Source organism: Alnus glutinosa, chromosome 2 (genome assembly GCF_958979055.1).
Source record: "Alnus glutinosa chromosome 2, dhAlnGlut1.1, whole genome shotgun sequence".
Classification (NCBI taxonomy): Eukaryota; Viridiplantae; Streptophyta; class Magnoliopsida; order Fagales; family Betulaceae; genus Alnus; species Alnus glutinosa.
In genome coordinates, this window is record NC_084887.1 from 29,513,232 (window position 1) to 29,657,410 (window position 144,179).

The window sequence follows — 144,179 nt, forward strand, 5'->3', positions numbered from 1 at the left end:
ATTGTTATATATATATATATATATATATATATCAAAAGACAATTAGGCAACAAACACCATATATAGAGAATTAATCTCATTTCACATGCCACACATTATAATAGGAAATATATAGGACAATCACTTCATTTAATCATTTGATGCATTATAATAAAGAACTATGGATTTTTCAATTTTATCAAATATATCATTGTTTCTTGAATGTTATCAAAAAAAAAAAAGAGGTGTAAATATATAACACAAATGGCCTTTAATTATTTAGTTATTGATCTAAGGAGTTGTCGATTTTGACTCTATGTAATTAAAGATTATTTTGCAAAGTATTTGATCTTATAATTTATGTTATTTCTAATTAATTATAAAATCTAGAAAGGAACCATGGTGTTTTTTTATTTTTGTTTGAAAAAATATTTTTATATGATGTAAATTTAAAAATAATTTTGAGTGTTTTGTGTTTTGAATTATTTGCTAATATTTTTGTTTTAAAAACAGAAAAAAAAAAAAATGAAGGAAAATAATTTAACAAAGAAAGCCATTCTTCAATCAGCGGCCGTGAGACTTCTCACACCATTCGTGTTGCTGCTCATGAACGTTACCTTTGAGATACGTACAAATGCACATTTCCCAATTTTTTTTTGGGTCTGATGTAGCCTAAACAAGTTTTTTCATTTCTTTTTTTCGCTTTTGCTCAAAAAACAAGTAAACGACGTTACACTAACTTTGAGCGCACCAATTAGTGAGAAATGCTAGGGGTATTTACAAACTTTTACAAAGATAAGTTTACAAGCTGACGTGGCGTCCTACATGGAATAAGTGTTAAAATATAAAAATGCCCTTCTCCCCTACGGTTACTGTTCCAGACCCGTTCTCCCCTCCAGTAGCCGGCCGGTTGAACCCAGACACCGTCGAAATTTCAACACACCGACCGACCACGACCCTGGCCAGCTCGGTGGAAGCCCGACCAGTAGATTCGGTTGAACCCAGATTCACCGGCGAGAACGGAGAACGGCCAGCGAGGACGAAGCAAGGGAACGGTAACAGGGGTGGGTTTTCGGCCGGATCTGGGTTCGGGAATGGACACTCAATGCTCGGTCGGAACTGGGTACGGGAATGGACGATCGATTCTCGACTGGATCTGGGTTCGAGAAGGCCGGATCTCTGAACGGATTTGGGTTTCCGGCTAGACCAATGAAACCCATGCAGGTGTGCGTGGGTTTCCGGCCGGATCTCTGGCCAGAAACCCACGCACACCGGCGTGGGTTTCGTTGGATCTAAGATCCGGGCGGTGTGCCCGACCCCGACCACGGGGCTGCCCGCTCACCGTCCTCTCCCGCAATCTCTCCCCTCTTGCCGACGTGGGTTTGTTGGATCTCAGATCCGGGCGATGTGCCCGACCCCGACCATAGGGCTGCCCGCTCGCCGTCCTCTCCCTCAATCTCTCCCCTCTTGCCGGCCGTCCTGTCCCAAGCTCATCTCCAGCCGTCCATGGAAGCTCCGTTCGCCAGTCGTCCATGGAAACTTCCACCTGGATTTAGCTTGGATGTGAAATCCTACGTGTCTAACCTTTTTTAGTTAATAAAATGCCACATGCATGCCATATCAGTTTGTAAAATTTTTTTTATAAGAGTTTGTAAGTACTCCTAGCATTTCTCTTAGAAGTTTGGTATGTTTAAATAAAGAAGATTGCCACCATCACCATCGGTACCCAAAAATCCCTTTGCTAGCTTTGAAGTTTAATTTGAACAATATTAATTCTTCCGTGGCCCCTCATACGCGGCTTTGACCTTTGAGTGCATGCCTTCCGTGTATTATCATGCATCAAACAACCCCGGTCCGTGTGTAAGTGTGTTACCTAGCTGGCACCTTCTGCCGCTCTGCCAATTATGTATATATAATTGGCTGACGTTGACCAATCAGAGCCGTCCGTCCATTTTCATCATGGTCGTCCCCATGCATGTGCGGGCTTATATATTTTTTCTATATATATAAACTTCCTAGTTCCCGCCCTATAATAATATATACCCTCATATAGTAACCACAAGTCGTCCAGACTTTGTAAAATAATGTAAGAACTTCCCAATTTATAATTAATTATTAGTAAGTGGCCGGTCTGACTTCTGAGGTCGCTCGTCTGTATCGGCAATTTGACTACGAGTCTACGGCATTCTGAGGTTTACAATTTTCGTTCTATTTGTTTAATTTATAATAATGATCATTAGGTACCAATATATATATATATATATATATATATATATATATATATATATATATATAAGACTGGAATATTGTTTCTAGCTTCCTAGCCTCTATATCTACCTCTATAAATTAAGTGCATGTAAACCGGCCTGATTGTAGACGCAACTAATTAGTTGCAGAATAAATTACAAAAAAAAAAAAGAAAAAAAAAAGTTGCTGAATTGCTAGAATAACGTTGTAAACCTTGCTGACATTGCAAAGTGAGAAAGCGGGCATGCTTCAACACATTTGATAGGTTCCGTGTATTAATATTGTCCGATGAGTATTATTTAAGAAAAATGTTTCATATATCCAGAGTATATATAAGCAGAAGAATTCGATTTTCTTGACTTTAGTTTTCAAGGAAATTAACATTTTAAGAATTTTCCTGGGGGAGATTTTACTCTTTGAAATTTTTTGCTCATCGATCCTTTCATCTTTTATTTTTTAATTAACCCTTGTAAGTAAAAAATGCATCAAAAAACCTTGTGAATCAAATTTCTTTGATCACTACTTGAAGGAGTTAATGAACGACTACATCAGTCAAGCCTTCAGCAAACGTGATCAAGAACATACTTATGAATCAGTTGCAAGTCAGATTCCACCAAGAACACGTCCTCATGATGATCATGATCAAGGGTTAATTCTCACTTATAAAAGTCAAATTTCCATGGTGGGATGGAGGAGACCCAACTGGTTGGATATATATCAAGAGCAGAAAAATTCTCCATTACTTTTGGACGCGCTCAGGATTTTCACTGCCATCATGCGCCCATCAAGTGGCTTCCCTTTGTATACAACACCATACCCTCCTTGTCCTACTTTTTCTTTCAATGAGTTGGTCAATTTCTTCACATCTGAATAAGTATATCGCTTTGGGGCTATTGATCCGTACTTCTTTATGATTCGCCTTAGGCTTCAAAATTTATCGCCAAATTTTCATCTACTTTGCTTCATCATAGCTTTTCTCAATCCAAATCAGATTACTCTCTGTTCACAAGAGTTCAAGGCAAGATTTTTATAGCCCTACTTGTTTATGTTGATGATATAGTATTAGCTAGTAATAATGTTGATGCCATTATTCAGCTTATTGTGTTTCTGAATACTCAATTTAAGCTTAAAGATCTTGGTCCTTTGAAGTTTTTTCTTGGCTTGGAGATAGCTCGTAATTCAAAGGGTATTTATCTTTCCCAAAGAAAATATACCTTAGAGATTCTGGAAGACAGTGGCTTACTTGCTGCCAAGCCATCCAAGTTTCCTATGGAAACTAACTTGAAGTTGTCTAGATCTAGTGGTGAGTTGTTACCGGATCCTACAAGTTGCATAAGGCTAGTTGAAAGATTTCTCTATCTTACCACCACTAGACCGGATATCTCTTACTCTGTCTAGTTGCTTAGTCAATTCATGGACAATCCCAGGCAGCCCCATATGGATGTAGCCACTCGAGTGATTCGGTGCTTAAAGTCTTCTCCTGGACAAGGGTTGTTCTACTCAGCTTCTTCAACTCGACATGTTAAGGCATTTTGTGATTCCAATTGGGCAGGATGTCCTGACACTCGTAGATTAGTTATTGGATTTTGTATTTTTTTTTTTTTGGAGACTCCTTAATCTCTTGGAAATCTAAGAAGCAACATACAGTATCTCAGTCCTCTGCAAAAGCCGAATTTTGTTCTATGGCTGCTACTACATGTAAAATTGTTTGGTTGCTCAGTGTATTGCATGATCTTCAAATTTCTAATCCACAACCTAACTTACTCTTCTGTGATAGCAAAGTTGCTATTCACATTGCTAAGAATCTTGTATACCACGAACGGACAAAGCATATAGAGATACATTGCCATTTGGTCTGGGACAAAATTCAAGAGAACATTATCTGTACTCTTCATGTGACTTCTCATCATCAGCTTGCAAACTTATTTACTAAGGCCCTCGAGTCTGTTCTTTTTGACCATTTGTTATTCAAGATGAATATCATTAATATCTTCCCTTCATCTTGAGGGGGAGTTTTAGATATACACAGACTGGTATGTAACTAACATACCAGCTGGCAAGTAGTTACTTGTAATTGAAGTTAAAGATTAGTTGTAGTCGATTATTGATTGTATCAATGTATAAATATACAACTTGTAATACATTTTATTTATTCATTTCATTCAGTAATACAAGAGATCATTTTCCCTCCAAAATATTTTCTCTCATTCACTGTTTTCTTCTCCCTGTTCTTGATCTCTTCCTTCACTTTCCTTCATATTGTTCATAATCTGATAGCCACTCTCCTCTTCCTTCCATAACTGAACACAAAATTGAAATCTTCTCTCTAAGTTCGGAGCGATTTGTCTCAATGTAAAATTGTATATATACAACTTTGTGTAAGCAAGCAAAACACAACAATAAGATCATCTATTCTTCTTTGAATTTTAGATACAATTGCACATATTTTAAATGTCTGATTTTTTTTTTTTTTTATGACTATGAAGTCATGGAAGAATCTTAAGGTGACCTGGTAGGTGAATCCAAGAAAGGCTTTGGTGGAAATGGTAAGGCTTGAAGGGTTCCTTCTAACATCTCTATCGCCTTACTAATTGACGGCCGATCTGAAGGATTGGTCTGAATGCACCACAGACTAACTATTATCATCTTTCTTGTTGTCTCTTCTTCTGCCCCTTCTGTTATATTCTCAAAAGTATTAAAATTTTTGTCCTGTTCAAGTTTCGTATAAATCCAGTGTGGAAAATATGTCTCACTGGTACGAGAGAGTTCACCATCAAAATTTTTCCTTCCTCCAACCATTTCAAGAACCAACATTCCGTAGCTGTAAACGTCAGACTTGTGAGAGACTCCACCAAAGTTCCGACTAAATACTTCTGGTGCAATAAATCCTGCAGTCCCTCTCATGCCCGTCATTGACACAATACTCTCTTTTGTTTTGCATAGTTTAGCAAGGCCAAAATCAGAGATTTTTGGGCGCAAATCCTCATCCAAAAGTATATTATGTGGTTTTATGTCAAAATGTAGGATCCTTGTGTTACATCCACGGTGTAAGTATTCTAGTCCTCGAGCAATGCCAACCGCAATTCGGAACATAGTCTTGCTGTCCAAGAGAGGATTTGTAATTGGAGGTCCTTTATCATATATGAACTTATCAAGAGATCCATAAGGCATGAATTCATAAATTAGAGCTCTTTTAGTCCTCTCATAGCAAAAACCTAGAAGAGTGACTATATTAACATGGGATGTTCTACTAATGCTAGCCACTTCATTGATAAATTCTTCTCCATTACCTTTGGACGCGCTCAAAATTTTCACTGCCACCATACTTCCATCAGGTAGCTTCCCTTTGTATACAACACCATATCCTCCTTGTCCTACTTTTTCTTTGAACGAGTTGGTCAATTTCTTCACATTTGAATAAGTATATCGCTTTGGTGCTACTGATCCGTAGTTCTTTATGAATTCTTCATTAATGATTTGAAAGTTATTTGCACCACTTTTACAGCAGACCATTGCGTTAGTTGATAGGTGCCTTCTCTTAAGGCTGTAGATAATCACAAAAGAGATTACTACAATCCCAGACACAGCTCCAGAAATGCCTGCTTGCAAAGGATGGCCTTAATTAGTCACGTATTTCAATATTAGAGCACAGGAAGAAGAATAGAAACAAAATAATGTATTGCAGAAACTAGAAAGGGTACTCTCTCCTGAAACATACTAAATGATATATAATGCCTTTTCATTATATGCATGTTAGAGCAAGAAAGAAAGAAAGAAACTAAAATAGCTTTTATACGATGTTGATCCTCATACCAACTGCAATTTTCTGCAACGGATTGCTCTTCGAAAATGGCCGTTCTGCAACAAGAACACAAAGTTAAGAGTTCCTTCTGTACTTACATGATGATCACATTGTTACGACTAAAAATGAATTGCAACCCTGACCAACAAGTACAAAAGTCAATATTACCAGCTTACGTATAATTAACTCCTTACGAGGACATGCTTACATACACCGACTATATCATAGGAAAGTTGAGCTCATTACGAGAAATTCAACAACATTAATATTAACAATTCAAGTACTCTAGAAAATGACAAAAGAAATATTGGAAATTATAAAGCTAGAAGAAAAGACCCAAACCTCTTAAATAATTATGATATGGCCCAATTTCAATGGGAGACGTTGCTGGCGCAATGAACTCAGTTGGAGACGGGTATTGCGGAAAAGCTTATGAGACACAAACAAAAATAAAAATATATCAATAAAAAAGAAAAATAAAGAAATTGTATAACCTAGTTTTGAAAATAACATTTAGGATATATAACTGATTGAAAGACTGCGGGAAAGCTGGGCAAACGAGGAATTTGATAAAAAAAAATTAAAAATTAAAAAAAAAAATCAATTCCCTATGTCCAATATTGAATGTTTTCAAAACGAAGAACAATCATTAAATGTTAAACATATAATAATACGTTGGTAGGCACTATATTTTCTATGTTATTTCAAAAGAGAAATATATTTTTAATTTTTTATAGACAAACATATACCTATATCTTAATTGTTAATTATCATGCCAGTACATTTATTAATTAATAATACTACATTTATACTCTTATATGTGGTCATGATCAGCTCATGAGTTTTCTAACATGTACGTTCACAAAAATATATAAATAATTTTCAATCTTATGTCATGTCAAAACATTTTTTTTCTTTTTAAACGAAAAAAAAAAAAATTAATAAACAGAGCCTTAACAGTCAACAGCTACCTCACCAGCCACTATGGCACCATCACCAACCTCTTCCAATAATCACAAATTAAACAAAACTCATTTAAAAAACAATTAACCAAAGGGTCCACACCACCACAAATTATGCAATAAAAAAAATAACAAAAGAAATATTGGAAATTATAATGCTAGAACCAAAAAAAAAAGAAAAAGAAAAAAAAAGACCCAAACCTGGGACTCCTGATGGCACAATGGGCTCTGGTGCTGGCGCAATCAACCTATTGGACTGTGTTGGTGGAGGCGGAGGTGGCGGAACTGAGACAAAATAATAATAATAATAATAATAATAATAATAATAATAATAATAATAAAAAGATTAAGAAATTGTATAACCTAGTTTACCAAAAAAAAAAAAAAAAATCTTCAAAACACATTAATAAAGAGAGCCTTAACAGTCAACATGCATCTACCTCACCGGCCACCATGGCACCATCACCCACCACTTCCAATAATCACAAATTAAACAAAACTCATTTTAAAAACAATTAACCATAGGGTCCACACCACCACAAATCAAGCACTAAAAAAAATAACAAAAGAAATATTGGAAATTATAATGCTAGAACCAAAAAAAAAAGACCCAAACTTGGGACTCCTGATGGCACAATGGGCTCTGGTGCTGGCGCAATCAACCTATTGGACTGTGTTTGTGGAGGCGGGGGTGGCGGAACTGAGACAAAATAATAATAATAATCATAAAAAGATTAAGATATTGTATAACCTAGTTTACACCAAAAAAAAAAAAAAAAAAAAAAAAAAAAAAAAACTTCAAAACACACTAATAAAGAGAGCCTTAACAGTCAACATGCATCTACCTCACCGGCCACCATGGCACCATCACCCACCACTTCCAATAATCACAAATTAAACCAAACTCATTTTAAAAACAATTAACCATAGGGTCCACACCACCACAAATCAAGCACTAAAAAAAATAACAAAAGAAATCTTGGAAATTATAAAGCTAGAACAAAAAAGAAAAAGAAAAAAGAAAAGACCCAAACCTGGGACTTCTGATGGCACAATGCGCTCTGGTGCTGGCGCAATGAATTTATTGAACTGTCTTGGTGGGGGCGGGGGTGGTCGAACTGAGACAAAAGAACAAAAAAAGATCAATCAGAAAAAGATTAAGAAATTGTCTAACCTAGTTCTGAAAATAACAATTAGAAAAACTGATTGAAACACTGCAGGAAAGCTGGGAAAACGAGGAATTTCACAAAGAAACAAGATTTTTTTTTTTTTTTTTAAAATAAAAATAAAATCAATTCCCTCTGTCCAATAATGGATCGATGTTTTCAGAACGAAAAACAATCATTAAATGATAAACATATAACTTATATAATACGCGCGTTGGCAAGAACATATTTCTATGTCGTTATTTCAAAAGGGAAATATATTTTTATAAACAACTATATATATATATATATATATACACCTATGTCTTATGTAAATTACAAGAAAACTTATACATATAACGATAAGACAAGTAGTTATAAATTAAATGTAGTTATACGTAACATTTCATATAAACTACACTTTGTATGAAAAGTACACGTAAATAAGTTATCTACGTAATAAATATAATTATTATATAAATTAGACTACCAGTGATTGTTATACTACAAATAAATTTCAAATTATCATGCCATTACATTTATTAATTAATAGTACTACATTTTATACTCATGTGGTCAGTTGAGTCTTCTAGGTCACTATCTTTGACACTTACACCCCTTAATTGTGATTCAAAGGTGAATAAACAGATAAAACGTTAATGGGGCATTTGGATATTGAGATAATCGATCTTTTTCAGGATTTTTGAAAATCTTACAAAAATCTTTGTAAATTAACCAATCCACCATGAAAGATAACAATTACTGTTAAGACTGTTGCAGAACACTATGCAGAACACCATGACAGCAAGCCACCATTGCAGAACACTATGACAGCAAGCCCTACCAACATGTCATCAGAAGATCCAGCAATCAACACATCAAGAGATTTAGTCCATTCCTAAACCTCTATCTACTTCTCTAATCCCTGTGACAGGAACCTTACTTAGCTTTACTTGATTGACAATCTACAGCCCATACTTTCTAAGACAAACGTGTAACCTTTGCTTAGTCCTTTCCTTTGTATTCTGGTCCTTAACCATTTCTCTGCATCTTGTTGCTGAATGTAATGGTCTATATATACTGATACAATACACACTGCTTAAGATAAGCTTCCAAAAACAGTTTCTCAAATATTTTCATGGTATCAGAGCATTACTAGCTAACGCTTTCCAAATGGCTGAAACAAACACTGCTTCCTCATCTTCCACACAAACTCATTCCTCAAATGATGTAACATCTGTTATATCAAATCTGCCAAACACCACTCAGTTCACCATTGTCAACCTTGATGGCCCAAAAGACTTGGCTTGGGTCTCTCAATTCCTACCCATCCTGCGCAGCTATGAACTTATGGGATTAGTGGATGGTTCAGAACCATGCCCTCTTAAGTTTCTGACTACAGCTGAAACCAACGAGCAAGATCTCAACCCTGCATATGTTTTATGGCATAAATGAGACCAACATCTGTTGAGCTGGATTCTGTGCTCCTTAGAACCAGCCTTGATCTCTTCTATGTATGGGCTACCTACCTCACACCAGGCTTGGAGTGCTTTGGCTGAAAGGTTTGCAAGTTAGTCAAGGTCCCACATCTCCTACCTCAAAAGACAACTTCAGAATCTTCAGCAAGGGAACAAATCCTGCACCGAGTACATTCGTCTGGCCAAACAATGGGCAGACCAGTTGGCTGCTGCTGGAAAACCAGTTGAAGAAGATGATTTCATCTCCTTCATAGTCAGTGGTTTGAACTCTACTTTCAACCCTTTTGTCACTGCCTTTTCCTTTGCTATCCGCACCACTAACATGACTTTTGCAGATCTTCAATCTGAACTTTTAAGTCATGAAATGATGCTGGAAAATCAGCACCAATCAACCCTTGCTCCTGAAACTAGCTCATTTGCTCTTTACACTAACAAGTCCAACTCTTCATTCTCCTCTGCTAATAGAAAGCCAAGGTCTCCACCCAAGAATCACTCCAGGTTCTCAACTCCATCACCCAGTTTCTCAACTCCATCATCCAGATTTTCTGGTCCTCCATCCAGATTCTCCAACACATCACCAAAACCACCTATTGCTGTCCAAAATTTCAGTCGCAACCCTGCATCTCGCCAGAGACCTATGTTAAACAACCATCAAGGCCTTCCAGCACCCTGTCAAATCTGTGGAAAGTTCAATCATTCTGCCTTGGACTGTTACCACAGGATGGATTATGCTTATCAAGGCAGACATCCACCACCACAACTTGCAGCAATGATTGCCCACAACAATGATGAATTTGAAAGTCATGAATGGCTAGCTGACTCAGGTGCAAACACTCATGTGGCTGCTGACCCCTCTGCTCTCAACAATCCTCAACCCTTTGAAGGCAACGAGACTGTGGGAGTTGGAAATAGAGCAGGTTTGGAGATACAAAGCATTGGCTCATCCTTGGTTCAATCTACTTCACCTTCTAAATTCCTTCTCAATGACATCTTATATTGTCCCTCTTCCTCTGCAAACTTATTATCCATAAATAAATTCTGCATTGATAACCATTGCTCCTTTGAATTAACTGGATCCCATTTTGCTATGAAGGACAACTTGACAGGGACCGTGCTGCTCCAGGGCCCCAGTGAGAATGGCTTATACCCTATTCCACTACATCAACTTCAAGCAAATAAATTGAAGGGATTTGCTGCATTCATTGGCATCAAGACCACTGATATGGTGTGGCACCAAAGACTCGGCCATCCCTGCAATGCAGTCTTCCTTAGAGTGATGCGTCGTCAGCATCTTCCTTTGTCTGGTCCAGTCAATAAACATAGTGTTTGTGAGTCTTGTCAGCTTGGGAAATCCAAGCAATTACCCTTCTCTTTGTCTTCTAGATGTACTAAATCTCCATTGGAACTAATCCACTCTGATGTGTGGACCTCTCCGGTTCCCTCATTGAGTGGTTGTCGTTTCTATGTTGTCTTCATAGATGATTACAGTAGGTACTCCTGGCTGTATCCCATCATTAATAAAAGTGATGTTTTTCAATGTTTTGTCAAGTTCAAGTTGTTGGTTGAGAAACAATTTTCTGCTGTCATTAAGCAATTCCAAAGCGATAATGGGGGAGAATACACATCAAACCAATTCAAACTTTTTCTTTCCCAAAATGGTATTTTGCACAAGTTATCTTGTCCTCATACCTCCCAACAGAATGACACTGCTGAAAGGAAACACAAACATGTAGTAGAAATTGGTCTAACTCTTTTGGCACAATCGGGTTTATCCTCAAAATATTGGGTTGATGCCTTCTTGACTGCAACATTTCTAATCAACAGGTTGCCTACTCCAGTCTTGAACAATGAGTCGCCTTTCTCCAAGATGTTTGGCAAACAACCCGACTATACTTTCCTCAAATCCTTCGGCTGCCTTTGCTACCCTTTACTAAGACCATATGCTGCCCACAAATTGTCCTTCCGCAGTAAACCTTGTATATTCTTGGGCTATGCTGCTAATCACTATGGATGCAGGTGTCTTGAACCTCACTCATCCAGAATTTACATTTCCAGACATGTAGTTTTTGATGAGTTTAAATTTCCAGCCAAGGGTATAAGTCTTCCTCAAGGATCCTGCACAGTCACGGCCACTCCAGGTACATCCCTCACCTTTTCTCCTGATATTCCTATTGTTATTTCATCTTTATCACAATCCACCTCAGCTGCTATGCAACCTCATTTACTTCCAAGTTCTCCAATTGACACGTGTCCACTACACACCAATGAGTCATCATCCAACATAAACTCTTCAGCCTCATCCAACCACGGGTCCCACTCACCTACCACTTTATCTCAATCTACTACCTTATCTCCTAATGATATAAATCCCTTGTCTGCCACTATAAATCTGTCTCCTAGTGATATAAATTTGTCTCCCACTCCCACAGCACTTCCACCTCCCTATCCTCAACTTGCTGACACCTCAACCAATCGCATAGTCACCCGGTCCCAAACTAGACATCTCAAACCAAAAGAATTCCCAGGGTACAAAATGTTCTTCACTCCTAGATATCCTCTCTTTTCTCTTCAAGCCATCCATCTACCTCCTACACCCACTACTTACAGACAAGCAGCAGCCAAACAAGAATGGATTGAGGCCATGACAAGTGAGTACAATGCTTTGCTCTCAAACAACACCTGGACTCTATGTCCTCGACCTCCTAAACATAATGTGGTGAGAAACAAGTGGGTGTTCAAAATCAAACAAAAGCCCGATGGAAGTGTGGACAGATTTAAGGCACGACTTGTTGCTAAGGGATTTGATCAAAAGTCTGGAATTGACTACCATGAGACATTCAGCCCAGTCATAAAACCTGCCACCATTCGGCTTCTCCTTGCACTGGCAGTCCACTTTAATTGGGAGCTTAGACAACTTGATGTGTCTAATGCTTTTCTACATGGATTACTGAATGAAGAAGTGTACATGGAACAGCCACCCGATTTTGTTGACCCCACGTGTACTGATTTTGTTTGCAAGCTTCATAAATCCATCTATGGACTTAAACAAGCACCAAGAGCTTGGTTCACCCGACTCGCTCATGCCCTTCTAAACATTGGCTTCATTGCATCTCAAGTGGACTATTCCCTATTCATTTATCATCGTGGCAGCATACACATCTTCCTCTTAGTCTATGTTGATGATATTATAATCACAGGGAATCATCATGCCACTATTGATTGTTTAATTAGAACTCTACAACTTGACTTTGCTATGAAGGATCTCGGTCCTCTAAGCTACTTTCTTGGCATCCAAGTTCTAAGGAATTCAAGTGGTCTTCACCTTAGACAATCCAAGTATGTCATTGACTTGCTGGACAGGGTACAAATGGCTGAATCCAAAGCATATCATGCACCTTGTGTGGCTGGGACAAAGATGTCCAAATTCGAAGGAGAAGTACTCCTTGATCCTACCATTTTTAGACACATTGTTGGAGCTCTATAATATGTGACTCTTACAAGACCGGACATAGCATATTCTGTGAACCAACTTTGTCAACACATGCACCACCCCACTTCACTTCACATGACAGTAGCAAAACAAGTACTTCGGTATCTTAAGGGATCGGTGGACTGTGGCCTTCATTACTGCAAAAGCTCCCTCACTATCTGTAACGCCCCGCCTTTTACAAAAAGGCGTAAGTGAAAATTTCGATTTCCACGTGACATTACTACATCATCAGAGTATAAATTGGCAGCGGAAAATATAATTTATGTAATAGGTTTGGATTAAATAACACATTAGAGCCTTTAAATTAAATACCTCTAGATTTTCATTAGAAAAAAATACTTGTAACAAATACAAGGAAATAGGTGTCCATAATGACACGAAAGCATACATATAAAATCACTAGTAACTTTGTCAACATAAAATGCTAATAACACTGAAGAATATAAACTATGCATCCATAGCTATAACATCTCTTGAGCTTTAATCTTTCGTACCTGCATAATTGGCTAAACCGCCCATATATAAATATATGGGTCAGTCAACTGCTTTCAATAATAAAAGATTACTGATTTATTTAAATATATGCGATGCAACAAAATGCAGTGCAACAATATGATGACAATCTGAAATCCTTATCATTTTCTACGGCCTTTCACTGAGGATCCTTTTTCTTAAGGCCTCAGTTCCTGGGTTGTCTATCCCTCTCAGAGTACCAAACCCACATACTAGGGTTGTCTATCTCTCACAGGGCCTCAAATCCCACAAAATCCATGGATGTCTATCTCACGCAGAGTTTCAATCCATCACAGAGCTTCAAACCCACCTGCTGGGTTGTCTATCACTCACAGAGCTTCAAACCCACCTGCTGGGTTGTCTATCACTCACAGAGCTTCAAACCCACCTGCTGGGTTGTCTGTCACTCTCTCACGGCTTCCTATCTGTCTCTATGCCCTAATACTAAAACATGACCTAATACAAACAATATGCTCCAAACAAGATGCATACATATTAAATAAAGCAGGAAATCATATATTAAAGAAAGCTCTACTTGTATCACCCTGAGTGAGTAAGGAATACTCACAGTTCTTTTGTACCGTTTTTCAGTTCGTCATCTGCATAATCATAAATGCATATACACATAAAGTTATTTATCATCATTCAGAAATATTACCTATTATATTCACAATGACACAATTATTGTTTTACTAGGAAAAATCGTTTATATTATGATTATTAGTTTATCTCATTTCCTATAAAACAACTTATTTTTAATAGCTTAGATTATCAATACCCTTAATAAAATAGCTATATAATTATATCACACTTATGTATTTTCTATTTACAAATTATCATAATAATATATCTTAATAGGCTTAATAATTAATATGAATAATTAAAATAATTTTGTTCTTTTAGATTAAGCAGCATAATAGCATTTATATAATAAATATATATATATAATAGCATAGCATGGCTTTATATATATATATATATTTATAGGATAGTGTGGCATTTGATATACATATATACATATATAGTATTATAAAATGTATATATATATATGTGCACTGAATAGATCTATATATATATATATATATATATATATATATATAGATATACATACGTATAGTATCATAAGATATATATATACATCGAATAGTTATATATGTATATATAGATATATATATGTATAGCATTATAATATGTATATATATATGTACAATATTCGGTATATAGTTATTATTAAAAAGGCATGCACATAACTATTTTACATATATAAATTACTTTCAATAGTTAATTATACATATATATATATATATATATATATATATATATAGCTAACATTAAAATATACATACAAATAATAAAATATCATTCACATGTCCTTCACTCACGTTCACTCACACTCACACAGTTTTCATGTTATACTTAACTAAAATAAGGGAAAAATAACCAACATAAGAATATGCATTATTCACTACAAATTCGGTCAGACCCACAAGTAGGAGACACAGCCGACACAAAATCTCATGCGCACTCACCTGGGTTCAATGGTTCGGACTTCACTGCTCGCCGGAAGTCTCTACCATTGCCGGTTTGGATTCAAGCTCACGGGGTTTAGCTTAGCAGGCCGCCGGGATGGGCTGCTGGGTCAGTCGGGTTCTATGGTTCCACGGGCTAGTCTCGGCTGGGATGGCTGGTTTCAGGTCACGGTCGCATGCTGGGCTCACGGGGTCACGATTTCACGGCAGTTTCTGGGTTGGTTTGGACCGTTTCCAGGTTTGCCGGTCACTGGTTCTCTGCCTGCATGGTCTGGTTCATAGTTTCGGCATATGGGTTCATAGTCTAGTCTCGGCTGGGATCACGCACGAGCCTCTACAGACTTGGTGTTTGCTGCTACGGTTTCACTGGGTTACGGGTCTGCTGGGTAAGGGGGTTCTGGATCAGTGGGTTCAGCTGGATGGGTTGGGTGTCCGGGTCAGCACACCGGATATGGCTTCCGGGTTCATGGAACACGGCTGTGGGTCTGAGTCTTGACGCCATGCACGGTTGAGCCTCGGCTTGGGATGGGTTCGACGTTGACAGAATCATGCACGGTCTGGGTTGGACGGATCGTGGTGTACGGTTCCAGCTGCATGGTCGGCGTGGTTCGTGGGGTTCGGCTGGTTTTGGCTGCTGCCGAGCTGCTGGTCACAGTCCACGGGTTCAAGCACCGAAGGCCGGCTTGCTGAAATGGTGCTGGGTTGCTCTTGGTTTCACCGGGTCGTGGGTCCTCTCCTGATCTCTCTCATCTCGCCCTCTCACTCACTCTGTTTCTCTCTGACTCACTTCAAACAGAAGGAACAGAAAGAAAGATTGAAAAAGAGGAGAAAGAAAACAATAAATAAAGAAGGAGGAAGCTTTAGTAATCAGCGAGGTGTGAGTTTCTGATGTAGAGGGAGTCAGTTATAAAGGCCCGAAAAGGCTTAGGCAGCAATTGTGAATGGCTGTAATGAGTGCATGAGCTGGAGAGTGAATGGCTGTAATGAGTGCCTGAGCTGGAGAGTTTAATAAAAATAGTGGAGGTCGGCTGATTTTAAAACAGATAAGTGGTTGATTAATTTAAAGCAATAAATTATATATCGAATCTCCTGCAGATCAAGTTAATCTGCAGTGTATTTTTACACTAGGTTTTTATCAATTTAATAAATCACTAGAGTAACATTTTAAACCCGTTTTGAGTCTAGTTCGTTTCATAAATGAAAACATTTTATTACGAAGTTTAATAGACATAGTATTTATTATACTAAATAATAAAGTGTCAAAATAATATTTTGCACAACTATAAAATAAAGATAATTAATCTAATGATTAATCTTTTGTCTATTTTAACTCAGTAATATTTGGTTATAAATAAAATAATTACCAGTTTTATTAAAACACAGTTCATTAAATTAGTTGAAAATATTTATAAGACAATTGAACGTTTATTTATTCACATAAATAATCATTTTTCATCTTTAATGAAATTATTAATATGTTTTAAAAACTGGGGCGCTACATTCCTCCCCCCTTAACAGAATTTCGTCCTCGAAATTCGTAAACTATGCAATGCATAAAGTTTACATTAAGGGAAGATTTAGAGTCCTAAATTTTAAGTCTAGCGATACAGATTTTTTATTAAACAAGAAAAATAAACAAGCACTCAACACCGTACGACAAATTAAGCCAAGCCGAGGTGTAGATTGCAGAAAAGAATATATTTCTCATTATTGAAAAAAAATTTCTTGTACAACAAATTTCTTTTGTGATGATGTTTTCTGATAATTTTGCTGGAAAGCTTGCCAAATAGAAACATGGAAACCAAGAAGGAGAGGAAGGTGGGGAAGATGAGGCAAGCAATCTGGAAAGGATATGAGTGCGGTACTCATATCGGTTGTGCTTTCTCTTCTGTCGTAAATCGCCATCACCGGATTGAGAGTAGATGCCAGAAAATTTTATGGTGATGCGAAGGAAGAGAAAGATACTTCATCTCAGAAGCATGATCAAGGATAATCCTGCTTCTAGATGTTAAGATCAAGGATAGTCCTGCTTCGTTGTTTGTGAATCTGGTTGTGATGCTGCATTTTTCTTGATTTAGGTTTGAGGTGGTGGTACTACATCTTCTATCTCAGGAGCGATGATAAGTTTAGACCAGAAGAAACATGTTGGCTTTCAAAGTGTGAAGGATTGAGAGCTCAAAGGTGTGCTTTGCAAGAGAGAAGACGAGTGAATTTATAGAGGAGATTTGAGAGGGGACGGTGCAAGTGGTGCCGACAGTGGATCGTAATATCTCCATCCCTTTCTCGGAATGCTCATTCAGCTCTATCTCGAGGTGCTCTTCCAGCTCTGCAAGGTGCGAAAGGTGCGGCGAGAAATCCGGAAAAGTCATTGGGTGAATTCGGAATTCGAGAAGGTGAAAAGGGTGAAAGCCGAAAAGAAAGAGAGCTCGCGATTCGAGAGTTGTCTACTAGTGGTAGTGGCAGCTGCGCTCCGAATGACGTTGATTAGACTGCGTCTCGTTCACTGATTAAGTTCTCTTTTCTTCCTTCAGATCTTTCGAATAACCGCTTCATCTTTTCTCCTTCAGGTTCTTTGAGGAGTATCATCATTTCCTTAGTTTTTCCAAAAATGGCTTCCTCATCCTCTCAAAATAATTTTGATCTAAATACTGCGCCTGTAGTACCAGAAATTTGGCGTCCATTGTTCTTATCTCAGAGGGGTCCTCTTCTGACTAATGACTCTGTGATGCTGAGTGATGCAGTAGCTGCATCCGTAGCTCAAGGCATCATGACTCCCCGAGATGAAAAGTTGTTGGCGGATAGGACTGATGCTCAAGCCATCAATGACTCTTTGGCTTTCAGTATTCAGGGCGCTTCCTCTGTTGCAAATATGGCTCGACGCTTGCAAGTTCGAGGAAATGAAATTCAAGCGCTGAAAGCTCAAATTTTGACTTTGCAGCGAATGTATATGGACTTTAGGCGAAGGAATCGGGTCCTTCAGCAAGAGAATAAAAAGCTGAAGAAGGTGGTAGATTCGTATGCGAAAGATTTGGAAAAGAGGTATGCTGACTTGGAGCAGAACAATAATCGTCTCCAAGAACAATACCAGGATCTCTTGCGTGCAGTCCAAGATCTTAGGGTTTTCCGCTCTGAGGCTTAGCCAGGTATTTTATTCGATCTAGCACTTCTTTACTAACAACAATAACTAACTAACTGCAGTATTATGAAATACCTGCAGGTATAAGCATACCAGTATTCTCCGGGAATGGTGCAGAAAAGGTCCTGTTTGCAAGTTTACTTTACACGGTGACTATCTCCACATCTGTAATTTCTTTAGCAACATTAAGAACAGGGAATTACGTTCGTGCTCGTACAAGTTTTATTGTTAATAACTGCCTCTTTGCGACTTCGATCCTCCGGTAAGTTTTGTAGGGCAGCTTCTCTTATAATGACCAAACTTACCACACTTAAAACAAATTGAACTAGTTATCTTACATTCTCCCGTATGCAATTTACCACACGTATCACAGCGAGATTTTTGATTTCCAAATGTGGGCGGAAAGTTTTTGTTAATAGTTGGCTTGGAATCTTTTCCTATTGTTAGCCTTTTTGTCGGAGGTACTGCCTGCTGTGCTTCTTGCCTTTCTAGGTTGTAGGCTGCTGCTGATTCGCGAATTCCTTTCTCTGCAAGAGATGCCACTTCTACTAACCTGGCGAGGTCCTTAATTTCGTGACATATGACCCTTTCCTTGATTTGAGGATTGAGACCGTGTTCGAAGCGTTCAGCCTTTGATTCTTCATCTGGAATTAGGTTAACTGCGAACCTAGCGAGTTCTATGAATCGGGCAAAGTATTGTTCCACAGTCATGTCACCCTGGACTAGATTTTGGAATTCAATGGCTCTCAGTTGCCTTTGAGCTCTAGGGAAAAATCGTCGATTGTATTCAATTTTGAAGAGTTCCCATGTGATTATTGTCTCGTTTGGGGGTTCTTTCAACAATACTTTCTTCGCGGTCCACCATCTTCCAGCTTCGCCCGTCAACCTCAATACAACATAACTAACCTTCTGTTCGTCGGTACAGCCAAGAGTATCGTATAATACCTCGATATCTGTGAGCCATGCCTCTGCCGCGTTTGGTCCTTCAATACCCTCGAATGATCGGAAATTGTGACTAGCAAAGTCACGAAGTGAGCAACCTAAGGGTTCAGCTTGGTTGTTGGGTTGTGGCATTTGTGCTATCGTTTCGGCGAGTTGCCTAGAGGTGTCAGCCATGAATTGGATTAAGGCTTCATAGAATTGTGGAGGTGGAGGTGGAATCCTTCCGTTACCGTTTCCATGGTGATGTTTGTCCTGATTCTTACGACGTCGATAAGGCGGCATCTTTTCTGCGTCAAGCTATATGTTAACAAAATAAAGATAACACCATTTGTTTGGAACCAATGAAGATCACGTAGATATTTCCTATCTAAATTATTATTCAGGAGGAGATTTTCTAGTACTATGCCATCTAACTTATTAAACTTAGCAAAAGAGTATTTATTCAATCTTTTCTAAATGATAATCTTGTCATTTACCTAGTGACTCTAAAAGGGTAAATGAACACAATCATTCATAACACTACAACACCAGGCATGTAATCTAAAGTAATGATATGTGCTAAGTGTACATACACATGCATAGCACACATATTCAAAAAGTTTTTCATAAAGAATTTTCTTTGTATCAAAACCTTTTGAAAACTAATGATAATAATACAAGAATGAGCAGTATTCCTCATCTTGGAATAAGAGATTGACTCCCCCTTACTCAATGGATTGCTTTACATGAATGAGTAGCCTCATTCCGGAATAAGAGTTTAACTCCATCTATTCATTGGGAGAAATAAGAGTTTAACTCCCTCTTATTTAATGGATTGTTTTACACGAATGGGTATTCCCGTCCTGGAACAAGAGTTTTACTCCTCGCATTCAAAGGAGGAACAAAAGTTTTACTCCTTGCGTTCAGAGGAGAAATAAGAGTTTCCTCCCTCTTATTTAATGGAGTGTCTCAGTTACTATTAGAGATAAGTATAAAACAAAATATGTCTATAATATAGATATATCATTTTCACACTAACTTTTCGTTTTAACCACGTTTTCTTCGCGTCAGAAAAGTCATTTCACAGCGTCCAAATATCATTTCATCGCATCTAAATATCATTTTACAAACAAAAGTGACAGTGCTAAAAGGTATACTCAATATACTTAAAAACATTTCTGAGGGTCTAAATTCAAAACATTTTCAGAAAAATCATTTCACAGCGTCCAAATATCATTTCATCGCATCTAAATATCATTTTACAAACAAAAGTGACTGTGCTAAAAGGTATACTCAATATACTTAAAACATTTCTGGGGGTCTAAATCCAAAACATTTTCTATTGTAAATCCCTTTTTGGCATGCGATCATGCAAATATATATATATCTACTATGCTAATCCTATCTATGAGTTTCTAATCTAGAAATCATATCACTATGTTCTCTAACACACAAATGATAACACACAAATGATATGTTACTAACATGATTAGCAATACATATATAAAGGTTTATACAATGCATATATGATCATGTTTAACAAAGAAACAAATACACATCAAAGTCATGTCCTGCATACATCATCATAAGCATAGATGACAGTATTTAAGAAATCCTGACTGTAGACAATAGTTATTAACTTCAACATTTAAGTTATTTCACACAAAAGTTTTTATAAAAAGTTGTTTATTTTACTTATGGCTCTTGTGTTATTCTTAGACTTCTATGGTCAAGTCTGATAGTCCTCAGAGCAAACTGCTCTGATACCATTCTGTAACGCCCCGCCTTTTACAAAAAGGCGTAAGTGAAAATTTCGATTTCCACGTGACATTACTACATCATCAGAGTATAAATTGGCAGCGGAAAATATAATTTATGTAATAGGTTTGGATTAAATAACACATTAGAGCCTTTAAATTAAATACCTCTAGATTTTCATTAGAAAAAAATACTTGTAACAAATACAAGGAAATAGGTGTCCATAATGACACGAAAGCATACATATAAAATCACTAGTAACTTTGTCAACATAAAATGCTAATAACACTGAAGAATATAAACTATGCATCCATAGCTATAACATCTCTTGAGCTTTAATCTTTCGTACCTGCATAATTGGCTAAACCGCCCATATATAAATATATGGGTCAGTCAACTGCTTTCAATAATAAAAGATTACTGATTTATTTAAATATATGCGATGCAACAAAATGCAGTGCAACAATATGATGACAATCTGAAATCCTTATCATTTTCTACGGCCTTTCACTGAGGATCCTTTTTCTTAAGGCCTCAGTTCCTGGGTTGTCTATCCCTCTCAGAGTACCAAACCCACATACTAGGGTTGTCTATCTCTCACAGGGCCTCAAATCCCACAAAATCCATGGATGTCTATCTCACGCAGAGTTTCAATCCATCACAGAGCTTCAAACCCACCTGCTGGGTTGTCTATCACTCACAGAGCTTCAAACCCACCTGCTGGGTTGTCTATCACTCACAGAGCTTCAAACCCACCTGCTGGGTTGTCTGTCACTCTCTCACGGCTTCCTATCTGTCTCTATGCCCTAATACTAAAACATGACCTAATACAAACAATATGCTCCAAACAAGATGCATACATATTAAATAAAGCAGGAAATCATATATTAAAGAAAGCTCTACTTGTATCACCCTGAGTGAGTAAGGAATACTCACAGTTCTTTTGTACCGTTTTTCAGTTCGTCATCTGCATAATCATAAATGCATATACACATAAAGTTATTTATCATCATTCAGAAATATTACCTATTATATTCACAATGACACAATTATTGTTTTACTAGGAAAAATCGTTTATATTATGATTATTAGTTTATCTCATTTCCTATAAAACAACTTATTTTTAATAGCTTAGATTATCAATACCCTTAATAAAATAGCTATATAATTATATCACACTTATGTATTTTCTATTTACAAATTATCATAATAATATATCTTAATAGGCTTAATAATTAATATGAATAATTAAAATAATTTTGTTCTTTTAGATTAAGCAGCATAATAGCATTTATATAATAAATATATATATATAATAGCATAGCATGGCTTTATATATATATATATATTTATAGGATAGTGTGGCATTTGATATACATATATACATATATAGTATTATAAAATGTATATATATATATGTGCACTGAATAGATCTATATATATATATATATATATATATATATATATAGATATACATACGTATAGTATCATAAGATATATATATACATCGAATAGTTATATATGTATATATAGATATATATATGTATAGCATTATAATATGTATATATATATGTACAATATTCGGTATATAGTTATTATTAAAAAGGCATGCACATAACTATTTTACATATATAAATTACTTTCAATAGTTAATTATACATATATATATATATATATATATATATATATAGCTAACATTAAAATATACATACAAATAATAAAATATCATTCACATGTCCTTCACTCACGTTCACTCACACTCACACAGTTTTCATGTTATACTTAACTAAAATAAGGGAAAAATAACCAACATAAGAATATGCATTATTCACTACAAATTCGGTCAGACCCACAAGTAGGAGACACAGCCGACACAAAATCTCATGCGCACTCACCTGGGTTCAATGGTTCGGACTTCACTGCTCGCCGGAAGTCTCTACCATTGCCGGTTTGGATTCAAGCTCACGGGGTTTAGCTTAGCAGGCCGCCGGGATGGGCTGCTGGGTCAGTCGGGTTCTATGGTTCCACGGGCTAGTCTCGGCTGGGATGGCTGGTTTCAGGTCACGGTCGCATGCTGGGCTCACGGGGTCACGATTTCACGGCAGTTTCTGGGTTGGTTTGGACCGTTTCCAGGTTTGCCGGTCACTGGTTCTCTGCCTGCATGGTCTGGTTCATAGTTTCGGCATATGGGTTCATAGTCTAGTCTCGGCTGGGATCACGCACGAGCCTCTACAGACTTGGTGTTTGCTGCTACGGTTTCACTGGGTTACGGGTCTGCTGGGTAAGGGGGTTCTGGATCAGTGGGTTCAGCTGGATGGGTTGGGTGTCCGGGTCAGCACACCGGATATGGCTTCCGGGTTCATGGAACACGGCTGTGGGTCTGAGTCTTGACGCCATGCACGGTTGAGCCTCGGCTTGGGATGGGTTCGACGTTGACAGAATCATGCACGGTCTGGGTTGGACGGATCGTGGTGTACGGTTCCAGCTGCATGGTCGGCGTGGTTCGTGGGGTTCGGCTGGTTTTGGCTGCTGCCGAGCTGCTGGTCACAGTCCACGGGTTCAAGCACCGAAGGCCGGCTTGCTGAAATGGTGCTGGGTTGCTCTTGGTTTCACCGGGTCGTGGGTCCTCTCCTGATCTCTCTCATCTCGCCCTCTCACTCACTCTGTTTCTCTCTGACTCACTTCAAACAGAAGGAACAGAAAGAAAGATTGAAAAAGAGGAGAAAGAAAACAATAAATAAAGAAGGAGGAAGCTTTAGTAATCAGCGAGGTGTGAGTTTCTGATGTAGAGGGAGTCAGTTATAAAGGCCCGAAAAGGCTTAGGCAGCAATTGTGAATGGCTGTAATGAGTGCATGAGCTGGAGAGTGAATGGCTGTAATGAGTGCCTGAGCTGGAGAGTTTAATAAAAATAGTGGAGGTCGGCTGATTTTAAAACAGATAAGTGGTTGATTAATTTAAAGCAATAAATTATATATCGAATCTCCTGCAGATCAAGTTAATCTGCAGTGTATTTTTACACTAGGTTTTTATCAATTTAATAAATCACTAGAGTAACATTTTAAACCCGTTTTGAGTCTAGTTCGTTTCATAAATGAAAACATTTTATTACGAAGTTTAATAGACATAGTATTTATTATACTAAATAATAAAGTGTCAAAATAATATTTTGCACAACTATAAAATAAAGATAATTAATCTAATGATTAATCTTTTGTCTATTTTAACTCAGTAATATTTGGTTATAAATAAAATAATTACCAGTTTTATTAAAACACAGTTCATTAAATTAGTTGAAAATATTTATAAGACAATTGAACGTTTATTTATTCACATAAATAATCATTTTTCATCTTTAATGAAATTATTAATATGTTTTAAAAACTGGGGCGCTACACTATCAATGCCTTTTGTGATGTAGATTGGGCCGGGAACCCTGATGACAGACGTTCCACAACCGGATATGGTATTTTCCTAGGTTCTAATCTCATTTCATGGTCTGCCAAGAAGCAACATGTGGTCTCCCGCTCAAGTACAGAAGCTGAATATCGTTCAATGTGTCTCACAACTGCTGAAATGTATTGGATCAGGATGTTGTTCTATGAATTACAACTCCCTCTCTTGTCTCCTCCAACTCTTTGGTGTGACAACTCTGGTGCACTTGCCTTAGCCTCAAATCCAGTGTTCCATGCCAGGACTAAACACATTGAGGTAGATTTTCATTTCATTCGAGAGAAAGTCACTAACAAGGACATCCAACTCCAGTACCTATCCACTCTTGACCAGCTTGCGGATATCTTCACCAAAGGCTTGCCAGCCAACTGATTCTGTCTATTGAGGGACAAATTGAGGGTTTGTGCACCCATCAGTTTGCAAGGGGGTGTTAAGACTGTTGCAGAACACTATACAGAACACCATGACAGCAAGCCACCATAGCAGAACACTATGACAGCAAGCCCTACCAACATGTCATCAGAAGATCCAGCAATCAACACATCAAGAGATTTAGTCCATTCCTAAACCTCTATCTACTTCTCTGATCCCTGTGACAGGAACCTTTCTTAGCTTTACTTGATTGACAATCTACAGCCCATACTTTCTAAGACAAACGTGTAACCTTTGCTTAGTCCTTTCCTTTGTATTATGGTCCTTAACCATTTCTCTGCATCTTGTTGCTGAATGTAATGGTCTATATATACTAATACAATACACACTGCTTAAGATAAGCTTCCAAAAACAGTTTCTTAAATATTTTCAATTACAAGTAATTCAGATTACAAAACCTTTGTAAATTAGACCTTACTTGTACCGAATAAATGACATGTAGGTTTATCCCTAACACAATAGCTCCAGAATTCTGATTTATCTTTTAGCTCATTTTTTCTTAGACTTCAAAACTTCGGTGGCCGAAGGAAATAGTTTGTGAACGCGCGGTTATTAACGTAATACCTATGGCAGCTGTTACCGGCTCGTGATTCTTAGAGTTGCTTTCATTATTTGACTTTAATCTGTAGAATCATCCAATTTTGCAAGCAGAGTTGCTTTCTCACGTTCTAACTCATTAAGCATTTTAAAAACATTCTTATTCAATTTTCTCAAGTTAGAATATTCTTCAAAAAACAAAAAAAAAAAACTTGTCATAAGTAGCTTGCAAATTGTCCTCATGATCATTGGACTCATCTTGAGATGATTCTACAAAGTCAAATGAGGCAGATCTTGACTCACCACCACCAGTACTCTTAACAAAGGTAATTAAAGCCATGAAATTCATTTTCTTATCTTCGGACTTATCAGAGTCGGTAGACTCTGACTCGTCGCTCAAAGTCACATTCATAGCTCTTCCCTTGATTTTTTTTATAATTCGGACATTCAGCCAAAGTATGCCGATAGCTAGCTTGAACATATTCATGACAATATTGAATGTCCTTACTACTGTCCTTTTCTTGAGAGGCTCCACTAGGATATATCTGAAGTTTCTCGGTCAACTTAAAGGACGTATTTCTACTGTTCCCATTCTTAGATCTAAGGAATTTTTTAAATTTCTTGGTTGCTAATACCAAATCCTTATCCTCTGAGGAGTCAAACCTTCTCCTTAGAAGTCTCTCAAGCCATGTGTTTCCTTATATGCTGGGGCAAGGGCGACTCGTAGGTCTAAAAGGACCCAGCATGATCTTCTATTCTCATGGTGTCTAAGTCCTTACTCTCCTAAATTGCTATCACTTGAGGTCTAAACCTTTCAGGCAGAGATCTCAAGATTTTCCTCATAATTCTATTTTCAAGAATCTACTCCCCTAAGTTGAAACTGGAGTTAACTTTATCATTCAAATGAGCATAGAACTCATTGAATATCTCATCTTCCTTCATTTTGATTTTCTCAAACTTAGATGTTAACATCTGAAATTTGGAATTCGTTATGGTCTTTGTTCCTTCATGGGCCACCTCTAAAATCCCCCATGTCTCCTTGGCAATTTCAAACAAATAAATTCGCTTGAATCCTCGGGTGAAACAACCATGAATATAGCCTTTAATCCTTTATTATTCCAATTACACTGATTTAGCTCGTCCTTGGACCACGCATCAACAAAAGTATCCGGCCTTTTCAGACCTTTTCTATAGAGTTTCAAATTTGTTCATCCTAGAACTTTAGGAAGGCTCTAATAGTAATGCGAACCTTCCAATAAGCGTAATTATTTTCATAAAAGTACAAAATGACTCACAAGGTTGCGATTATGCCATGACAACAAGGGTTAGGGATCACGCTAGGGTTTCATGATTTAAACCCAGGCAAGGTCTAGACTTGCACCGAACGGGCTTGCGAATGGTTGTCCTAGGGGCTCCAGCCTCTAGCTAAAATACCTCATCCAGACGTTCATCGAACGCCTTTGCAAACAAGGTTCTCGGGTACTCAGTTAAATTAGTTCCTCTAGACCAGTGCGAAGGCATTTTCAAATGACCTTCTGCACATTGTCCTCTATTCTTCCCAAATTTGATGAATTTTGACAATCCATCCTATATATATACAAAACTACCCTCACCAAGTTTTAATTACATATAATTATTTTAAGCATTGAATTGGCCAATTTCAAAACTAAACACAAAACGCTCTTAAAAATACAAAAATAGTTTTTACTTTTATGTCATATCAAAACACTTTTTTGAACCACAAACAAAAAACACTTTTCAAAACACATTAATAAATAGAGCATTTACGTACTGTCAAGACCTAGCCTGCCTAACCACCACTATCACCAACCTCTTCTACTAAAAATCACAAATTAAACAAAACTCATTTAATAACCACTTAACCACACCACCACAAACCCAAGTGATGGAACCCTTAGAAGAGAAGGTGGTCAACATCATGAAGCCTAAACATTGCGTAGTTTTGTCATTTGGAGTTATTTTTTCTCTTTCTGTGTGTTAATGATAGAAATTCTTTAAAATAATTGTTGATTTGTATTGCATAAAAAAAAAAAAAAAAAAAAAAAAGGATTTAGATGATTTGATTATTATAGATTAAATGATTTGTTAACCCTAATCTAATGAAGGAATATGTTTGTATTTGAAATTATTTAAATCACATGTAAAACTCTATAAATAGAGCCTTTTACTCAGATCAAATATCAGGGAAAGATGTAGTCTATAAGTTAAGCCTTTAACATGTGGATGTAGGCCACATATAGTGTATCACGTGTGTGCTTATGTTTTATTTCAGTATAAAACTACCTTAATCTTTGTGTTTCATTTCTTTTCTTTATCTCTCTTTAGATTATTACCAGTTTCTATATTGTGTATCATGTGCGTGCTTGTGTTTTATTTTAGTGTAAAACCAAATGAGCGAATGATAGTATACTGTCAAGTCACGTATTTCACTGGGCGCAAAAACCCAAAGAAAAACATAATCTTTTTAAGGTGTTTTGAGTTTTGGTTTATTTATTAATATATTTAATTTAAAAACATAAAACAAAAAATTTTAATTAATGTCCATCAAGACTTTAAAAGAGAGAGAGAGAGAAGATTTTAGAGCAATTCTACATATACGTCATTTAAGTGTCAATCAAGTAATAAGGTGACTTTTAAAATTCACCATTTGATCAATCACATGTTGAATAGTGATTTTAAAAGCCACCTCATTATTTGATGAACACATGATAGACATTTATATGATATGTAGAATTACTCAAGACTTTATAACTTATAAAATAGAAGTCCGCGGACAACTAGTATGAATTGTCAGCAAGTACAAGACCAGGGAACTTTTTTGCAAATCTAATTAGTAGTGAAGAAAAAAAAAATCACATGAAATAGTTACCGAAAGCCTAATAGAAATTATATATATATATATATATATATATATTGTTGATAAAGGAAAATTCTTATTATAGTTGGTCGGTCAAACCAATTATTACTTCTCTTGTGCTTTCTCTTGAAACGGCCACAAATACATTTTGAATGCCACTTAAGTTTCGTTCCGAAAATTTAAAAGTTTTTAAGGTCAGTTTGAGATTACGTTAAAAAATACTTTTAATACATAGAATATTATTCAAAACAAAAATTAATCTGCTTGGTAAAAACTTAAAAATTATTTCTTTAACTCTTTTTTTTAAAAAAAAAAGAAAAAAAAGAAAAAAAAGAAAAAAGTAAAATGTACTTTTTGAAAAAAAAAGCTTGACAACGCGCGACCCAAAAATGGATGGTAGATTGTTGCCCAGCATTCTATGGTAGACTGCGTTAAAAAATTCTGAAAATATTATTTTAATAAAATAAAATAAAAAATTAGATAAGCTGATGGATGAAGTTTTGAAAATTGGTTGACTAAAGATAGCAAAAATAGGTTTTTTTCAGTTATCCATTTTACATACAAATTTACATAAACGTACCATTGAGAATGCTAGCTCTACCATAGCATATATAGTTTTGTCATTTGGAGTTATGTTTTCTCTTTCTGCGTATCACGTCCATGTGTTTTATTTATTTCAGTGTAAAACCAAAGGAGCAAATGATAATTTATTGTCAAGTCATGTATTTCACTAGACACAAAAAGCCAAGGAAAAACATGATAAGCCTTTTTAACGTGTTTTTTAGAGTTTTTTTTTTCTTTTTAATTAATTTGAAAAATTGTTTTGTTTTGATATAAAAATTAAGATTATTTTTTTTTTTATATTTTGAAGAATGTTTTGAGTTTTTGTTTATTTATTAATATATTTAATTTAAAAATAGAAAACGAAAACTTTAATACACAGAACTACTATCAATACCCTCCTATCACATGAATACGAAGGAATTAATGGCTTAATTATTTGGACAAGAAAGAGACGAATTAGAAGATATTTAATATCGTTATCAGCGTAATACCTGCGGCAGCATTTGTCGAGTGCGAGGTTTTATTCGCTGCTACAACAAGAAGATAAAATTAGTTAGAAGTCTATATATGAAGAGAAGATGTTACGACTTTCTTTTCTTTTAATTTTTTCTTTTTTTTTTTCTAAATATATATAAGTACGACTTTTCTTTTTACTTCACCTCGTAAAACATAATTCCGTAATTCTCAGAAAGTGCAAGACCGGCCAGACAACATATTTACAAATCCAATTATTAATGAAGGAAAAAACAAAAAAAAAAAATGAAACAAAACAAAACTGAGGCACCTATCACACCAAAGGATCCAACTCCTCTCGAGTTCATTAGAATTGGAGAGGATCCGGATCCTCACACCAAGGCTCGTGGGATGTTGAAAACTTAGCCAAACACGACATTAAATACTTAGCCAAAAACTAACAGTTGTCACATGTAAACTCTTGAGAGTAGACACGTGTCATAATGTAAAAAAATTTAAAAACAACAAATAAAAAGCTTTAAAAAATAATAAAAAATAATTGAAAATAATAAAACTTAAAAAAAAAAAAAAAAATTGAAATAAAAAATGAAGAGGGAGCCACCCCTAGACTGGCCGATTTGGGGTGGCCGAACCACCCCTCTTCTTCTTTCTTTTTTCAATTTTTTTTTTTTAAAAAAAAGTTCTTAAAACTTTTTTTTTTAAGTTTTATTATTTTCAATTTTTTATTAATTTTAAAAGCTTTTTATTTTTAGTTTTTTATTTTTTATTTTTTACATTATGACACGTGTCTACTTTCAGGATTTAATATGTGAACAACCGTTAGTTTTTGGACGAAAAAATTAACAAATGTACTAATTCGATCTTTTTGCAAAATTCGGATACCTTATGTACGTGATACGAATTGAAGCAAATGGCGCAAAAAATAAAAACTTTAAACCATAGGTATTAAAAAGGTGTTTAACCCTTATTTTTATTATGTTCTTTTGTGCTTTTTTGAGATACTAAATTTATTTTATCACAACAGTTATACAACAAACTACATGGTAGAGACGACATCAATGCAAATAGGGGTGACTGCTGGATTGTTAAACTTGTAGTAGAAGATACTGAAATAATTGGAGAAAGTGAAGAATCGATCACAACAGCATGCATGATATCTAACGAATATTCCAACCCTCAAACTACTCGGCTAATAAGTGGTCATTTTTACTCAGACTCATCATCTTGCTAGCTATCACAAGTCCTTGTATAGGAGGATCTTGGGCGGCATTGGTGGCTATCAAGGAGGCGACTGCACAGAATATCTAGGCCCTGATTGTGAAAGAGGATGCCTTGAGTATCTGTTATTAGAATATAGGACTTCCATTTTAACTAAAGTATTTACCATAGTTGAGTGACTGTAATCAAACTTTCTCATTTCACTCCACATACCTCATTTCCCCTATAAAAATGGCCATTTGTATAGTAAATTGTATCTAAGACAATAAGAACAAAATGTAGTCCTAAAGCGCATATTTTTCAGTGGTAGGCGTAGGCCTCTAAGGCTGGTACCATCCCATAATTTCTAGTGTCTCTTTCAATTCCCACATACAATAAGAATATCAACACAAGAGACTTTAAGAAACTAGCTGCAACTGCATTATTTGTGTGTTCAAATGAGGCTGTTGATTTTACAAAAGAAGAAAAGAAATAGAAAAGCAAGATTCCTCTCAATCTTTTGAGCATACATACAGATTGAAAAAAAAAGGTTTTATAAAGATCACACTCATCTTGATATATTCTAGAATAATTGACATCATTACATAATCAGGAGTGAAAATAGATTACCTTCTCATGTAGATATTAGCAGATAATTAACCTTATTTAATTGCTGTTATAAATACTTATATTGTTTGAATATAAGTATACAAATTCATAATAATACAATGAATTCACACTAATTATATGATATAATAACAGTTCTGAAACTTAATTATTATATATAATGACAATCCGATTCATATAATCTCAAATTAAGTAATTAGAATTAGAATCACCAATCTGTTAATTATCTTCACAAATTAAGTATTATTATTACAATTTAGATCACGTGCTCATATAATTTAAAATTGTTTCATATAATCATTAAATATGATCATATAATCTAAGTATCATCATTATAAATTAAGTATGTAAGTATATAGATTTTATATCTAGATTATGATTAGGTATCTAAATTATGAATTGTTGTATCATAATTTATAAATGTATAATTAGAAAATAAGTTATAAGTTTGAGTTCACAGAATCACACTATTATAAGTATGTGTGTATTTTGTGTATGTGTGTAATAAAATTTTAAATTGAAGAAAATTAACTATTTTAAAATATAATAATAGAAGTTTGTCTATCATGTTACCTTAAACTTGAAAAAGTACTCTAATTAATAATTGAAGAAATATATGCACTATAAACTAAATTATTTAATTAGTATTTTATATTATTTTTTTAAAAAAATACTTTACAAAAATATAGTGTCAAAATTACTAAATTAAAATATAATAAAAGAAATCATATAACTTACATAGCTGTTTTTAGACTTTAGTTATAAATTTTTCATTTAAATTCATATAATTTTACAAATAATTGAATCATCCAAAATACGAATGATTTCAAAAACTCTAAAAATTTGAAATTTGAAATTTTTTATGATAATGCCACAGCCACGTTTGTGGTTGTGGTTAAATGAGGGAGAAGAAATTTTCTTCTCCCCTCCTCTATCACACACACACACACACACACGATTACACAAGACTTGATATTGAGATATCAAAAAGATTTGAATCATTTGCTTTATTGTTAATTTGTTTAATTAGCCGATTCCTATCTCTCTCTCTCTCTCTCTCTAAATTCTTCTGATTGTGTTGCCCGCCATGGGAGAGAAAGCTTCTCTCCCCCACTTTTTCTTTCCATTTTCTCCTCTTTCCCTCCCTTCTCCACGACCGAACAAGACTCCTGCTCCTCCTCCCACTCATGGCCGTGGATCCACCGGTTTTTGGAAGTTCTTAGATATGATTTTTTACAAATTAGATCTACTAACTTCAGGAGGCCTCTTCGCCTTTTCATCACACGCTCCGCTCCATCGGATTCCCGGCTCTCTCCCCTTTGATCTACTATCAGCCACTTCGCCATTCGATCCTCATGCGTCGAAGCGTGCACTACAAGCTCCAGAGCGTGGCAAGCCCGACGCCATGCGAGCTGCTCTCCACCGTCTTCCTCCATCTTCGCCAATCTCCAACAGTGGTTCTACCACCACCAATGATTTGTAATAAGTTAATATATATATATATATATATATATATATATATATATATATATATATATATATATATATATATATATAAAGTATAAGTTTCATACTCTCTGTATTTATGTTTTCTGTTGTTTGGTTTTGGTCTCTGTAGGAGACACCTTTTCTTGAGATTTTGGTTTGATATTATTTTGCGGTTTGTGCTTGTGTTGCACCTGTTTGGCTGTTCCTCGTCAACCCCTGAAAACTGAAGTTTTTTTTTTTTTTTTTTTCACTTATTTTTACGAAATTCGAAATTTGAACTAAACGAGCTCTAATTGGGCCAAGCTGCCCAATTAGGGTTCGACAGTCCGAGCCCCTTGATGCAAGATTCAGGCTCAGGCTCACGCTCAAATCGAAGCACAAACAAATTTTATGGTTTGATCCGAGCTCAAGTCGACTCGAGCGAGCCGAGTACTCAGATCGACTCGAAAAAGACTGGCTTATTAGTCCCGAGCTTGATCCCGAGTTAGGGTATTACTCCAACGAGCTGAGTTCGGACAAAGGTTTCTAAGACCGGCTCGAGCTCAAGATCGGCTCGTTTTGAAGCCCCTTAAAACGAGCCGGTTCGGAAATGTCAAAACTCAACTTGAATCGGCTCGTTTACAACCCTACTTCCAATAATCACAAATTAAACAAAACTCATTTAAAAAAACAATTAACTACACGGTCCAAGCCACCACAAATCAAGCACTAAAAAATATAACAAAAGAAATATTGGAAATTATAAATCTAGAAAAAAAATTAAAGAAAAGAAAAGAAAGAAGACCCAAACCTGGGACTGGCACAATGGGCTCTAGTGCTGGTGCAATGAGCTTATTGATCTGTGTTGGTGGAGGCGAGGGTGGCTGATCTGAGACAAAAGAAAAACAACAAAAAACAAAAACAAAATCAATCAAAAAAAGATTAAGAAATTGTATAACCTAGTTTTGAAAATAAAAATTAGGAAAACTGATTGAAACACTGCGGGAAAGCTGGGAAAACGAGGACTTTGTAACCTTAGCTCTAAACCTTTCAGGCAGAGATCTCAAAATTTTCCTCATAATTCTATTTTCAATAATCTACTCCCCTAAGTTGAAACTAGAGTTAACTTTATCATTCAAATTAGCATAGAACTCATCGAATATCTCTTCTTCCTTCATTCTGATTTCCTCAAACTTAGATGTTAAGATCTGAAATTTGGAATTCGTTACGGTCTTTGTTCCTTCATGAGTCACCTCTAAAATCGCTCATGTGTCCTTGGCAATTTCCTAAGGGCTCCAGCTAGAACACCTCGTTCGGACGTTCATCGAACGCCTTTGCGAACAAGGCTCTTGAGTACGTACTCAGTTAAATTGGTTCGTCTAGACCAGTGTGAAGGCATTTCCGAATGACCTTCACGGTGGCTTCTTATAACAATGCTCATCCGAACGGTAGTGATTGAGATTCTGTACATGGTCCTCTTATTCTTCGCAATTTTGATGAATTTTGACAATCCATCCTATGTACAAAACTACCCTCAACAAGTTTAATTACTTACAATTATTTTAAGCATTGAATTGGCCAATTTCAAAACCAAACACAAAATGCTCTTAAGAACACAAAATGCTCCTGAAAACACAAAAAAAGTTTTACTTTTATATCACATCAAAACACTTTTTTAAAACATAAACAAAAAAATACTCCTGAAAACACATTAATAAATAAAGCCTTTATGTACTGTCAACACCTAGCCTGCCTGACCACCACTATGGCACTATCACCTACCTCTTCTATCACCAATTAAACAAAACTCATTTAATAAGCACTTAACCACATGCACCACCACAAACCCAAGTGATCGAACCCTTAGAAGAGAAGGTGGTCAGCATCTTGAAGCCTAAACATTGCATAGTTTTGTCATTTGGAGTCATGTTTTCTCTTTCTGCGTGTTAAAGAATAGAAATCTTTTGAAATAACTATTGATTTGTGTTGCATAAATGAAGGGATTTAAATTATTTGATTACTGTAGATTAAGTGATTTGTTAACCCCAATCTAATTAAGGGATATGTTTGTATTTGAAATTATTCAAATCACATGTAAAGCTCTATAAATAGAGCCTTGTACTCTAATCAAATATCAAGGAAATATGTAGTCTATAAGCCTTTAACGTGTAAATGTAAGTCATAAGCAGAATTACCTTAATTTCTGTGTTTCATCTCTTTCCTTTATCTCTCTTTAGATTATTATCAGTTTCTATACTACATATCACGTACGCATGCTTGTGTTTTATTTCGGTGTAAAACCAAATGAGCGAATGATAATTTACTGTCGAGTCATGTATTTCACCGGGCACAAAAATCCCAAAGAAAAACATAATCTGTTTAAGGTGTTTTGAGTTTTGGTTTATTTATTAATATTTTTATTTTAAAAACATATAACAAAAAATTTAATACATAGAAACAATATACATATGAAATAATAACACATAAATATATACAAGGTAATGGCTTTTTATTATTTGGACAAGAAAGAGACGAATTAGAAGATATTTAATATTTACTTATTTAAAAAAAAAAAAAAAAAAAAAAAAAAAAAAAAAAAAGAAAAAGAAAGAAAGAGAAAAAAGAAGAGGGAGAGAAGACTTTACTACCTGTAGGAGGTAAGCAGTCCTTGTAATATGCGCAACCTTGCCCGTATAAAATAGAAGTCCGCGAACAAGCAATATGAATTGTCAGCAAGTACAAGATCAGGCAACTTATTTACAAATCTAATTAAAAAAAAAAAAAAAAAAAATCATTACATGAAATAGTTACTGGAAACCTCATAGAATTTTTCTTTAGATAATTTCTTTTTTATTAAAGAAAAATCTTATTATAATTGGTCGGTCAAACCAATTATTACTTATCTTTTGTTGTCTCTTGAAACGGCCACAAACACAAAGCATACATTTTGGAAGCCACTTAAGTTTCGTTCCTAAATTAACATTTTTAGGGCCGGTTCGGAATTACGTTAAAAAGTTTAAAAAATATTTTGGGGTAATTATCTTTTTTTTTCATGAACTACTAACTTTTGCGCAAAGTCCCCACAAACTACCAACTCGACCAAAATAGAAGATTCAACAACCAAACGCAACTATTTTCCCCCATTCCGTCAGTTAGAGGGTTAAAACAAACAGTCAACGGGTCACGTGACAGTCACGTGTCGTTTTACATGGGGGCATGTTAGAAGATGGTAGTAGTTCATGGGGACATGTTGAAAGATGGCGGTAGTTCATAGGGGAAAAATAGAAAGAAAATGAGAGTAAAACAGTATGTGACGGTCACGTGACCCGTTGACCGTTTGTTTTAACCCCTTTGACTGATGGAAGGGGGGAAAATGGTTGTCTTTGGTAGTTGAATGCTCTATTTTGGTCGAGTTGGTAGTTTGTGGAGGCTTTGCGCAAAAGTTGGTAGTTCATAGGGAAAAAAGGTAATTACCCCAAATATTTTTAATTATGTAAAAAATTATGTAAAATAAAAATTAATTTATTTGGTAAAACAACTTAAAAAGTATTTCTTTAACTTTTTTTTTTTAAAAAAAAAAAAAAAAAAAAATATTAGCAAAACACACTTTTTGAAAAAAAGCTTAAAAATACAGCTCGACAACGACCCAAAAATGGATGGTAGATTGTTGCCTAGCATTCTATGGTAGACTGCGTTAACAAAATTGGTTCACTCAAGAGTCAAGATAGCAAAAATAGGTTTTAATTATCTATTTTGCATATAAATTTACATAAACCAATCAGAATGCTCTAACACAGCGTAGTTTTGTCATTTGAAGTTATGTTTTCTCTTTCTGCGTAGTATCAAGGTATTGCGTGCATGTGTTTTATTTATTTCAGTGTAAAACCAAATGAGCAGATGATAATTTATTTATGTTTACTGTCTGACGTCATGCATTTCACTGGGCATAAAAAGCCAAGGAAAAACGTTGGCTTTTTTAACGTGTTTTTGAGAGTATTTTTATTTTTTGTTTTAATTTAAAAATTGTTTTGTTTTGATATGAAAATTAAGATTAATTTTTATATTTTGAAAAGTGTTTTGAGTTTTTGTTTATTTATTGATATACTTAATTTATAAAAAGAAAACGAAAACTTTAATACACAGAACGAATATCAATATCCTTCTAACACATGAATACGAATGAATGACTTAGAAGATATTTGGACAAAAAAGAGACGAATTAGAAGATATTTAATATCGTTATCAGTGTAATACCTGCGGTACCATTTTTCGAGGTATTCGCTGTAGTATATACTGCAAAAAGAAGATAAAATTAGTTAGAAGTCTTTATATGAAGAGAAAATGTTACGACTTTCTTTTTCTTTTCTTTTTTTAAATATATATAAGTACGACTTTTCTTTTTTACTTCACCTCATAAAACAGAATTCCGTAATTCTCAGGAAGTGCAAGACCAGACAACATATTTACAAATCCAATTAATAACGAAGGAAAAAACAAAAATTGAAAAAACAAAAATAAAATAAAACAAAACAGAACTGACGCACCCATCACACCAAAGGATCCGGATCCTCACACGAAGCCACCACCAACAGCACATGCAACGGGTTGAACAAGGGCGGAGCCACACTATGGCTTGGGGGGCCCCAAGCCCCCCAAGCCAAAGGGCTCCCCAAAAAAAAAAAAAAAAATCTAAGAAAAAAAAGAAAAAATATAATTTTTACCCCTATTCTTTAAAAAATTTGTAGTTTTGCCCCCCAAAGCCTAAAAGCTGGTTCCGCCCCTGAGGTTGAATACATGACCTCCCCGTTTGGCGACCTGGGTTTGAGCCTCATGGAGTGGAAGCTGCTAGATACCGCCTATGAGATCCTCATCTCGGCATGCCCAAGCACAGGGACGAGGCCGTTGACCTACATCTTGCAGTCGGAGAAGGCCACTGTTGGTACGATGGGTGGTGGGTAAGGAGAGGTGGCGTGAGGAAAAAAAATGAGAAAAAGAGGTCGATCTGTTTTGGATAGTTTCACCGAAAAAAATAGACGAAATTTTTTTTGGGTGGCCGTTTGGTTTTGAGTTAAAAACACCTTGATAAATCTGGGTCATCCAGGCAAACTACCGCATAGAAGCCAAATCCTTGAAAATCAATAGAAGGAATCTCCAAACCCACAGAATCCAACAATATCTGTCAAGCTTAATTAGGCTAATAATTAAGATGTTAGAAATTAGGCTCGTGGGATGTTGAAAACTTAGCCAAACATGACGTTAAATAATTGGCCTAATACCTTAAACCGTACTTTGGATTGATAATTTTACTAACATGATACAAAAGAGCCTTAGTAGCCTGAATTTGATCCAGAGAAAATCTTTGGCTCAAATAATCCTCTAAACCCCTTTTGAGTTTTTGGGACTGCAAGAATTAATCTTTTTTTTTTCTTAATTTTTCTGTCTTGGATAGTTAATTAGGTCTTCCTTCTTGGATCAAACTCGATGTATTTTCTCCTTTTTGAGAGAATTATGTATAAGCATATATATATAACAAAAGGAATTTTAAAAAGAAAAGAAAAAGCAGAAAATTCAGACCTGGCTTATTAATATTGATCAACCGTCGTGATGGTTCCACCAACTGCGGTGGTGGTAGCACAGTGAACCGCAATGTGGGATGTAGGGTTTGGATGGTGGCGCATAGAAAGGGTCTGTTGCAGTTTACATATTGGTCGTTGCCAGCACAAAAACAAGTTTGTATGGAGATGAAGATGAAGGATGTGAAGATGAACGAGTAAGGGGGCGATGGTCTACTTGAACGCATGTTATAAAATTGGAATCAGACCAAGCAAATTAAATGCCACACTCTATAACTTTGCTATGCATATCACACACACAGAGAGAGAAGACCAGTTTTAAGAGAGTGAATCAAAATCATATGTAGACGGTGGGAACGCGGTTTGAATTTCTTTTCACTCAGACCACAAGTATGCATGAATTTGTTCACGAGTAATCCAAAATGCCTTGTCTGAGGGCCAAGTCAAGTCAAGTTGAGCACCTTTCCACTTTAATAATCGATTTAGAAAAGATATGTACAAACAAATATATGCGTATCACGTCTATTTTCTAAGAGTGTCATTAAAAGACAACGTATCATATTCCCTAAAAATTACAAAAATACTGTTTAATTAAAAAATAATAATAAATTAGAATTTAAAAAAAACAAAAACAAAAACAAAATTGGTGCATGACCCACGGCAAATGTGGATTTTTTTTTCTTCAAATTTATAGGAATGTTTTTGTCTTTTCACGGGACAAAAGAAGTGCATTGCAATTTCTTGATAGTTTTTTTATTTTTTATTTTTATGTTTTGTGGGGGAGGGGAGTGGGTTGGGGGAGGAGGAGGGGAGACATCGCAAATTGCGTGGTAGTTCAAGGGAGATTTGTATATTTTTTCTAATTTTCTTTTATCAAAGTGTGAAGCTTTGGATATATTGGGGCTATGGGTTTTGAATGGTTTTTTTTTATCTACTACTTTTTGTACTCTATTTTTTTATAGTAATTTTCTCTTAGTCGTCCTTGCATGTGGATATAAGCTTGTCAAGCAGAATCACGTTAAATCTTAGTGTCTTGTGTGATTAGACTATTTTTAGGGTTGAATAGAGTTTTGGTACCTGTGGTTTAAAGTCTTTATTTTTTGCCCCCAATGCTTCAATTCGTATCACAGATGATACCTGGGTTTTAGGAAAAGACCGAATTGGTACCTCCATTAATTTTTTGTCCAAAAACTAACAAATAAAAAAGCTTTAAAAATTAATTAAAAATAATAAAACTTAAAAAAAAAAAATGAAAAAAAAAAAGAAGGCAGAGGGGTGGTTCAGCCACTCCCATGGCCGGTTTGGGGGTGGCCGAACCACCCCCATGGGCCACAGGGGTGGTTCGGCCACCCCTAGACTGGCCGGCCAAACCCCCTTAATTTATTTATTTATTTTTATTTTTTTGGCCCTTTGGTCCTTGGGGATGATTAGGCCACCCCCAAGGCCAAACACCCCAATTTTTATTTTTTATTTTTTATTTTTTTTCTTTGGCCCTAGGGGGTGGCTCAGCCACCTGAGCCACCCCTCTTCTTCTTTCTGTTTTTCAATTTTTTTAAAAAGTTTTTAGTACTTTTTTTTTTTGTAAGTTTTATTATTTTCAATTTTTTATTAATTTTAAAAGCTTTTTTTTTTCATTTTTTTATTTTTATTTATTTATTTATTTTTACATTATGACACATGTCTACTTTCAGGAGTTGATACGTGAATAACTGTTAGTTTTTGGACGGAAAAACTAACGAAGTTACCAATTCGATCTTTTCTTAAAATTCGGGTACTATATGTGATACGAATTGAAGCACAGGGAGCAAAAAATAAAAACTTTAAATCACATATACTAAAAAGGTGTTTAACCCTTATTTTTATTATGTTCTTTTGTGTTTTTTTGAGATACTAAATTTATTTTATCCCAAAAATTATACAACAAACTGCATAGTAGAGACGACATCAATGCAAATAGGGGTGACTGCTGGATTGTTAAACTTGTAGTAGAAGATACTGAAATAATTGGAGAAAGTGAAGAATCGATCAGAACAGCAAGATATCTAACGAATATTCCAACCCTCAAACTACCCGGCTAATAAGTGGTCATTTTTACTCAGACTCATCATCTTGCTAGCTATCACAAGTCCTTCTATAGGAGCATCTTGGGCGGCATTGGTGGCTATCAAGGAGGCGACTGCACAGAATATCTTGGCCCTGATTCCTGAATGTGAAAGAGGATGCCTTGAGTATCTGTTATTAGAATATAGGACTTCCATTTTAACTACAGTATTTACCACAGTTGACTGTAATGAAACTTTCTTCTTTCGTCACTCCACATACACCTCATTTCCCCTAAAATAAAAATAAAAACTAATTCCAATTGCAGTGATTCTTTGCTAGAAGGTTCCTACATCACCACATCATATATATCATGCCCAAAAAAGTTCTTCGTGGATTAGGCAGAGAATAACATTGTCATTCTATCTTTTCCCATCTTCAACTCTTTGTGATGCGCGCTGTTCCAAATATGGTGTTGGCTTCCGGTATATTTGGGATTAGAGATGTGGTTAAAATGATCCTGACCTTACAATCTCTTTCACAACGTGGCATTAATGGTCCACTTGGACACTAGTAGATAGGATGCTGACACCTCACCGTCAAGGAATTGAAGCAGCCACCAAGCTGTGGGTATGATGGAGAGATCAGTCGGTTGTCTATTAGTGGGATTTTTCAAAAGCGTGTGAGCCCCCACACATGTCAGCAACAAGGCCAATCTTTCTTTAGTTGGACTCTCTGAATTTAGGATGAGAGACACAGCAAGCGTTTGGTACACGTCGAGGTTTACTGGTTTAGTGCATTTCAGATTATGATAGACACCTAAGCCTTGGGATTAGAGCAACAATTATCCGTGCGATCCAAACTCCACATCCAAACACAAATAATCACCCTTAGATATGACCCCTCCCCCCGGTTACGCTCATATGATTCTTGTAGGATCGATCGCCTGTGTGTCTCTTTCCCACATACAATAAGAATATCAACTCAAGAGATCTTTAAGAAAATAGCTGAAACTGCATTATTTGTGTGTTCAAATGAGGCTGTTGATTTTACAAAAGAAGAAAAGAAATAGAAAGCACTGCTCATGCGAGACTTCTCAGGCTTGTTTGAATTTCTAGACTTCTCGAGTCAGCTATCTAAACTGTTTCTAGAAACTTCTGGAAGGTCCGGACCCAATTCATATTTATCCGAAGGTCCAGTTTCCGATGGTTTGCTCTGATTATCAGATTCTACTGTAGTTTTTTTAGAACCATTTGTGGCTGCTTTTGATTTGCCAATGGCCTGTACAAATTTCTTTAGCTGTTTAATGAATTCTGGGTAAAGCTCAAGGTTGCAATGTCCACCTCCACTTAACCACAAGGGTTCGAACTTTTCCTTTGAAAGCTCCCAAAGCTGCTTCCCATGGGACCAGTCCACAACTTCATCAGCAGCCCCCTGAATATGGAACATAAGATGTTCATTATTAATTTCAGTATGAAAATTGCGGGAAAAGAAAAGTAGTATTTTGGATGGTTTCTCTTGGAAAGGGCAAGAACTAGAATGCAATGTAATCGCTTGGGACAACAAGACCACATTAAAACAGCTACCCTGACCCAACCACAACATTAAAGTGATAATACATTTAATAAGCATAAATACAAATCAGAACCCTTCATGCTTCATAAATAATATTGAAATAATGATTCCCACTCCCTATGATAAATGGAAATCAAGTCATACCCACGTGTTTTTTGTTATTTTGACTTTAAGGCTTCAATTTTCAATTTGATAGATTTGAGACCCGATTGAGTTTAGGCCCATTATTGTAAACTCAAAACGTCTGTTAGCTTTTCCATTAAATAAATAGGTAATAAAAAAAAATGTGAAAAAATATAATTATACCTCTAATAAAAAAATTGAATGCTACTCTTGAATGAGCCTTACTTCTCCTAATGCTCTTCCAGGAAAGGAGAGCCAACAAGGAACTAAGCACATGATTTTAAGATCTGATTTTGAGTGTCCGCCTTTTAGAAGGAATCTAACAAATTTTATCCCTGCACCTCGTCTCAACCTGAGAGAGTACAAAACATTAAAGAATGAAATGACTATCTCTACCTCCCAATCATTCACTGATTTGAAAAAAGCGATATTCCACTGAAATTTTTTTAAGAATAAATTGCACATGATCTACCAGCGAAGCTTTCTTACAACGAGCAATACTAAAATCTGGGAAATCTGCCTTCGAGGTTTGGTCCCCACCCCACACATCATGCCAAAACCTAATTTTAAACCTATCACACACATCAAATCTAACAAATCTAGAGAAATCCCTCCACCCCATCCTATTGCTTTTCCACACCCCAACCTCGAAGGACCCGAGAACCGCATTGGAACACTACCCATCATATTTAACTTCCAACTTTGATCTCCACAAAGCCTCTCTCTTCCTAGAAAAATGCTATAGCCACTTTCCCAAGAGAGTTAGGTTAAACAAAAGCGGGTTTCTAACCGACAAATTGCCGAAGGAAATTGGAGTACAACTAGACCAATTGGCATCAGGATCCTCTCCAGTTGATTTATGCCCCTAAGTATAACGGATTAACTCCTCTCCAATTCCTCTCAACTGGAGAGGATCTAGGTCCGACCAATTGACTAGATAGAATTTAAACTCATATCCGACTCTACTCCACAAGAAATTCCATTGAATTTTCTCAATTTAGTTAGTTACACCAAGAAGGATGGAGAAGGGACAAATAATTGGCAAATTGAAAAGAGTACTTTAATTAAAGTGATCCTACCACCCTTACACAAATAAAGCTGCTTCCAACCAACCAAATGATGTTCCATCTTTTCAATAATACCATCCCAAATTGATTTTTTCCTTAAACAAAGCCCCCATCCCAGATTGATTTTGCCTTAAACGAAGCCCCCAACAAAAGACTTAGGTGCTTCATTGGAATAGAGGACACCCTAAAACCAAGGATATGAGCCAAGCCTCCAACATGATTTGGAATTAGCCAAGTTAATTTTCAACCCCAAGGCAGCTTCAAAGCATAAGATGAGACAACGCAAATGACAAAGATGATCTGGATTTGCCTCCCAAAATATCAAGGTGTCATCCACAAATAAGAGATGAGACACAAAAAGCTCATCATTATCCTAGACCCTATAGAAAAACATGATAAGAGCCCCCTATCTACAATGGCAAGCAACATTCTACTCAAAACATCCATAACAACAATGAATAGTTGAGGGATGAAGGATCCCTTGTCTCAAGCAACAAAAACTATTAAAGAAGCCGAAGGGAGCTCCATTAATCATAACAGAGAAACGTACCGTAGAGATACAATGTGCTATCCATATACACAATTTCTCCCTAAAGCCACATATCCTCAACAGATACAACAAGAAACCCCGGCCAATTAACATGTAGATCCAATTTACAAAGAACACCTAGATCCCCTAATTTGATTCTACTGCCAAGACATTTATTTGCACTAAAGACTGGGTCTAAAATTTGTTTGCCTCTGATGAAAGCTTTCAAAGACCAGGAAATAATCTTCTCCAGTACCGTTTTCAGCCTATTAGGTAGAACTTTAGAAATAATTTTATAGACGCCACCCACAAGATTAATAGGGCAAAAATCCTTAATATCTTCGGCCCTAGCTTTCTTGGGAATAAGGGCAATAAAAGTAGCATTGAGGCTCTTTTCAAACTTACCTCGAGCATGAAACTCATGAAAAACATTCATGATATATGTCTTCTTTAAGAACCTCCCAACAAGTCTAAAAGTCTAAATAAAGACGAATGTAAAACTGTAGAATATGCTCTCCTCTTACTGTAGTATCTAAAGAAACAGAGCCATTAACAACTAAGGATTAGCCACACAGTGGAAATTTTTTATATCCTTGTCTCCATCTCTCAACAAAACTACAAAAGTGCCCTCAATTTATGTCTCCAACTTACTTCTTCCAATAGAGTAGTCCCCTCCAAGTCACATGTAATCTCAGCCTTTCTCAGCTTTCAACCTCAAACAAAGATCCTTCTTCTACAATAACATCACAATCTTGAAGTTCATCTAGAACCTTTTTCCGCTTCTCAACATTGTCAAACACCTCCTCATTCCATTTTTTCCAGTCAATTTCAAAGCTTTCAGTTTACACGCCAAGATAAAACTAGGGGAACCTTGAAAGCTGTAAGACGTCCACCACTATTTCACCTTCTCCACGAAGCTCTCTTATTTTAACCACATATTCTCAAACTTGAAGTACCATCTGCTCCTAACAATATCACCACAATCAAGCAATAAAGTGAAGTAATCTGATAAAAATCTAAGGAGCTTCCTCGGAGAAACATTTGGAAACTGGGCTTTCTAGTGAGGAGAGAGAATAAAACTATCAAATCTGGCCAACAATGGAGGATCACAATTATTAAACCATGTTTAGTTTCCGCCTACAACAAGGACATCCATAATACCCTATTCAAAAAAGAATTCGGTAAACTCCAATATAGTTGGGGAAGAACGGTTGTCGCTTGATTTCTCACTCAGGTAGTGGATGATATTGAAATCATCCCCAATACACCATAGTAAATTCCACCAACTAATGTCCCAACCAACTCATCCTAAGGCACTCTTTTGTCATTGTCGACATTAGGACCATAAACACCCACAAAAGCCTACTCAAAGTTGTCCTCGACATTTCTAAGGGAGCAAGCAATAGAAAATGCCCCCACACACTCCTCAATTTTTTCTACCAACCTCCTATCTCACATTAACAAGATCCATCCGGAAGCCCTTCTCAAACCCAAATAACACCAATCCACATGTTGACAGCCCCATAAACAGCACGCAACAGCCCTAGACACAAGCTCCAATTTAGTTTCTTGTAAACAAACAATGTCAGCCTTCCATTCTCCAAGGAGATTCCTGTCCCTCTCGTTGAACCCTCTCACATTCCAAGACAATATCTTAGGCTTCCTAAAGAACAAGTTGTACCCCTTTTCCTTGCTTTGCCTATACTAGAATGACCTTCCTTAAGGTCATAATTGACAGAACAAGCTAATATAACCTCTCTAATTCACAGTTATTCACTGACATAGAAAGAGAACTAAGGAAACTAGCCGGACCATTCTGTTTTCAACTAGCTTCAATGGCAGTGAACAAAACCATCAACTCATCTTCGATCAATTGTTTTTTTGTACTTTTTTTTAAAAAAAAAAAAAATTATTAGAGAGACATAATTGTATCTTCACATCTATTTTTGTTATCTATTTGACAAAAAGGCTAATGATGGTCTTGTATTCAGAATGAGGCTAAACTCAAGTCTCGAATCTATCAAATTGAAAATTGCGGTCTTAAGGTGAAAATGACAAAATGCACAGGGGATCCTGACCTGAATTCCCTATAATAAAAGCATCATCAAGGATTCATTAATTAGCTCAACACATCTGCAAAAAGTTTTGGCAGATCTAGTTGAATCTATAAATTGCTATCATTGTAGGAAAAGATCAAAAGAAGATTGTGACCTCATAAGGTTCATTTGTGATTCAGGAAGAAAGTTTTCCATCCTATGTCAAATTTCTCCTAACTGATGATGATAGAGTTCCTTTGTACTCGATCTATCCTTTGAAACATTATGCAGAAGAAAATTTTGCCATTCTATCTCTAAATTCCTTATCTGAATAAACATTCAAATGCCAAAGAAAAATCATGTATCATAGTTAAGGTACCAACACTCGCATGGTCCATAAACTTAATCACCCACACACACACAAAAAGAGAGAGAATTTGATGAAGGTAGTTATAATAAACAGCCCGAAGAGACTGAAAATGGAATCAAAGTAAATATTACTTACATGTATAACGGGAACAGGACAGTTCACCATACCAATTTTGTCAATAATATTCTGAAAAGAAAAAAAAAAATCAGTGACTATTTACCAAATGAAACAGGCATGTGTAGTAGAATCAACAGTATGAAACTACCTTAAAAATATCAAACCAGTATGTCCGTTTGACTGGGGATAACACTCTCAGCCCAGACAAAATTGGGCTATGTAAAACCACTCCTCTCAAGTTTGATATTCTTGAAGAAAGATCAAGAGTGGGGCCACTACCAACAGACTGACCATATAATATTAATTGTTCATCTTCGACACCATACTGCTCCTTGAGGCATTTATATGCTGCATCAATGTCGGCATATGTATTACATTCAGACGCCTGTTTCAATACCAAAAGAAAAAAATGACTGTTATTTTATGAGGATTTTTTGGTAAGGCAAGTAATCTGAAAAATGATCAGAAGTCATTCAAGCACAGTATTCTGTCAACCAATAAATGTTGATAATCATATATATATAAACTTCCTAGTTTCTGCCCTATAATAATACCATCATAGAGTAATCTACAAGTTGTCCAGACTTTGTAAAATAATGTAAGAACTTCCCAATGTATAATTAATTATTATTCACGGCTGGTCTGAGGTCGCGCGTTTGTATCGGCAATTTGACTACGATTCTACGGTGCTCTGGGTTTTACAATTTTCTTTGTATTTGTTTAATTTATAATAATGATTATTAGATTCCACCAAGAACACGTCCTCATGATCATCATGAGGGTTAATTCTCACTTATAAAGGTGAAATTTCCATGGTGGGATGGAGAAGACCCAACTGCATTAAGAGCAGAAAAATTGTTCCACTGTCATCGGGGACAACCGAATCTTCAAAAGTCGAGATTGATGCGACTAATCTTGATGCAGATGCCATTCAATGGAACAATTGTTAATTAGGTATGTTCACTGCACATACTTTAACCAATTATTCCAATCCTCAAACTATGAGGCATGCAAATTCACCATATCCAAACGCAGTGACACAAAAAAATAAAATAAAATGGTCCCACATTTTTTGTATAGGTGAACGATCGCATGAAAAAAACCAATTACAATCAATCTAGAGAAATGTCTTTCACCACATTGTAAAAGATATATATGGTGCAGCATTATATTATTTTTCAAAAAATCAAAAATCAAAAATCAATAGGTGGCTTGCCACTCCCTAACATGGGGTGGAGTCATCTTCAACTGCAGCCACCACCACAAACAAAAGGGGCGGAGTCAACCCTGTTAGCTAGCCACTCTCCTCTGCCTTCCATAACTGAACAAAAAATTGAAATCTTCGCTCCAAGTTTCAAGCGATTTGTCTCAATGTAAAATTGTATATAAACAACATTGTGTAAGCAAGAAAAACTCAGCAACAAGATCATCTATTCTTCTTTGAATTTTAGATACAATTGCACAGATTTGAAATGTCGGATTTTTATGACTATCAAGTCATGGAAGAATTAATCTTAAGGTGACCTGGTAGGTGAATCCAAGAAAGGCTTTGGTGGAAATGGTAAGGCTTGAAGGTTTCCTTCTAACATCTCTATTGCCTTACTAATTGATGGCCGATATGAAGGATTGGTCTGAATGCACCATAGACTAACTATTATCATCTTTTTTGTTGTCTCTTCTTCTGCCTCTTCTGTTATATGCTCAAAAGTATCAAAATTTTTGTCCTGTTCAAGTTTCGTATAAATCCAGTGTGGAAAATATGTCTCGCTGGTATGAGAGAATTCACCATCAAAATTTTTCCTTCCTCCAATCATTTCAAGAACCAACATTCCATAACTGTAAACGTCAGACTTGTGAGAAACTCCACCAAAGCTCCGACTAAATACTTCTGGTGCAATAAATCCTGCAGTCCCTCTCATGCCCGTCATTGACACAATACTCTCTTTTGTTTTGCATAGTTTAGCAAGTCCAAAATCAGAAATTTTTGGGTGCAAATCCTCATCCAAAAGTATATTATGTGGTTTTATGTCAAAATGTAGGATCCTTGTGTTACATCCACGGTGCAAGTATTCTAGTCCTCGAGCAATGCCAACCGCAATTCGGAACATAGTCTTGCTGTCCAAGTGATGATTTGTAATTGGAGGTCCTTTATCATATATGAACTTATCAAGAGATCCATAAGGCATGAATTCATAGATTAGAGCTCTTTTAGTCCTTTCGTAGCAGAAACCTAAAAGAGTGACTATATTAACATGGGATGTTCTACTAATGCTAGCCACTTCGTTGATAAATTCTTCTCCATTACCTTTTGACACACCCAGGATTTTCACTGCCACCATACGTCCATCAGGTAGCTTCCCTTTGTATACAACACCATATCCTCCTTGTCCTACTTTTTCTTTGAATGAGTTGGTCAATTTCTTCACATCTGAATAAGTATATCGCTTTGGTGCTACTGATCCGTAGTTCTTTATGAATTCCTCATCATTGATTTGAAAGTTATTTGCACCACTTTTACTTGAGAAGTGCCTTCTCTTAACGCTGTAGATAATCACAAAAGAGATTACTACAATCCCAGACACAGCTCCAGAAATGCCTGCTTGCAAAGGATGGCCTTAATTAGTCACGTATTTCAATATTAGAGCACAGGAAGAAGAATAGAAACAAAATAATGTATTGCAAAAATAGTACTCGATCTCTTCTGAAACATACAGAAAGATATATAATGCATTTTCATTATATGCATGTTAGAGCAAGAAAGAAAGAAAGAAAGAAAGAAATTAGAATAGCTTTTTATACGATATTGATCCTCATACCAATTGCAATTTTCTGCAACGGATTGCGCTTCGAAAATGGCCGTTCTGCAACAAGAACACAAAGTTAGAGTTCCTTCTGTACTTAATTACATGATGATCACATTGTTACGACGAAAAATGAATTGCAACCCTGACCAACAAGTACAAAAGTCAATATTACCAGCTTACTTATAATTAACTCCTTACGAGGACATGCTTACATACACCGACTATATCATAGGAAAGTTGAGCTCATTACGAGAAATTCAACAACATTAATATTAACAATTCAAGCACTAAAGAAAATAACAAAAGAAATATTGGATATTATAAAGCTAGAAGGAAAGACCCAAACCTCTTAAATAATTATGATGTGGCCCAATTTCATTGGGAGATGTTGCTACTGCTGGCGCAATGAACTGAGTTGGAGACGGGGATTGCGTAAAAGCTGATGAGACACAAACGAAAATAAAAATATATCAATAAAAAAGAAAGATAAAGAAATTGTATAATCTAGTTTTGAAAATAACATTTAGGATATATAACTGATTGAAAGACTGCGGGAAAGCTGGGCAAACGAGGAATTTGATAAAAAAATTAAAAATTAAAAAAATAAAAATCAATTCCCTATGTCCAATATTGAATGTTTTCAAAACGAAGAACAATCATTAAATGTTAAACATATAATAATACGTTGGCAGGCACTATATTTTCTATGCTATTTCAAAAGGGAAATGTATTTTTATAAACAACTATATATATATACCTACATCTTAATTGTAAATTATCATGCCATTACATTTATTAATTAATAGTACTACATGATTTATACTCTTGTGGTCATGATCAGCTGAGTTCTCTATGATGTACAATCATAAAAATACTTAAATAATTTTCATTCTTATATCACGTCAAAATATCTTCTTTTTGTCCTAAACGATAGAAAAAAAAAAAAAAAAAAAAAAAAAAAAAAAAAAAAAGAAAAGAAAAAAAGTGACCCAAACCTGGGACTCCTAATGGCACAATGGGCTCTGGTGCTGGCGCAATGAACTTATTGATCGGTGTTGGTGGAGGCGGGGGTAGGGGTGGGGGTGGGGGTGGCGTAACTGAGACAAAAGAACAAATATATATATATATATATATATATATATATATATATATCAGAAAAAGATAAAGAAATTGTATAACCTAGTTTTGAAAATAACAATTAGGAAAACTGATTGAAACACTGGGGGAAAGCTGGGAAAAAGAGGAATTTCACAAAGAAATAAGAATTTTAAAAAAAAAAAATCAAGTCCCTCTGTCAAATAATGAATTTTTTCAGATGAAAAACAATCATGAAATGATAAACGTATAATACATTGGCACTTGGCAGGCACATATTTCTATGCTATTTCGAAAGGGAAATATATTTTTATAAACAACTATATATATACCTATGTCTTATGTAAATTACAAGAATACTTATACATATATATAACGATAAGAAAAGTAGTTATAAAATGTATTGGAAATTATAAAGCTAGAACAATAAAAAAAGAGACCCAAACCTGGGACTCCTGATGGCACAATAGGCTCTGGTGCTGGCGCAATGAGCTTATTGAACGGTGTTGGTGGAGGCGGGGGTGGCGTAACTGAGACAAAAGAACAAAAAAAATAAAAAAATATATATCAACCAGAAAAAGATAAAGAAATTGTATAACCTATTTTGAAAATAACAATTAGGAAAACTGATTGAAACACTATGGGAAAGCTAGGAAAAAGAGGAATTTCACAAAGAAACAAAAATTTTAAAAAAAAAAAAAATTAATTCCCTCTGTCAAATAATGAATTTTTCAGACGAAAAACAATCATGAAATGAAAAACGTATAAGACGTTGGCACTTGGCAGGCACATATTTCTATGTTATTTCGAAAGGGAAATATATTTTTATAAACAACTATATATATACCTATGTCTTAAGTAAATTACAAGAAAACTTACACATATATATAACGATAAGAAAAGTAGTTTTAAAATGTAGTTATACATTTCATATAAACTATACTTTGTATGAAAAGTACACGTAAATAAGTTATCTACGTAATAAATATAATTATTATATAAATTAGACTACTAGTGATTGTTAGTAACAAATAAATTTCAAATTATCATGCCATTATATTTATTAATTGATAGTAATACATTTATACTCGTGTGGTCAGTTGAGTTTTTTGTCCCTATCTTTGACACTTACACGTAGGGATGTAAACCTAGAACCAGTTCTTGGTTATTGGATAAAACCATTGACTGGCTTCGAGATAGCTGGTTATTAAAAATTACTAACCGGCTCCAGAACCGGATAGCTGATTAAAGTCCTACCTCGGTTGGCACTTGATTATCCGAACCGGGTATTAAAAAAATAAGGGGTAATTACATTTTCTTCCCATCAACTATCAGTCATTGTCAACATGCCCCCATGAACTGACACTTAGAACAAAAGAGAGTATCCAACTACCATCTTTACATACTTTGGCCCCTTCCGTCAGAGAACACCGTTAACTTAGATGGAATATGCCATTTTTTAGTGTTAATTTTGGTTTAAAAACCAAAATGTCATTCACAGCAATTAATAAAAAAAATATTAAAATTAATATATATTTTAAAAAAAAAAAAAAAAAAAAACCTAAGGGGGCAGCCACCATCTTTGGTCGAGGGGTGGCGCGCGAACTACTCCCAGAGGTGGCTTGCGGCCACCCCCGACCACCCCATTTTCTTTTAGTTTTTTATTTTTTATTTAAGATAAGGGCATTTAGGTCATTTTTTAAGTTGAGTTAAGGTATTCAAGTCTTTGCATGAATTAGACTGATGGAATGGGCCAAAATGTATAAAGATAGTAGTTGAATACTCTCTTTTAGTCGAGATATCAGTTCATGGGAGTATATTAACAATGACTAGTAGTTGATTGGAGAAAAAGGTAATTACCCTAAAAAATAATAAATAAAATAAAATTCCAATTAGTCTGATCAGGGTGTATCAAGGTTGATCAGGGCCGGATCAGAGTGGATTAGAGTGGATCAAGACTCCGGGTGTGACGTCGGTGAACACGTACACGTCTTCTTTGGGATGGAGATCAGAATGGTGGAGGTGGCTACGGTTGGGGGAGATCGGAACGTCTTCTTGATGACCTGGCCATGGTTGGGGAAGATGGACTGGTGGTCAATGGAGAATCAGACGGAGGTGGAGAGCAGAACGACGGTGTAGAGGTTGACACGCGTTGGAGAGGCCGATCGTTGGCTGTGATGGTAGACCGTAGACGAGACTGATTCACTGAAGATTCCTACTTGTCTCAAGGTCCAAGTGTGTCGGCGGAAGGAACTAAGAGGGAAAGAACTAAACGAAAGTCGAAACTGGAAAGTAAAAGAAAAGTCTAGAAAGATGTAGAAAAAGAATATATATATATATATATATATATATATATATATATATATATATATATATATATATATATATATATATATATATATATGACCCTGTTTTCCGATTATAATCGGATTTTTAAAAATGCTAAAATCGGTAATCGGCTCCGAGTAGTCATTACTAGTTATTTATAACAGAGTACCAAACCAAATTTTCAGATTCCCAATTACCAGTTAGTATCCGATTACAGGTTCCGACCGGATTTACACCCTCACTTACACCCCTTGTGATTCAAAGGTGAATAAACAGATAAAACCTTTATGGGGCATTTGGATATTGAGATAATCTTTTTTAGGATTTTTGAAAATCTTACAAAAATCTTTATAAATAAAATTAATTCACAATGAAAGATAACAATTACAAGTAATTCAGATTACAAAACCTTTGTAAGTTAGACCTTACTTGTACAGAGCAAATGACCTGTTTATCCCTAACACAATAGCTCCATAACTCTAATTAATCTTCTATCTCATTTCCTCTTAGACTTCGAAACTTCAGTGGCTGAAGGATAATAGTTTATGAACAGTGTGGTTTTAACAAACTCTAAGAGAGGATTAAACTAGGAAGCATAGAAACTTCGTTTTCTATCTTAGCACAAAGGATAGACAGCTTCAACAGCTTGGCAATCATGCAAAGCAATCCTTAAGTGCCCCAAGCCAATATCCCAGTGGTTTAGTCTAATTGACACACATAATAGTGTAATTCTATTAGTGGTGTTTGGACCACACTAGGGTTTCATGACTTAAACCTTGGCGGCATCTAGACTTGCACCAAATGGGCTTGCGAGTGGCCGTCCCTAGGGGCTCTAACTCAAACATCTCGTCTCAACGTTCATCGAACGCCTTTATGAACGAGGCTATTGGGGGCTCTAGATAAATTGGTTTGTTTGGACCAGGGTGAAGGCATTTCCAAATGACCTTCTCAATGGCTTCTTATAACAATGCTTAACCGAACAGTAGCCATGGAGATTCCATACATGGTCCTCTATTCTTCGTAATTTTGATGAATTTTGACAAAATCCATCATATGTACAAAACTACCCCCACCAAGTTTTACTTACATATAATTGTTTTAAACACTGAATTGGCCAACTTCAAAACCTAACACAAAACGCTTCTAAAAACACAAAAACGATTTTTATTTTATGTTCCATCAAAATACTTTTTCGAACCACAAACAAAAAAACACTCCCAAAAAACACATTAACAAATAGGTAGGAGGGCTCATAAAACAAAAGTCCAAGAACAAGTAGTATTAATTGTCAGCAAAGTGCAAGACCAGACAACTTTTTAAGATATTTCTTTCTTGACTGGATCTTCTCAAAATAAGCATATAGACCAAACAAGAGTGTAATATGGTGTAAATAGTCCACGCCAATGGTGTACAAACCAAAAAACACAATCCATCATACTAACCAATTATCATGCATAAAATACACATAATTAATGAACACATTTTGATGACAAGTAAGGACAAACTTCTGAGAAGATTGTTTCATAGGAATGGGTACATGCTTAGATTTATATCTAGACACACCATTATCAATAGCAATCTTCTTCCCCTTATCAGCCGAAGCAGGAATGTTAATCATTCAGTTTATCAGTCAACACAAGTGGATCATCCAATTTTGCAAGTAGAGTTGCTTTCTCACGTTCTAACTCCTTAATAAGCTTTTTATAGACATTCTTATTCAATTTTTTCAATTTAGAATATTCTTCAAAACACTTGTCATAAGTAGCTTGCAAATCGTGTTCATCATTGGAATTCGTTAGACTCTGACTCGTCAATCAAAGTCACATTCATAGCTCTTCCCTTGAATATTTTTATGATTCGGACATTCAGGCTAAATATGCCAATAGCTAGCTTGAACATATTCATGACATTAGATGTCCTTCTTACTATTGTCCTTCTTTTCTTGAGAGGCTCCACCAGAATAGACATGAAGTTTCTCCGTCAACTTAAAGGACGAATTTCTACTGTTCCCTTTCTTAGATCTAAGGAATTTTTTAAATTTCTTGTCCGCTAATACCAAACCCTTATCCTCAGAGGAGTTAAACCTTCTCCTTGAAGTCTCTCAAGCCATGTGTACGTTTCCTTATATGCTGGGGCAAGAATAACTCGTATATAGGTCTAAAAGGACCCAACAAGTTCTTCTATTCTCATAGTGTCCGAGTCCTTACTCTCCTAAATTACTGTCACCGTATGTCTAAAACTTTCAGGCATAGATTTCAAGATTTTCCTCATAATTCTATTTTCAAGAATCTACTCCCCTAAGTTGAACTAGAGTTAACTTTATCATTCAAATGAGCATAGAACTCATCGAATATCTCATCTTCCTTCATTCTGATTTCCTCAAACTTAGATGTTAACATTTGAAATTTGAAATTAGTTACAGTATTTTTTCCTTCATGGGTCACCTCAAAAATCTCCTATGTGTCCTTGGCAATTTCCTAGGGGCTCCAGCTAAAACACCTTGTTCGCCCGTTCATCAAACACCTTAGCGAACGAGGCTCTTGAGTACTCAGTTAAATAGGTTCGTCTAAACCAATGCGAAGGCATTTCCGAAAGACCTTGAATTCTCGGTGGCTTCTCATAACAATGCTCATCCGGACAGTAGCAACTGAGATTCTATCCGTGGTCCTCTATTCTTCGCAATTTTGATGAATTTTGACAATCCATCCTATGTACAAAACTACCCTCAACAAGTTTTAATTACTTATAATTATTTTAAGCATTGAATTGGCCAATTTCACAGAATGCTCCTTTAAAAAAAAAAAAAATAAATTGTGTCACATCAAAACACTTTTTTAAACCAAAAAAAAAAAAAAAAAAAACCTCCTAAAAACACACTAATAAATAAAGCCTTTACGCACCGTCAACACCTAGCCTACCTGACCACCACTATGGCACTATCACCCACCTCTTTTACCAAAAATTACAAATTAAACAAAACTCATTTAATAACCATTGGGGTGGAGGGAGGGGTTGAGAGGGGTCAAATGCCCCCCCCCCCCTCATTTCTCAAAAAAAAATTCTTACTCTTGAATTTTTTATTTTATTTTTTTTTAAGTCTTAATTGCCTTCCCCCTTCAAAAACTCATTAAAGAGCAAATATTTTTCAAAAAGATCAAACTTCATGAGTCACCCCACATTCTACCATTTTTTATTGGTTTTTTAATCTAAAACCGGCCGGTCACCAGCCAGCCAAAGGTTCAAGAAGTAGAGATTGAAGACGACATGATTTTTGTTTTGATAAAAACTCACCGTTTTGTTAAAAACAAAACATTGAAAGACTCAAAGAAGGACACGCGCGTCTTTAAAAGACTTGTAAAAACGTTGAAAGGCTAAAAAAAAACACGCTTTTAAAAGACTTGTCTATTAAGACTTGAAAGACATGTCACTCACTGCAGTACTTTTATTCCTTCAAAAGTATTGATTAAAAAATTGTTTAAAAAATCCTTCTTAAAACTTGTTTAAAAAATTACCAGATCAATAAATCACAAAATGCAAGTAACAATTTTTTTTTTTTTTTTGGAGGTGCAGGTGAAAAGAAAAAACGAAAAGTTTTCATTTTTTTAATGATTTCTCTTCCTTGATTTTTTTTTTTTTTTTTTTTTTTTGTGCATAGTCAGATTTTAATACTGATTAATTTTCAAGTTTATTTTTCAATAAAAAACTGCTCTTGTAAGTTTTTATATTTACATTTAAATATTTTTTAATATTTTTAATTATATGAAATATATAATTATCGTTACTTGAAGAGAGTAACAATTATTTCATTGAGTTCCAATCAAATTTTAAATGAGCTTGTGTTACGGTAAATTTAGCAAATATAAAATATGAAAACTTGTGGAGAAAAATTGAATAAATTAACGTTAGGTGTGACAAAATAAATTGCAAGTTACACTTATAAGTTTTAAATAATAATTAAATTTTGTTGAATTATTTATTTATTTTGTTAGTTATATTTTTAATATTTTTAATTAATTTTAGTTTTTAATCTTGCTCCCCGTGAAGCAAATTTCTAGTTCCGCCTATGTAATCACTTAACCACACCACCACAAACCCAAGTGATCGAACCCTTTGAAGAGAAGGTGGTCAGCATCTTGAAGCCTAAACATTGTGTAGTTTTGTCATTTGAAGTTACGTTTTGTCTTTTTAAGTGTTAAATGATAGAAATCATTTAAGATAGTTGTTGATTTGTATCACATAAATGAGGAGATTAGATGATTTGATTACTGTAAATCAAGTGATTTGTTAACCCTAATCATCCTAATCTAATTTAGGAATATGTTTATATTTGAAATTATTCAAATCACACGTAAAACTTTATAAATAGAACGTTGTCCTCAAATCAAAAATCAAGCAAATATGTAGTCTATAATGCCTACGTGTGGATGCAGGCCATAAGCAAAATTACTTTAATCTCTGTGTTTTATCTCTTTATAGATTATTATCAGTTTTTATACTGAGTGTCACGTACGTGCTTGTGTTTTATTTCAGTGTAAAACCAAATGAGCGAATGATAATTTATTGTCAAGTCATATATTTCACTTGGCACAAAAATTTCAAAGAAAAACATAATCTTTTTAATATTTTTAATTTAAAAACATAAAAGAAAAAAATTAATTAATACACAGAACCAATATACATATGAAATAATAACACATAAATATATAGGAAGTAATGGCTTTTCATTATTTGGACAAGAAAGAGACGAATTAGAAGATATTTAATATTTACTTAAAAAAAAGAAAGATATTTAATATCATAATACCTACAACCCTGCGGTCGTTGCTCTTGTCATACGGATTTTTTTTATTGTTATTGTTTCCTGCAACAAGAAGATAAAATTAGTTTGAAGTCTTTATATTAAGTAGATGTTACTGGTTTAAATTTTTTTTCTCTCTTTTCTATTTGGACATGTAAAAAAAAAAAATTAACTTAAAATAATAATAATAATAATAAAAGTGAGAAGACTTGAGACTTGTACTTATAAAATAGAAGGACGTGAACAAGTAGTATGAATTGTCAGCAAAGTACAAGACCAGGCAACTTATTTACAAATCTAAATGGTAATGAAGGAAAAAAGAAAAAAAGAAAAAAAAATCATGACATGAAATAGTTATTGAAAACCTCATAGAAATTTTCTTTATATATATATATATATATTTTGTTGATGAAAATTATTATAATAGTTGGTCGGTCAAACCAATTATTACTTCTCTTTTTTTGCTGTCTCTTGAAACGGCCACAAAGCATACATCTTCTTTGGTGTTATGTTTTCTCTTTCTGCGTATCACGTGCATGTGTTTTATTTATTTTAGTGTAAAACCGAAGGAGCGAATGATAATTTACTGTCAAGTCATGTATTTCAGTTCACTGGGCACAAAAAGGCAAGGAAAAACATAAGCTTTTTTAACGAGTTTTTGTGAGTATTTTTTTTGTTTTAGTTTGATTTTTTTTTTTTTTTTTTTAATATAAAGATTAAGATTATTTTTTATATTTTGAAGAGTGTTTTGAGTTTTTGTTTATTTATTAATTAATATATTTAATTTAAAAATAGAAAACAAAAACTTTAATACACAGAACCAATATCGATACCCTTCTAACACACATGAATACGAAAGAATGGCTTAATTATTTGGACAAGAAAAAGACGAATTAGAAGATATTTATGGTGTGTTTGGCAACCGAGTGGAATAATTATTCCACTCGGGTTTTTTCTAAAACCCACCCACCCGCATAAAACCCGAATTTTGACCCGGATTTTGACCCGAGTTTTGAGAAAATTCAATGCTTTTTTCAGATTAATGGTGGGACCCACGCGCAGGAAAAGTTGACTAAAAAAACCCTTGGGTCCCACATTTAAATAATAAAATATTAATAATTTAAATAAAAAAAATTAAAAAAAAAAAAAACAGAGCCGGCAGCCACCCCCCTTGGGGGAGGCCGCGCGGCCTCCCCCGAGTACTGGGGGTGGCCGCGCGGCCTCCCCCGACCACTGGGGGTGGCCGCGCGGCCACCCCTTCCTTCATTTTTTTTTTTTTTAATTTTTAATTTTGATTTCAATTATTTTTTTAAAAAAATATTATTTATTTTTTTAATTAAATAATCAATATATAATAAATTATTATTTCACATAACTTTTCAAAATACCAATCATTATACACAACTTTTTAAACTTCCAATCATTTCTTACTATTAAAATATAATATTTTTCAATCTCAAAATTCAACACCCAAATACAATTTTTTACCTCGATATTTGTAAAAATTCTAATTCTAAAAATTCAATACCCAAACGCACCATTAATATCATTATCAGCGTAATACCTACGGGCCAGAGTGGTGGACGCAGGTGTAAGAGTGGGGGACATTCAAAAATTTTGAAATTTTTCTTAAAATATGTAAATTTTTAATTTTGTTCCTTCAAAATATTAAGGAAAGATGTAGTCTATAAAACTTTAACGTGTATATATAGGTCATAGGCAGAATTACCTTAATCTCTGTGTTTCATCTCTTTCCTTTTATCTCTCTTTAGATTATTACCAGTTTCTATACTTCATATCACGTACGCATGCTTGTGTTTTATTTCAGTGTAAAACCAAATGAGCGAATGATAATTTACTGTCAAGTCATGTGTTTCACCGGGCACAAAAATCCCAAAAAAAAAAACATAATCTTTTTAAGGTATTTTGAGTTTTGGTTTATTTATTAATATTTTTATTTTAAAAACATATAACAAAAAATTTATTACACAGAAACAATATACATATGAAATAATAACAAATAAATATATACAAGGTAATTGCTTTTCATTATTTGGACAAGAAAGAGACGAATTAGAAGATATTTAATATTTACTTATTAAAAAAAAAGAGGGAGAGAAGACTTTACTACCTTTATAAGAAGCTACGCACTGGGCGTACGAACTTGTATTTGTGCAATCTTGCCCGTATAAAATAGAAGTCCGCGAACAAGTAATATGAATTGTCAGCAAGTACAAGATCAGGCAACTTATTTACAAATCTAATTAGTAATGAAGAAAAAAAAAAATCATTACATGAAATAGTTACTGGAAACCTCATAGAAATTTTCTTTAGATAATTTCTTTTTTATTAAAGAAAATTCTTATTATAATTGGTCGGTCAAACCAATTATTACTTATCTTTTGTTGTCTCTTGAAACGGCCACAAACACAAAGCATACATTTTGGAAGCCACTTAAGTTTCGTCCCTAAATTAACATTTTTAGGGCCGGTTTGGAATTAAGTTAAAAAGTTTAAAAAGTATTTTTAATATATAAAAAACTATGTAAAATAAAAATTAATTTATTTGGTAAAAAAATTTAAAAAGTATTTCTTTAACTTTTTTTTAAAAAACAAAATAATAGCAAAACGTACTTTTTGAAAAAAAAAGCTTAAAAATACAGCTCGACAACGACCCAAAAATGGATGGTAGATTGTTGCCTAGCATTCTATGGTAGACTGCGTTAACAAAATTGGTTCACTCAAGAGTCAAGAATTCAAGATAGCAAAAATAGGTTTAAATTATCTGTTTTGCATATAAATTTACATAAACCAATTCTAACATAGTGTAGTTTTGTCATTTGGAGTTATGTTTTCTCTTTCTGCGTAGGTATCAAGGTATTTTATATTCCGTTTGTCTCGACGTAAAATAGTTTCTGTCGTAAAATGATTTTAAGGAAGTCATTTTTCTGAAAAATAATTTTCGCTGAAAGCATTTTTCGGTGTTTGGCGCGTACGGAAAATTACAAATTTTTTTTTAATGTTTTTATTCAATCATATTAACCTATAAAAATCAATTTTTATTCCAAACATATAAATATTAATGTAAAATAATATAAAAATTACCGAAGATGAGATTCCGTCACTGACCGACAAGATTCCGGCCACTTTTACCGGATTCCGCCATTCCGGCTACTATAGCCAGAATCCAAGATAAAGCCCGGAATCCGAACAGTTTTGTCGAAATCTGGGTTGGCCAGATTCCGGCCAAAAGTTACCGGATTCCGGCACAGAACGGCCGGACTCCGGAATCTGCCAGAACCGCCGGAATCCGACCAGTAGGCCGAAATTCGGCCGTTCTGGCTAGATCTCGGCCAGTCGGCAGGGATCCGGCCGTTCTGACTAGAATTTTTTGGCCAGATCCGACCGTTCCGGCCAGATGGCTGGAATACGGTCGCCGAAATCCGGACTGACGGGATTCTGACGGAGATGGCCGGATTACGTCGCCAGATTCCGGCGACATAGATCGGACACTGTCAGATTTCGGTACCGGCAAGATTTCGGTGATGATCGACTGCTTGAAGTGAAGGTCGACTGTGTCGTTTAATAGAAGTCGAATGCGTCTGGCATCTTCGGAAAATTATTTACGCTTTTAAAAAGTGTAAATCATTTTTCGAAATTTACTAAGGGTTTTCGGTCAAACAGAAATCATTTTGTGGTTGACGATTATTTTCCTCCCTACCAAACACCGAAAAATACCAAAATCATTTTTCAAAAATTATTTTACGCCGAAACAAACGGAGCATTAGTGTAAAACCAAATGAGCAGATGATAATTTATTTATGTTTACTGTCTGACGTCATGCATTTCACTGGGCACAAAAAGCCAAGGAAAAACAATAGCTTTTTTAACGTGTTTTTGAGAGTATTTTTATTTTTTGTTTGAATTTGAAAAATTGTTTTGTTTTGATATGAAAATTAAGATTATTTTTTATATTTTGAAGAGTGTTTTGAGTTTTTGTTTATTTATTAATATAATTAATTTAAAAAAATAGAAAACGAAAACTTTAATACACAGAACCAATATACATATATATGAAATAACAATACCCTTCTAACACACATGAATACGAAGGAATTAAGGGCTTAATTATTTGGACAAGAAAAAGACGAATTAGAAGATATTTAATATCGTTATCAGCGTAATACCTGGGAAAACACTTTTCGGTTCAGTATTTGCTGCAACAAGAAGATAAAATTAGTTAGAAGTACGTATTTATAGTAAGAGAAGATGTTACGTGAAAAAAAAAAAAAAAAACAATGGAGAAGGCCATTGTTGGTGCGATGGGTGGTGGCGTGGGGAAAAAAAGCTGGGAAAGTTGAAAAAGCGGAGGAAAAAAAATGAGAAAAAGACTAAAAGAGCTAGCGGTCTGTTTTGGATGGTTTCACGGAATAAAATAGACGAAATTTTTTTTTGGTGGCCGTTTGGTTTTGGGTTAAAAACACTTCGATAAATCTGGGCCATCCAAGCAAACTACCGCAATATTATATAGAAGCCAAATCCTTGAAAATCAATTAAAGAAATCTCCAAACCTAGCTAGCTACCACCTCGTGGCCAGAATCCAACAAAATATCTATCAAGCTTAATTATATAGGCTAATAAGATGTTAGAAATTAGGCTCATGGGATCGATGTTGAAAACTTAGCTAAACACGACGTACGTCAAATAATTGGCCTAATAGCTTAATTAAACACTTTAGATTGATAATTTTACTAACATGATACAAGAGCCTTATATATAGTAGCCTGAATTTGATCCAGATCCAGAGAAAATCTTTGGCTCAAATAATCCTCTAAATCCCTTATGAGTTTTTGGGACTGCAAGAATTAATCCTTTTTTTTTTTTTTTCTTAATTTCTGTGTCTTGGATAGTTAATTTGGTCTTCCTTCTTGGATCAAACTTGATGTATTTTCTCCTTTTTGAGAGAATTTTGTATATATAACAAAAGCAATTATAAAAAGAAAAGAAAAAGCAGAAAATCCAGACCTGACTGACCTGACTGACGAGGATCGGCTGCCAACCGTCGTGTTTTCACCACCAACTGCGGTGGTGGTAGCACAGTGAACCGCAATGTGGGATGTAGGATACTTTGGACGGTGGCGCATAGAAAGGGTCTGTTGCAGTTTACATATTGGTCGTTGCCAGCACAAAAACAAGTTTGTATGGAGATGATCAAGATGAAGGATGTGAAGATGAACGGGTAAGGGGGCGATGGTCTGTTTGAACGCATTTTACAAAATTGGAATCAGACCAAGCAAAAAGCCACACTCTATAACTTTACTATGCATATGTATCACAGAGATCGAGAGAAAGACTAGTTTTAAGAGAGTGAATCAAAATCATATGTACACGGTGGGAACGCGGTTTGAATAGTTTTTTCACTCAGACCACAAGTGTTAATGAATTTGTTCACGAGTAATCCAAAATGCCTGGTAACTTCGACAAAATCTTGTCTGAGGGCCGAGTCAAGTCAAAGTCTAGTCAAGCACCTTCCACATGCTTTCCACTTGCTTTTGCTTTTGCTTTTGCCTTTGCCTTTGCTTTTGGTTTTCCGTTTTTCACGTGGATTGTTTTTTTAAAAAAACTGTAGCCGACGTCGTCTTCTTTTTCCAGTTGGATATAACAAATGATCTTTCTTCGACCGACTTTTAGTATTACGAGGTCGTGGTTGGTAGGAATTCTTTTAAGAGAAAAGTGCATCTGATCTTGATCTAAATTATAAATCGTTTTTTTTTTTTTATATCAAAATTAATTTAGAGATTTATATAGTCGGCTTAATTTACAAATTATTTTTTAGTGTCAAATTTCGTTAGACGTCACGTCAATGCCAATAAAATAGCAACTCGTATTGATTTTATATATATAATACCTAAAAAATTATTTTAGAAAAAAATAAAATAAAAATGAAAAATTGGTGGCTACTGGTTTTTTGTAGTGGGGATGGAGCGTGGCCACCCTAAGATGCCTTTGGGGGTGGTCGCGCACCACCCCTGCATCTGGTGGGGATCATGTGCCACCCTTGACCACCTCTGGGGGTGGTTGCGCGCCATTTTATTGGCGATAACGTGAAGCTTAACGGAATCTATCAAAATTTTTAACGGAATTTGATTCTAGAGAGCGATTTATAAATTAAGCCAACCACAGAAATCTCTAAAAATTTTGATAGCAGATGAAGTGATTTGTAATTTAAGCTAACCACAGGAACCAATAATACAATTTTCCTTCTTTTAAACTTGCTGGTTTCTAACAGTGTTTTGTATTTTTTAAGGAGAAATGATCTTTTTATATGTATTATATATTTTTTGTACAGTTCTTTTTAAATTAGTCATATTTAATCTTTAAGTTCTACAAATTCAATAATTAATTTAAAAATAAGATGTAAAAAAAAATATATATATATATATATATATATATATATATATATATATATATATATATATATATATGTGTGTGTGTGTGTGTGTGTGTGTGTGTGTGTGTATCACGTCTATTTTCTAAGAGTGTCATGAAAAGACAACATAAATATTCGTTAAAAATTACAAAAATACCGTTAATTAAAAAAAAAATAGATTAAAAAAACAAATTGGTGCATGACCCATGGCCAATGTGGCTTTTTTTCTTTCTTTCTTTTTTTCTTCAAATTTATAGGAGTATTTTTGTCTTTTTGCATCACAAAAGAAGTGCATTGCAATTTCTTGGTTTTTTTTTTGGTGGGGGAGGGGATTCATCGCAAATTGCGTAGTAGATCAAGATGGGTTTGTATATTTTTCCTAATTTTCTTTTATCAAAGTGTGAGGCTTTGGATCTATTGGAGATTTAGGTTTTGAATGGTTTTTCATCTAGTATTTTTTATATTTCATCTTTTGATAGTGAATTTTCTCTTAGTCGTTCTTGCATGTGTGGCTATAAGCTTGTTAAGCATAATCACATTAAATCTTAGTGTAGTGTGATTAGATTATTTTTATTCTGCTCTTTTGTGCTTTTTTGAAATACTAAATTTATTTTATCACAACAATTATACAACAAATTGCATGGTAGAAGCGACATCAGTGCAAATAGGGGTGAGTGCTGGATGATTAAACTTGCAGAATGATGATATCTAACGAATATTCCAACCCTCAAACTACTCGGCTAAGTGGTCATTTTTACTCAGACTCATCCTCTTGCTATAGCTACCACAAGTCCTTGTATAGGAGGATCTTGGGCGGCATTGGTGGCTATCAAGGAGGCGACTGCACAGAATATCTAGGCCCTGATTGTTAAAGGGGATGCCTTGAGTATCTGTAATTAGAATATAGGACTTCCATTTTAACTAAAGTATTTACCATAGTTGAGTGACTGTAATCAAACTTTCTTATTTCACTCCACATACCTCATTTCCCCTATAAAAATGGCCATTTGTATAGTAAATTGTATCAGGACAATAAAGAACAAAATGTAGTCCTAAAGGGCATAGTTTTCAGTGGTAGACGTAGGCCTCTAAGGCTGGTACCATCCCATAATTTCTAGTGTCTCTTTCCCACATACAATAAGAATATCAACTCAAGAGACTTTAAGAAAATAGCTGAAACTGCATTATTTGTGTGTTCAAATGAGGCTGTTGATTTTACAAAAGAAGAAAAGAAACAGAAAAGCAAGATTCCTCTCAATCTTTTGAGCATACATACAGATTAAAAAAAAAAAAAAAAGTTTTATAAAGATCACACTCATCTTGATATATTCCATCTAGAATTGACATCATTACATAATCAGGAGTGAAAATAGATTACCTTCTCATGTAGATATTAGCAGATAATTAACCTTATTTAATTGCTGTGCGTGTAAATTAATCACCAGACTAGGCCCTTTCTTCTCCTAAACCTGTCAACGCGGTCAGTGCTCATGCGAGACTTCTCAGGCTTGTTTGACTTTCTAGACTTCTCGAGTCGGCTATCTAAACTGTTTCTAGAAACTTCTGGAAGGTCCGGACCCAATTCAAATTTATCCGACGGTCCAGTTTCCGATGGTTTGCTCTGACTATCAGATTCTACTGTAGTTTTATTAGAACCATTTGTGGCTGCTTTTGATTTGCCAATGGCATGTACAAATTTCTTTAGCTGTTTAATGAATTCTGGGTAAAGCTCAAGGTTGCAATGTCCACCTCCACTTAACCACAAGGGTTCGAACTTTTCCTTTGAAAGCTCCCAAAGCTGCTTCCCATGGGACCAATCCACAACTTCATCAGCAGTCCCCTGAATATGGAACATAAGATGTTCATTATTAATTTCAGTATGAAAATTGAGGGAAAAGAAAAGTAGTATTTTGTATGGTTTCTCTTGGAAAGGGCAAGAACTAGAATGCAATGTGATCGCTTGGGGCAACAAGACCACATTAAAACAGCTACCCTAACCCAACCACAACATTTAAGTCTTACCCTTCATTTAATAAGCATAAATACAAATCAGAACCCTTCATGCTTCATAAATAATGAAATAATGATTCCCACCCCCAATGATAGATGGAAATCAAGTCTTACCCCCGTGTTTTTTGTTATTTTGACTTTATGGCTTCGGTTTTCAATTTGATAGATTTGGGACCCGAGTTTAGGCCCATTATTGTAAACTCAAATCATGTGAAAAAATATAATTATACCTCTAGTAAAAAAATTGAACAAATAGCAAAAAAAAAAAAAGTCTACCTAATTGCCTCACAAGTGTGGCAGTGAACCACCCCGAGTTGGCCACCCCCTAACTGAGGTGTGGCTCGCGGCCACCCTTATGCTAGGAGCCCTCTGATATGCACAATTCTTTTTCTTATTATTATTATATAAAGTAATTCAATCATATTAGAAAGCACAAAGAGGCACAACCCAAGTACACAATAAGCATACTAGAGAGACCCAATTAGGAAAAACAGAAATCCATAAATTCTAGAAAACTAGAAAAGCAAGAGCTATCATAAGCAGTTATCCAAACATGAAGAAATTTGAACACAATAACTTTTAATTCTATCACCATTCTCACAATCTCCAAAGTTTTAAACATTGCGTTCTCTCCAAATAAACTACATTAAGCATAAAGGAGCCATTCTCCAAACTTCTATATGACAAAGGCTTCCAAACTGGCCTCTCTAACTAGTCAATAGCTCCACCACCCGTTGGGACATGACCCACTATTTCCCAAAATGACGGAAAATCGATACCCATAAATCTCTAGCCACTTCACTTTGAAGCAAAAAATGATCAATGGTTTCCCCGCTCTTCTTCCATACATATACAACATCAATCCATCACTATGACGTGTCTCTTTCTCAGGTTATCTAGAGTTAAAATCTTCCCTAATACTTCCGTCTATACAAAGAATGCTACTCTTGAATGAGCCTTACTTCTCCTAATGGTCTTCTGGGAAAGGGAGAGCCAACAGAGGACTAAGCACATGATAGAAAGATCAAAATTCGAGTGTCCGCCTTTTAGAAGGGATCCAACATATTTTATCCTGCACCTCGTCTCAACCCCGAGAATACAAAAGATTAAAGAACGAAATGACCATCTCAACCTCTCAATCATTCACTAATTTGATAAAAGTGATATAACACTGTAATTTTTTAAAAAAAATAAAAAAAAATTGGACATGATCTACCATCGAAGCTTCCTTACAGCGAGCAATACTAAAATTTGTGATAGAATACATCTGAATAAACTAATTCTAAAGGTTTACAAATGCTGGAAGTAGAGGAAGAAAACGGCAATTGATGACCCTTAGCTTGTGGGCAGATCTTGCAAGGTGTGACTGCCTTATTGGAATGAACCGGAAGCTGAAACTGAGAAAGAACACGGTGGACTGTTCAAAATGCTGGGTGACCTAAGCGCTTGTGCCAAGAAGTAGTTGATGTACGAGCACCAACCAGTGCTTGATTTATTGGTGGAGAACTCGATGAGGGAAGAAGGTGATAGAGACCATCTTTAGTGCGCCCTTGATGGAGGATGATCCCGGTTTGAGAGTCCTTAATGACAAAGAAAGATGAATGAAATTCAAAAAAGACAGAATTATCAAGTGCAAATTGTCTAACCGAAAGGAGATTTTTACAGATGGAGGGAACCCGAAGGAGTTGATTTAGAACAAAATTACGACGAGAAAGAGATAAAGAAGCCGACCCAATATGAGAGATAGGCAAACCTGTTCCATCACCCACACGGATTTGATCCTGTCCATGATAGTCCTCATGAGAGATATTGAGGTTCTGCAGGGTATTTGTCATATGATGAGTAGCCCCAGTGTCCGGGTACCAAGATTCCTCAGCTGGTAGAGCCGGAGATGTATAGTAGGCCTGTGGAGAGAGCTGCTGTTGTGGGGGCTGAGACTGTTCAGAGTAGGACATATCCTGTCGATGGTAGCAGCGAATAGCAGAGTGACCAGGTTTGCCACAGATCTGACAAGAAGGCCGGGGGGAAGAAGCCGCATCCTGAGAGAAGTAGGAACCGCGGCCGCGGTTACTGGAGGAAGACCCACGGCCTCTGTTGTAAGGACGACTACCACGTCCGCGAAAACCACGTCCCCGAGAAGAGGAACCACGGGTGGTGAAGTTTGCAGCAGGGGAAAGATTATCAACAGCTGGAAGTTGCTGATCCAGTCGCATTTCATGGGCGAGAAGATGACCGTAGAGTTCATCAATGGACAGGGGATCGACTCGGGTTGTGACAGACGTCACAAAGGGATCATATTCTGACCCGAGACCCTTGAGAAGAAAAGAGACGCTCTCAAAATCATTTAGAGGCTGACCGGCAGCGGCTAGAGTGTCGCTTAATGTCTTGATAGTCTGAAAGTACTCAGTGATTGAGTTGGAGCCCTTCTTGACAGTGGCGAGTTGAAAATAAATCTGCATGACACGCGCACGAGCTTGAGAAGCAAACATGGTGAGAAGCGTGTTCCAGAGAGCAGCAGACGAGACGCATCCAACAGCATGGACGACGTATGGCTCGAACAGTGTAGAAATTAGGATGCTCAGGATCATCTGATCACGCTGAGTCCAGGCAAGAAAGTCAGGGTTGACTATGGTGGCAGAAGCACCGGCAGTGGAGTTGGGATTGGGAATAGTTTGAGCAGGAGGTAACGAGGAGCCATCAAGAAAGCCATAGGCATCTTGGCCCTTGATATAGGCGAGAATTTGAGTTTTCTAGGCATTGAAATTGCCTTTGGAGAGTTTAATACTAAGGTTGTGGTTCATATTTGGGACGGTGAAGACAACTGTGGGTTGGGTAGGTGGCGGAGGTGGCGGGGGAGGCTGGGAAGCATTGGAGGTTGCCGAAGCAGAGGACTCAGCGTCAGAATCGGCCATGGATCACGACGTTGGTCGGTGAGAGGGCTCTGATACCATGATAGAACAAGAATATTTTGGCTCTTAAAACCGTACACATCTATTGAGTTTTCATTGATATATATAGGAGGATACAAGAGAGTTTGAATTACAATATATGACTGCATCTCATTCCTATACAATAGGATTAGAATTCTTAGCTATCTTATCTCTTATCTATTTATCATAGAATTTGAATTCTAATATAACTAAATCTTATCTAGCTTAACACTAGAGTTTGAATAGAAGTTGATTTCCTAGGTAGAGTTTGAATAGAAGTTGATTTCCTAGGTAGTATCCTTAATAATTTGGGAAATCTACCTTCAAAGTTTGATCCCCCCCCCCCCCAAAAAAAAATTATGCCAAAACCTAATTTTAGACCCATCACCCACCTTAAATCTAGTAAATCTAGAGAAATCCCCCCACCCCCTCCTATTGCTTTTCCACACCCCAACCCCGAATCACCCAAGAACCGCATTGGAACACCACCCATCATATTTAACTTCCAACTTTGATCTCCACAAAGCCTCTCTCTTCCTAGAAAAACGCCATAGCCACTTCCCCAAGAGAGCTAGGTTAAACAAAAACGGGTTTCTAACCTACAAACTACCTAAGGAAATTGGAGTACTAATAGACCAATTGACTAGATGGAATTTAAACTCATATCCGACTCTACCCCACAAGAAATGCCATTGAATTTTCTCAATTTAGTTAGTAACACCAAGAAGGATGGAGAAGGGACAAATAATTAGGCAAATTGAAAAGAGAACTTTTAATTAAAGTGATCCTACCACCCTTACACAAATAAAGCCGCTTCCAACCAACTAAATGATGTTCCATCTTTTCAATAATACTATCCCAGATTGATTTTTTCCTTAAACGAAGCCCCCATCCCAGATTGATTCTGCCTGAAACGAAGCCCCCAACAAAAGACCTAGGTGCTTCATTAGAATAGAGGACACCCTACAACCAAGGATACAAGCCAAGCCTCTAACATCTTCCACAAATAAGGGATGAGACACAACGAGCTCATCATTATCCTAGACCCCACAAAAAAACATGATAAGAGCCCCCTATCTACAGTGGCAAGCAACATTCTACTCAAAACATCCATAACAACGATGAATAGTAAAGAGATAAAGGATTCCCTGTCTCAAGCCACAAAAATATTTAAGCAGCCAAAGGGAGCTCTATTAATCATATCAGAGAAACATGCTATAGAGATACAATGTGCTATCCATATGCACAAATTCTCCCCAAAGCCACATCTCCTCAACAGGTACAGCAGGAAACCCCAACTAACATAATCATAAGCCTTCTCTAAATCCAATTTACAAAGAACACCTAGATCCCCTAATTTGATTCTACTGCCAAGACATTCATTTGCAATAAAGACTGGGTCTAAAATTTGTCTATCTCTGATGAAATCATTCTGAGACCAGGAAATAATCCTCTCCAATACCGTTTTCAGCCTATTAGCTAGGACTTTAGACATGATTTTATGGACGCCACCCACAAGGTTAATAGGACAAAAATCCTAAATATCTTCAGCCCTAGCTTTCTTGGGAATAAGGGCAATAAAAGTAGCATTGAGGCTCCTTCCAAACTTACCTCAATTATAAAACTCATGAAAAACATTCATGTTATCTTCTTTAAGAACCTCCCAACAAGTCCGAAAGTCTGAATAAAGACGAATGTAAAACTATAGAATATGCTCTCTTCTTACTGTAGTATCTAAAGAAATAGAGCCATTAACAACTAAGGATTCAACAATGTTGTTTCCTTTGTTCGAATTAGCCACACGGTGGAAAATTTTTATACTCGTCTCCCTCTCTCAACAAAAGTGCCCTCAATTGATGTCTCCAATTTACTTCTTCCAATAGAGCAGTCCCCTCCAAGTCACATGTAATCTCAGCCTTTCTCAAGTTTCAACATCAGACAAGGATTCTTCTTCTACAATAACATAACGATCTCGAAGTTCGTCTAGAACCTTTTTCCGCTTCACAACATTGTCAAACACCTCATTCCACTTTTTCCAATCAATTTCAAAGCTTTTAGTTTACACGCCAAGATAAAACTAGGGGAACCTTGAAAATTGTAAGACGTCAACCACTGTTTCACCTTTCCATGAAGCCCTCTTATTTCAACCACAAATTCTCAAACTTGAAGTACCATCTGCGCCTAACAACATCACCACAATCAAGCAATAAAGTGAAGTGATCCGATAAAAATCTAAGGAGCCTCCTCTGAGAAACATTTGGAAACTGGGCTTTCTAGTTAGGAGAGAGAAGAAACCTATCAAATCTAGACAACAATGGAGGATCACAATTATCAAACCATGTTTAGTTTCCACCTACAACAAGGATATCCATAATACCCTATTCAAAAAAGAATTCGGGAAACTCCAACATAGTTGGGGAAGAACGGGTGTCGCTTGATCTCTCACTCAAGTAGTGGATGATATTTAAATCACCCCCAATACACCATAGTAAATTCCACCAACTAATATCCCAACCAATTCATCCCAAAGCACTCTTTTGTCATTGTTGACATTAGAACCATAAACACCCACAAAAGCCGACTCAAAGTTGTCCTCGACATTTCTAAGGGAGCAAGCAACAAAAAATGCCCCCACACACTCCTCAATTTTTTCTACCAACCTCCTATCTCACATTAACAAGATCCATCCAAAAGCCCTTCTCAAACCCAAATAACACCAATCCACATGTTGACAGCCCCATAAACAGCGCACAACAGCCCTAGACACAAGCTCCAATTTAGTTTCTTGTAAACAAACAATGTCAACATTCCATTCTCCAAGAAGATTCCTATCCCTCTAGTTGAACCCTCTCACATTCCAAGACAGTATCTTAGGCTTCATAAAGAACAAGTTGTACCCCTTTCCTTGCTTTGCCTATACTAGAATGACCTCCCTTAAGGTCATAATTGATAGAACAAGCTAACCTCTCTAATTCAAAGTGCCCTCTATTCACTGACATAGAAAGAGAACTAGGGAAACTAGCCGGACCATTCTGGTTTCAACTCGCTTCAATGGCAGTGAACAAAACCATCAACTCATCTTCAATTGCTTTTTTTTAAAAAAAAAAATAAATAAATTATTAGAGAGATTTTTTTTTTTTGATAAGTAAGAATTCAAAAAAAAACGCAGAGGAGCGCAACCCTAGTGCACAGGGAGTATACAAAGGAGCCCCTAATTAGAGGACCCAAACGAACAAGAAAGTAAAAAATCAGCGTACGACATACTACCCATGCCATTCGCCGACACCTAAAAAAACAACATATTAAGCATATTTCTACAAAGAGCCCCAGCCTGAACCTCCACATCCTCAAAAAGCCTAGAATTTCTCTCCCGCCACAAGCCCCACAAAACACAAAGAGGAACCTGTTTCCAGACACGGTGAACAGGACCACGACCCAGCAAAGTACCCCAAGCACTCAATAAGTCCAAGACGCTCCTAGGCATAACCCACTCCACCCCAAACAAACCATAAAAAAAAACTCCAAACAACTCGAGCCACGTCACAATGGAGAAGAAGGTGATCAACGGATTCCCCATGCTTTTTACACATAACACACCACTCAACCACCACAATTCCACGCCTACGTAAGTTGTCATGAGTTAAAATCTTCCCTAAAGCTGTTGTCCATACAAAGAACGCAACCCGCTTCGGAGCTTTAACACGCCATATACCTTTCCAAGGAAAAGAAGCCGTCTCGTGACAAACTAAAGCTTTATAGAAGGTCTTCACTTCAAAATTCCTCCTCTTGGAAAGAGTCCACACCGCCCTATCAACCTCCCCATGTCGAACCCGAATAGAGTATAACTGTTCGAAAAAGGACATCACCATCTCCAACTCCCAATCCTGAGCATTGCATGTAAAGAGAACATTCCAATGAGCCACACCTCCTACCAAAGACAAATTATCCACCACCCAAGCATCTGGAGAACGCGCAAAAGTAAACAAAGTTGGAAAACAGAGCTTGAGAGGCCTGTCCCCACACCATAGATCATGCCAAAAGCGAATATGGGACCCATCACCCACTTCATAACGCAAAAACTTGGCAACATTATCCCACCCCTTACGAATAAACTTCCAAACACTGACACCATAAGGCCCTGTCACCGGTAAAGAACACCAACCTCCCCTCACACTCCCATACTTCACCTCAATAACCGATCTCCACAAAGCATCGCGCTCCTGAGAAAACCTCCAGATCCATTTCCCCAATAAGGCTTGATTAAAATTAATAACATTACGAACTCCCAGTCCACCAGCCTTAATTGGAAGACAAATACGATGCCAATTGACTAAATGAAATTTAGTCTCATCACCCATACCATTCCAGAGAAAATTCCTTTGAAGCCGATCCAAATTTTTAGCTACACTCACAGGAATAGGGAACAAAGATAAATAATAAGAAGGAATGCTAGAAAGAGTACTGTGAATCAATGTCATCCTACCTCCTTTGGATAAATAAAGTTTCTTCCAACTAGCCAACCTTCGTTCCACCTTCTCAATAACCCCATTCCAAATAGAAATAGATTTGAAAGACGCTCCCAACGGTATACCCAAATAGGTCATCGGCAGAGACCCAATTCTACACCCCAGAATATGTGCCAAAGACTCCACTTCTTCCACCTCACCAATAGGGACCAATTCGGATTTGCCTAAATTGATCCTCAACCCTGACACCGCTTCGAAACATAAGAAGGTACACCTCAAATTTCGAACGTGCTCGGCTTGTGCTCCACAAAAAATTAAGGTATCATCCGCAAACAATAAGTGATTCACCACTAAATCTTCATTACCCCTAATGCCCACAGAGAAACCTGACAGCAAGCCTTGATGCATAGACGCATACAACATCCTGCTAAGCGCTTCCATAACCACCACAAACAGCAAAGGAGAAAGAGGATCACCTTGCCTAATCTCCCGCGAACTCTGAAAGAAACCATAAGGGATACCATTAATCAAAATGGAAAATTTTACTGTAGAAATGCAACATTTAATCCAATCCCTCCACCTCTCTCCAAACCCACATCTCTGAAGCATGTAAAGAAGGAAATCCCAATTCACGTGATCATAAGCTTTTTCCAAATCCAGTTTGCATAATAACCCAGCCTCCCCTGACCGCATCTGGCTATCCTTACATTCATTGGCTATAAGAACTGAATCCAAGATTTGCCTTCCACCAATAAAAGCATTCTAAGAGCTCAAGATAATTTTTCCCAACACTGATTTAAGCCTGTTAGCAAGGACCTTAGAGATAATTTTATAGACTCCTCCCACCAAACTAATAGGCCTAAAATCCTTAATCTCCATCGCATCAGCCTTCTTAGGAATAAGGGAAACAAAAGTAGCATTCAAGCTCTTCTCGAACTGGCAACTATTATGAAATTCCGAAAAAAACCCCATAATATCTTTTTTGAGAACCCCCCAACATTGCTGAAAGAACGCCATAGAAAAACCATCTGGACCCGGAGCCTTATCCCCATTCATCTCCCGCACCACCTCCCACACCTCCTGCTCCTCAAAGCCTCGTTCTAACCAGAGGCACTCATCCGCATCAATGGAGGAGAAAGAAATCCCATCCACCCTAGGCCGCCACGAACTCTGCTCGGTGTAAAGAGAGTCATAATAATTCACAATATGCTCCTTAATTTCCAACGGATCAGAAGACAGAGCCCCATTAATCCTCAAGACTCCCACATGATTGTACCTCCGATGGGAATTAGCCACCCTATGAAAAAATTTAGTATTATTATCCCCTTCCTTTAGCCACAGAGCCCGAGATTTTTGCCTCCAATTAATCTCCTCGCACAGGAGTGTTTTTTCCATCTCTCTGATCATGTCTGACTTCTGAACCCTCTCCTCCTCCACTAACCCCCGATCTTCTTCAAAACACTCCAGCTCTTTAATACCTTCCAATAATTCTTTCTTCTTCTTCCTCACATCACCAAAAACCTCCGCATTCCATTTCTTCAAGTCTACCTTTAAAGCTTTCAACTTATTAGCCAGCACAAAACTTGGTAGTCCTTGAAAACCATAAGACTCCCACCAACGTTGCACAAGATCTACAAAACCATCGGATTTGAGCCACATGTTTTCAAATTTGAAATATCCTTTCCCTTCTCTATGCACTCCACAATCCAACAACAAGGGAAAATGGTCCGAAAAAAGCCGAGGTAAATGACTTTGTGACACATCAGGGAAATGTTCTTCCCACTCCGGTGATAACAGAAACCTATCAATTTTAGACCAAACCTGATTATTGGGCCAAGTGAACTGCCCTCCTTTGAGAGGAAGATCCACCAAACACTGCCCATGAATGAACTCCGAGAACTCTTCCATAGAAACAGAAAAACCACCAACTCCAGAACGCTCACTTGGAAACCGCACCACATTGAAATCTCCCCCAAAACACCACGGCCTATCCCACCAACTCATCAAACCAGCCATCTCATCCCACAACACCCTCCTCTCCCCATCATCATTAGGCCCATACACACCCCCAAACGCCCACAAAAAGTTATCATTAACGTTACGCAACGAAACAGCTAAAGTATACCGCCCCACGCATTCATCCACCTTCTCCACAACCTTCCTATCCCACATAATTAGAATCCCACCTGACGCCCCACTAGCCCTCATAAAACACCAATCCACATGTTGACAACCCCATAAACTTCGAACCACCTCTCTAGAATGACTTCCATTTTTGTCTCCATCAAACACACCAAATCAGCCTTCCAATCTCTGATGAGCCCTTTAATACGCAATCTCTTGTCTAGCTCATTTAATCCCCTAACATTCCAAGATAGAATTTTAAGCATCATTAACACAAAACAAGCCCCTTCCCTCCCTTCCCTTTCCTCTCCTACTATACGATTGAACCCCTTTCTTGTCATAGTTTATGGAACAATCCAGCCGCTTAATTTCCCTTTGACCTTTCACTCCTGATACTGAGGAAACCCTTGCCAACGATTGATCCCGCTTGGCTTCGATTAGTTCAAACAAAGCCAACAGTTTGTCTTCAAATTGTTCACATGACACTCCTATAAGTTTGTAGTAACCCTTCACCTTCTCCATCACCCATCTAGGAGACACAATCGAACTGGAATCCATGTCCATCTCCACTGCCAAAGGCAAAACCGATATCGGGCCCAAATCCTCCACCTCATCGCCTCCACCACCCTCCACTAAGGCAGAACTGAGTGCAGATTGAGCAACGACAAGCTCAATTGAACCCTCCTGCTTACAAGGAATACCCCTAGAAAAAGCTCCCTCAGCCTCCAGAACCGGAACCATATCCAGCCCCTTCCTAACCCTCAAAGTAGCAGACTTATGAGGAAATGGGTCAGAAACCAGCGCAGAGTTGAGGGAGAAAAAACCGTAGCAACCAAGGTGTCCGAATGGTCTATACCAGCCCCGACAGCCTGCTCACCGTCTACATGCAATGAAGATTCAAACACAGCAAGGTTGGTCTCCAGACTGGGCACTGACTACGCAAACCCAATATTCAGTTCTGGTTGAGATGCCAAGCTAGCCAAATCAGGGATATCACTGGAAGAAGCCGAGCCAACGAAAGGCCCAGGACTCACCGGTGAAAAGGCCATCGACCCATGCGAACCCACTCCAACCTCCTGAGCCGTTGTCCCGAGATCAGGCAGAGGATCTCGCCCAGGTTTGGGGGACTGAATTTCCGAAACAGAAGGAACAGACGAGAACGACGACGGACACACCCCACCGGAAAGCTCAGAAACGGCCGGAACTGTCTCTGACCCACCATAACCCGACGCCGACGATGGACCCACGTCAGGACGCACTGCAACTATCGGGTCATCTCTGGGCTTCTGAGCTACCGGAGCCCAATGCAGCCTCCTCTTCTTTTTCTTGTTGCTGGTCTTCCGCCCAAACCGCTTGGACTTACATCCAGGCCCAAGCGAATAAAGCCCCTCACAAACTCTGTTAAGAGCCTGGTCCACGTCCTCCTTCAACTTTTCCAGCTGGCATTTCCACAACAGGAGAGAGGGAAACTGTGTTCCACCCCTGACAGCTGACGGTCTGCACAAGAGACACCGAAACAGCTATAATCCATGCCTCGAGATTCAGAATTTTCAGGCAGCCGACTGACATTCATCCCTTCCTTCACGTTATCAGCGCCACAATGGTCACACCGGTCCTTGCCCAATGGTTTCTCTGTTTGAAACAGCATCTTCTCCTTCACCAAAGGATCACGGCGCTTTACCTCTACCGGAACCACTGGAAGAGGCATCTTCTTCTCCACCTCCATACCATTAGCACCCCTACGCAGAACATCAGCGAAGGAGGACCCTCCATGTTTTCCGGGAGAGACGGCTTGGACAGCAGGGGCAGAAACTTTAAAATTATCAATACCATCTAAGCTTATCTTCTCTGTGGATGAAGCTAAAGGAGACAAACCCTGCCCATCCGGGATTTTGAGGAAAGCACTAACCTTACCCAACTCAAGAACAACTTTCCTCCACCCCCGTCCCTCAAAACCTTCAGGGAAGTAAATAACCCCTCTCCGGCCACCCACAGCATACACTGCCACTTCAAGAAATCTACCAGCTACATTGCCCCCTCGTCTAACAATAAGCACCTTAGACCCCTCCCTGAAGGACCTAATGAAATCCTTTTCCCCCGGACACCACAACAGACTCTCCACCGTTGAAACTAGCCAGCCAACCATGTGAGCACCAAGCAGAATCATCCCTGAGAAATTCCCCCTCCTTTCTTCCAATCTCACCACAGAGGCTCCTTCTACCACCGTAAACAGAAAGGACTTAGCCTCCACGCAACACCGCCTCTCCATAATCAGTTTCTTTATTAGAGAGATATAATTGTATCTTCACGTCTATTTTTCTTATCTATTTGACAAAAAGGCTAATGGAGGTCTTGTATTCAGAATGAGGCTAAACTCAAGTCTCGAATCTATCAAATTGAAAATTGGGGTCTTAAGGTGAAAATGACAAAATGCACATGGGATCCTGACCTGATTTCCCTATAATAAAAGCATCATCAAGGATCATTAATTAGCTCAACACATCTGCAAAAAGATTTGGCAGATCTAGTTGAATTTATAAATTGCTATCATTGTAGGAAAAGATCAAAAGAAGATTGTGACCTCATAAGGTTCATTTGTGATTCAGGAGGAAAGTTTTCCGCCCTATGTCAAATTTCTCCTAACTGATGGTGATAGAGTTCCTTTGTACTCTATCCCTTGAAACATTATGCAGAAGAAAATTTTGCCATTCCTAATCTGAATAAGGAAACATTCAAATGCCAAAGAAAAATCATGTATCATAGTTAAGGTACCAACACTTGCATGGTCCATAAACTTAATCACCCACACACACACAAAAAGAGAGAGAATTTGATGAAGGTAGTTATAATAAACAGCCCGAAGAGACTGAAAATGGAATCAAAGTAAATATTACTTACATGTATAACAAGAACAGGAGAGTTCACCATACCAATTTTGTCAATATTCTGAAAAGAAAAAAAAAAATCAGTGACTATTTACCAAATGAAACAGGCATGTGTAGTAGAATCAACAGTATGAAACTACCTTAAAAATATCAAACCAGTATGTCCGTTTGACTGGGTATAACACTCTCAGCCCAGACAAAATTGGGCTATGTAAAACCACTCCTCTCAAGTTCGATATTCTTGAAGCAAGATCAAGAGTGGGGCCACTACCAACAGACTGACCATATAATATTAATTGTTCATCTTTGACACCATACTGCTCTTTGAGGCATTTATATGCTGCATCAATGTCGGCATATGTATTACATTCAGATGGCTGTTTCAATACCAAAAAACAAATGACTGTTATCATGTGAGGATTTTTTTTCCAAGGCAAGTAATCTGAAAAATGATCGGAAGTCATTCAAGCATAGTATTCCGCCAACAAATAAATGTTGATAATCATATATGCTAAGGAAATTCAGTTTCTGGGTCCCAACTTGAGATCCCATGGAATAATGAATGTCTTCAGACATATCAAACTATAGTCCAGAAAACAAAAAGCTCAAGATATTGCTTAGGTGCTGGCCCTAGTTAGTGCTGAACAGAAAGTATTTATCAGAAACTGAAGTACCAAACACAATAAGAACAAAAAAGCTAGTATGATCATATGATTCAACAGGCTAAAAACGATCTCAAGTTATTATGTTTGTGACGTTGGCATGCCGTTGTGTGCTTTTGTTTCTGAAATAACAATATTCACAAGTTGAAGTGCTTTCTACTTGACCTAGTGAATATCCACCATAAACTTAGTCTGCCATTAAATATGAATAATCAGTAGGTCAGATTCTTCTATATCAAATCTCCAAGAAAAAAATGAAGCAATCATTATTCAGAGAAACATCACTCCCCATGTGGTTTCTACAACTGGAATATACCAATACAAAATGCATCATGGTGACAAGCTACATCCTTTCTCAAAAAATTGAGAATTCTTATTATCTTTTTTAATTTTGAAAGTACATATACCTCCCTCAAACTACCACCTCATTGTCAATGTGTCTCTCAAACTACCAATTGTGTCAATGTCTCCCCTAAGGACAAAAATACTCTTTATAAAATTATAAAAATTCTTTAAATTATACTAAAAAAAACTAAAAATTACTAAAAAGGAAAAAATAAAAATAAAAAACCGGATTTAAATTTGGTTCTTTTTTTTCTATTTTTTCATTTTAAAATTTTCATTGTTCACATATCACTGCATGTATAGGAATCTATAATTGGTCAGGCTTAGTGGGTCAGAGATGCTTGTCACATGACTCATGACCTTCTACCTACTCAACATTTGAGTTATAATTTCAGCTTATTGAAAAGAAGGGTATAATCATATAAATGATAAATGAAGTCCAGCAAAGCAAAAAAGGTTAATGCAATTACACTCAAATTCTTGGAGTTTTTATTAAAAAAAAAATGGAGAACTTCACTTATAACTCTTGATCTTTCATCACTTTTGAAAAAATGTACCCAAACTTTAAAAAGTATTAATTTCAGGTATCCATCTTTCAATTTTTTTAATTTCAACCCTCTGTTAGAATTTTTCATTAAATCTTGTCAAAATTTCCAAAATACCCCTCTTTATTTTTGGAGAGAGAGAGAGAGAGAATGCTAGAATTTAGGTGTTTGTCAGAATTTAACGGAATTCGCAAAACAACCTATGTCTGAATCTTTAAAAAAATTTATAATTTTTTTAAAAAAAAAAATAAAATAAAATATGGGTATTTTGAAAATTTTGATAGGATTTGACAGAAAATTCTAACGGAGGGTTGAAATTGAAAAAAATTGAAAGATTGATACCCTAAATTGACACTTTTTAAAGTTTTGGTACCTTTTTCAAAATTGATAAAAGATCAGGAATTATAAGTGAAGTTTTCCAATAAAAAAAAAAATAAGGATATCTTAGTACTCTAAAGAATTGACACCTAGATGAATATATAGAATTGCTAAGGTTGATACAAGCAAGTAATAAATTTTTCTCCCATTTCTAATAATTAGGATTAGAGAAGCTAGGCATCCAACCTTTCCAGTTGATTGTCCATAGCCAGAGTAATCATACCTGCAGAAGCCATAAAAGCAAGGGTCATTAAATTAACCGAAATGATGATTTATATATCACAGTTCGAGAAAGAAATAGTTGTGTCAAAAAAAGAGTTTACTTCTGTTTTTATCTTCAGCATCTTTAATTAGTAAAAGAGATCGTTTATCTTTATATTCATACTTATGTAGCTCTAATAACCCAAATAGAAGTTTTGTCCTTAGCATTTGAAGAAATTCCAGAAACCTCTATTGCAAATGTTAAATCAGACCAGACACTCATCAAACCAGATAGAAAGTGATGCAGGCAGCAGGAAGCTTAAAAAGGAGCAAAATTAAGAAATTTGTTCAAAATATGTCTTATCTTTGATGTGGGGCCTAATGTGCCCTCCTCAGCCTACATTAGCTACTATCAATTCTTATCATTATGTTTCTTTGCATTAGGAAGTTTCGGTTTTAGTTTATTTCCACTTTTAATTAATTTAAAGAGTCGGGTATTTTCATAATATCTAAAATTTCTAGCTGTGGGCTCTAACATGGATTATGGGTTTTCTTATGTCATTAGGTTTCATTCTGTGGGTTTTAATAACTTGGGCTTAGCAGTCAAAGGTTATGTTGTCCAAGTCTAATAATTAGCATTAGGTTTTGTTTTCTATGCATTTTAAAATAATGCTTTCAATTAAATAGAGAACAGTTTTATGAAAATTTGTAGCAATCGCACTCTTAAAGTCTGTGATGTGACCAATTACATATCAAAATAAAAAGTTTATGTGATGCTACCATTCTCCAAGGTATGGCGCTAGGAACCTAGGCTTGATGCTTAGGAAAACTACATGTGATTCCTATCTCTATCTTCTTTTTCTTATTCTTGTTTTCTTTGAATTTTGCAGCAATTTCAATCAGATTCCATCAAACTGATACCTGAATTGTATGCTCATCTTTCCCTAAGAATCCAAATCTTAAAACCTGCAAACCATCCATCCATCAAATAACAACCAAACAACCCAAAATACCATATTCTTGGCTTACTGATCATATACCAGAACAGCAACACAGAAAATTGATCCCTTTTTTTCGCCTTTAAACCAAATCCCTTTCCTTACCATAACTGAAACCTTCAGGCACTAATTTTTCTAGCCTTTTCCACCACAAAACCGGAACCCAAACAACTCTAATTTCCCTCAGACACCTGCTGTCCTACAGTAGCTTGGTTTAGTAGAACTTTTGTCCTGTCTCAAATTTTGATAGAATGTGAACAGTTGAATCATCATGATAGGGTTCCAGACTTCGATGATTTGGAAGAGATGAAATTGATACTTCTCTTCTCTATGCCCTTAGGCGTATCCTTGCCACACCTAAACAAGAGAGATGAAGATTGTAGGCATAACTCTATGTTTCAAGCGAAAAAACTTATTATTAAGGATGAAAGTTGTTTTAAACTTCATCTCAGCATCCAATCAAATCACATCTGCCAGTATTCAAGGTGGCTTGAGTAGATGGTAGTTCTATATCAGTCACTAGTGTGATGTGATTCCTATGACCTCCACAGACATCTTAATTGGCCAACGCTATACAATCATGATGTGCAACTTTGTGGGAGAGAACATACATATATTTCTTGTTCGACAACAAAGAAAATGTTTTGAAGCCCATGAGTGCAGAGAAGACGAAGAAATATCAACAACCACCAAAGTCTGCCACTGAAAAGGAGGAAAAAATGCCAAAGTATATTGCTGGAAAGCTAGATCAGCAAGAACAAGAGGAAAGACATAAACAGAGGGCTGAAATACTAAAACAGCAAGATGAAAGTCCAAGAGAGCCTGTTTATGATGAGAACAGAAACCTAGACTTGCTTGGCAAAGAGAAAGGAGCAAAGAATTAGAGGTTAAACATGTTTTTCTCACCCATGAATTTGATAAATCAGCAACTGATCAGCCTCCTCTAGTACATAAAGAGGTGTAGATGCATAATTCAATAGTACTTCCTATGAATCAACCAAAGGTTATGTTTCCCATTGATGGTTCCTATTATTGATCTTGTCATTCCTGAAAATTTAATGCTACATTTGACAAGAAGGAAGATGCATTGTTACCATGGTTGCCTCTTAAAAAAAAGAAAAAAGAAAGAAAAATAAAGTTCAAAACTTCTGATCTATTGTCAAGGATGCAATTCAAGAATCCAAGAATTAATACTACTTCACTTCAAAACTTGAGGATGAATTTTATCCAACCAAGGAAGAATGACACAGGCAGCAAGAAGCTCTTGAAAGAGCAAAACAAAAGATTAAAATCCTTCCAAATATGGTCTAATTCCAATGTTGGGCCTAGTGAGCACCCTTCGTATGCTACACTTGATACTATTGAGTCTGATTTTTAAGTTTCTTTGAGTTAAAACTATTGAGTAGGGGTGTTTTCACAATTTCAAAATTTCTAGATACAGGTGAGACTTGGTGGCCCAGGGTTATGGGTTTTCATATGCTATTAGGTTTTATTTCTGGATTTTAATAACATAATTTAATAGTCAACCCCATGGAGTCCAAATCCTATTGGGATTGTGTTTAGTTTTGGGTTTTCTGTTGTGGTTGGGTCTTTGCGAGTTTTTTTTTTTTTTTTTTTTCATACTTCCTGTATGCTCAAGGGAGCCTACGCTATCTATAAAATTTCTCTGATTATCTATCAAATTAAAAATAAAAATGCTGCAGTTAGTGTGGTGCACTCCTTTGAGGTGTGATGCTGAGCAAACTCTATGTCAAGGGCAGAACCACATTAAAAATGGGTGGGGGGTCTTCAGCACCCCCAATTTTTTTAAAAAGCCTCTAAAATATATGTTTTTATGAGTATTTTCCTTGCAAAATTTATTTTTTACCCCCAATTTTTTTTTTTTTTTTGGGTCCCCATCTCCCCTCAAGTTCTAGTGACACCCCTACTCTAAGTTGATGCTTAGAAAAACTATATGTGATGCCTAGGTTATCTTCTTCTTCTTCTCCTCTTTTATAAATCTTATCTCCCTTCACACCTAATATCCATAAAATAAAAACCCCAAATCACCCATCCATCACCAAGCCTCCAAATTTCCTCAAAAGTCTAGATTAAAACCGTGTTTGTTAAAAAATTTGTTTTCTGCTCTCAAGACAAATACATTGACAAACAACTCAGAACACCTTTTATAAATCTTTATCATTCCCTTGTTGCAAGAATATTTTGACAAAACAGATGCTTAACTTTTGCAACTAAAAAGCGATTTGACCAGGACCACCCTCCACACATCTAAAACTGAGCGACTACTCGCCAAACAATCTATAACAATTGTACCACCCTTGCAGGCATATAACCCAATGGACTTCGAATAGAGTAAAGATCGCACTCCATAATTCTCGTGCCACTTCGCAATGGAGTAAAAGATGATCAATAGATTCTCCGCTTCTCTTACACATGCAGTACAATTCCACCACTATTACTCTTCTCTTTCTTAGATTATCCAATGTCAAAATCTTCCCATGAGCTGTTGTCCACACACCAAAAAAAAAATGCTCTCAAATGGAATTTAAAAAATAATATTTAAAGAAAGTAGATAATGAAATAGAGAATCTGTTGGAGTTTTGTATTGAAATATGAGTAGGTAAAATAGAGAATAGTGCTTTTTGATTAGGTAAAATACCTCTTGGTGCTAGAGATGCTCTTAGTAACATTCAGAAAGTCCTAAACCTTACACTTGTCCAAGATAGATAATGTCAATTCTAACCAGTACCAGACAACTTCCATTTGAGAAATGCACACATGCGCACTACCCAAGACATTGGAATTCAGGACAATCTGAACGTGAACAGAAAAAATGGCAGATAAGATTCTCTACAGGGAAGTTTTTAAAAAATCAGTACGATGTATTTAGTTACAATTGAGTTCTTCTCTTGATGCAGTTTTTATTAAAAAGCAAAACAAAAACAACAGAACTTAATAATTCTAAAATCTGGAAAATGAGAATCATATGGAACATCACCTATTTTTTCAAGTTCTATTGTCAATACATGCAATCCATAAATTCATCCAGTTATCTTTCTTTGACCAACTGTTAGTAATGATCCTTAAAGAAGTTACTAAAGCATCTCTTCAGGTTGGGCATCTCTAGTCTGAATGTTAACAAGTATTGCTGTTTACCTAATTTTTGGCAAACCAAAAACAAATCAGAAGAGACATCAAGTGAGATTAAGAAGAGCATTCAATGATCTTGACAATTGGCAGAATGCCTAGAATGCCTCAAATCCGATTATTAACACCTACCCTGCCAAGCTAGATTCCATAATACCCTCTCCCTCCTTGAACTAAAGCTGCCACAAAAATCAGCCACTTGCTGTTCTAAATCGGTGCCCTCCAAAGTTAACGTTTGTTTGTGACATCATGTATCTAAAAATTTCAAGAACCTTCCTAAAAAACCTTTTTCTATCAAAAAAGAACCATCAGAGAAAGTTTACACATCAAAGACCATACGCTGCTATAAAAATAATAGAGGCAAAGATTAATCATTTTCGACGTATCCATTAGTAGTCTCTTCAGCATCTCAACAAACATTATATCCACAAGCACTAGAACTCCAAAAACTTAAAAAAGGAGACAAAGTCCATTTGCACTTCGATGACAAATTCACCAAACTAAGCAACACCCATCAAATTTTAGACTCTCAATCAATACAACATCTGAAAACTAGAAATCAATCCAAACACATCGCTTAAAAACTCCAGAAACCCACATACATAAACTAAAGCCCAAAAACCCAAATCTCAGCTCAGAAGCAAAAAGCAGACGAAACAAAAATTACCCCATGAGATTGACACGAAGCCGAATGCTAAGCTCGACGAAGAGCTCGAACATCTGACCCAAATCAGCGGCATTTCCGTGGGAGTAGAGCAGAGTGGCGGAGGCCTTGTGATGCTTGACGTGGACGGCCACGATGTCGTTGCCTCTGCGGTTGCGGAGCTTGAGCACGTCCACGTTGACGTTGTCCCTCCTCGGAACCTCGGGGATATAGAGTCGGCCGGCGCGCGTGTCGTCCACCATCACAGTGTACGACGGTGGGGTCGGCGGGAAGAAGGCGAACTTGGCCGCGATCGACGACGTGACTCCACCCATTCTGATATCATGGACGGCCACAGACTCATAAAGCTCCCAAACCCCTCAGATCACACAAACCACAAAAGAGACAGAGCGAGAGAGATGAAGCAGAAAAGATAGGAAAGGGAAGATAGCGGGGAGAGAGGAAAAACGGTGGGGGGGGTGCAATGGGAGTGGTGGCGCGTGGGATTCAATGGGAAGGAGCGTGTCAAACTTTGCCTAGGAATCCCATATTGTAAACGTTAAAGTGAGTTTGGATATGTGCGAGAGAGAGAGAGACTGTTTGGTGGGTTTTGTCGCCTAACGGCGACTTTATATGAATGTCGTGTATCGGGGAAAGTGCGTACCAAAAAAAGAAAATACATAATTGATTTTTTCATAAAAGGAATGATATAACTATATCAGTACGTTTGATAAATGCTTTTTTGAGATTTTTATTTTTATTTTTTTTATGTAATATAAAAATAATAATAATTTCGAGTATTTTGTATTCGAGAATATTTGCTAACGTTTTTGTTTTTATCAAAGTAAACTTATAATACTATAATAATATAATCATATTATTTATAACTAAATAACAATAATATGTCTTAGGCTTCATTTCTTAATGTACTTTGGAGTGTGTGTTTTGTTTTTAATTTGAAAAAAAAAATGCTTTGATTTGGCAAAGGTGAAAATAGTTTTGAGTATTTGGTTTTATTTATTATTTTTATTTTTAAAAAAAATAAAAGGAGAAGAAAATACCTTTAACAAAACAAACCTTAACATTTTTTTTTACATCAGTCAATATATATATATCGTACGTGTTTTTTTTTTTTTTTCTTTTGATTCATAAATGGTGTTTTTCATATCAAAAGGAGTCCATGATCTGACGGGTAATATCATATTATTCATCGCTGGCCCTTAAAATTCTGTTAAAAATAATAATAATAATTTTATAATTTTTCTAGTAATATCTCTGTAGTCCTATTCAGTTTATCCCAATCAACGTAGGGGTGTTCAAAATGTCTTATTAATTACTCCAACAATTAAACCGAACAAAAAAAAGTAGAGACAATCAAAGCTCGATCTCTTGATGTTTAAATTGTCAAATGAAATGGCTTTAATTATCACCTTGACTTTAACAATAAGCTTCCCAAATCCCAACTCGGATTGATCAAGGGTATATGTGTCCTATCAATCAATATATATACTTAATGTTTGACCTAACAAAACTAACCTTAACATTGGTGTATTCGGGAATAATTATACTAAAACATCGCCCCAAGCTCAAGGTAGCTCTACTTCTTCAGCCAAAAATAAAAAATAAAAAATGGTAGCTCTAGTTCGACTGAAGACTTCAATAGGTCAACTGGGTTGGCCCATGTGAAGGGTAAGTGTACCAGCCAAATAACAAAAATGTACCTGTAAGGATGAATAGGGAGCGGCCAATAATAAGAACCGTTCTAATGGGAAAAGGGCGGAGAACCAATCCTAATATTTCCCCCAAACACGCCTTCAACCTTCTATAAAAAATGAGAGAGAAAAAGTCATTTGAGAGGTATTCATTCACTCTAACCTTCTTTGAAATTTTCATCTCTAAAATAGGTCATTTATTTATTTAAGTATCAGAGATCTTGTCAGTACACCCCGCAAAATCCTTTATGCTTGATTCCAATTCTCTTTTACGGACTCGATCTCTTGTTTTAGGATTCAAGTGCAACTAATTGATTCTTCGAGCATCTTTAAAAAAAGAAATCTTTATTGTTATGAAATTGACGGACTATAGACCAAACCTAAATCGAAAGTATCTCTTTTTGATCTCTAAGGAATCGCCTTTATATACATATTGTGGATAGACATAGTGAGACTCACGGAGAAAGGTGAAATTTTGTGGATCATAATTATTTTAAATTATCTGTTCAAATTGAAGAGAATTTGTACAAATAATTGTAAGAGACAATTTATGAAATTTATGTAAAAATATGGTCCGTTTGGGTATTGAATCTAAATATTATTCGAATTTACCGTATGAATTACGATGTTTGACTTTGTGAGATAAAATTTGAAAATTTTTGAAAAAATTAAATAAAATATAATTTATTTTTGAAAAAAATTGAATATTATTCAAAACAAACACACCTAAACTGTTCAATAATTTATTCGGTCAAATAAGTTTTATAAATAATCTCTCGCAATTATTTGTTTAAATTTAAAAATAAATAATTTAAAAAGGATCATAATCTAAATTCTGTTGTTTAAATTTAAGAATAAATAATTCAAAAAGGACCATAATCTAAATTCTGTGCGGGTCAATTTTCTTGATTTGATGAGAAGCTTTGTTGGGTACGTAAAACTGTAAAAGAAAGATCGATGTCGATACGCGGAGGAGTTAGTGGAAGTGTGGGGGCAAATGCACGTTGTCGATTTGTGGGTGATGTTCGGTTTCTTTGATTGCAATCCCACGTGCTACAGTGACGCGGTTGCTTCACGCGCCTACTCAATAAATGGAGGACTACTCGGTACTCGGTAGAGGATCCCACGTATGATTCCATCTCATCTGATTAGAGCGTAGGCCCCATCTAAAAGTAGATACTAACTTTTTCATCATTCAAATATTGAAAACGAAAAATGAAACTTATAATTATATCATTATATCTTTACTTTTATATATCTATATTTCTTATGAAATAAGGATAAATATTATAATTCATTATATTCACTCATTTAAAATCAACTCATTTCTTCCTTTTCATTTTCTCTTTTTCCTTCCTTCCTCTCAAACATATTGCTAGTGATATTAATTAATCCATCTAATTCATCTAATTTTGATTGGGGCTTTTCCCATGTAAGTATTAACCAGATTTATATATATATATATATATATTTTTTTTTGTAGGAAAGTTAGCCTTTCATTAAGCATTCAACAACAATTACAGATCACAATCAACACTATTAAGGTGTGAATCCAACACTGAGCCAAGCTCAGATTAAACGAACACAAGAAAAACGCCCAAAACAAAACTGCATCCAGAAGAAGACCGCCTCCTAAACACCCGAACAAACATCAACCACCAAAAGTCACTGGAAACCACCGAGCCACGGCAAAAGGAAACGGAGAGTAGCTCTCACGCGCAACTCAGAATGCCAAAGAAACCTGGCACGTGAGAGCTACGCGCCGCACACAGACCATCTTTCCGGCCGACAAAACCAGCAGCAAGACCAGACGACCCCGGCGACTGAAGATGAGGGGCGCGTGCCAATTCGAGGGCAGCAAAATAAACAGATTTGGCCTCGCGACATGCTTAATACGTTGAGGAGCAGCTCCGCTGCCACCGACGGCACTAGAAGATCTCCACTCCTCCTTCAACAGCTCCTTGAGCATTTCCCTGACAACAACAACGAAAACCAAACAAAGCCAAACCTTCAAAGTCCAAAAGGACCTAGAAGGGGCGCAACAACCACCGGATCTAAACCGTGGGGACAAAAACACCACACAACCCTAACGGTTGGGGGACTTCTAGCCTCCACTGGAAAGTCAGGGAGGAAACAAAAACCCCTTAACCCAACAAGGCTAAGAGGAAGACAACAGGAGCCGGGAGAGAGGCATGAAGCCTCCCCCGGCGAGAAAAACCAAACACAGAGAGACTTTCTTAGAGAGAGACGCTCTGTTTTCTTAGAGAGAGAAAGAGAGCTCTCGTTAGATTTATATTTCTTAAAGCATCAATAAAGTTAACTATTAACCAGATGTATTAGCATTCGTTGTTGACTCTTAAATTTCCGAGTTAGAAGAAGTTTTGTACGTAAACATATTTGTGCACTTTCGTAATCTGGTCCACCAAAGGTGTAGAAAGTAGGCTTATATATATTTTGTCAATTTCTTGTCTCTATATGTGTCTTCTAAAATGAGCAAAGTCTAGAGCATGTTTTGACTATTGCTCTTTTGTAAAGAAGCTTTCTCACTTTTGCTTCTATCACAGAAAGCTCTTTCCACCTTTTTTTTTCACTTTTCTCTTCCAGAATCACCTCCACCATATTAATAAGACAAGTTTCATACCATGAATTATGCTTCTTTGAAGTATCGTACGTACGTACTCAAGAATTAATCATAAAAATTATGCTCATTTAGACAGTTATAAAAGGGAGGGAGGCCACCTCTTTTTGCGAGAAATAAACTTTTTTCATAAAGGAGTGGCTGTGACCGCCCCTTTATGTAAGCGGTTGCCCCTCACCTTGAGAGATTGTGAGGACTGCTTGCCCCTCACCAAAAGGGGCGGCCACCTCTCTAAATGGAGGCTGCCCTTTATAGAGAGGGGTGTTCCCTCACAATAGAATGATTGCCAATTACTTACGACTTCCTCACCCAAAAAAAAAAAAAAAAAATGAAGATTGTTTTTAAGTTTTGAACTTTTTATTTGAGCTATATATATTTATGATTGAAAGTAATTGTGTCACGTGAATGTATAGTTGACACAAGACGTGTCAAACAATAATCACATGACATTAATTGATTAGTTTGACATGACATACTATTAATTAATTGAATAACCAGTTAACGAAAAAAACCTATTAAAAATCTGAATAAAATTTAAAAATATAATTTTCAAAATTAAAAACTCAGTAACTAAATTGAAATCTCATAAAAAAAAAAATTAAAGACTAGATTTATTTTTTCTAAAGTTTTTATATATGTTAGTCGCCTAACATTTTTTTTTTTGAATGGGAACTTGCCTAACATTCTGTGCACCTGATTCCGCGGGTAAAGTGGCCGGGGTTGTCAAATAGGGGTCTCAGTCTCATATTGTTTGTCGTTTGTGTCAAGCACAGTTTCAACTGGCAACTCTTCTGTCTTTTTAATTGAAATAGAAGTTAGAAAACTGTACCAGTAAAATAAGGAAATGTAATATGAGGATATTAGATTTTTTTTTTTTTTTTTTTTTTCTCTCTCTCTCTAAGCAAGTTTCTTGAATATTGACATGCTAGATTGGTGGGTCATTTTCTTTCGCGTTTTCTCGGGGTTGGCCTTTGGGATTTTAGGGGAGATGGGCTTGCCCGTGGAAAAGGTCTTCTTTCATTCCATATGAAACAAATTTAGAGAAGTCATGATTTTATGATCAAGAATAAATCTTATAGTTTTAAAGATGAATATGTTAGTATCTTATTTTAATTTTTTAAATAATATGACATTATATATATATATATATATATATATATAAAGAAAAAAAAAAAAAAAGAAGGAATAACTTCACTTAAGGATACCGAACGTTCATCATTTTTAACAGAAGGTACCTGAACTTCAAAACGTCTTAATTTAGGGTATTAAAACGTTTCATATTTCTAAATCCTAGTAATTTTTTTTTCCTAAAAAAATGTGGGATATTTTAAAAAATTTGATAGTATTTAACGGAATATTCCTAATTGAGACTTTCCGAAAAATGGATACTTTAAATTGAGACGTTTTGAAGTTCAGATACCTTCAATAAAAAATGGTGAAAGTTCAATACCTTTAAGTAAAATTCTCCTCAAACATAATACAAAATTTTGACCATAAAATAGACTTTGAAACAAAATTTTAATGTCCACTTTATTCAAATCATGTGTTATTCCCTTTTTGTCATAATAATATGATTGTGGGTTCAGTCGATATATGGATGATAATTAAGGAGCTGGACCTCTTCGACCCCTTTCACAACATTCATGTAGAAAACAAGGCCGCATTTTGCTAAACTAATTTTTCAGATATTTCTCACTTATTTTTGACTTCTTTTTTTAATAATACATAATTAGAGCTCCAGTTTGAAATTCACTTTCTCTTCCTCTTCCCTTATTTTCACTTCTCCTAAAAAATATCAACTTCAAAACATTCTTAACTTTTTTTCACTTTTTATATTACATTAACACTTTTTTATTACTTCTTAAATAAAAAAACTTATTACAATACAAATATTTTTTTTTTTTCACTTTTCTATATAAATTATTTTAACTTTATATCACATCAATCTTATTTTCTAATCATTCAAAAAAATAAAATAAAAAATTTAAGGAGAGGACGGGTGAGAGATTTCCAAACGGGCAGAATTTAATTCCTTTTTATCCTGAAACATTTCCACTAGCTCTTTTGCTGAAGTACTTTAATTAACACAGATGGTTTGTTTAATGGGTCATTTTTTTATTTTGGCCTTGCAGAAATTAAGGAAGTAGTAATGATTACCAGACCAGAAACAGAACCCCTGAACCAGACAAGGAGAAGATGTGAGCTAGTAAATAAATAAAAAGAAGTAGACAACTCAAAGATGCTAAAAGGAAATTGAAAATGTCGACCAAACATGTTCATACTTGCAGAAAAAGGGAATACAAAAAACAGCTTGACTTTGCATCATATCTGGTTTCAGGTTTCTGCAAAACCACTAGCTTCATTGAATATATATTTGATCGAGGTCATGACCAGCAAATACCGAGATAAACCATGACGAGATAGAGATCGACCAAAAAAACCCAACTCGTAAAAGTCATTACTTTTCGCTCTATCATCATTTGTAAGTACGTAGTGAGCCAATTTTGAGCTTCAAAACCATGTACCAATTGCTTCCTCAAATTTCTGACTTTCCCATGATCTCTGAGACCACATCAGAAGAAACCATTCCGCCTGAGTTTCTCACCGAGGCAGTGTTTGCAGGAGGTGCAATTCTCTTACTCTCTCTTTTATATATATATTAATGATGTGTACATTAATTTAAGCTTTTGAAATATGTAATAATTTAATATGGTATCAAACCAGAAGTAGTCTTGAATTTGAACATGTCTTTCTCATTTATTTTATTTCAATTAAATATTTCATTACTACCGCATAAATTTTTAAGAATGAGTAGTAATTTAAGAGTTTTTTATAATACTGTGATTGATTCATGAGAATTGCAGGTAGCTTCTGGAGCCTAGAAGCTGCGTTTGGGCGTGGAGAAGGAGTTGTGAAAACTGCCACAGGCTATTATGGAGGAACGCTGAGAAAGCCTTCATATAGAGAGGTGAATTCAAAGAAAAAGATTTTTCATGTTAATTGTTTTTGTTGCAGAAATTGAACTTTGTCCAATATTATGCATGCATGCACTCTCACATGCAGGTCTGTGAAGGAACAACAGGCCACACTGAAGCCGTGAAAGTCGTATACGATAAAAGGAGAATCCCATACAGATTTCTGTGTGACATTTTCTGGGAAAGCCATGATCCCACCAATAAAGACTACCTGGTAATTAATTTCTTTTCCATAGAATTCATCACTGTCAATGTTATCATCGTTATTTTTAATTAGTTGGTCTAATCCGAGAGGATATTAATTATATAATGTGGCAGAACTTTGGACTAATTAGCAAGCACCAAAGGTCTGCAGTCTTTTACAGCAACGAGAAAGAGAGGAAGGAAGCACAGGAGTCCAAGATCAGGCGGCAGATGAAGCTCAACAAGAGGATTGTCACCAAAATCATACCCTCTGATTCTGATACAGATTTCTTCGTGGCAGAAAACCAACATCAGAAGTATTATCTGCAGAAGAAGTTAAGGGTGTGTGAAAGTCTGGGGCTGAGAAGCACAGACCAATTTGTGGAGTCAAACATAGCTTGCAAACTCAACGGGTAAGAATTTTCAGCAAGTATTGTACGTACGTACAAACAAAGTGGGAACATGGAACCTAATCCACTGTAGGAATCTCAAGCTTAATTTAGAGCTTGTCATCCGGTTCAAGGAAAGTCCACAAAATGATTGATAGGCCATTCCTTTCCTCTCCAACGTAACCCTGTCCCTCCATATACGCGCGCCTTATAGTTTTTTCTTGTTTTCATATCATAGACTCCGATCAAGTCAAAAAGGAGCTGGGAAACTGGCCCACTGACCCATTGTAAGGTGGGAAATAATGGGAAAGAAAAGTCAAATCCCTATTATTCTACAAGTGAGACCACGCCTTTTTTGGATCACAAAATCTGATTTTAATAAAAATAAGAAAAGGGAAAAGTACACATAACCCCCTCAAACTACCATCTCATTGTCAATGTCCCTCCCAAACTATCAATTGTGTCAATGTCCCCCTAATGACAAAAATACTCTTCATAAAATTATTAAAATAAAATAAAAACTAAAAAAATGTTTTAAAAAAATTAAAAATAACAAAAATTTATACAAAAAAAAATTAAAAATTTAAAAACTGTTTTTTTTTTCGTTTTTTTTTTGTTAAAACAAATTATTTTTCTAAGTTTCAGTTAATTTTTCGTTTGGTTTTTTTTTTTTAAAAAAAAATCTTTTTTTTTTAATTTAATAAAAAACTGGGTTTTCCTTTTTCTTTTTCGTTTTTTTTTTAAAATTGTTTTTATATTTTTCAGTTATTTTTTCGTTTGTTTTTTTTTTAAAAAAAAAAAAAACTTTCTTTTTCGTTTTTTATTTAATTTATTTAATTTGTTTTTTAAAAAATAATATTTTAGTTTTAGTTTTTTTTCTTCGAATTTATAAGGACATTTTTGTCTTATTCAAAAAAATTTAGGGTTATTTTTGTCTTTTTGTTGATATTAGAGGGGACATTGACATTTTTTGGTAGTTTGAGGGGGGCAATTGACACAATTGGTAGTTTGTGGGGTACATTGACAATTGAGTGGTAGTTTGAGGGGAATATGTGTACTTTTTCCATAAGAAAAAGTTTACGCGCGAACTCCACTCCAACTACGTACCGACTACCATGTAATTTGTAATCTTCCTTCCAATCAATTGAAACAAAATTAATGTTGCCTCAGACTGTAGAAAAATATTGTAATGTACCCTTTTGTCTCGAAAAAGAAAAATGCTCTTAATTCTTTTTTTTCTTTTTCTTTTTTTTTTTTTTAAAAAAAGATAAATATATTTTTATAAATTCAAAAAAGCAGCCCACGGTGGCGTGGGTCTGAAAAGACCCACCAATTAAGAGTAATTTTGTCATTTTCTAAAATAGAGGGAGTACATTGCAATTTCTTAGTAGTTTCGGGAAATGATTGCTTCATGAATTTATAGTTTGATAGAGATGTTATAAATTGTCTGATAATTTCATTGGAGTACCGTGTATTTTTTTCTTAAAAATATGAAATGAATTAACACTTTCACTAAAAAAATTATTTTATCAACAAATAGTAAAAACTGTCTTTTGAAATTGGTCATCCAATATCTACAACAGAAATTTCTTACAAATCAGTTTCTAATTATGACATGTGTCCCTCTTGCATGTTAGAATAACATATTTTGTTAATTACATATAATTCTCATGTGCTTTTTTAATATCTTAAATGATATATGTTGCTTTAAAACGTTGGTTTATAGAAAGTTTCTTACAAATCAATTTGTAAAAAGTTTGTGTCCGGTCACTATACCCATTTTCAACTTCTGACCGGCCTATTTCAGTATTGTTTTGGGTCAATTGATGGGGACTCTAACACTTTTTCGTTTATAAAATCGTTCACCTCTTCTTCCTTTTAGAACATGAGCAAAAATGATCATTCATGTAACTATTTTTCTTATTCAATTAAAAAAATAAAAAATCTAATGAGCCTCCACCTAAAAATTCTTCCTTAACGAGCCGACTTCTTATCATGCTGTTGCATCTTTTTTAGTCGATTCGGTCCCAATCCATTAACATATATGGGTGATACTGGTACCATCTCTAGAGCTAAAATCAGAGACGGAGGGAGGGGGGGGCTGGCAGGGGCCATGGCCCCCCCCCAATTTCCTTGAAAAAAAAAATTCTTAGGTTAAAAAAAAAAAATCTCAAAATATATATATATATATATATATATATATAAGCTAAAAAACTAAAAATTTAGCCTATTGGCCCCTACCAATAATTTTTTTTTTACCACCGGTCCCTGCCCATAAGAACTTTTGGCAAAATATTGCTTGTTTGTTGAATTATTCTATTTTTCATTTTTATTTTGGCTCAAAACATTAGTTTCTTTCTCATGACATACAAACAATATCTATTTTATTCATAATGTAGAGCTAGCATTTTACTTTGAAAAAAATAAATAAATTTCTGTTGTGAAATATTGCAGATGTATGTATACGTACTGATAAAAAAAAGTACCACTTCCCATGTGTTGCAGGATTTTAGCCATGGAAGAACACTCGATGGTTATTGATGAACTGACGATATTTTTGCAAACCCAAGAGATGCCAATGCAGACAAAGTTAGCATGCGAAGAAATTATTGAAGAACTAAACAAAATTAAAGTTGAAAAAAGCCCAAATTCGCTGAACATCATGTACGTGTCTTGTAATTAATTTTAGGGCTCCGATCCCAAGACAAGATTCATAAATTTGGGCTCACCAAATCAAATTAAATTTCCTATTAATGCTGTGGTGGAAAAGCTTCCACGTGTTAGTGCATGGTGGCAACATGCACCAAAGAACATGGAGCATGTTTCATTGAAAAAGTAATGCTATATATTGTTAGCCCATATAGGTTTTTTTTTATCAGAAAATGTTAGAATTACAACACCAATACAACAATTATACAACAATTCCTCACATGAGGGTGGGCCCTAGTATGTGGACCCCACCCTCATGTGATGGGCCCTACCCTCATGTGAGGGGTTGTTATATTGATGTTGTACAAGAATCAAATCCATTTTTTTTCGGCCCTGGGTCTCTCCTTTAAGTTGTGTAAAAGTGAGTTAACCCAGTCAATTTGAGTTTCGTGTTTGGGGTTACTATTAACAATATTGTTTTGTTAATTGGGCTTTCATTGATTGTGAGATCTTGGTTTGCTAAAGTGGATTGAGAGATCATTTTGTTATTGGGTTATATATATATATATATATATATACACCTTAACTTTGTAGGAATTTAATTCTTACTTAGTACGTAGATCTATATTTAACTATCAATCAGAGTAAAGAGTTTGTAAATGGGTGGACTCCATTAAGTTTTCTATATAAACGCTAGGTCGCTTCGGTCTCCACGATTAAATAAGCTATTCTCATAAGTGGAAGAATAAAAATTATATTAGGACCTACACTATTGACGACCACAATAAGAGAGGTGCAATTAATGAGGAAAATTTGAAAAACTTTTACAGTTATTTTTATTTATTTATTTTATTAAATTGTCATATCCTACTTCTTAGCATGTTTATATATGATAAACTTTTACAGTTTTTTTTTATTATTATTATTGAGTGTTGATTTTTATTTTTATTTTTCAATTCCACTACAAAAAAAAAAAAGCAAATTCTAGACGGTTTAGAAATACAAAAAAACCGTCTGTAATCAATTTCATACGCTTTTTTTGGACGGTTTAAAGCCGTCTAGTATATAATGTCGTTAAATTAATTTCTGAATGGTTTGGGCAAAACCATCTGTAATTCCAGACGGTTTGGTCCAAACCGTCCAGAAACAGTTCTGGACAGTTTTGCCCATAACCGTCCAGACTTTTTTTTTTTTTTTTCCTGTTTCGTTTATTTTTTTATATTAATTAGTTTTTTGATATTAAAACTAATAAATATGGTCTGAATGTTTCATACGCCGGCCGGCGACAGAGAAGGAGAGTGGAAGAGGAGATCCGGATGGCGACGAAGAAAGAGAGAGAGGAAGAGAGATTCGGACGGCAACGGAGAAAGAGAGAGAGGAAGAGAGATCCGTCACCCACGCACACCGGCCGGCGACAGAGAAAGAGAGAAGAAGAGAGAATCAGTCGGAATACGTGGTATTTCGGCCGGAAACCCAGATGACCTCGCCAGATCCAACCGAAAATGTCGTGATAGAAAACCCATGCACACCAGCGTGGGTTTGACAGATCCAGCACTCCATCTCTGACACTCTCTCCCGTCGTCCCGATCCCATCGTTACGTCGAGATCCCGTCATCATGAGGGCTGTCGTTTGGCCGGCTGGGGTTCAGAGGGGCTGGGGTTCACATTTGCGATGTATGTGGGGTTCAGTTTGTAACGACCCACCCCCAATGACACAATATTGTCCGCTTTTGGCTCCCCAAATCAGACTTCCCAAGAGGTCACCCATCCTGGAATTGCTCTCGCAGAAGCACGCTTAACTGCAGAGTTCTGATAGGTTCATGACCATCACGGCTTTAAAACGTGTTGTGTCATAAAGGGTGCATTTATACATATAAGCACATCTTCATTTCCAGGCGATGTGGGACGTTACAATCACCCCCCTTGGGACCCAGCGTCCTCGCTGGCGACCCTCATGGGATCACCCCATTCTTGGCATCCCAGCGAGTGCCCGCCGGCAACCCTCTTGGGCTTGTGCACGCTCCCACCATCTCAGGCTGGGCAATGGCTCTGATACCATTTGTAACGATCCACCCCCAATGACACAATACTGTCCGCTTTTGGCTCCCCATACCAGACTTCCCAAGAGGTCACCCATCCTGAGATTGCTCTCGCAGCGGCTCGCTTAACTGCGGAGTTCTGATAGGTTCATTGCCATCACGGCTTTAAAACGCGTTGTGTCATATAGGGAGCATTTATACATATAAGCACATCCTCATTCGCAGGCGATGTGGGACGTCACATCACCCATCCTGGGATTGCTCTCGCAGAAGCACGCTTAACTGTGGAGTTCTGACAGGTTCATAACCATCACGGCTTTAAAACGCGTTGTGTCATAAAGGGTACATTTATACATATAAGCACATCCTCATTTCCAGGCGATGTAGGACGTCACAATCACCCCCTCTTTGGACCCAACGTCCTCGCTGGCGTCCCTCATTGGGCTTGTGCACGCTCCCACCATCTCAGGCTGGGCAATGGCTCTGATACCATTTGTAACGACCCACCCCCAATGACACAATATTGTCCGCTTTTGGCTCCCCAAATCAGACTTCCCAGGAGGTCACCCATCCTGGGATTGCTCTCACAGAAGCACGCTTAACTGCGGAGTTCTGATAGGTTCATAACCATTACGGCTTTAAAACGCGTTGTGTCATAAAGGGTATACTTATACATATAAGCATATCCTTATTCCCAGGCGATGTGGGATGTCACAGGTGACCTCCTGGGAAGTCTGATTTGGGGAGCCAAAAGCGGACAATATTGTGTCATTGGGGGTGGGTCGTTAAACAGAGCTAGGGGCTGTATGCCTTCTTTGCTTGGTGAATATGCGATGTGGGGTTCAGATCGAGGGGCTGGGTTCATATTTTACTCATTTTCTTCTCAATCCGCGTCATTTTCTTTAGATGCGTTTAAGCCGTTGACAGTGTTTCAATCTACAGCTGAGGGTGTCGATCCGCGTCATTTGACTACCTTATGAATTTCCAGACGATTTGAAAAAAATCGTCTATAAATTTATAGACGGTTTGGACAAAACCTTCTGAAAATTTGCATTTCTAAACGGTTTTTTTCAACCGTCCATAATTAATAAATTTTTTTTTTAATCCATGCGAATTTTGTCACCATTTTTTTTAAATAACATTAATACCAATAATTCCAGACGGTTTTGATCAAACCGACTGGAAATTTACATTTCTGGATGGTATTTTTCAAACCGTCTGTACATTTATGGACAGTTTACTCAAATCATCCATATTTATTTATTTACAGACAGTTGTTTAAAAACCGTCTATAAAATTTTAATTCTAGAAAGAAAGAAAAAAGGGTTCATAATTGTCTTCTTTTTTTTTTTTTTTTTTTTTTTGTAGTGTTCTCGATCAATCCCCATGGCATGATCTTAATTAGAGGCCAACTTGAACTAATCATGATTTTGGTACAATTAGAATTTATTACTATAATCAAAACGTGTAAGAAATGTATAATTTATTTTTTATTTTTTAAGATGAATAGAAATATAGAGAAGATTGTATTTTTCATGTTGAAGTTTATTGACAACATGAGCAATGGAACAAGGTCTTTTGATCACAATACAGAGGGGATCAAAACATTATCTTCTCTCTCATAATTAGATTTTTTTACTGGGATAATTATATCACTGGTCTATGGGGTTTGCTGCCATATTCTCTATGGTTTAAAAAGTTCATGGAAGATCCTTGTGGTAAACTATAATTACAAATCGACCCCGAAGTCAAATTCTGTTAAAAAGATTTGACAGATTCTGTTAAATGCCACGTCAGCGCCACATTAAACCAATAAGATGGCGACATGTGTCCATCTGAATAAAAAAAATGTAAATTTATTAATAAATAAATAAATAAATTTATTATTTTTTTTTTTAAAAAAAAAGAAAAAGAAAAAGGAAAGGGATGGTTGGGCCACCCCCAACCAATGGGGGTAGCGTGATGGCCACCCCTAAACCCCAAGCCATTGGGGGTGGCTGCGCGCCACCCCTGGCGGCCACTGGCATTCCAGCTTCCTAACGCCACTCCACCACACTCATCGACATTCCAGTTTCCTAACGCCATCGGTCGTGCCTCCTTTCGCCTTTCACGCACCGAAGTGTGGCTCTCACGCCCCGGCACTGGGTCTCTTGCTGTCCTCCACTCCTCCATACATTGAAGTTGCAGTTTTTTTTAGCTTTTTTGCTGTTTATTTGTTTATGTTATTTTATGTTGCTTGTGTTATAGTCTCTCTTTAGTTGAGACTCTTGTATCTGAATTTGTGTTGTGTCTCTTTATTATGTAGTTCTAGATTTTGACTCTTACATTGTTTTTACCGATTTAGCCTCGTTTGAATGGTTGTACTTGTTCTCAAGTGGGGGTGCATATATACTTGCCTTATTCTGTGCTCCTTTAGCTTCTGTAACCGTTTTGTGTGGCCCATTGAGATGACTGAGTCACTTGTTTGGCCAATTTTCTATCCTGTGTAATTATTTCAACAATGTTTTAGTTTGATTTAAGTTTATTATTAGGGAGTCCACCTATTTTTTATTTATAAGATCATCCACTTCTTCTTTTTCTTCTTTTTTGAATCAAAAGCGTGAAAGATTATCGATTCTATGTAACCCTTTCCTTATTCAATTAAAAAAAAGAAAGTCCTTCAATAAGTTAAAGCATACCTTTAAAAAGTTTTACCTGCAGCAGTAAAACTAGAATTTGCATATACACGCCTGTATAGTATATACAAGCACCCTCGCACATGCACACCATGTGCAATATTTGGCTTGCATTCCTTTTCATTGTCTTTTATTTATTAGTTAAAAATAAATTTTTTTTTAATAAGCTCTTCAAAGTTTAACCAAATTTTAGTTAAAAAATTCATTTAGTTATTTTATCTAGCAACTTTTTAAGAAAATTACTTATCAAACTCTCTAAATATTTCTCTACTTTAAACAAATATATTTCTTTTTTAGTTTGGTAGATTTCAGTTGGTAGATTCAAAACCAGTAAATTAAATACAACCAAAACATGTATAACCATGAAGTTTTTCTTGAGATACGTACTGATACTTGAAGATCCAATGACAACTATATATCATAAGAATAGAACCAAATTAACCAACGACAAACATCATAACTCAGCAAAAGTCTAAGTATGCAGAAAACAAACGACTTGCAGAAAAAACACACACGAAACAGTAGTGTGACCGAAAAAAGACATAAATTTTCAGGAATTTTATTTTCCCTTTCCCAATTTTCCTACCAACCAACCAAAACCCAAATCACAATGATCAAAAGCACCCAATATTTAACAACAAATTGAAAAATCTGGGAAGAAAAATAAGCAAGCAAAACAAATTCCCAACGAACCCACTAGAGAGAGTGAGAGATTGCTCAACCAACGGACATGAAAATTAGCGATAAAACTTACGACTCGCCAGAGAGAGTGAGATAGAAACAAAAAATGAAGGGAGTGGAAATTTTACAGAGGAAAAGTTAAGGCACGAAGAGGAAAGTGAAGCACGGAATTTTACAGAAAGTGAAGAAGGTAGAGGAAAAGGAAAATGAGGAAGGTGAAGAAGCGGAAGAAAAGAAAAAAAAAATGATAAAAAAGTGAATGGCGAAAAGAAGAGGGGCATCAAATTTGGAGAGACTTTCTGACAGGAATTATTTTGCAGAAAAAACAAAAAGCTTGATGCAGGGTGTAAATGGAGGGTTTTTTCTAATAATTGGTGAAACTTTCAAAATAAAGAGCTTGTTGGAATGCTCTAACCCCGGCCTAATTAGTCTTCCAAGACATGTTTTCCCTTTTATGGCGAAGCCTGAAGCCAAACTCCATACAATGGCAAGCTAAACCCATGAAACTCTCGCTTCAATTGCATCTCATGAAAATGACAAGAACTCAAGAAGCTTAATTATCATAAAACAAAAAAGTAAATCACGAGAAACCTTTCTCTCGTATTTATTAGTTCTTCTTTTTTAGCCCTGAAAAGAAATAAATAAAGATAGTCGTTGTTCCATCTTTTTCACTTATTAAACAAATTAAATTAATAGGGATATATGCCGATGGGAATTTGTTGGTGTGGTCAAATAAATGGATGCATGCATATATTGCAGCTCAAAAGAAAAGCATATGCATTCCTTGCGTCCTTTTGCTTTTCCAGTTGATTGAGAGAGAAGGAAAAATAGATTCCTCTCACCAGCTTTTGTTAGATAGAATTTGTGGCCACCTTCATTCCGAGGCCCCAGCTATAGAAATGCACGTTCGATATATTGGTTTATTGTTTGGCCTGTAATGTTTGAAGGAATAACAAAGATTATCAATCTGATTCTTAGACACTGCCATTCACGATGCACTGATGCACTACTCAATACACTGGGTTTCTTATCTGAGTGAAATGTACGATATTATTCAGCTTGTTCATCTTATTACTTTGTTTTGTTATCACTTTCATGAGCTTTCGTTGGAGCCTTTAGACAGAAGTTGAGGTCCAATTGGGGAGAGCATCCCATCTGAGGCTGAGGTAGAACGTCATGACACAATATATACATTTAACAAATTCTAAAAAGCCACCTAAAAAAAAAATAAAATCTAAAAAGTTGAATTCAACCCAATATGACAACATTGACACGTATATGTGACCTGCTTCCACCACATCTGCAAGGTCGTATACTCACCATGTGAGTTTTGCGGTCCAAGCAGGTCTGGCCAGCCCAAGATGAGCATTGATTTGAAGAAATTTATTTGGAAAAATAACACTAGTAAATGATTATGCAACTGCTATATAACTGAGATGACATAATATTATATAAATGAAAGAATTAATAGTTGATTTTTACTGTCACTTCATTTCAATTATATGACAATCGTATAACAATGTACGAAGCATATTCTGATTTATCCCATATCTGCTTTCTCTCAATTTTACCCCAATAATTATACTTGGCATGCCTGCCCAAATTGTGAATTTGGTAAGCAAGGAGCTCCCCAGAATCTATAAGGCATTATGACATTGTAGCATTGTGAAAATTTGTGATGATTAAAACCTGAAAAAAAAGAAAAAAGAAAAGGGAGTCAAAACGACCAATGTACATATTCATAGCCTAAATTTAACATTTGGTCCGACATGAATGAGAGGGTTGGATACAAAAGTACACCCACTTGGACTCATGGACCGTTAACATAATTGTAGACGGTTCTCTAAACAAAGACATATCTACTTATTGCGGAAACATCTAAGGGGAACAACACATGGAAGCTGCAATAGAGAAAGACACAGCTTTTATTAAAATTTCCAACTTTCCTCATATCATTGTCTTAAACCTTGTCCTCACGGGCCATGGCATGCACTAGCCACTCTCACAGAACCAACCCCACCCAACACCAAAAAGAAAAATTCTCTTTTCAAGGCCATCATTTACATTTTTTTTTTTTTTTTTTTTTTCATTTTTTTAAATTCCACTGCTAAAATGCGTCGGAACAAACCCGCGTTCTCTGGCCCACTTTTCTCGCAGAGGGAGGCCGTTATGTCTTCTTCTACCAGACGCTCAAGTTAGCAACGCCTCGGCGCACCATAGCAACCCAAAATTTACATAATCTCTCGGAAAATACCACAGAAGTTAAACAGTATTTTCGAAAAATACAAAAATAAAATAAATAAAAATTTACGAAGATTCCGAATTATCCGTACTGCTGTTTGCTTCTACTCTGGGATGGTGACGAGCACAGGTCGCCAAGCTCTTCTGAGCAATCTATACCGAAACGTCGCCGTTACGGGCCTGAAAGAACCGGCTCTCCCGGGTCCGCCGCGCCGAATCGCCAAGCCGCCATCACCGACGCTCCCGGTTGCCGGAAACAACCCGACCTCGTCTTCTTCCAATCTCTTATCCGAAACCCTATCTTCAGGCGGCGGCGATGACACGAAGAGGTCCTTCAGCTTGTGCCGGACCCTGATCTCCCCGTTCCTCTCTTTCTTCTTCGCCTTCTCTGGAGGCGCGCGATTGGGATCGGAGTCCATGCCGCGGACCTCCGACGATTCGTCACGGCAGGAGAACCGGCCACGGCGGTCGGTGCGGTTGAGGAGCATGCGGAGAGTCTTGCGGCGGCGGAGGTGGATGACAGGGCTCGCCGTCGGGCTCCGCGTCGGACTTGCGGCCACCAGGGCGCACTGCGTCGCTAGGACCTTGAATTTCTGCAAGGTAGGCATTCTTTTTATACACACACAAAACTCTCAATCTCTCTGTGAATTCCTTTGTTTGGTCGTGTTTGTGTGCGGAATTGGGCGTTGCTTGTTAGGGGGAGAAAGTGAGATCTGAGAGCATTATGATTGGGTTTGGATTTGGATTCGATTTCTTTGTGCTTTACTCCTTGGACTGAGAGTATTGAGCTGTGAATTGCATTTTCTAGAGAGAGAGAGAGAGAGAGAGAGAGAGAGAAAATGTGGCGGGGTTAAAAAGAAAAGAAAAATAGAAAAGCGATAAAATGGACGGGTGTTTTTTGTTTTGTTTTTATGGGGGAGGGTCAGGGTCCTGTGTCCGTTCGGGTCAATTACGCTACCGAAAGCTAAAATGATAACACGTGGCCGACTCTAGCGGTTTTCAAACTTATGGTTGAGTCAGCTTGACCCATCATCACAAATTAAGGTTCAGAAATTGGAATCTGTCTTTTCTAAGGTTTAGTGAATTGATCTTTGGCCTAATTAGTAATTAGGGTGCCAAAACATACACGGTCCGTTGTTTGGTTGTGCCATGGGAAATTAAGGAGTCTATTCATGGCAGAATTTTGATAGTTAGTACCATTAATTGCGTTAAGATCTTTAAGAAAAATGAAATTGAATGTTATATCTTATGTCAGAGAAGTGTTTACCAACTCCCCAATTATTTTTTTTAATTGTGTAACAGAAATTGCAGGCCCAGCTTCCAATCTCAATTATTCCCAACCATTATGTAATACGAGAATTTAATACGTATGTCCTTTTTCTTTTTTTGACTTTAAATTTATAGGGGTTAGAGAGCAGGAAAGTCAAGAACAAGAACATAATGGAGAAAAATCCGTCTCAACTAATTACCCCAAGCAACAAGATTAGGAACCGGCTCACCTTCGATTTAAAAATTTGTTCGTTTGCTTCAATCTTTACACGGATGAACGCTACATCTACGTGTACAAAATTAAATCTGAACGCCAAAAGCGTGCAATGTTGCTGTGGCTATTAAACTTGGTCACAACCCAATCACTCTTGATAAGAGTCTTTTTAACAGTTTTAAAAGGAAAAAAAAATGGATTTTTGAGGCTCTAAGAAGGATTAGGAAACTTTTTGAGGTTCGTATTTCTTTTGCTATAGTCGTTAGGGGTTCGAAATGGATTGAGAGACCTTTGAAGTTCATGCCCCGGTTATTTTTTTTGCAGCCCATTTTTTAGTTTTTGTCTAAGATTCAAACAACCGGGGTTTTTTTTTTTTTGGTTAGGGAGCCCATCCATTCAGTTTTTGATTCCACGTGACCCTTTTCCTATTTGCTTAAAATAATAGGCCTGTTTAATAAGTAATTGTGTTGTGAAATATTTGTGTGTTGTGTAGTAAGAAGTGATTGATGTGATATAAAATTTGAAAATATTTTATAGAAAAGTGAAAAAATTTTGTTTTATACTGAGTTTTTTTTATTTGAATAGTAATAAAATATGATTGATGTGATATAAAAAGTGTAAAAAAGTTAAAATATTTTTTATTTGATTTTTTTTGAAAGAAGTGAAAAGAAAAAAAGAAAAAGTTAGGGGATGATTCGGCAAACAAGCCCATAATAATTAAAAAGAGGTCCAAGTCCAACGCTCACAGGTGAGAAGAGCCAGAAAATCAAATAAAACGCCTCTCCGAGTTAAGCTCTTATTTTTAGCCCATTGTTTATTCTTCCCCTCCGGTAAGAATCTCCCTTGGCTTGTAAATTGAAATGAAGCAAATAGTCGGAGTCTCCAAAACTTATTTATTTTTACTTTTTATTTTTTATTAATAAAATTGGGTTATAAGATCAACACAAGAGAGTAGACTTAATCCGAGCAGACGAAAAAAAAATATGTACATCAAACGATCTAAACCCGCACCCACCAGCCAGACTCCCAGAGTAGTGAATAAATGTCCTTCCCCCCTCCACGACTTGGGTCAAGTTGTCCTTCTTAACATCTGCGTCTGTCATGAAAAATAGAGGAAATTTTAGCAGTTGTCATTATATTATATTTTAGTCAACTTTATATTCAAAACATTTTCTCATCGATCATTAAAGTGCTAGGCATAAACTAAAACAATCTGAATCAAAATGTTTAAGTTATCCAAGCATCAGAGCATGTGCATGAATACATCCCAATACTAATAAGTTTCTTTTTGACAACTGTATTTACTATGTACATTGCCCAACAAGCATCTATATATGGATTTTCATTTCTCTCTAGCTATCATCCATCTTCTATATATCAAGACAAAATCGAACCAACCGACAGTGAAGATAATGAAATGTTAACCCACTTATTGACATCCACTTGTGAGTATACAATACTTTCACCATCTACTTTAGAGTTCGAGCGAAAAAAGAGATTAAGGAAATCTCAAGCGCTAGAAGGAATTGGGTGTGGTAGAGCTGCCAACCCATTTATCATTCCCAGATGAATCTGGTGAAAGCGGGGGAGGAATGTTCTTCAAAAGCCCGACATCATCTGCGCTAATATCCACCACTTCTGCTTTCTGTGCACCAATCTCTTCGTTCTTGATTCCTCTCAAAACTTCCACTACTTCCTCCATGCTAGGCCTCATATCCCTCTCGTGCTGCAAACACCGAAGAGCCAATCCCGCCACCGACGTTGTCATCCTCCTTACATCGTAATCCTTTTCGAACCCAAGAGACGGATCGACCAACTCATGTAATGCATGATTCTGAATCTTGTTGATTGCCATGTTGGCCAAATTTATATCGTGCCGGTGTCTACTGGTGTCCACAGCTGGTAGCGACGATATAAGCTCAACCAAGACCACTCCAAAGCTATATACGTCACTTTTGTCAGTGAGTTGGTAGCACTGGTAATACTCTGGATCAACATACCCAGGCGTCCCTTGTGGAGCAGTTGACACATGCGTGACATCTAATGGGAACAATCGTGACAAACCAAAATCAGACACTTTCACATGGAATTTATCATCGAGGAGAATGTTGGTGGTTTTGACATCCCGGTGTATAACATCTGAATCATGGAGGTAGGCCAGTGCCTCGGCCGACTCTATGGCTATGCTCAACCGAACAGGCCAAGTCATTAAAGCGGAGCTCGACCGGGTTCCGTTGAGATGATCGGAGACTGTTCCATTAGAAATGTATTCGTAAACAAGGAGAAGTTCTTGGCTACGTTTTGAGGTGCACCCGTGCAGCGTCACAAGATTTGGGTGCCGTAAGCGAGTTAGGATCTCGACTTCAGTCATGAACTGCTCAACGCGTTTGAAATTGTTTTCGTATAGGCGCTTGACAGCAACTACACGCCCATCACGCAGCTTGCCTGCAAATGATTAAAATGATTAAGAGAACGTACACTTCAGGAAAAACTATAAAAACAATACATATATGGTAAGTTATAATCCTACCATAGTAAACAGTGCCAAAGCCTCCATCTCCAAGTTGTCTAGAAGGGTCAAAACTGTTGGTGGCTTCTTCCAGTTCTTCATAGGTGAAGATATGAGCTCCAAAGTACGTGCTTCCCTTTTCAAGATCCAACTTCGAGGAGGGATAAGACGGGGTGCTTTGATAGAAATTAGTTGAAGGAACAGGAGCGCCTTTGCTTGGAGGAGGTGTAGGCAGGTCTTTGCTTTGAGATTCCTTGGCAAGTCTTTTCTTCCGCTGTCTGATCGAAACGACCAAACAACCTAGAAAAATGCCAACAATGCCTGCACCTCCTATGCCAATGCCTGAAGACGGAAACAAGAGTTGGATTAATTTTCTTCTCTATAATAATACCCAACTCAATGAAAATATGCACAACGGTTGTAACTTGTAACATCATAAAACATTACCTACTGCAAGGGGTACAGTATTACTCTTAGACTTGCCTGTAACAGTCAAAAGATGGAGAAATGTCAGTCAAATGAGCACGAAAGATATTTTACACAGGAACGAACATCTTTAACCAAATCATCATACACAAATAGTCGAGGCCTAATTTAAGCTCAACAATTAATCCAATTTACTGCGTTTTGAAACCGATCTTTTCCTTGGAATTGAAACCAACCAGGCTATGGAACAAACTGGTGTCAGTGGGGGGGAAGGAAGCAGGTGACAAGTAGAGAATGAAACAATTAATTAAAAGCAAATTAAGCAAATTACTCATCACCGAAGCAAAATGGTCTAGACATTTTGTTCTATACATATATACTGCATTTAAAGACTTTTAAAGGCTATCGGACAAACCAAACGTAACAAAGACATTTTCGTTCCAAAGAAAAGAAATAATCGACAAAGACAAGACCCAATTTAAAGCACAGACTTCATTGAACAAATTTAAACGCTACTAAAAACTTTTTACAATTTCTACCTTTCCATTACGAAAGCAGAAAATGATTGTTACACAACAAAAGTGTGCAAAACAAAATATATGGGTGAGACTCATGCATGCATGGGTTCTACATGCATGTAGGACCATCCATGTATCTTGTTATGCACAACATGTAAAACCCACGTGCATCAATCTGACCTACGTATCTTATTGTGCACATGTTGTGCATACACTTTTATTGTTAATGTATCACTCCTCTGCGAAAACAATGTCCTACTTAGCCTACCAAAATTACCGATTTTGAATTTTCATTTCCATCTCAACGATCATTCCGAATCAAAACCGCAATTTTGTCGAGAAAAAGAGGTCGAATACCTGGCGCGGAACACGTCTGATTGCCACAAAGGCAAACGGGTTTGCCCGACTTCGAATGAAACCCACATTGCGCACCCCAAACCAGACACTTGGCACACGTATCACCGTACACATCGCTATAATTCACCTTGAAACCCTCCATCAAAACCTCCCCAAGCGTGGACCGATTAGTTCTGAGCTCGGATGCCGCCGTTTTGAGGATTTTCAGGCTGACACCGACGCTGCATTCAATAAGGCTCAGAATCGGATCGGTAGGAACCGGACCGGTCAGATAATAAGCGTCGCTCCGGTTCGCATTCCCAAGGAAGGTACAATGAAACAGATTAGGAGGCGTCCCGGGCAGACCCGAGGAGCAACCGAAGAAGAGAGTGAGGTCCTCATTGTCAGTAGCGTACGTGAATCCAGAGGAATCCAGAGTGGAATTGGTGTATTCCTGTGGGCACGTGGTGTCCCAGAGGTCGGAGCGGGCGAGGGTCATGGTTCTGGCGGCCTGGTCGAGCCGGAGGACTCGGTAACTCAGCGACGCGATGGTCAACTTGGGCGAGTCGTCTTCGCAGGAGAGTCGGAACTCGGGCGTACCACAGTTGGCCGGGTGGGTTGTGTCGGTGAATGGGTAGGAGAGGTTCTTGAAAGGCCCACAGTCGAAGGTCGGGGCGCATTTGAAAGAGAGGCCGGTGATGTCATCGGAAGGGAACGACGTCGTTGTGACAGCGACGGAGAAGAAGAGGAGGACGGAGACGAAGATCGCCTGAGGGAAGGCGATTGGGGGCATCGGAGAGGAGGGGAAGTGAGGGGTTGGAGGAGTGAGATGGCATGGATGAGGTAATACCGTAATAGGGTGGTGGTCGCGGGAGTGGGTGAGGACTGCGGAGGCTGCTTCGAACAAGGCAGGCTTTGGTTGACTTGGACTGTGTGTGAACCAGCTTTCGAAATTGGAGGCCGTCTAGAAAGTAGAATTGTAGAAACCCTGAGACTATCCTTGTGGATTTTTTCTTTCATTTTTTTTTTAATCTCCATATATAAATCTTTCTCAAAATTTTAGGATATTATATATATATATATTCCAAATATTAACTATTATTTTTTAATTAAAAATAATTGATATTTTGTTATATTAATATTTATCATTTCAAATGTCATGTTATTGACATAGATTATAGACATAAATATGTGGCATGCATAAAAAAAAAAGGTGAATAATGTTATTTGAAAATCATTATATTTTTTTAATAATATTTCTATTTCTAATTATATACTGAACTAAATATTTTAGTAACAGAATTTGGCCAATGTTATGTAATCAATAAAATAAAAAATAAAAAAACTGAAACGGAAAATAAGAATAGACTAAAATTCATTGTTTTCAAATTTAGTATAAGTATCTTCTTTATATTATTACTCTCAATGGGCTCATTGTTCTAGTCTTCCCCGTTTTTCTTTTCTTTTTTTTTCTTTGTTCTACTTGTAGCTTATTTTCTTGTAGGAAAGTCAACTTTCATGTTTGTTTAACAAACCATAAGTAATTGTCTTTTCTGCCCACGCTGGTAACCACCGATCATTGGTTGGCACTTGGCAGAGGGAATACTACTACCTACCTACCTACTACGAATTAACTTAAAAAGTATTCCCCGCATGATACGCACGATGCAAGAAATTCGCCTTTTTTTTTGGTTTCTAGTCCGAATTTGTTTGGCTACAAAGACATCTGAAAGCAGCCTGTTTGTTGGAAGCATCAAGCATGGCATATATTTTGCTAACACGAAAAAAGAAGAAGGAAAAAGAGGTGGGAAAACACAACTTTGAAAGTTTTGAACGGAATCTGGTGTTTGTCAAAAGGACTTGGACGGATTTGAAAGACCAATAATAGAAGAAACGTTAGCACCTTGCGTCCAAATTTTATCAACAACACCCAAATGGACAAAATTGATTGCCAATCGCAATTCAAGCCTACAGGATGTCTCTGTCTAAGGTGAAAAGCTTGTTTAAGGTTATCCCATAATTTGTTCTTAAGGTGATGTGGGGTTCATACCTTTGCTTGGCTGTATCTAGGACATTCAGCTTCTTTCCTTTCTAACAAATGATAAGGGAATAAACTCTGGCTTAATTGGTTTCATAGCCTTTGATCCTACCAAATTCCTAAGGCTTTGATATGTAGAGCCTTTTTTCTCCATTAAAGCGCCATGCTTTAGGAAAAATGAAACAAGCAAAAGGATCGAGATACCAATCTACATCTAAACAAATAGACAAGAAATGAAGCAATTAAGAAAAACAACAAAATAGTTACCTGATCCAAAACACGTGAATTCGCTTGTGCCTGTGTTATACCCACACTGTCCACCGGTCCCTAGACATCTATCGCACAAACTGTTATTTGCATCCCACCCCAACATGAAGCCGCCATTAATAGCTTGAATCAGTGCAGCTTCAGTTAAATTGCTCTCAGCTTCAGCTGCTGATTGCAAAACTGGAACTTTAACGTTGTATTTGCACGTCCCCGATAAGGTAGCAATTTCGTTTGCAACGGTACTGTTAGAATAGTAATTGGTAGCATCAGAACCGTTTATGGAGCAATCAAATTTAGTAGTATCGGCCGGCTGATATGAAGAATAAGAAGTAGGGCAATCATAGTAGAGCGTCAGGTTGGTAGTAGCTGAATTATAAGTAAAGACGGTGAAATTTATGGTCGTATTAATGATGGTAGCAGGACAAACGGTGTTCCAGTAGTCCTCTCTAGCAACCATGAGAGTCCGCGACACGTTATTGACATCAAGGATTTTGTAATTCAGGTTCGTGATTTTGATCATTGGGGCATCAGTGCTGCAGTTCAACTCAAAAGATGGGTGACCACAATAGTTTGGCCTGTTTGATCCCCAGAAAGGATAACTGAGGTTTTGAATGCCCGCACAATCAAACGGTGCGCTACAATTTAGATATTCCTCATTATCTGCATACGAAGACGATGAGAAGTGGATTAAGAACAAGGTTGTTATCACCAAGGACAGAGTGATTGTCGGGAAGAGACTGGGATATGGCATCTTGAGAGAGAGAGAGAGAGAGAGAGAGAGAGAGAGAGAGAGAGAGAGACTTTAGAGAAAAGGAAAAGGAGAAGGTGATCAAGATGGCCTGGCATGGCTTTAAATTCTTATGTATTGCATCATAATTCATAATGGAGCTGGTGGGCTTTGACGAAGTTTGGGGTTATTTTTCAAAGAGATGCTTCTATTTGAAATTTACCACCGACGGTTAATTAATTCATAAGTAGGTGACCAAGTCCAATAAAACGATAGTGCTTAATATCTGTAGCCATTATCTAACACGGCATCTAGATGTTCTAGCCATGTTCTAGAAGTCAAATCTTATTAGGAAGGTCTGAATTCAGTTTAAACCACTGTTGCCAAGTCAGACATAGCAGCCGCCTTGCAAACAAAAAACTCACCTAAACTGCAATTTCTTTTTTCGATCTACTTCTATATAACACAATACAATTCACGTTATCTTTTTTTATATATATATTGAAAAGAAAGGATCTAAGTCAACCGAGAACAAGGATCCTCAAAAGATTACTCCCGTGTTACTCATGTTCCTTTTTTAATCCTCCTAATTAAGTAGGTGGCTAATATTTCAGTGGAATCTGGTTTGGCTGTACTTCGATCTAGGTAGGTCTAGGAGGGAAAAATATGGCCAAAAAAATGTGATCCGAGGCATTTTGGAGTATGTTATCTGACAATAAGGGACGATATTGAGAAGGATAATCATAAGGGGCGCCAGCAAAAAAAGAAAAAAAAAAATATTAAGCTTAGTGAGATATTTTGAGGAACTACGAAGGGCTTCAAATCACCGATTCCTGAAAATTAATTAGAAGGATGCTAGTTAAAGTATGAACAAAAATAAGCCAACGCCCAACGGCGAGTTTGCTTCTCCTTTTAGGCCAAAAGTTCTCTCAACAAAGAAAAAGGAAAGGCTACTCCAGCTTATAATATTGATCCATCATAATATTAATTCACAGGCCAAGATGAACAAATTGCTTCTTGAGCAGAATTACTCCCTACCTTAACCTCACGTATGGTTTATACCAGAAAGAGGGCTATCGTGATAACATCTCCAGCAATAGAGAGAAGATGACTAGATGAGTCAACCTTAAATTACAACGTGAGGTAGTAGGATTATTGATCAAAATTAATCTTCAAAGAAAGGTAAAGCTGTTTTGCCTCTTCGGACAGGAGAGAGTTGTTAGCTTGTATCCATTTAATTTTTTGAAGGGCTAGTCTTCTAACCGAGTACAAGTGCTAGCGGACTAATTAATAGCCTAATCTACTCAAATCAGAAAGTAGGCCAGGCCATGGACTAAAATATGCTAGCGGACCTAATTTATCGAATATATATCACTTATCGTTACCCGTAGCTCCGTTATAATAGGCAAGAGTAGCCAATACATATAGTACTGAAAGAGCTAGAGAATAAACTAATTCGCTCTTGGCCATTAGTCAAAATCTCATGAACTCAACAGAGAAACACACTATCACCTAACTTCGTTCCGTCTTTACTGTAATATGCTATTGCACAAAACTGTCTAGGTGTCAAGATATAACATCGATCGGCTGGTTCTCGCTGGCCTAGAACTAGAAAATTAGGGACATACCTGATAGACTTGTTGGCGCTTGGGGGGCTCCGGCAGCACATGTTAACCCATTTGATTGATTTGGGCAGTAGCAAGTAGGTTGATTCTTACTCGGGTCATAACCACAAGCCCCCTTAGACACGGTGCAGGCAGTACAAGCTGCATCCTCCTTCCACTTCACATCGAATCCTTGTTTGATGGTTTCTTCAATTGTTGACCAATTACCATTACCTTGATAATAACGATCAATTCCAAGAGGTACAGGAACAACCACGCTTTTTGCACAAGACCCAGGGCCATGAGCTCCCTCTACTATGTACCCAACTTTATTTGCGATCCCATCAATGGTGCAAGAGAAAGGGAAATAGATCGTTACTGGTGGGATATAATTGGTTGGAGGGCAACCATAGAGTAACGTAATGTTAACGTAGCTGCCAGGGCCATAATCAAAAAGCTCGGAATCGAGGGTGGTATTCACAAAGTCTGGAGAACAAATTCCACCCACCAAGTAGTCCTCCCTGACAATTTCGAGGATTTTGGTGCTAGGATTGGCAGCCAAAACGCGGTATGTCACGTTCATAATTTCGATGGTAGCGATATTACTCGAACATTTGAGCTCTAAATCTGGATGGCCGCAGCCCTCTGGTCGGCTATCACCCCAGAATGGATAACCCACACCAGTGATGTGCCCGCAATCAAAGTACTGATTGCTGCAACTTGAATACGAATCATGGGAGCATAGAGACACTGGAACCTCGACGAAAACCATGAATATAACGAACACAAGAACAAGAAAAGTAGACTGAAAGGAAAGCCAAGAATCCATTTCTGGGTAAGAGATCAAAGATCAAAGTAATGAATGAAATGAAGTATAGGTGAGCTATATTTTGAGATTGTTTGAAGGAAACAGCGGAAAATAGAGATAAGTGACATACCTTGATGGGAAAATAAGTGACAGAGAAGAAGACTAAGACCTGGAATATTGTATTGACTTGAAAGCTAATTGGCGAAACGCATTTCTCCATATGAAGGACGATTTTCTTCAATGGGATAAGCTATTGTTTGACTAAACACAGGAATCTTTAATTTTCACTTCGAATATGGACATATTGCATTTTTATTTCCCTGACAAAAATCGGTTCATCGAATTCCACCAATTAAAATTCTAAGGAATTAAATTAAAACAAATCCACCTATTGAAAAATAGACTATTTCGTATACTAAATAGAATATATATATATATATATATACACCGTAACTTCCCTCCCACCCACGCCACTTTTAGTGAAGCTTAATTAGAATGGCAAAGTATCCATTATAAAATGCCATTATTTGTGACTTTGAATATGAAAGGAAGAGGAGGGCAAAGAAAAGTTGATAATACCCTAACTATATATATAAGAGCACTAGTAGCAGATTCTCTATAAATAGTTCTATTCCCTAAAATAAGGAAAATTTGAAAAAAATGACAAAAAATCAAGCCACAACAGTTACCCTATTTTAGATAACCATCCTTGGGAAGCAACAGTGCTTCCCAATACATTGGGTAGCATTGTAGCTTCCCAATGCATTATTTTAATATTAAAAAATGATCTCTCTCTCATCTCTCCTCTCTGGCTCTCTCTTCACGAGTCCAGAAAACACGCACTGCTCGTCGTTGGCGAACTCACGGCTCCTCCGGCACCGGAAGTAGAGGAAGATGGCGATCCCGAGGAGGAGTTACCTGAAAATCGACTTCAGACTAGGACATGGAACCATTCCAGGTCCGGAGGACGGCGAGGAGGTACCTCTCGTTGAAGTGGATGGAAGCAAAACGGCAACGTACTATGGAGTGGAGATCGTCGATGTGGAAGGCAGAGTGATGGGGGGAGAGGAGTTGGAGCTTGACGTCATCGTCGGAAGCTAGCCTCGATCCGTCGGAAATTGCGTCCTCCGACAGCCCACCGACAACCCACAAAATCACGTTTTCTGGTCACCATCGGCAACAACCCATCAAAGGATCGGGTCTCCTTTGTTTCGCCACCATTGAACCGCCGGATTTCACTGGAAATCGGCTCCTTTGGCTCTGTCGACGATGGCTCAATAACACCCACAGGAGATTGGGCATGGGTTTCACGAAATCGCTCGGTTTCTCTCTTGGGTCGATGGGTTTGGGTATATTGGTCTCGTTAATCAAGAAGAAAATGAAGAAAAAGCAAAAATAAATAAATAAAAGGTAAAAAAATAATATTTTAATTTATAGGGAAAGATAAAGGGAAGCTGTTGTGGGGTGTTTTTGTATAGGGAAAAAAAAGTGGTTTGGTTCTCTAAATTTTTCCTAAAATAAGGAAAATGGTTGTGAATCTGCTGTTAGTGCTCTAAGAAGCTTACGGTAAAAGTAGTATAACGATGTGACCTTAATTTTGTTTATAGTGTGTTTTGTGTTAAATACTATTTATCTCAAGAAATAAATTATTTTTTTGAAAAGAAAAAACAAAAATAAACTGCTATGTAGGTAAAGCTGGACATGAATTATGTCTACGATTATATAACAATCATTTCTCATACATATAACATTTGTGTGAATAAACGAATTGACCTTGCCAATTTCGCTAAGGCGTGGTGAGACCTACATTTTGATTCGGTCATCTTTTGGTCAAGGTATTTCATTCAATATCTTAGAATTGAGATTTTCCAATTAATTGAAAAGGTAAGAGATTTTTTTGACAAGTTGCAGCTACTGCTATTTCGAAGTAGAGATAGGTTTCACATCCTTTCTCCTATCCTCTCTTGTCCAATTTTTACAAATTTATCATTGAATTTGTAGAATACACATCTAACTCCGTGAGGATCCCACAAATCTGATGATGAATTTGCAAAGGCGTTGAACCCTTTAAAAAAATTTAAACCCTAGTACAAAATTGATAAAAAGACTAACACTTTTGAACTATCAAAAGTGTTTGGGAATTGAATTTTTTAAAATCAGAATTTAATTTTAATTCACTTTGCGAATTTCAAGGTTTGACTTTGTGAGATAAAATTTAAAAAAATTTTAAAAAGTTAAATAAAATACGATTTACTTTTGAAAAAAGTGGAGAAGAATAGAGTAGAATATTGATTTTGCGAAACACACCACCACTCTTGAAAAAGTCCACCAAAAAGACGCCTTAAAACATCATCTTTTATTCGCTCAAGTGTCCCTTTATCATAAAGACAGAGCCTTCTAAGTTTTGACGAATTCTGCTTATTCCTAACAAATGACAGATGAAAGCGTGAAAAAAATGATTTTCTGGACATTACCTACTGCAGGCCTCCTAGTCGCATCGTTGCTTGTCCGCAGCCCCATTTTCTCTACTTTTTCGTCCAAGTATAATAACGAAGCTTCAACGAAGAAGCTTCGTTCAAGTCTCTTGAATTTTTATTTTATTTGTAATTATTTTTTTAAATTTTAAAAACTCTTAATTTTGTGTATTTTTATTTTTCAATTTTACAAATTCATTAAAATTTTCTTTTAAATCCTAATTGAGAGGTGTCAAAATTTTCAAAATATCATTATTTTTTTAAGAAAAAAAATACAAGGATTTAGGCATCGGCAATAATTTAACAAAATTTGTAAAAATATTCATGTAAAAACCTGAATATTTGAAAGTCTTTATATATATATATATATATATATATATATATATATATATATATATATATATATATATATATTAAAGGATTTAACAGAATATCTTAACGGAGTGGTGAAATTGAAAAAGAGTTAAAAGATGTAAACACTAATTATAAATTAAGAGTTTTTAAAATTTATGAGGTAATTGCAAAAGCTGCGACAATTTAATGGAGTTACGTGAAGTTTTCCCTAATATATTTTACCTTATTAACAATAGAAAATAGATATTAAATTACCACTTATCTTAAAAGCTTAAGCTCATAGGAAGAGATAAATTTAATCACTTAATCAATATTTTAACAATAGAGAATGTGCTAATCAAATTTTGTTATCTCTAGGGTTCTGAAAACTAGCTAGGAGATGGTATAACCTCGATCTAAGCCTAAATGTCATTAAGATTTCATATTTAAGCTCCTGAATACAATTAATCCCTGCTCGATGAATGAGTCAATACCAAAAAAAAAAAGATATTTATTCCTATAACTAGGACTTTAATGATCCTAAACATAGTTTGTTAGTTGGAAAAGATCATGATCTGTTTACATACTTATCTATTAATTACTATTCTAAGGTTGCTTAAGACACTAATCGATCTACAATACTTTTGGGTTGTTCCACGATCCAATGTACTTAAACAGTTAAACATATTTACTCGAGCAATTACTCAACTACTATATATATATATATAAGCGACACGATAGAATCTTTTCAATTCTTTTATTAATTGATTTATATATAAAATTCCATTTGCTTTAGGTTGGAAACTAATGGTTGGCTCTGTCTACAAAGACTTTAGATTTGCTCATGAGGGTTAAATTATATCCGGTCTTGTTTTCACTTTTTAGATTATTTTATATACAATTTTTTAAATATGAATCTTTTGTCAATTAAATCGTATATCTACCTTACTTGTGGTGATTTAACATTCGATGAATACTATAATTGAAAAATGATTCACTAATGAAACTATAATGGTTGCTACTTGATTTATACATAAGTAAAATATTCAGAATCGTAATTATTTTTCCTACTCATACAATGAATTCCTCATATATTCTATTAATATTTATTTTAGTAAATAGAATCATATATGGAAACCATATATTTATTAGAGACCCACCTAATTTTGTTGTCTATTTTTGGTCCCACTTGGAACCCAAGAAGTCAAAGAGCTACTTCAATGAAAAGGAAAGCTTATTAATTATTCTCCCCTAATATATTAAAAAGCTAATTAGTATATTCCAGGGAATCAGCTGTAGCAGTTAATTATTTCTTAACTTAACTAGTTTGCTTTACCAAAAGTTACCAAAACAGTTTCAGGTCACTCGTTATTTGGTTCAAGCAATTAAGGTTAACAATTTTTTACACGATTTGTAAACTCGACATAAAATTTGCAAGTTATGATTAACTTATATAATTCTATACCTATATATTAACACGACCTGAACCCGACACGCCATATAAAGCTAATAATTTTTAACACGACCCAAGAAACCTGACACGAACTCAACAAGAAATTAGTAATTTAAAGGTTGAAAAGTCTTACATGTTTAATTAAATGAGTTTGCTTCTTCTTCTAGGCCAAAAGTTCTCTCAACTGACTAGTCAATAGATCAATTGAATCTCAATTCAGGCCTAGTAACTGAAACTCGTATGGCTTTTTTAATTCACGTTATTAAGAGAAAGAGATAGTTTTAAGGTCTCAACATGACATGACAACCAGACACTAAATATAAGATAATCGATTGGCAGCCAAAAGCCCTACAACAAAGAAAAAAGGAAAGGCTACTCCAGCTTATAATATTGATCCATCATAATTCACAGGCCAAGGTGAACAAATTGCTTCTTGAGCAGAATTACTCCCTACCTTAACCTCACGTATGGTTTATACCAGAAAGAGGGCTATCGTGATTACATCTCCAGCAGTAGAGAGAGGATGAGTCAACCTTAAATTACAACGTGAGGTAGTAGGATTATTGATCAAAATTAATCTTGAAAGAAAGGTAAAGCTCTTAATTTTGCCTCTTCGGACAGGAGAGAGTTGTTAGTTTTGTATCTATTTAATTTTTCAAAGGGCTAGTCTTCTAACCGAGCACAAGTGCTAGCGGAATAAGTAATAGCCTAATCAACTCAAATCAGAAAGTAGGCCATGGACTAAAATATGCTAGCGGACCTAATTTATCGAATATATATCACTTATCGTTACCCGTAGCTCCGTTATAATAGGCAAGAGTAGCCAATAAATATAGTATTGAAAGAGCTAGAGAATAAACTAATTCGCTCTCGGCCAATAGTCAAAATCTCATGAACTCAACCGAGAAATACACTATCACCTAACTTCGTTCCGTCTTTACTGTCTAGGTGTCAAGATATAACATCGGCTGGATCTCGCTGGCCTAGAACTAGAAAATTAGGGACATACCTGATGGACTTGTAGTTGTAGGCGCTTGGGGGGCTCCGGCGCCACATGGTAACCCATTTGGTTGATTTGGGCAGTAGCAAGTAGGTTGATTCTTACTCGGGTCATAACCACAAACCACCTTAGACCCGGTGCAGGCACTACAAGCTGCATCCTCCTTCCACTTCACATAAAATCCTCCTTTGATGGTTTCTTCAATTGTTGACAAATTACAAGTACCTTGATAATGATCAGTTCCAAAAAGTACAGGAACAACCACGCTTTTTGCACAAGACTCAGAGCCATGAGCTCCATCTAGTGCTATGTACCCACCTTTATTTGCCATCCCATTGCAAGAGAAAGGGAATAAATAGGTCATTAGTGGTGGGGGATTGGTTGGAGGGCAATCATAGAGTAACGTAATGTTAACGTAGCCAGGGGCATAATCAAAAAACTCGGAATCGAGGGTGGTATTCACGAAGTCTGTTGAGCAAATTCCACCCACCAAGTAGTCCTTCCTGACAATTTTGAGGATTTTGGTGCTAGGATAGGCATCCAAAACGCGGTATGTTACCTTCTTAATTTCGATGGTAGTGATATTTCTCGAACACTTGAGCTCTAAATCTGGATGGCCGCAGCCCTCTGGTCGGCGATCACCCCAGAATGGATAACCCACGCCAGTGATGTGCCCGCAATCAAACCGATTGCTACAACTTGAATACCAATCATAGGAGCATAGAGACACCGGAACCTCGACGAAAACCATGAATATAACGAACACAAGAACAAGAAAAGTAGACTGAAAGGAAAGCCAGGGATCCATTTCTGGCTAAGAGATCAAAGATCAAAGATCAAAGTAATGGATGAAATGAAGTATATAGGTGAGCTATTTGAGATTGTTTGAAGGATACAACGGAAAATAGAGATAAGTGACATAGCTTAATTGATGGGAAAATAAGTGCTAGAGAAGAAGACTTAAGACTTGGAAAGTATTGACTTGAAGCTAAATGGCGAAACGCGTTTCTCCATATGAAGAACGTACGATTTTCTTCAATGGGATAAGCTATTGTTTGACTAAACACAGGAATCTTTAATTTTCACTTCAAATATGAACAGATCGCATTTTCATTTCTCTGACAAGAATCGGTTCATCGAATTCTACCAATTAAAATTCTAAGGAATTAAATTAAAACAAATCCACCTATTGAAAAATAGACTATTTCGTATACTAAATAGAAAAAATATATATATACCGTAACTTCCCTCCCACCCACCCCACTTTTAGTGAGGCTTAATTAGATAGGCAAAGTATTCAATTTCATTTAACTCCCACCTACATATAAATAGATATAGTTTGTCCATTGTAAAATGCCATTATTTGTGACTTCGAATATGAAAGGAAAAGGAGGGCAAAGAAAAGTTGATAATACCATAACCATATATATAAGAAGCTTACGGTAAAAGTAGTATAACGGTGTGACCTTAATTTTGTTTATAGTGTGTTTGGTGTTAAATTACTATTTATCTCAAGAAATATATATATTTTTTTAAAAGAAAAAACAAAAATAAACTGCTATGTAAGTAAAGCTAGACGGAAATTGTGTCTACAATTATACCACAATTATTTCTCATACATATAACATTTGTTTGAATGAACGAATTGACCTTGCCAATTTCGCTAAGGCGTGGTGAGACCTGCATTTTGATTTGGACATCTTTTGGTCAAGGTATTTCATTCAATATCTTAGAATTGGGATTTTCCAACTAATTGAAAAGGTAAGAGGCTTTTTTGACAAGTTACAGCTGCTGCTATCTCGAAGTAGAGATAGGTTTCACGTCCTTTTTCCTATCCTCTCCCGTCAAATTCTTACAAATTTATCATTGGATTTGTGGGATACACATCTAACTCCGTGAGGATCCCACAAATCTGATGATGGATTTGCAAAGGAGTAGAACCCTTTAAAAAAATTTAAACCCTAGTACAAAATTGATAAAAAGACAAAACACTTTTGAACTACCAAACAAATAAAATACCTGTAGGTTTTTTAACCACTCTTGAAAAAGTCCACCAAAAGAAGCCTTAAAACATCACCTTTTATTCGCTCAAGTATCCCTTTTTCTTAGAGATTGAGCCTCCTAAGTTTTGACGAATTCTGCTTATTCCTAACAAATGACAGATGAAAGCGTGATAAAAATGATTGTCGGGGACATTACCTACTGCAGGCCTCCTAGTCGCAGGCCTCGTTGCTTGTAGCCTTGTACGCAGCCCCATTTTCTCTACTTTTTCTTCCAAGTATAATAACGAAGAAACTTTATTTAACTTTTTTGAATTTTTATTATATTTGTAATTATTCGCTTAAACTTTAATAACTCTTAATTTTATGTATTTATTTTTTAATTTCACAAATCTGTTAAGATTTTCTTTTAAATTCTAACTGAGGGGTGTCAAAATTTTTCAAATACCCTTATTTTTTTAAGAAAAAAAAATTACAAAAATTTAAGCATTGACAATAATTTAACGGAATTTGTAAAAATTTACACACCTGAATATTTGAAAGTCTTTATATAATTATATCTATATTAAAGGATTTAATAGAAAATCTTAACGGAGTGGTGAAATTGAAAAAAAAGTTGAAAGATGTATACATTAAATTGAGAGTTTTTGAAATTTATGGAGTAATTGTAAAAGTTGTGACAATTTAAGGGAGTTACGTGAAGTTTTTCCTAATACATTTTACCTTATTAACAATATAAAGAGGTAACTACATTTTTTCCTCATCAACTACAAGCCATTGTCAACATGCCCCCATGAACTGACACCTAGACCAAAAGAGAGTATTCAACTACCAACTTTACATACTTTGCCCCATTCCGTCAGTTTAATTCGTGAAAAGACTTAAATACCCTAACTCAAATTCAAAAATGACATAAATGCCCTCAATTTTTTTTAAATATATTAATTTTAACATTTTTTTTTATTAAACTGTTGGAGGGCATTTTGGTCTTTAAACTAAAATTAACGCAAAAAAATGACATATTCCGTCCAAGTTAACGGGATTCCCTGACGGAGGGAGGCAAAGTATGTAAAGTTGGTAGTTCACCGTAGTTGGATGCTCTCTTTTGGTCGATGTCAGTTCATGGGGGCATGTTGACAATGACTTGTAGTTGATGGGGGAAAAGGTAATTACCCACAATATAAAATAGATGTTAAATCACCATTTATCCTAAAAGTTTAAGCAGATAGAAAGAAATAAATTTAATCACTTAATCAATACTTTACCAATAAAAAAAATGGTGATCAAATTTTGTTATCACTAAGGTAATGGTGATCAAATTTTGTTATCTCTATGGTACGGAAAACTAGCAGGAGATGGTACAACCTCTTAGCCTAAATTGCCTAATGACACTTTCATCTTCATAAGAGATGGTACATAAGATTTCATATTTAAGCTCCTGAATACAATTAATCAGGGGCGGAACCAGAATTTTTTGTAAGGGGGGACAAACTTATATAAAGACGTAACTACGTATATAAGTATATAAGTATATAAGTACAGTAGTTTTTCTCTGTGTGTGTTTTTACATGTTTATGTAAAATAAAAAATATAAAAACCTTAAATTTAATTCCATATTAAATTGTAAGTCATTATTCTATGAAAAAGTTATATGTCTATTTTAAAATCATAATTAGGCATGGTATATCACAATTCACAAGGAAACATTTACTTTATAATGATGTATAATTGCAATTGAAACAGTGTGCTTATCCATTCCTTTTCATGTATTTGTTTTTTACTAGAGATAGAATTCACCTTCTAGATTAAAATCAAACAAACTAAACAATACAAAACCCACACAGATTATCAATTATCTTTATATATAAGAAACATAGTGCGAATCAAGATGAGGATCAAAACATACCAGGAGCAGCAGTAGGAGTCAAAGGCTCTGCAAAACAAAAACCCACGAAACTAAATCACTAATAACAATAATTTTCCAGGAGAAGAGAGAATAATTAGTTGGATCTCAGAAACTTTCCTGACTAAAATGACATTTTCCTTCATTACAAACAGCAACAAAGGGGAAATTAGAAAAATAGAAGAGTGGGGTATGGTGAAAATGAATGGCATGCGCAGTTAGCGGCAGTGGGTGCGGAGACTTTGCAGGCAGCGGGAGGGAGTTAGCCTTGGTGACATTCAAGACGACACCGAGAGAAGCACTACTCTTGAAGGCCTCACATAGGCATGCGGCATTAGCCTTGAGCACAATCTTGAGGCCAACGCAGCAAACAACTTGGCGATTGTATGATCATTAATTGAGACGTGTAGGTGCAGGTGCAAGCAGCATGCTTGACTAGCTTGTGATATGACGTGGGCTCAAGTCTCAAGGAAAAAAAAAAAATCAAGTTTGGATATTTGGTTAGAAAGAAACAGTAAAAATAAGGATATTTCTTGTCTTTTAAAATGAAAGAAGGGTCAAAATATAAAGAAAATTTTTTAAAGGGAACGAAAAAATTATTTTGGAAGGACAAATTTATAAATTTACATGTTTTTAAGATAAATTTCAAAATTTTTGGAGGGACATTCGTCCCCCACCCATACACGGGTTCCACCACTGCAATTAATCCCTGCTCGATGTATGAGTCAATACCCAAAAAAAAAAAAAAAAATTTATTCCTATAACTAGGACTTTAATGATCCTAAACATAGTTTGTTAGTTGGAAAAGATCATGATCTGTTTACATACATATCTATTAATTACTGTTCTAAGGTTGCTTAAGACACTAATCGATCTACAATAGTTTTTGGTTGTTCCACGATCCAATGTACTTAAACAGTTACTCGAGCAATTATTCAACTAATATATATATATGGATTCGTAAAAGAAGGTATAAAAAGAAAGGCAACCTACTAGATGATTAGTGACTAGCCTAAAGAAAAACTAATATAATATTAGTGATTATTTCAGGAAGAATACTGTTAATATTATCTAATTTCCTATTTACTGTATTTTTCTTATATTAACATCACCTCACACCTTTATAACTTAAGCGACACGATAGAATCTTTTCAATTCTTTTATTAACTGATTTATATATAAAAATTTCATTTGCTTTAGGTTGGAAACTAATGGTTGGCTCTGTCTACAAAGACTTTAGATTTTTTTTTTTTTTTGACATTTCCACAAAAAAAAATGAACGAGAGATTTGAATTAGTAACCTCCACTTCATGATGTGTGATCCCCAACTGATTGAACTACTTCTCAGGAAGACAAAGACTTTAGATTTGCTCATGAGGGTTAAATTATATCCAGTCTGTTTTCACTTTTTAGATTATTTTATATACAATTTTAAATATGAATCTTTTGTTAATTAAATCGTATATCTACCTTAGTTGTGGTGATTTATCATTCGATGAATACCATAATTGAAAAATGATTCACTAATGAAACTATAATAGTTGCTACTTGATTTATACATAAGTAAATATTCAGAATCGTAATTATTTTTCCTACTCATACAATGAATTCCTCATATATTCTATTAATATTTATTTTAGTAAATAGAATCATATATGGAAACCATATATTTATTAGAGACCCACCTAATTTTGTTGTCTATTTTTGGTCCCACTTGGAACCCAAGAAGTCAAAGAGCTACTTCAATGAAAAGGAAATTAAGCTTATTAATTATTCTCCCCTAATATATTAAAAAGCTAAGTATTTTCTAGTGAATCAGCTGTAGCAGTTAATTATTTCTTAGTTTGACCGATTTGCTTTACCAAAAGTTACCAAAAACAGTTTCAGGTCACTGGTTATTTGGGGCAAAATTTAGGGTTCACAATTTTTAACACAATTTATAAACTAGACATGAAATTTGTAGGTTATGATTAATTTATATAGTTTTATACCTATGTATTGATATGACCTGAACCCAGGGGCGGAGCTAGGATTTAGGATTTGGAGGGATCAAATTGAAAAAAAAAAAAAAACAAAAAAAAAAAAAAAAAAAAATTGGAGGGAACAAAACCAAAAAAAAAAAAAAAAAAAGGGGTAAAATTTTAATTTTAATTTTTTTTTTTTTTTGGGAGAAACCCCTGGCCGAACCCGACATGTCATATATGGCTGATAATTTTTAACACGATCTGCGAAACCCGACACAAACTCAACAAAAAATTAGTAGTTTAGAATTGAAAAGTCTTACCTGTTTAATTAAATGAGTTGAGGTAAAATTGACTTATATAGTCCTATATTCATATTCATACCTCGGTACCACTTAAACACGACAAGTGAACATAAATTATAACCCTACAAAAGAAATTATACTAGAAAAATTGCTGAAAAAAGTGTTGTGCTTTGATGGTTTCCACTCTGAAGATAAGGTGTAGTGAGGATGCGCATAAATACGTACGTACCTAGTTTAGATGGGGAGAAATAGCATGTTGGTCGATTCAACTCGAGGTTATAACCACAGTCTGTCGTGCAGTTCCTACACGCTGCAGAATCCACCTTCCATTCCACATCGAATCCTTCTCTAATGACTCGCTCTAATTCCGACAAAACCAACATATCTGTGAATGGATTTCTGAGAAGAATTGGGACAACCACGCTTACATTGCATTTCTCATGAGGCCCATGAGCTCCCACCTCCACCTGCACATCCCCACTTATGGGGCAACTGAATTGTCCAGGGAGAGGTAACAAAGAAGCACAACCGTAGGCTATTGTAATATCCTGGTAACCTGGGGTGCCATAATCAAAAAGTGTGGGGTCGAGAGTGGTATTCACCAATACTGGCGAACAAATTCCGGTCAAGTAGTCTTCTCTTGAGATTTTGAGTATTTGGGTTTTGGGATTGACATCTAGCACGCGGTATGTCACGTTCATAATCTCTATGGTTGTAGCACTTTCCTCGCAGTTGAGCTTCAGTCCAGGATGCCCACAACCACTGGGTCGGTTTTCTCCCCAGAAAGGAAACCCGATGTTGATCTCTCCGCAGTTGAACAAATTGCTACAGCTCGACAAGTGGGAATCGTCGTCGCATAGAGATATGGGAATCTCGACGAAAGTTACCAACAAGAAGAAATATAAAGAAAGAAGAAAAGGGGACGGTGAGAGAAGCCAGGAATCCATAATTTCCTGATCAGAGGAAAAGGTTGGTAGGATATTTGAAGGGTAATCTTTTGAATTAAGGAAAATACTGGAAGCGGATATGAGTAACAATCGACCGTGGAGCACTAGCGGGGAAGATGACGAGTAGGAAAGTGACAGCATTTGGGCATCTAGTTGATTCTTAATGACTTAATGTATACGTAATGATTATTTTAACGCCCAACGTACTACTTAATTTGTCGTATTAGTAATTACTTCATTACATCTATTGGCATGCATGTGTTATCAAATATAAAATTAATTGATAAAAGTTGTTGGAGAAATAATCGGCTCCAAAGACACATGGGCCGAGTCCATTGGGTTGGCCCGGCCTGATCAGACCTAAGTAAAAGACCATTCGTTATCTCCAAAAAGACACATATCTCGAGTATATCAAGATAAGACTTTTATCCAATCAAATACGGGATAAGGTACCTAATAGTATGACGTCAGACGTCAGACGTCAGACGAAGAGGTAATGTCCTACCCAGCTTGGACTTTACTACCCAATTTGAATTCTATGAAGATAAGATTAAATGCAATGTGATCTAGGACTCAGACTCCTAATCAGATTATGCTCAAAGTATTCTAGTAGTTCTATAACTGTGAACTGTGAGCCTATAAATAAGACTATTACGCTAGGTATTTTTGACAGGCAGATTTTCTAAGCTCTGAGATTATTGATACTCTCCAGAAAATAAATAGTTTGAACTAACTTAGGCATCGGAGTGGGGGTATGGTCGGCACCCCCACGAGTCGACGAGCCGTTTATTATTTTGCAGACCACGAGGAGAGCGAATATCAAGGAAGGCAACGAATCACAAGACAACACGTCTCCGTACCGAAAACTGTACCAACAGTTTGGCGCCGTCTGTGGGAACCAACGTAGTTCTCTCAAAAATAAATCTGCAACGGTGACTGCGTGATCAAATTGAATCTAAAAATCTCTCTTCGCCAATAGACAAAGATTTCTGTGATCTCAGATCTGAATCTAATCACACCAAATCGGTGTTGGCAATATACTAGATCTACGCTCAGAGAAAACCCGAGTCTGTGTTGTTTCTTCAGGCCCCAAAAAGCTACATCAAAGAGAGAAGAAAATAAAGGCCCAGCAAAAAGAAAAGATGGGTCAAGAAGAAAAAAAAAAAGCTGTAGGAGATCAGAGTTCCCCGCCTCCATGAAAGTCCAACTTGGGATGCTCTCCTTTGACCTCGAAGCTATCGACTAATCCTTTGAGACCCGTTGCAGTCTCCATCAAGCCCACGGACTCCCAGAGGTTCCAATAATGACCGCGTGGAGCCCGTGAACTCCCCGGCACTTCGGGTCTTCGCACAGTGAAACGTTGGAGCCCCTAACTATATTGTTCACTTCTGGAGATCTTCAGGCAAGGACGACTTTGCTGATGGTGGACGGAATCTCGACGGAACAATGACTGCCCATGATGAGCCCCTGTTCATCGTGGGTAATGGGTTAGAAGGTACCGGACCTCCAAGATAATGACTAGACCCGAGACTTCATGCACCAAATGAGTGCTCGCTTTTATCAGAAAAACAGGGCAATTGAAATACAATATCTGGTCTGCAATATTTGCTTTCTTTAATGAGCCCTGGCCGGGTATTGCTTCGGGCTCTTGATCTGCACAAAATTGGAGTTCTCCTCTGTGGATGTGTAAGATTAAGGCTGGCCATTGCTGGTTACGTGGATGAGTACTCGCACAATTTTCACGTTACAATCTATGTTGAAGCGATCTCAAGGATAGAGCTTTTTTGACTCATTCCAAGAAGAAGAAATCAAGAAAGGCAATAGCATCACCGCAAGAGCCGGATCATACGTCCACCGTCAAGTCGTGCTGGAGCCCGAGGACATCTCGGCAGTGGACCAGATTTTCCAGGCCCTAGCCCACTGCCGCTGTGTAGGCGAGACCACCATTATTTGGTAGTCACTCAGTGAAGAAGACGATCTAGTGGCTGATTCTACTAAGATTCAGACAGAACCAAGTTCAAGATGAGTTTTTACTGTCCTTGGTTTATCAATCTCTCTGAGGCACAAACTTAATTATTTGTCTAATTCATATACTCTGAGTATTGGCATCAAATTAGCCATCTTGTTGTTCGATTCTTGCTTTGAGGGTTTCCCTTTGATTGCAGAGACAGTAAGTCAGGTGCCTTTGCAATTGTGGATTATATGAAGAGGTACCACGGAGCGTTCTATTTTGGTGTGCATCAATTGTGGTTAGGCACCCTTCAACGAGGTTGAAATAGAGTGGGAAGCCCCAGTAATCGGGGGGAGACGTCGGAAAAAGGAAGAACGATGTGCAGAAAGGCTGAAAGTAAAGAGGCTCAACCCGAATCGGTTAGACCGCGAATTCGGATCCTCTCCCCCAACCCAGTGACCACCAGTTACCAAGCCGTGGTTTCCATAGGTGCACATCAGAGAAATTGAAAGGAGCCAGTCCATCGCCCAAGCTTTGTCTTGGAGATTCGGCCAACGTCCAGGACAGAGAGTAGGACGCAGTCAGGACCCCTTGCTCTGGTTTTCGCGGCTCAAAAACCGTGAACCTTTGAGACTCACCTAGAAGTTTCTGGAATCCCGAGGATCCAAACCCCCAAGGCAACGTGGGGTCCTGTGGCGCTAGGCAGTTCTAGTTATCGGTCATGCAGATTTTATATACAAGGATGGTCTGACGCGAGAGAACGGAGGCAGAGCTGTAGTCAACGCCTTCCAATTCGTTAGGCAGTGTGATATTCTCATTATTTGGGTTGTTAATGAGCAATGACCCACTAGGGAGAGATGCTGAACTTTTCCACTGGCACTTCTACCTCCAGAGTCTTGAAAATGTCGAATAGTGGAGAATTCTTAAAGAAGACCCAGAGATGCGATTGTCGGTGTAATACCGAACTCGCATCCGGACACTCCAAGAAGTTCCAGAAGCCTCCTCCACGAAGCCATCTCGTCTGTAGAGCACCACGTTAAGTCTGGGTCTGGTAGTTGTGAAGTCAAGGGGCGTGATGTCTTCTCCGGTATCTGGGTCTTTGCATGGGCTTCTGATGACTAGTTCAGCTCTGAGGAAGAAGATGGAGACACGGTGCTGTGGACACAAACAAAATTTCAAAGTGTGGATTGTGAACACAAAGCGCTGTACAAGGAATGGTTTTGGCCGAAATCTTGAACCAGAACCCCTCATGAGTAATTCCAACGGGTCAGATAGAGAAAAAAGATTGACATAGGAGCGTGAAAGGCTCGGTCGATGGCTAGTAGACCCGGAACTCCACCATCGTCTCGTGACCCACCAAAGATCTGGAAGCCGTGGCAGCACCAGATCGCAGCCTAGGCTTTTCTCATTCACCTTGATGTCAGGAGGCTGCAACAATTCAAAAGAAAGAAGAAGAGGCAGCCACGTTGCTCTTCCCCTGAAGCTACATCGAAAAGAAGGCAACTGGCCAAAAAGCTAAAAGTAAAGAAAGAAGACACTAGCTCTAGGCTGGGTCTGGGTAGGATTTTTTAACCCAAGAAGGCCTGATCCAGTTAGCCCAAACAGGTTGGCAAAAAAAAAAAAAAAGGTACTCTGAGGGGTGAGTGCAGTGTAAACTCCGAGGTGTTTTATCCCGAGGTGGAAACTCTCTAAAAAGTTAGATCCGAGGGTGTTCTACTGAGGAGAAAAGTTAGATCCGAGGTGTTCTACCGAGGAGAAAAGCTAGATCCGAGGATATTTTACCGAGAACAAAAGATAGATCCGAGAGTGTTCTACCGAGGAGAAAAGTTAGATCCGAGGTGTTTTACCGAGGAGGAAAGTTAGATCTGAGGGTGTTCTACCGAGGAGAAATGATAGATCCGAGGGTGTTCTACCCAAGTGAAAAGATTGATCTGAGGGTGTTTTACCAAGGTGAAAAGATAGACTCGAGGGTGTCATACCGAGAAGAAAGTATAATCCGAGAAGTTTGATCCGAGGGTGTTCTACCAAGGAGAAAAGATAGACCCGAGGGTGTTCTACCGAGACGAAAAGTATGTACCGAGATGATACATACTGAGAATATTATTCCGAGGGTACTATCCCGAGGAGACTATGCCCGAGCTCCTAGTTTCAAATGGCACACTCTGAGGACCCCTCCAGATTTGTCATCCTCTGAAAGGCACAATCACGTGCCGAGGGACCAATCCAAACCGATGGTCCAGTTTGAAGAACTCTCCCATAGAGCCTCATATCAAGTAGTGTGCAAGATAAGGGACTCCAATTAAGACGGTTCATCTTTATCGAATTCATCAGATAAGTTCATACTCTTCTTTTACAAACATGATTTATGTTAAAGTAAGGATAAATGTTGGTTTTTATTTTATAAACCAGAATATATATATATCTATATATATATTGTACGCTTTGCCGAAAAATATATATATTTTGATAAAATAGACTCATGTGTTGAGGCCTCACTCCTGCCGTGAGTGAAAGGATCACAAAATCATCCCGACGGATGAAAAGAATATATGGTGCTACTGTGCATTCTGCTATTTTGTTTTAGTATATGCAGTGCTTTGTTAACCCTTTTCGTAGAAAAGATATGGGGAGACAACCCCTACAACAAATTATACAAGGAAAGTCTCTCGGTTAGTCTAATACCGAGAGCCAGGGAGACAACCTTGCAGAGAAAACAAGGAAAGTCTCTCAGTTAGTCCAACACCGAGAGCAAGGAGGAATAGACAGTCCCCAGGCATTGATTGATCTTTGCTAAGAATAAAGCAGCAGTCCGGAACAGACTAAAAGCACTTCTTCATCAAACTTCTCCAAAGATGATCAAGCTACATCAACATCCACCCGACTTCCTCCCTCGAACGACTCGAAAGAGTTATGGTGGGGATGCTCAGGGAAGAACCCTCGGACAACCTGAAGGGGTTATGGAAAGGATTCAATGGGAAGAAACCCCTCGATTGGGGGTTTCCGAAGGGATGAGGATTAGAATCCTCCCGATTCAATTCCTCGGACAACCCGAAAGGGTCATGGAAAGGATACAAAGGGAAGAAACCCCTCAGTTGGGGGTTTCCGAAGGAATAAGGCTAAGGATATCCAGAAAAGAATCCGTCCGAATCCTTTCCTTGGACAACCCGAAAGGGTCATGGAAAGGATACAAATGGAAGAAACCTCCCGGTTGGGGGTTTTCAAAGGGATAAGGTTAAGGATATCCCAATAAGAATCCGTCCAAATCCTTTTCTCAGACAACCCAAAGAGGTCATGGAAAGGATTCAATGGGAAGAAACCTTGGGGGTTTCCGAAGGGATAAGGTTAAGAATTGGCCCGAGTCCTTTTCTCGGACGACCCGAAAGGGTTATGGAAAGGATACTAAGGCGAGATTGGAGATTTCTGAAGGATAAGGATAAAGATAATCTAAGGCTTCATCACCACAAGATATGGCTCCTAAAAGACCGAGATAAAGGCAAAATTCACCAAAGCTGATTCAAGCTCTCGGGCAGAAATCTCACAAGAAGAGGCTCAAACTTAAGAGGGATACCCAAGTGCTTGACTATTTGCCTCGAACGACTTAGCCCGCGGTCGCAGACTAAAGTTATGGGGGGTAGCTCAGGGAAGATAAAGCTGCTGCAAAGGAAGGTAAAGCTCAGCGACCTGACTACCCACCTCGAACAACTTAGCCTGCGGTCGCAGACTAAAGTTATGGAAGGTAGCTCCGGAAGGTAAAGCTTCAGAATGTTAAAGATTCAGAATGACAAAGCTTCCGGATGACAAAGCTTCATGAAGATAAATCTTCAGAAAGGTAAACAGGAAGGTAAAGCTTCAGAATGATAAAGCTTCAGGAAAGATCCAGGAAGATAAAGATTCAGGAAGAAAAAGCTTCAGTATGACAGAGCTTTAGGATGACAAAGCTTCAGGAAGCATCATCCAAGATACCAAGATGACCTGACTATCCGCCTCGAACGACTTAGCCCGCGGTCGAGGACTAAATTTATGGGGGGTAGCTCAACAAAGTTAAATCTTCTACAAAAGGGAAAAATCACCAAAGCTGCACCAAGCTCTCGAAAGCTCAGGAAGGTAAAGCTTCAGAAAGGTAAACAAGAAGGTAAAGCTTCAGAATGAAAAAGCTTCAGGAAAGATCCAGGAAGATAAAGATTCAAGAAGATAAAGCTTCAGGATAACAAAGACTCAGGAAGGAAAAGATTCAGGAAGGTAAAGCTTTAGGAAGATAAAGCTTCAGAAAGATAAAGCTTCAGGAAAGATTCAGGAAGATAAAGCCTTAGGAAGATAAAGCTTCAGGAATGTAAAGCTTCAGAAAGATAAAGCTTCAGAAAGGTAAAGCTTCAGAATGATAAAGCTTCAAGAAAGATCCAGGAAGATAAAGATTCAGGAAGATAAAGCTTCAGGATGACAAAGACTTAGAAAGGCAAAGATTCAGGAAGGTAAAGATTCAGGATGACAAAGACTCAGGAAGGAAAAGATTCAGGAAGGTAAAGCTTCAGGGAGGTAAATCTTCAGGACGAAAAAGCTTCAGTATGACAGAGCTTCAGGAAAGATTCAGAATGATAAAGCTTCAGGAAGGTAAAGCTTCAGGAAGAAAAAGCTTCAGAATGACAGAACTTCAGGAAAGATTCAGGAAGATAAAGCTTCAGGAAGGTAAAGCTTTAGAAAGATAAAGCTTTAGAAAGGTAAAGCTTCAGAATGATAAAGATTCAGGATGATAAAGATTCAGGAAGGGAAAGATTCAGGAAAATAAAGCTTCAGGAAGGCAAAGCTTCAGGAAGATAAAGCTTCAGAAAGGTAAAATTTCAGAAAGATCAAGTTTCAGGAAGATAAAGTTTCAGGAAGACAAAGCTTCAGGAAGATATAAGCTTCAGGATGACAAAGCTTCAAGTTGACAAATCTTCAGGAAGCATCGTCCAGGATACCAAGATGACTTGACCAAGCTCTCCGATCAAGATCTCTTAGGAGCAGCTCGGACAAAGATACGGGGAGACAACCCCTACAACAAACCTTACAGGGAGACAACCCCTATAACAAACCATACAGGGATACCACCTCTACAAAAAATAACCAAGTAAGTTCATCGATTCTAAAAAGATTTTTCCCTCCTAGTCCCGGAGGTCGAAACAAAAAGATTTTTGAAACAAAAGATTTTTCCCTCATAGTCACGGAGGCCAAAACCAAAAATATTTTCCTCCTAGTCTAAGAGGTTGAACAAAAGATTTTTCCTATCCTCCTCGGAGTTAACTTACGCAAATCGATTGTTTGTTTAAGTTATTAGAGGATAAGTCAGAATTGATTTGTTATGGAAAGTTTTTCCATAACAAAGAATTCAAACATTATAAAGTTCAAAAATAAAGATATTCACAGGTGAGACCAAGCTACATGGTGTTCAGATTAGAAGATTCGGTACGCTAAGCACAAAACATCGGGCCACCAAAAGCCTCTAGCTGTTGTAAGTCTCGGACAACTAAAGCCTCAGCACCAGTCTGAGCCTCCAAAGCCGCCAAAAGAGATTTTTGTGGAAGCAATCTGAGAACCACTACCGATGAAGAAGCTTCGGTGTTCTCTCAGAGTGGCATTTCACCACGATCTTGGTGAAATCAACTACATCAGTCCGATCCATCTCCTACCGAGAGTAGGAGATCATCTTCACAACTTTGGCCCGACCGACAATATTATGTAGAGGCACTTATGTAGAAGATATTTATGAGGAGTTGCTATTCGTACTCTGACAGATCATAAGTGCCCAAGATTTGAATTGGCATCCATCAGGTCTGACACTACTCCAATCTAGAGATTCGAAGCACTATTTGCTATAATTACTTTGAAAGAGGCAACAATTGTCAGATACAGATTATGGAAGATCAAAATTCAGAAATTGAGGTACTTAATTCTCTTACATTCTAAATTCAAATAAGAGAATTAGGGGGGTAACTGTTGGAGAAATAATCGGCTCCAAAGACAGATGGGCTCGGCCCGGCCAGATCAAACCTAAGTAAAAGACCATTCGTTATCTCCAAAAGACACATATCCCGAGTATATCAAGATAAGACTTTTATCCCATCAAATACGGGATAAGGTACCTAATAGTATGACGTCAGACGAAGATGTAATGTCCTACCCAGCTTGGACTCTACTACCAAATTTGAATTCTATGAAGATAAGATTAAAGGCTATGTGATCTAGAACTCAAACTCCTAATCAGATTATGCTCCAAGTATTCTAGTAGTTCTATAACTGTGAACTGTGAGCCTATAAATAAGACCACTACGCCAGGTATTTTTGACAGGCAGATTCTCTAAGTTCTGAGATTATTGATACTCTCCAGAAAATAAATAGTTTGAACTGACTTAGGCATCGGAGTGGGGGTATGATCGGCACCCCCACGAGCCGACGAGCCGTTTATTATTTTGCAGATCATGAGGAGAGCGAATATCAAGGAAGGCAACGAATCACAAGGCAACACGTCACCGGACCGGAAACTGTACCAACAAAAGTGTTGTAAAAACCGAAAAAAAAATGAAAAAGAAATAAATATTGCTTGAATATTTTTATGGTGGGAGTATAAAGTGAAAGAGAGTGAATCTGTAAACCAACTAATTAAAAGCAGTGGCGGTGGGAAAGCCGAAAAGAACAAAGAGCGCTGATCGAAAACCATGACCTCACTAAGTAGCAATTAGTTTTGCATTAATTAACCCGCGTTGAAATTAATACGGCAAAATTAGGTTTGGAGCGTGTAGCTCGCAAAATAGAGATGGGTACCTAATTTGAGATTTCCAGACTGCTGTTTTTCGTTTGATATTTTCCCAGTTGCCATGCATGATTTTCCCTAGTAGAAACAATTTCATCATAACTACGGGCTTCCTGAGGGCGGAAAATTTTCTCAAGAGTATATAACTTCAGAACTATGAAGTGTGAACCCATATAAGTTTTTGGCTTCAATTCTTTTTTCTTTTTTCTTTTTTATTTGTTCTCTTAAAACTTATGTGGTGGTTTAAGAACTTATTTGCGTGATGGCCACGCACCAATCTCCCACCTTCCACTACCACGATTGACTGCGGTTTTTAGACAAGCTGGTGCTTCCTGCTAGCGGCTCCCCCTCCCCTCACCGGGCTCTGTTGGTGGTTTTTTTTTTCTGTTGTCTTGTTTTTGTTTTTAGATGCAGTTTTTCCGGCCATCTTCATTGGCGGGGTGTTTTTCTGGCTGGTTGCTTGTCTTCACATGCTTTGTTGATGCCAGATCTGTTGTCGAATGCTATTTTTTTAACAAGTTGCAGCTACTACTATTTCGAAGTAGAGATATGTTTCACATCCTTTCTCCAATCCTCTCCCGTCCAATTCTTACAAATTTATTAGTGAATTTGTAGAATACACATCTAACTCCGTGAGGATCCCACAAATCTGATGATAAATTTACAAAGGAGTTGAACCCTTTAAAAAAATTTAAACCCTTAGTACAAAATTGATAAAAAGACAAACACTTTTGAACTACCAAACAAATAAAATACCTGTAGGTTTTTAGAAAGTTAACCACTCTTGAAAAAGTCCACCAAAAAGAAGCCTTAAAACATCACCTTTTATTCGCTCAAGTATCCCTTTATCTTAAAGACTGAGCCTCCTAAGTTTTGACGAATTCTGCTTATTCCTAACAAATGACAGATGAAAGCGTGATAAAAATGATTCTCTGGACATTACCTACTGCAGGCCTCCTAGTCGCAGGCCTCGTTGCTTGTCCGCAGCCCCATTTTCTCTACTTTTTCGTCCAAGTATAATAACGAAGCTTCAACGTTTAACTTTCTTGAATTTTTATTATATTTGTAATTATTTTCTTAAATTTTAAAAACTCATAATTTTGTGTATTTATTTTTCAATTTTACAAATCCGTTAGGATTTTCTTTTAAATCCTAATTGAGATGTGTTAAAATTTTCAAAATACCATTATTTTTTTAAGAAAAAAAATAAAAAACTTTAAGCATTGACAAAAATTTAACGAAATTTGTAAAAATATACATGTAAAAACCTGAATATTTGAAAGTCTATATATATTATAAATTGAGAGTTTTTAAAATTTATGGGGTAATTGCAAAACTACGACAATTTAATGGAGATACGTGAAGTTTTCTCTAATATATTTTACCATATTAAAAATAGAAAATAGATATTAAATTATCACTTATCTTAAAAGTTTAAGTTCATAAGAAGAGATAAATTTAATCACTTAATCAATACTTTAACAATAAAAAATATGCTAATCAAATTTTGTTATCTATAGGGTTCTGAAAACTAGCTAGTTAAGAGATGGTATAACCTCAATCTGAGCCTAAATTGCCTAATGACACTTTCATCTTCATAAGTATGAGACGGTACATAAGATTTCATGTTTAAGCTCCTGAATACAATTAATCCCTGCTCGATGAATGAGTCAATACCCAAAAAAAAAAAAAAAAAGATATTTATTCCTATAACTAGGACTTTAATGATCCTAAACATAGTTTGTTAGTTGGAAAAGATCGTGATCTGTTTACATACATATCTATTAATTACTGTTCTAAGGTTGCTTAAGACACTAATCGATCTACAATACTTTTTAGTTGTTCCACGATTCAATGTACTTAAACAGTTAAACATATTTACTCGAGCAATTACTCAACTAATATATATATATATATACTAGATGATTAGTGACTGGCCTAAAGAAAAACTAATATAATATTAGTGATTATTTCAGGAAGAATACTGTTAATATTATCTAATTTTCTATTTACTGTATTTTTCTTATATTAACATCACCTCACACCTTTATAACTTAAGCGACACGATAGAATATTTTCAATTCTTTTAGTAACTCATTTATATATAAAATTTCATTTGCTTTAGGTTGGAAACTAATGGTTGGCTCTGTCTACAAAGACTTTAGATTTGCTCATGAGGGTTAAATTATATCTGGTCTTGTTTTCTCTTTTTAGATTATTTTATATACAATTTTTAAATATGAATCTTTTGTTAATTAAATCGTATATCTACCTTATTTGTGGTGATTTATCATTCGATGAATACTATAATTGAAAAATGATTCACGACTCATTCACTAATGAAACTATAATGGTTGGTACTTGATTTATACATAAGTCAAATATTCAGAATCGTAATTATTTTTCCTACCCATACAATGAATTCCTCATATATTCTATTAATATTTATTTTAGTAAATAGAATCATATATGGAAACCATATATTTATTAGAGACCCACCTAATTTTGTTGTCTATTTTTGGTCCCACTTGGAACCCAAGAAGTCAAAGAGCTACTTCAATGAAAAGGAAAGCTTATTAATTATTCTCCCCTAATATATTAAAAAGCTAATTAGTATATTCCAGTGAATCAGCTGTAGCAGTTAATTATTTCTTAGCTTAACTAGTTTGCTTTACCAAAATTTACCAAAACAGTTTCAGGTCACTGGTTATTTGGTTCAAGCAATTAGAGTTGACAATTTTTTACACGATTTACAAATTCGACATGAAATTTGTAAGTTATGATTAACCTATATAATTTTATGCTTATGTATTAACACGACTTGAACCCAATAAGCCATATAAGGCTAATAATTTTTAACACGACCCACGAAACCTGACACGAACCCAACAAACAATTAGTAGTTTAAAGGTTGAAAAGTCTTGCCTGTTTAATTAAATGAGTTAAATTAAAGTTGGCTTATATAGTCTTGTATCCATATTTTTGTATTACTAAAACTTGACACGTGAATATAAATTGTCACCTAACAACGATATTATACTAAAAAAAAATTCCTGAAAGAAGTGTAGTGCTTTGATGGTTTCCACTGAAGATAAGGTGTAGTGAGGGTGCACACAATACGCGCGTACCTGGTTTAGATGGGGAGAAATAGCATGTTGGTCGATTCAACTTGGGGTTATAACCACAGTCTGTCATGCAGTCCCTACACGCTGCAGTATCCACCTTCCATTCCACATCGAATCCTTCTCTAATGACTCGCTCTAATTCCGACAAAACCAACGTCAATAATGGATTATTGAGAAGAACTGGGACAACCACGCTTACATTACATTCCCCATTAGGCCCATGAGCTCCCAGCTCCACCTGCACATCCTTACTTGTGGGGCAACTGAATTGTCCAGGCAAAGGTAATAAAGAAGAAGCACAACCGTAGGATAATGTAAGATTCTGGTAACCAGGGTCGCCATAATCAAAAAGTGTGGGGTCGAGAGTGGTATTCACTAATTCTGGCGAACAAATTCCGGTCAAGTAGTCTTCTCTTGAAATTTTGAGTATTTGGGTTTCGGGATTGACATCTAGCACGCGGTATGTCACGTTCCTAATCTCTATGGTCGTAACACTTTCCTCGCAGTTGAGCTTCAGTCCAGGATGCCCACAGCCACTGGGTCGGGCTTCTCCCCAGAAAGGAAACCCGATGTTGTTGATCTCTCCGCAGTTGAACAAATTGCTGCAGCTTGATGAGTGGGAATCATCACGGCATAGAGATACGGGAATCTCGAAGAAAGTTACCAACAACAAGAAATATAAAGAAAGAAGAAAAGGAGACGGTGAGGGAAGCCAGGAATATTCCATAATTTCCTGATTAGAGGAAAAGGTTGGTAGGATGTTTGATGGGTAATCTTTTGAACAAAGGAAAATACAGAAAGCGGATATGAGTGACAATCGACCGTGGAGCACTAGCGGGGAAGATGACGAGGATGAAGTGATAGCATTTGGGCATCTAGTTTATCACTTAATGACTTAATGTATACGTAATGATTATTTTAACGCCCAACTACTTAATTTGTCGTACGAGTCAGGGTATTTACTACCAGCAAACACAAAATGCATTTCATTACATCTATTGGCATACATATATGTTTATCAAATATAAATTTAATTGATAAAACTATTGTAAAAACCGAAAAAAAAAATGAAAAAGAAATAAATATTGCTTGAATATTTTTATGGTGGGAGTATGAAAGTGAAAGAGATCGAGCGAACCTGCAGTGGCGGTGGGAAAGCCGAAAAGAACAAAGAGCGCTGATCGAAAACCATGACGTGACCTCACCAAGTTGCAATTAGTTTTGCATTAATTAACCCGCGTTGAAATTAATGGGGAGTGATATCATTATTCGAAATTAATACGGCAAAATTAGGTGTGGAGGCTTATAAATCGATACTTTCTTTTCTTTTCTTTTTTTTAACAGAATAGCATGTGCTACTCATATATCTTCAAAGCCTCAAGGGCATACAAGGCGAGAAATGAGGGACAGACCCCTCACACTCTAAACCAGAAGGATTTAGCTTACAAACAGCTGCCTAGTAGAATCACTAATTTCACTAGAATTACATTAAATCCCTTAACTAAAAAAATTCTAGTAAAACTTGTGCTACATAAAGGCAAACTGTACATAGAACCAAGGGAAAATACAACACAAAGGCAAAAAACCCTAAATAAGTCGCCGGCAGTGGAAAAAAGGGGCTGATTCGCCGGAGTGACGGCGCGTGTGGGACACGCGCCGCATCCGAACGCACCCGGCCGAAGATCCGACACCGGAGACCCCAGACGCCGCCAAGCGCGGCCAGAAAGTGCGGAGCGTGGCCAGCACGCGCGGAAAATAAACAAAGACGTCCTGGCGCGTGAGGGCCACGTGCCAATCTTCGAGGACCTGCACGACCACAGCTTCCAGCACCCAGGGCAGAACACGGCAGGGACGACGGCTGGGTAGCGCGTGTCCACCAAGAGTCAACGGACATGCGTAGATCTGGTGTCGAAAATAAGAGAAAAACCGAGAAAGTCCGTCCAGAAAACATGCCGTTGACGACACCAAAACCGGCCTCACTCCACCGTCAACTGCTTAAGAAAGGTCATCCTGCCCAGAAACAGAAAGAAAAACAAAAACAAACACAGCCACCATAGCCAACAGCACTAGGGGCTAAACAACCACCACCGGTTCAACCGGAGGGAACAAAACTCTCCAGTCCTTAGACTGAGAGGAACAAAACAGCCGGGAGGAGGGAGGCGAGGCCTCCCTCCCCGGCGGAACGGTTCAACTAACAGGGGCTCTCAGAATGGGAGCTTTTCAGAGAGATAAGAAGATGCTCTCTTGTGACTGATAAATCGATACTTATGTGAGCGTGTAGCTCGCAAAATAGAGTTGGGTAGTGGGTACCTAAATTTGAGATTTCCAAGACTGCTATATATCTTTCGTTAGATATTTTCCCAGTTAACAAACAGGTTACAGAGCCATCTTGTTTCATTTTAAAAAGCCACACTTTAACATCCTTAATATCTGCTTCTCCATTTGAAGATGGAGCAACGGCAAATGAGTTTTACTTTATTTTATTTATTATTATTATTATTACTATTTTACATTGCAATACCTTTTTCAATTTTTGTAATTTTGTTTTCTTCATGTAACCGGTCTAATAGGTTACTGTGGAGGAAAATCTCTATAAAAAAGAAAGATAAGAATATGTTGTAATTGCATGTTATATGACTGTTATATAACTAAGATAACGTGACAGTAAAATTATATAGCATGTAGAAGATGTTGACATAATTTGCATTTGTTTCTCTTAGAGTAATTGTAGTTTAATTAAATAAAAATAGTTATAATTATCTATCTAAGCCAAAGTCTTTTAATTATTTGTAACACTATGGTGCATAAGTTATTTAATAGTAGATTTCTCCAAGTTAGCTAAAGTTGGAGTTATCTAAAAGTAGTTTATTTGTATTAGGAGTATATGTTAGAGTACAATAGAGGTAAGAGTTCATCTCTTATTCTTTGTCTCTGTAATTCTCTTATTTATATGCGTAAGTGATTAATAAAAAATAAGCATAATTAATTCGAAATCTTGTATTTGAAAAGATTTAAGTTTTTTCAGAATCTAAAAGATTTAAGTTCCCTCAAAACCTAATAATTTATCTCGTTATTTATTTGAAAAATCATTTACGTAACAATTTGATGCCAGAACAATATAAATGGTAAAGGTAGCTGCCCCTCGTAAGTGAGGGGTCACCCCCCATTTGATATATGAAGGGTGGGCTCCACTCACCGTTGCCACTTCTATTTTCTTGGTTTTTTATTTAGGATAAAATTATAATTTTACAAGGACATTGTCGGAAAATTTAGCAAAATTTTTACCCAACGATCAATTTGATATAAAATTCTAAGGATCAATTTAGTAATTTTCCCAAAACACTAAGAAGAATAAAATAAAATAGTGGAAGCTAGAATATTGAAGAGAACTTATTAAATATATGGGATAAATACTCTATTGGTATCTGAGTTTTACGTGTTTTTAAATTTAGTACCTCAGTTTTGTTTTGTATCATAGGTGGTACCTGAATTAAGGGTAAAAACCCATTTGGTACATCTGTTAGATTTTCCGTCCAAATTTTAACGCCTCGCCACGTGTCAACCGCTGAGGTTGACACGTGGCACTACATAAAAAAAAATTAAAAATTAAAAATTAAAATCTTTAGAAAATGATTAAAAATAATAAAATTTTAAAAAAGAAAATTAAAAAAAGAAAAAAGAAGCCACCCCCCTTGGCCACCATGGGGGTGGCCGGCCACCCCATTTTGGCCAAGGAGGTGGCCCAGCCACCCCCTTGGCCGGTCTGACCGGTCTGGGGTGGCCGAACCACCCCATAGGGGGTGGTTCGGCCACCCCACAGTTGAAAAAAAAAAAAAAAAAAAAAAAAATTTTGAAGGGTTTTGGCCCTAGGGGGTGGTTCGCAAAAAAAAATTGAGGGTTTGCCCTTGGGGGTGGCCGAACCACCCCCTAGGGCCAAAACCCTTCAAAAAAAAATTGAGGGTTGGCCCTTGGGGGTGGCCGAACCACCCCCGTGGCCCTAGGGGGTGGTTCGGCCACCCCCTAGGGCCCCCAGTCCGGCCGGTCTTGGGGTGGCCGCCCCGTGGCCCTAGGGGGTGGATCGGCCACCCCCTAGGGCCAAAACCCTTCAAATTTTTATTTATTTATTTTTTTTTTCAACTGTGGGGTGGCCGAACCACCCCCTATGGGGTGGTTCGGCCACCCCAGACCGGCCAGACCGGCCAAGGGGGTGGCTCAGCCACCCCTCTTCTTTTTTCTTTTTTTAATTTTTTTTTTAAAATTTTATTATTTTTAATCATTTTCTAAATATTTTAATTTTTAATTTTTAATTTTTTTTTATGTAGTGCCACGTGTCAACCTCAGCGGTTGACACTTGGCGAGGCGTTAAAATTTGGACGGAAAATCTAACAAAGGTACCAAATGGGTTTTTACCCTTAATTCAGGTACCACCTTAAAAAGGTTTTGAGAAACTCTATCTCAAGGTGACGATAGAGAGTGTTTCCATTGTAATTTATAGAGGCTGTACAAACATATTACAGAATTTTGTTTAATAATTTCCATAGAAACAAGGAGGGAATCAAGGAGGATGTTGGCCTTCTTTATCAGACACGCGTGAGCTGTCCATGATGATGTCTGGTGCTTTATCACTCCCCCTCAAATTGGGCTGTGGGTCAGGCCAGAGACCCAATTTGATCCGCAAATCAGCAAAGCACGGCTTGGACAGGGGCTTGGTGAAGATGTCAGCAAGTTGGCGGGTTGAGGGAACAAACCGTGTCTCAAGTGCACCCAGGGCAACACGTTCACGGACAAAATGATAATCTAGCTCAATGTGCTTAGTACGTCCATGGAAGACTGGATTGACAGTCATATGGAGGGCACTAAGATTATCACATAGAAGGGCTGGCGGCTTGAGCAGTGGGAGTCCAATGTCACGAAGGATAAAGGACAGCCAAGTTAATTCAGCAGTAGCGGATGCCATGGCACGATACTCGGCCTCTGCACTGGAGCGAGCAACGGTGGATTGCTTCTTAGCACTCCATGATAGACAATTACTGCCAAGAAAGGTACAAAACCCAGTCGTGGACCGGCGAGTGGCTGAGCACCCAGCCCAATCAGCGTCTGAAAAAGCATAGAGATCAAGGGAGCTGGAAGAGAGGATCCTCATGCCAAAGTGGGATGTGCCACTAACATAGCGCAGAATACATTTCACCAATTTGAAGTGGGCTACTGTGGGAGACTGCATGTACTGACATACAAAATTGACGCTATAGCAGATATCAGGACGGGTGAACGTGAGATATTGGAGGGCACCCACGATACTGCGATAATGGGTCGGATCAGGAAACAGCTCGTCATCAGGGGGGAAGCTTGCGACCATGTAGGGCCATTGGGGTAGCAAGAGGATTACATCCTTCCAAATGAGCACGAGAGAGCAACTCCTTGGCATAGCGAGTTTGACAAAGAAAAAGCCCATGATCAAACCGTCTAACCTCAATGCCCAAAAAATGGTGTAAAAAACCCAAGTCCTTAATGGCAAATTCGTGACCAAGGTGGGTGATCAGCCATTGGATACGGGTGGGATTGTTACCCGTGACAACCATATCGTCGACATAGAGGAGCAAGATCAGAATGCCAAAGGAAGAGTGATGAATGAACAAGCTAGGGTCAGCGGTACTGGAGAAGAACCCGAGACTGAGGAGAAATGAACTCAGTCGATCAAACCATGCACGCGGTGCTTGTTTGAGTCCGTAAAGGGCTCGATTGAGCTTGCACACATGCAGGGGGCGATGGGAATCTTCAAAACCCGGAGGTTGCTGCATGTAGACAGGTTCAGACAAAAACCCATGAAGAAAGGCGTTCTTCACATCTAGTTGGCGAATGTCCCAACCCTGAACCACTGCAACTGTGAGTATTAACCGAATGCTTCCTGGCTTGATAACTGGAGAAAAGGTTTCAGAAAAATCGATACCGTCGACTTGATTAAACCCCTTTGCGACAAGTCGTGCCTTCAGGCGTTCAAGAGACCCATCGGACTGAAGCTTGACTTTATAGACCCATTTGCTGCCCACAACATTCATATCTGGCTGAGGAGGGACGAGGTCCCAAGTGTTGTTCGCAGAAAGGGCTGCAAGCTCTTCATTCATGGCAGCCTTCCACCCAGGGTGGCGTAATGCAGACTTGATAGTACGTGGTTCAGTGGGCAGAGTAGGGGAGATGCGAGCAGCATGAAAATCCAGGTACTTGGGATTAGGTTGAGTAATC

General features: G+C 36.8%; 8 protein-coding genes across 17 annotated transcripts; 1 reads left to right on the top strand and 7 right to left on the bottom strand.

Moving 5' to 3' along the window:
* Positions 1 to 4,538: 4,538 nt before the first annotated feature.
* On the bottom strand, positions 4,539 to 38,581 carry LOC133859301 (PR5-like receptor kinase). The gene is made up of 10 exons (XM_062294661.1): positions 38,162 to 38,581; positions 36,842 to 36,880; positions 35,236 to 35,271; positions 33,399 to 33,476; positions 29,314 to 29,349; positions 8,025 to 8,108; positions 7,192 to 7,275; positions 6,371 to 6,457; positions 6,040 to 6,084; positions 4,539 to 5,825 (listed from the first exon to the last, which is right to left on the bottom strand). The coding sequence occupies exons 1-10, from the start codon at positions 38,385 to 38,387 to the stop codon at positions 4,726 to 4,728; spliced, it is 1,815 nt and encodes a 604-aa protein (XP_062150645.1). The 5' UTR covers positions 38,388 to 38,581; the 3' UTR covers positions 4,539 to 4,725.
* On the bottom strand, positions 13,402 to 22,997 carry LOC133859294 (uncharacterized). Of its 3 annotated transcripts, none has more exons than XM_062294643.1 (5): positions 22,856 to 22,997; positions 21,897 to 21,927; positions 15,146 to 19,510; positions 14,185 to 14,215; positions 13,402 to 13,609 (listed from the first exon to the last, which is right to left on the bottom strand). In XM_062294643.1, the coding sequence occupies exon 3, from the start codon at positions 19,503 to 19,505 to the stop codon at positions 18,510 to 18,512; it is 996 nt and encodes a 331-aa protein (XP_062150627.1). In that variant the 5' UTR covers positions 19,506 to 19,510; positions 21,897 to 21,927; positions 22,856 to 22,997; the 3' UTR covers positions 13,402 to 13,609; positions 14,185 to 14,215; positions 15,146 to 18,509. The 3 variants fall into 3 exon arrangements, with proteins under 3 accessions (XP_062150627.1, XP_062150626.1, XP_062150625.1); XM_062294642.1 differs by having other exon boundaries at positions 13,402 to 13,926; positions 14,005 to 14,215; XM_062294641.1 differs by having other exon boundaries at positions 13,402 to 13,926; positions 13,966 to 14,215.
* A 2,747-nt stretch (positions 38,582 to 41,328) lies between the features above and the next one.
* Positions 41,329 to 46,577, bottom strand: LOC133860476 (uncharacterized). The gene is made up of 4 exons (XM_062296067.1): positions 46,572 to 46,577; positions 46,166 to 46,402; positions 46,036 to 46,086; positions 41,329 to 41,634 (listed from the first exon to the last, which is right to left on the bottom strand). Exons 1-4 carry the CDS (start codon positions 46,575 to 46,577, stop codon positions 41,329 to 41,331), a joined length of 600 nt encoding a protein of 199 aa, XP_062152051.1.
* Positions 46,578 to 47,171: 594 nt separating this feature from the next.
* On the bottom strand, positions 47,172 to 62,500 carry LOC133859302 (PR5-like receptor kinase). 3 transcript variants are annotated; one of them, XM_062294663.1, is made up of 9 exons: positions 62,076 to 62,500; positions 61,229 to 61,258; positions 59,174 to 59,221; positions 57,049 to 57,105; positions 50,363 to 50,446; positions 49,817 to 49,918; positions 49,168 to 49,260; positions 48,834 to 48,878; positions 47,172 to 48,613 (listed from the first exon to the last, which is right to left on the bottom strand). In XM_062294663.1, the coding sequence occupies exons 1-9, from the start codon at positions 62,308 to 62,310 to the stop codon at positions 47,532 to 47,534; spliced, it is 1,776 nt and encodes a 591-aa protein (XP_062150647.1). In that variant the 5' UTR covers positions 62,311 to 62,500; the 3' UTR covers positions 47,172 to 47,531. The 3 variants fall into 3 exon arrangements, with proteins under 3 accessions (XP_062150647.1, XP_062150646.1, XP_062150648.1); XM_062294662.1 differs by having other exon boundaries at positions 62,067 to 62,500; XM_062294664.1 differs by lacking the exon at positions 49,817 to 49,918 and having other exon boundaries at positions 62,067 to 62,500.
* A 2,134-nt stretch (positions 62,501 to 64,634) lies between these two features.
* LOC133859305 (uncharacterized) lies at positions 64,635 to 85,418 on the bottom strand. The gene is made up of 5 exons (XM_062294667.1): positions 84,830 to 85,418; positions 80,003 to 80,039; positions 78,027 to 78,263; positions 77,900 to 77,947; positions 64,635 to 65,311 (listed from the first exon to the last, which is right to left on the bottom strand). Exons 1-5 carry the CDS (start codon positions 85,138 to 85,140, stop codon positions 64,910 to 64,912), a joined length of 1,035 nt encoding a protein of 344 aa, XP_062150651.1. The 5' UTR covers positions 85,141 to 85,418; the 3' UTR covers positions 64,635 to 64,909.
* A 6,089-nt stretch (positions 85,419 to 91,507) lies between these two features.
* LOC133859306 (uncharacterized) lies at positions 91,508 to 95,561 on the top strand. The gene is made up of 5 exons (XM_062294668.1): positions 91,508 to 91,780; positions 92,020 to 92,123; positions 92,219 to 92,344; positions 92,449 to 92,726; positions 95,208 to 95,561. Exons 1-5 carry the CDS (start codon positions 91,675 to 91,677, stop codon positions 95,383 to 95,385), a joined length of 792 nt encoding a protein of 263 aa, XP_062150652.1. The 5' UTR covers positions 91,508 to 91,674; the 3' UTR covers positions 95,386 to 95,561.
* Positions 95,562 to 103,091: 7,530 nt separating this feature from the next.
* On the bottom strand, positions 103,092 to 103,595 carry LOC133860477 (uncharacterized). Its single transcript, XM_062296068.1, has one exon. The coding sequence runs from the start codon at positions 103,593 to 103,595 to the stop codon at positions 103,092 to 103,094; it is 504 nt and encodes a 167-aa protein (XP_062152052.1).
* A 2,079-nt stretch (positions 103,596 to 105,674) lies between these two features.
* LOC133859298 (LEAF RUST 10 DISEASE-RESISTANCE LOCUS RECEPTOR-LIKE PROTEIN KINASE-like 1.4) lies at positions 105,675 to 138,772 on the bottom strand. 6 transcript variants are annotated; one of them, XM_062294657.1, is made up of 5 exons: positions 137,943 to 138,772; positions 122,870 to 122,896; positions 107,427 to 107,462; positions 107,001 to 107,321; positions 105,675 to 106,915 (listed from the first exon to the last, which is right to left on the bottom strand). In XM_062294657.1, the coding sequence occupies exons 1-5, from the start codon at positions 138,664 to 138,666 to the stop codon at positions 105,987 to 105,989; spliced, it is 2,037 nt and encodes a 678-aa protein (XP_062150641.1). In that variant the 5' UTR covers positions 138,667 to 138,772; the 3' UTR covers positions 105,675 to 105,986. The 6 variants fall into 6 exon arrangements, with proteins under 6 accessions (XP_062150641.1, XP_062150636.1, XP_062150637.1 ...); XM_062294652.1 differs by lacking the exon at positions 137,943 to 138,772 and adding an exon at positions 125,362 to 126,235; XM_062294653.1 differs by lacking the exons at positions 122,870 to 122,896; positions 137,943 to 138,772 and adding exons at positions 112,920 to 113,700; positions 113,834 to 113,938.
* Between the last annotated feature and the right edge of the window lie 5,407 nt (positions 138,773 to 144,179).

Coding starts and splice junctions, on each gene's coding strand:
- LOC133859294 (XM_062294643.1), bottom strand. CDS start 19,505: ATGCCGCCTTATCGACGTCGTAAGAATCAGGACAAACATCACCATGGA.
- LOC133859301 (XM_062294661.1), bottom strand. CDS start 38,387: ATGCGTTCAAGTAGACCATCGCCCCCTTACTCGTTCATCTTCACATCC. Junction 7,276..8,024: donor TGTGCCATCAGAAGTCCCAG/GTTTGGGTCTTT, acceptor ATTTTGTCTCAG/TTCCGCCACCTCCGCCTCCA. Junction 6,458..7,191: donor TGTGCCATCAGGAGTCCCAG/GTTTGGGTCTTT, acceptor GTGTCTCATAAG/CTTTTCCGCAATACCCGTCT.
- LOC133860476 (XM_062296067.1), bottom strand. Junction 46,087..46,165: donor ACTGGTTTGATATTTTTAAG/GTAGTTTCATAC, acceptor TTTTCTTTTCAG/AATATTATTGACAAAATTGG. Junction 41,635..46,035: donor GTCCTGTTCCCGTTATACAT/GTAAGTAATATT, acceptor TTCCATATTCAG/GGGGCTGCTGATGAAGTTGT.
- LOC133859302 (XM_062294662.1), bottom strand. CDS start 62,310: ATGCGTTCAAACAGACCATCGCCCCCTTACCCGTTCATCTTCACATCC. Junction 48,879..49,167: donor ACATCATAATTATTTAAGAG/GTTTGGGTCTTT, acceptor TTCTTGTTGCAG/AACGGCCATTTTCGAAGCGC. Junction 48,614..48,833: donor GTTGCAGAAAATTGCAATTG/GTATGAGGATCA, acceptor CTTTGCAAGCAG/GCATTTCTGGAGCTGTGTCT.
- LOC133859305 (XM_062294667.1), bottom strand. CDS start 85,140: ATGGGTGGAGTCACGTCGTCGATCGCGGCCAAGTTCGCCTTCTTCCCG. Junction 78,264..80,002: donor ATGGACAATCAACTGGAAAG/GTTGGATGCCTA, acceptor GTATTGAAACAG/CCATCTGAATGTAATACATA. Junction 65,312..77,899: donor CTCCTGTTCTTGTTATACAT/GTAAGTAATATT, acceptor TTCCATATTCAG/GGGACTGCTGATGAAGTTGT.
- LOC133859306 (XM_062294668.1), top strand. CDS start 91,675: ATGTACCAATTGCTTCCTCAAATTTCTGACTTTCCCATGATCTCTGAG. Junction 91,781..92,019: donor CGAGGCAGTGTTTGCAGGAG/GTGCAATTCTCT, acceptor TGAGAATTGCAG/GTAGCTTCTGGAGCCTAGAA. Junction 92,124..92,218: donor GAAAGCCTTCATATAGAGAG/GTGAATTCAAAG, acceptor TCTCACATGCAG/GTCTGTGAAGGAACAACAGG.
- LOC133860477 (XM_062296068.1), bottom strand. CDS start 103,595: ATGCCTACCTTGCAGAAATTCAAGGTCCTAGCGACGCAGTGCGCCCTG.
- LOC133859298 (XM_062294652.1), bottom strand. CDS start 126,220: ATGCTGTCACTTTCCTACTCGTCATCTTCCCCGCTAGTGCTCCACGGT. Junction 122,897..125,361: donor TTTCTCCCCATCTAAACTAG/GTACGTACGTAT, acceptor TTTGTTTTGCAG/AGCCTTTGACTCCTACTGCT. Junction 107,322..107,426: donor TACTGTACCCCTTGCAGTAG/GTAATGTTTTAT, acceptor TTCCGTCTTCAG/GCATTGGCATAGGAGGTGCA.